The sequence below is a fragment of the Tachypleus tridentatus genome, chromosome 13, assembly GCF_004210375.1.
Source record: "Tachypleus tridentatus isolate NWPU-2018 chromosome 13, ASM421037v1, whole genome shotgun sequence".
Lineage (NCBI taxonomy): Eukaryota > Metazoa > Arthropoda > Merostomata > Xiphosura > Limulidae > Tachypleus > Tachypleus tridentatus.
In genome coordinates this window covers 97,736,781-97,872,824 of record NC_134837.1, presented here as the reverse complement: position 1 = coordinate 97,872,824, position 136,044 = coordinate 97,736,781, and the positions used below count along the sequence as shown (strand labels likewise).

At 33.6% G+C, this 136,044-nt stretch overlaps 3 protein-coding genes across 11 annotated transcripts; 2 read left to right on the top strand and 1 right to left on the bottom strand.

The window, feature by feature from the left end:
- Positions 1 to 42,955: 42,955 nt before the first annotated feature.
- Positions 42,956 to 85,217, top strand: LOC143236169 (acetylcholinesterase-1-like). Of its 7 annotated transcripts, none has more exons than XM_076474452.1 (5): positions 43,000 to 43,371; positions 48,700 to 48,957; positions 71,535 to 73,054; positions 77,545 to 77,666; positions 85,066 to 85,217. In XM_076474452.1, the coding sequence occupies exons 3-5, from the start codon at positions 71,553 to 71,555 to the stop codon at positions 85,146 to 85,148; spliced, it is 1,707 nt and encodes a 568-aa protein (XP_076330567.1). In that variant the 5' UTR covers positions 43,000 to 43,371; positions 48,700 to 48,957; positions 71,535 to 71,552; the 3' UTR covers positions 85,149 to 85,217. The 7 variants fall into 7 exon arrangements, 5 of the variants coding, with proteins under 5 accessions (XP_076330567.1, XP_076330571.1, XP_076330566.1 ...); XM_076474456.1 differs by lacking the exon at positions 85,066 to 85,217 and adding an exon at positions 79,570 to 79,631 and having other exon boundaries at positions 43,001 to 43,371; XM_076474451.1 differs by lacking the exon at positions 85,066 to 85,217 and adding an exon at positions 78,396 to 79,631 and having other exon boundaries at positions 43,001 to 43,371.
- A 3,452-nt stretch (positions 85,218 to 88,669) lies between these two features.
- Positions 88,670 to 96,834, top strand: LOC143236170 (acetylcholinesterase-1-like). 2 transcript variants are annotated; one of them, XM_076474458.1, is made up of 3 exons: positions 88,670 to 88,883; positions 93,188 to 94,707; positions 95,683 to 96,834. In XM_076474458.1, exons 2-3 carry the CDS (start codon positions 93,206 to 93,208, stop codon positions 95,831 to 95,833), a joined length of 1,653 nt encoding a protein of 550 aa, XP_076330573.1. In that variant the 5' UTR covers positions 88,670 to 88,883; positions 93,188 to 93,205; the 3' UTR covers positions 95,834 to 96,834. The 2 variants fall into 2 exon arrangements, with proteins under 2 accessions (XP_076330573.1, XP_076330572.1); XM_076474457.1 differs by having other exon boundaries at positions 88,670 to 88,887.
- A 15,608-nt stretch (positions 96,835 to 112,442) lies between these two features.
- Positions 112,443 to 128,455, bottom strand: Dhfr (dihydrofolate reductase). 2 transcript variants are annotated; one of them, XM_076475800.1, is made up of 7 exons: positions 128,305 to 128,455; positions 127,399 to 127,496; positions 125,655 to 125,704; positions 124,363 to 124,468; positions 118,208 to 118,331; positions 117,440 to 117,552; positions 112,443 to 112,669 (listed from the first exon to the last, which is right to left on the bottom strand). In XM_076475800.1, exons 2-7 carry the CDS (start codon positions 127,485 to 127,487, stop codon positions 112,597 to 112,599), a joined length of 555 nt encoding a protein of 184 aa, XP_076331915.1. In that variant the 5' UTR covers positions 127,488 to 127,496; positions 128,305 to 128,455; the 3' UTR covers positions 112,443 to 112,596. The 2 variants fall into 2 exon arrangements, with proteins under 2 accessions (XP_076331915.1, XP_076331916.1); XM_076475801.1 differs by lacking the exon at positions 128,305 to 128,455 and adding an exon at positions 128,239 to 128,274.
- Between the last annotated feature and the right edge of the window lie 7,589 nt (positions 128,456 to 136,044).

Below are 136,044 nucleotides of genomic sequence, written 5' to 3'. Positions count from 1 at the left end.
CCTTGACTCGTAGCTGCTCTATCTGTGGTATAAAGATCAGCTTAAATCAAAGATAAGTTCCAAGAACTTTGGTTTAGGGATCGCGAGAAGCACAACTTCACCGACACGGAATTCAGGATCAGGGTGGATATCCCTTTGGTGGCAAAACTGCATATAAACGGTTTTTGACAGAGAAAAGTTAAAACATTTTGCGGTGGTCCAATTCAGTAAACGATTGAGGGCAGCCTGTAGCTGCCACTCAATAAACCTCGTGTTCGTCGATTGACACATGATGTGGAAGTCGTTTGCAACCGTAGAAGAGAGTTCTCCAGTGATGGCATTAATCTTTATACTGAAAAGTGTGACACTCAAGACACAGCCCTGAGGGACTTCAAGTTGTTGTAGGAAAGAACGGGAAAGTGTCGAATCCACACAACTTGGAATCGCCTGCCCATTAAAATGTTTTTATTAAAAATGGGCAAATGGCTATGAAATTCAAAATGCCACATAGTATCGTAAACTTTCTCAAGGTCAAAGAATACTGACACAAGATGTTGTCGCTTGTAGAAAGGCTTCTCTAATCAATGTTTCAAGTCAAATTACACGGTCCATGATGGAGCACTGTCGTCAGAACCCACAATGGATGGACGAGAAAAGATTGTTTGATTCGAGGAGCCAAACAAGACGACCATTAACCATCCTCTCTGCGGTCTTACAGAGACAGCTCATCCAAGCAATTGGACGGTAGTTTGAAGGAATCTTGGGATCCTTCCCGGGCATAGAAAAAGGCAGGACAATAGCCTGGTGCCACGCATGCGGAAATAACTATCCTGTTAGATACGGTTAAAAATAACTAGAAGAATAGCGAGAGAAGCAGGAGACAGATGTATTTTCAGACTGATGAAAGGCAAGCTTGAGTTTCACCAGTGTAAAGAGGCAGGTATAGTCAGAGAGACAATCAGCTCGAATGGACAGAGGTGTTTGCTCTGCCTGAGTCTTGAAAGCGAAGAAGGTGGAGGAAGAAACAGAAGTGCTAAATACCCGGCAAAACCTTTCACCTAAAGTGTCGGCGATGCTCTGGGCATAAGCAACTTCCTGGACACCAGAGAACAAGGGCACAATCTTGCCCCATATGACTTTGAAACTGGTGGTAGAAGAGGTGCTGGTTGTAAATTTAATCCAAGATTATTTCTGGCCTTGAGGTCTTACCTGATGAGCATGTGGATGAGTTTGCTGAAAAGCAATGCAGTTCAACAGTGTGAGATATCTATGAAAGGTATCTCAGGCCCGTTTCTGAGCCTTCTGTGCCGTATAGCAGTCATGATTCCACCACAGACGAGGATATCGTGGAAAACGTGTCGAGGTTTTAGTAATACATTGTACGTTGCACAGCTGCTTGTATAATACAGTCAGTTACTGCTAACACACAGTCGTCTATTGATGGCTTGTAGACGATGGCAAGATAAAGTTCTGCAAAAGCAGTTAAAGAGGGCCAATTGTCTTGATCCAGCTTTTACAGGGTCGGGTGGCATCGACCACAGCCAGTCTCTCTCAAAATGATAGGAAAATGATCACTGTCTCGTAGGTTATTTTAAACCCTTCATGAAAAGTAAGAGACTGGCGAAGAAGAGCAAATTAAGAGATCAATAGCAGTAAAGGATTGACTAGGTGCATGAAAATAAGTAGAAGAACCAGTTCTGAAAAGAGAAAGGTTGTGATCTGAGAGCATAAACTCTACAGAAAGACCTCTCTTATCAATATCAGTACCACCCCAATGGAGATTATGTCGATTAAAGTCCCACAGGACTAAAAAGAGAGATGAGAACTGTTCAACGAGAGCATCAATGTCTGATTAATCATAAGCCTCTTTAGTAGATAGATAAAGAGAACAAATAGTGACGGTACGACCTAAGGACCAATGGCTACAGCTTCTAAGGGTGTGTTGAGTGGCAAAGATAGAGTGGGTACATGCTGATCAGCTAGCAGTGCCACCCGTCCATGCACTCGTCCATCACACAACCTGTCATTTCTGTAAAGGAAAACTGCCAAAAAGTGATTGTATTAGCAGATTTCAGAAATGTTTTCTGTAAGGAAAGACACACAGGATGGTAAAATTAATAAGTGCTTTGATGTCATCCATATTAGAACATAAACCTCGACAGTTCCATTGTATCAAGGTGCCCATTTTTACTTATCTTTAAATCACGGAGGGCGAAAGACTCTTCAGGTGATCTAAAAATGACTCTGTTGGAGGCACAGAGATATCTGTCTGCAATTACACTGTGGCAGTGGAATAGAGACCAGCAGCTTATGTCTGAGATGGTGAGAGATACATTAATTTCTGAGCCTCTGGACAAGAGATATCATTTACAGTCTTCAAACGTTGTACCTCTTTCTCCTCCACCCACCTAGGGCAAGAATGAAAGTACGAGGGTTGTGAACCACTACAGATGACACTGTATGGTTCAAGTCACATTCGTAAGCGTCGTACTCTTTGCCACCCCAACGAGCACCCGTTAAGGGTCTACGATAAGCGGTCTTTGAATGTCCAAATCTCTGACACTGAAAACATCAGAAAGGGTTTGGAATACATTGTCTAACCTAACAATTTAAGTACCTTGCTTACGTGGCGATCTGAGCAACAAAATAATTACATTTGTATGTACCATAATTCCGTCTTTTCGAGTGAAGATTCGGCGAACCGCAGAAACGCCTTGGCTGGAGAAACCAGCGAGGATCTCTGACTTGGGAATGTTCTTTAAATCCCTCTCAACTATAACTCCTATAGATGAATTCGAAGTTGCATGGGTATATTTCCGATGTTCTTCGAATTCAGGAGGAGTTCAGCATGTTGCAGTGAAGATGTTTTCACCAAAATATTTCCGGATAGTAACTTCCTTTCTGACTTGGGGAAGCCAGCAAGCCTCTCTAATCCCTTTAGGATTTCTCAGCAAGATAAGGAATACATGAGTAGAAACCGAGGTACGGAATATGACTGAGACAATGACTGTGCAACAGAGTCCTCAGAGTTTTCTAATAATTTGTATTTTCTCAGTTTTTCATTTTGCCCGCTGACTCCACTCATGATGGAGCCCTACGAGTGGACTCGCCACAATGTCAGTTGAGGACATTGCAGCAACGTCAGGGTTTCGTGAGCGTTATACCCAAACACCAGCATCAGACACAATGTTCACAACACTTGTTGAGAATATCTAACACTGGTACTTGGTTGACCCTAGCTCAAGTGGATCAGTCGATTGACCCTGGGACCATCACAAAGCTGCCCATTTACAGGAATTCAAGGCCAAAGTGATGTGTTATGGTTAGACCTCTCAACCACCAGGTTCCTCTCCTCCCTTTCACGGGTTGCCATACACGGCAAACATGTGGGTGGATGTTTAGATCTCAGAGGAGATAAGCCGAAAGAACAGAACCTTCTCTAGAAGATCTCCTCAAGACCTACAGGAATCCACACCAAGGGGTCTCTCTGACTGAATTATGAACAAATATGCATATGCTTAAATAGGATTTTCTTTAGTTCTAAGAAAATTTACTTGCAATTCTTACCATTTCAACAATAAATAATTCATAACAATTTGTCATTACTTTTAAGACCTCGAAAAATCTGTTGCTGTCTTTCCATGTTTGATTATACATGTATACTAGTATTTTAAAACTACCACAGCCACCTTACTTTTGATCTATCAGTTAACACAAAAAGTAGTATTTCAGAAATCTGTGCAATTAAAACATCAAGAAAACATTTTCTTTTAAGGTACACATTATTTATTGTCTCGTAAACATCTAAGGTTGTACAAAACAGTATTGAAACGAAGTTATATTAGTTAGTAATAAATTGATAAATTGGTAGACAAAATGTACAATATGTATGACTTACGTTTCTAGCCCGCTTTTTGATAATCAATATATTTTACTAGTTGAGATACCCGTTCGTTGGATGAGTGAAATAAAAAACATTTATAACAAAGGATAGGACATTGTGCTTCAATTTCTATTTTAACATAATAAACATTAAAAGTGCAATAAAAATACCAATACTGAAAAAAAGAGATTCTGTTTTCAAGAAGTCTACCAATATGAAATTAGATGTAGGGTTAACATTCCTCGTGTGATTCTGCATCACTGTGTCAAATTCTGCTGATCGGGTAGTTTTCTTTTTCCTGAATTATATATGACACAAAATGGGGTTCAACCTACGACCTTCCTCCTGTCAGCTGGTGTGACTGTGTCGAGTGCTGAGTGATCAAGAAATAGTTGATTGACGTTCTATGCTGCAAAGCAACTAGGCTCTCTGTGCCAAATAGTCGGTAAAACAAAAAGTAAAAGCTTGTAAAATGTATAAAATAACGAGGTAAAAACTAAACAATGTCCAGAAGTCAGATAAAACCTCAAATAGAATTATAAAGGCCAATAGTTCGTAAATAGTTAAAAACAATATCAAGTTGGACATTCCCATCACCAATAAGACCATCCAATGTCAGAGCTAAACCACTAGAAAACACGTGTCTAAAATGATGTCGTCGCTCAAATTCGTAACGACGGCACGACGGTAAAGTGGGGGTTATTTAATTTTGTTTTTTGAAGCTATAAGAAGGTCATATGCGCTAATCGTTCCTAATTTATTAGTGTAAAATTTGAGGGAATGCAGCTAGTCATCACTATCCACCACCAACTCTTGGACTTGTCTTTAACTAATGAATGTGGGATTGAATATCACATTATAACGCCCCCACGGCTGAAAAGGTGAGATTGTTTGATGTGATGGGGATTCATCAAATTACAAGTATAGCACCCTGACAATGACTGTACAACAGAGTCCTCAGAGTTTTCTGATAATTTGTTTTTTCTCAGTTTATCATTTTGCCCACTGACCCCAACAAGTAACGGTAAAGGCATAGGGTTACTCTTGAAGATGGTATCATAGGACATCGGAACAGGTGTAGAGTATTTTTAATGTACAATGATTTTAACGCTGTTTTCTTTTTAATTGTAATAGATGTGTGTGGTTTTTAAATCATTTATATTTATACTTTTAGTGGGACATTTTCACAAAAGAAATAATTACAAGAATACGCAGTGCTTGTTTGTTTTGGAATTTCGCGCAAAGCTACTCGAGGGCTATCTGCACTACCCGTCTTTAATTTAGCAGTGTAAGACTAGAGGGAAGGCAGATAGTCATCACCACCCACCGCCAATTCTTGGGCTACTCTTTTATCAACGAATAGTGGGATTGATAGTTACATTATAACACTTCCACGGCTGAAAGGGCGAGCATGTTTGGTGCCACAGGGATTCGAACCCGCGAACCTCAGATTACGAGAACGCCTTATTCCACCTGGCTATGCCGGGCCATATGCAGTGTCACCATTACACCTAAATATTTAACCTTCAGACATTTGAAACAAACAAAGCTAATACTACTCCAAATCCTAGAATAATTATTCTGTGAAATTTCTTCTTTGTCAAAATTGCCAAGTTTCTATTATCTTGGTGGTAATATAAGGCAGGAAAAGACAATATTTTTTCCAATTTTTTAAAAATTTTCACTATCTTACTAAATATTTTGAGGTAGTATCTTCCAAATCGACAAGATAATTGGTCAAAATTATTCCTCCACAAATTGTCTTTTATAGTTAATAAACCAACAACAACATAACGACTTTTTTCATTCAAAATACCTAAGATTTTTACTGTTTCTCTCAACGTGAAATATAAAATTACATCTAAATTACTGTTTTGCACAAGTATCACCGTGTAGAATTTAATAACAGAAAGTTTAGAGAAACTGCTGATTGTCGATGTTTCAAAGCTGAGAGTGACATTTCATAAACAACGATACATTTCATTCCATACAGCCCTGACCCATATATCCGAAGCTACTCTGACACCTTTCTGTTAAATGAGCCACTGAACAAAATTCCTTCCAGGGGCACAGCGGTATGCCTGTGGACTTACAACACTAAAAATAGGGTTTTGATACCCATTGTTAGTAAAGTGCGGGTAGTCCACTGTGTCGCTTTCATCTTAACTTCAAACAAACAAAACTGAACAGAATTTTTATGATGGTAAATATATTCAGGTAACGAATGAACAATACGACTATACGTTAAAATTATGTAAAGATGTAGAGAAAATAACTTCTTTATTTTTTTATGGAAACTGGCTTACATTATTTTAACAAGCTTCCCCATGAGTAGTTTAGCAAACAATAGGTTATTTATGTTTGTTTGTTTGTTTAAATTTTGTGCAAAGTTACACGAGGGCTATCTGCGCTAGCCGTCCCTAATTTAGCAGTGTAAGGGTAAAGGGAAAGCAGCTTGTCATTACCACCCGCTGCCAGCTCTTGGGCTACTCTTCCACCAACGAATAGTGGGATTGACCGAAATTATAACGCCCCCAAGGCTGAAAAGGCAAGCATGTTTGGTGTGACGGGGATTCGAGCCCGAGACCATTAGATTAGGTTATTTATGATAACAGTAAATACATAAAATAGTCGTTGTTGCTTTTATTGTTTTAATACATTCGTTTAAAGAAACGTTTGTACATTTTTATTGACCTCATAACGCTGCCAAGGAATGTAAGTAAAACAGGTATCTCTCTCTGAAGCGTAATATAAATGAAAAGCATCAGATTCGTATGACCATAGTGTGACTCGAATTTTTAAGCTGATTTTAATTGGTCGACAGTGCCTATCTAGCTCACCTGAAAAGCTGAAACCGTCGCCGCATTGGCGTGTAACTAACATCCGCTTTAGGGAAGGCAGACAGACCTTTGTGTCTACTATGTTGTCTCCGTCATGCTAAGAAGGTGGATAAACCACTTTGTATTATTTGTCCTCCACATTTAAAACAGCCTTGTTCAGTCAGGACCTAGTCAGCCTCACATGATAAGGCTCGCAAACAGTTGGAGAGAACTGATAAATGGCGACGTCAGTAACAGATTTTTTTTTTCTACAACGAAAGATAGGACATTTTTGTATCCCAAAAGTGCGGACTTTCTTTTGAATAGCAAAAATAAACACTGTCGCAATTCATGCGCTAAACCAACAAGAATTCTTTTCATGCACTTTGGCAAGGTGGATCAACTAGCAACTCAACCATGACTGACAGTGAAGACCGTCGGTTGACATACTGAGTAAGTTAGCGTCAAAGTATGTGTTATATTGTTACGCACTTCATGGTATTTTAGATGGATTCGAATATTTTTCAGAATGGTTATTCACAAAAGAAAAAGGTTAGTAGACAAGCTTGGAAAATAGCTGTTATAAAGTTTCAAAACTATGTATATATCTGTAGTTATGCATAACATATAAATATTTTCTACAGAAAAAAAAATATATATATACAACAGTAATGAAAGGAAATAGGCCAAGTTATTTGATTTGCTAGTTTCTCATACGACAATGTAAGTACCTTCAACCACAAATACAATAGTGATTATAAAATCAATGCACTTCACAAAGGTCGTTGAAGAAAGACATATTTACCATTATTGACATTATTAAACAGTATAATAAAACACACTACTGGCATGTGAAGTATGTCATTTTTACGAGGATCTGGGGGCATTCTCTTCCAATAATTTCTTTTTGAAAATTTACTGTTATGAGATTGAATCTTTTATCCATTTTAACTACAAGTACTGCAGGTCCTCAAAGAAACATTCTATGAAAACAAAGCAAATGCCATGGTAGAAGCTTAAATTTTACCAAAAGCTCAGTTACTATTTGTTTGTTTTGAATTTTCGCGCAAAGCTACACGAGGGCCTCCTGCGCTAGCTGTCCCTAATTTAGCAGTGTAAGACTAATAAAAAGGCAACTAGTCATCACCATTTACCGCCAACTATTGGATCTCTCTTTTACCTACGAATTGTAGGATTGACCGTTACATTATAACAACGCCCCCACGGCTGAAAGGGCGAGCATATTTAGTGTGACAGGGATTCGAAACCGCAACCCTCGTATTACGAGTTGAACCCCCTAACTATCTTGCCATGGTGAGTCAAAGATCAGTTATTATTTTTAAAACAGTATTAGAAATTAACGATTCGTAATCTTTATAAGTACCCTAGTAATATCTGAGTTCCAAAAACTTGTTTTTATTCACTTCCATGATGCTTATAATGGGGACTTTATTTTTTCCGCGAAAAAATGATGACTGAGTCATTGAATGCGTCATTGCAAATGAACTAAAAAAGGGCACTGAAAACATAGTAACTTCAGTTTGGAAAAAAAAGTTCATTTTGATTAGGTTTGCACTGATGAAAATATTCCTTAAATTTAGCAAAATGCATAACGAAGATGCGGGTTTGCAGAAAATATTTAAAAATACAATCTGTAAAAAAATTGGAACACACACACACAAATACAGGGGAATAGTGTAATAACATGATTTTTATTATCCAGTTTTCAACGAGAAACATTGTCAGAGCTCGTACATTCGGATGTTTAAGGCTATTTTACTAATGTGTTAAATTTTGGGCCGAGAGTAGCCAAGTGTTTGATTTGCCCGGACTATGAATTCAAAGATTTTAGGTTCGCGGCCCGTTGCCACAAAAAGTTTGTCGCTCTGCACCTTAAAGTTCTCAATTTGTTATAAAAAATTGCTCCAAACATACTATTCCATCACATAAGGATAGTCTAAGAATTAGCGGTGGGTGTTGTTGACTAACTCATAAGTTGAAAGTTAGGCACAGCCGTTCTTTGTGCAGCTTTGCACTGAAGTTCTGCAACACAGTTTAATGTGAGTTTAAAAAGTGGTTCTTTACGTACTTTTTTTCGTGTGGTTAATCACTCAATTTTGTTTCACAAGATATAAAAAGTAAATGTGTAGAAGTTAGGTTATAGAAATTTGTATATTTTAATTATTAATTACTTACAAATTTTTAAAGTTAAGTATAGTATTATGTTAGATTTGATAGACGTCCCTAATTTTATAACCTTCATATCGTTTGTTAAAAGAAATTGAAAGGATTTAAATAAGTGTTATCGTGTTAAAGGTTTAAGAAACAGACAAAACTATAGAAAAAAGTGTTGTGAAATAATCATGTAATGTATACATGCACTACTAATGAATTTCCGACTATAACATATTGACTTCCAGTTTGTGAAATAATTCTGAGTGTACCCAGTTCCATTATGCTGAAATCTAACTCGACTCTAACTCATTAACAATGTAGCCTTTTAAGTCTTTCGCAGAATCTTTCATGTGTTACCTGAATTATCTACGGTATACATCACATGTAAATACTTCATTATCAAATCGGCCGCTGATAATCTGTAAGAGCCGACTGATAACGTTTTACATCACAATAACAACCGACATTTCTTATTCAAGCTGGAACTAAAACAAGGGGCATGATTTCATTGGGGGTTTAAGGACTGTAGCATAATTTGTGTGTTATCCAGCTGGACTAGAAATGTCTCAGAGAAATGTCATTTATGGTCTCCATCCGAGTTTGAGGTGGAGAGATTTCCCTGTCAGCTGCTTCAAAATAACGTCCTTGAATGAAAGGTGATCCTTTAAACAACTAAGCTATTGAAAGTTCTAAAGTGTTGACAAAGATGTGGTTTACTATAATTAATCATAAGCCTTTATTATTTATTTTCCTACACGAGATAAAACATTTGGATTAAGTTAAATAAACACAAATTTCAAATTATTAACAATTTTGTCATTTTATTCGTATATGGATATGAATATACTATTCTAACAGGTGGATTTACTAGTAAAACAAACTATATAAGACTTGAAAATGAAAATGCGCAAAACCGTCTCACCATTTTTCGGACTGTTATGGTAGCGCTGTATTTTTAACAAGCGATAATCTTTTTGTAATATTTTTCATTTGTGCAAAAGCACGAAACTTAATTAAAGTGAAAGCTAACTTATTAATTGTATAGCATTATTACTTTCCGTTAAGCACTTATATTACCAGCGAACAAACGCTTATTCAAATCCTATAAATGTATATTGACCTACTATCTGCTCATTAAATATCAAAGTTAGGTACACATTACTTTGCTACTCGAATCTCATCAAATCAACTTTTAGTTTATAACTGTTTTCTTTGCACTTCGTCTTAACGTGTGTAGTCTTTTATTGATTTTTGTAAGTCGATGAGAGATCCTAAGCATGTTTGGTGAGTTGAGTCGATAACAAATGACGTAAATTATGACCCAAGCCTTAAAATGACAAGCTTGATTTTAAAAAACTAAATACTTGTAACTTTCTTATATATTAAGAAAGTGAAATGTTAATACTCGTGTCTGTTTGTGCGGAATTACACGCAAACCTACACAATGGGCTATCTGTGCTCTGCCCAAAACCCAGTTTCCAGCGGTGTGAGTCCGCAGACATACTACTATTATGCTGCTGGAAAGCCAGAATATATGAATCAGTGTTGTGTTTAACCATTTTTATATAACAAACCCGTATAAACTTCTTTTCTCCTTTTACTGATTATTTATAGTAATCCCAGCCCACCATGTGCATTTTGTTTAATGTTTATGGTTTTAGAATGGTTTACTCAAACCAACAGGAATGCTAGACTATAGGTAAAGAAGCTATTTAGCAGCACCAATCGTCAACTCTTGGGCTACCTTAGCTGATCGAATAATGAGATTTGACCGTTACTCATATCGAATTCACAGCCTTGAAATGCGGAACAAGTTTTTTCGGCAATGGATTGAGAACGGTAAAACCTATAATTCACAGTTTGAGATTTCTGATTTCAGATATGTATTAAGAAAATACACTATTGATTTTAAATGTTTTTCCGGGAAAAAATATACATTTTGAAAAAAAATGTGTTTACAGCTTAAATTTGAGGAAAGAATTTCTAAAATAGACTATGTGTTATTTTCATTTTATCTGATGCATAAGTTCCAAAAAAAATAACTAAAACACGCTATGAAGTACAATTTTTTTTATTCTGAAAAATCCCAATGCAATTGTTTTGATAAAAAATTAGTACAATGAAAATTTATAACGATTTAATTTCATTCAAAATGGTTCCAAGTTATGTAATACATTTCAAAAAACGTAGTTTAATTATGCAAGTAGAAAATTAAAACTTTTTGTTCTATTATATATAAAAATATTCTAGAAATTAGTTTTGTTCCAAATTAGATTTCAATTGTGAATATGTATTGGTTATTAAAAACAAAGCTACACAATGGGCTATCTGTGTTGTGCACACCACGAGTACAGAATCCCAATTTTTAGTATTATAAGCTCTAAGACTTACTATTTAGCCACCTGGTAGAGCATTGTATAAAAAACGTTTATGCCTAAACATTGGTTTTTAATTTCATTTTTCTAATTCTACAGATAATTTAGTTGTGAAACTCAGATTAATATTGAAAGCATCGCTTTAAACCTGAACTGTAATAAATAGGCTTCTTATATAGAAATGGTTCAAACTTAGCTACTCTCAATTGACGTGCCACAATTAAACGCTTACATCAGTAATAAGTGACATATTTCTGTGTTGTACATATATGTTAGACAAAAAGTGTTATATTAGAGGTTGACCTAGAATTAATAGTATTAACAGGTGTAATACACAATGTAGAAGTTCCTTCCAGGACAGGTTTAGACAGTTTGAAAATAATAATAATATACGTTACAAAAAGTTGTTTCATTTATGCAGTAAGTAGCAGCGTGTGCAATTGTTCATTTAAATTACTTATTAGAATTACAGAAGTATTCTGTAAGTACTTCCTGTTGTCACATCATTTACAGATCATCAGAGTTTGCTACTCTTAACATTACACGTTTTCCTGTATTACTGCCCCCCAGTAGCTCAGCGGTATGTTTGCGGACTTACAACACTAAAAACCGGGTTTCGATACCCGTGGTGAGCAGAGCACGGATAGGCCATTGTGTAGCTTTGTGCTTAATTCAAAACAACCTGTATTACTAAAATCTTATACGAACAGACCAGAAATATGTTTCTAGTAATATGCAAAGAACATTAGTTAGTTAGAAACACATTGATCAATTTATTCCTCACACGCTATTTCTGAAATTACGTTCATTGAAGTAAAGAATACATTATTTAAATGCAAATTCAAAAAAATACTGCGGTTTATATCAATACAATATTAGCGTGACTCTCTCTTATACGTATTTGAATATTTGTGTTTTTCTTTTTTATTTTAATTTATTTTTGTATTCAAAATATAGGTGTTTGTGCTCTTAATTAGTTTGTTTAGTTTTTGAATTTCGCCCCAAGCTATACGTACCTAATTTAGCAGTGTAAGACTAGAGTAAAAATAGCTAGTCATCATCACACACCGCTATCTCTTGGGCTACTCTTTTACCAACGAATACTTAGATTGACCGTACATGATATCGTCTCCACGGCTGAAAGGGCGAGCATGTTTGGTGTGACGGGGATTCAAACCCGTTACCCTTAGATTAGGCGTCGAGCGCCCTAACCACCTGGCCATGCAGGGCCTGTTCGTATTAAATTACTGGTAATAAGAAAAAATTTTATTGTGTTGCTTTCTTTCCTTTATTTGTCACTATCCTTTAGTTTTTATTTTATATTTGATTTCACCAATGAAAAGTGGGATTAATCGTGACATTATAACACTCCCGCGGCTGAAAGGGCGAGGTTTTTTTGGTGTAACAGAGATTCGAACCTGTAACCCTCAGAGTACAAATCGAGCGCCCTAACTACCTGGCCATGGCAGGCTGACTCCTAATTAAAAAAACATATATCACAATTCAATCAAAACGTAAGGCTTTGTTTATTTTGAATTTCGCGCAAAGCTACTCGAGGGCTATCTGCGCTAGCCGACCCTAATTTAGCAGTGTAAGACTAGAGGGAAGGCAGCTAGTCATCACCATCCCCGCCAACTCTTGGGCTACTCTTTTACCAACGAATAGTGGGATTGACCGTCACATTATAACGCCCCCACGGCTACAATGGCGAGCATGTTTGGTGCGACCGGGGTTCGAACCCGCAAGTCTCGGATTACGAGTCGAACGCCTTAACACGCTAGGCCATGCCAGACCCAAACGTGAGGCTTAAGAAAAGCCTATGAGTTGAAAGCCGAATTTGAGGTTTTAGCCTTTACGTTATTCAAACCAAATTTATATTTCATATATTGAAAAAAATACAAAGCACAAGGAAACGAAATATAATTTTATTAATAGGAATTCCAAATTACAGTTGTTTATCCTTAGTAACTGACTAAAGTATGATGAAAATCAAAACCATTTATGAGGTAAACTTTATTAAAAATCATTGAGAGGCAAATTACAGAACGTTTCAGTTTTTGATTTTCTCACATAAAGAATATATTGCAAACAGTTTAAATAACTAACAGTAAAACTTAAACCACTATGAACGAGTTAAATAAGTTGTATAGAAACGTGACTACATTCTGAACTGTAAGTAGCCATTCATTTCTTGATAAGATTTTGTTAATCAAAAAATTATACCAAACTTATTCTAATTGAGCAACTTGAAATATGTACGTATTTTATGAGTACATATAGTAGAGGGGGAATGGCTTGACAATTTGAAACCGGTTTTTACTGAAACCCCAAGTATTCATGAGCAAGTACAGCAACATGGCAATTAATCTTTACAGTGTAGGTAGGTGGCTATACAGTCATAGCACGTGTACCCGTGAGTCCAAGGTTGTTGCCGATTTGTCTTTATACGAACAAAAAATTTCCCAGGAAAAACTCTAACCAATAACTAAGAATAGCGTCGTTTTATTAAATGTTATATGCAAGCTGTAAGACGTGTGTTTTCAAAATACTGGTTGATAATATGACTTTCAGTTGAAATTTGGAGCTATTTTTTTCTAGCTATGTTTGGTTATACATCTATTTTTCTTCATGATGGCTTATGTAAGAAAACTGCTTTAGTGTGAAATGAATACAAACATTTTGATACGTTTTATATTTACAAAAAGTCAATGATGAAACTTATAAATGCCTATGGAATATGAGTCCCACAAGTTCTGAACACACTTACGTTGAGACAAGTATAACCCTACAATACTTAAAGTATTAATATTATGTCAACATGCTTGTGGGTAAATAAAGAAATTATAATTTCATATTGTTTGTAATGTAAAAATGAATATTATAATAATAATTTTTAATTAGCATTTATTTAAATATATTATTTAACCAAACAGAAATGAATATTACAATTATGAGGTAGTGCGTAAGAGTTTTCTAAGGTATACAATCAAAATATGCATGTGATAGTTTGTTTTTTCCAATAGTTTTATTTAATTATTTAAAAGGTAAACTTTGAACTTTAGATACAGTTAGTTCCCAAGTGTTTTTAGTTCGAAATCTAATGAAATAACAATTTCACCTTAGAAGAAACTGAATAGTATCGAGATGATATTTTTGATATCATGTATTTAAATGGTGAACAAAATAGCAAAAATATCACCAGGTTTGCATGGTTTCCACTAATCAAATCTCAAATGGAATTAGTTAAGTATAAGACTTTAATTTAATTATTTTAAATCAAATTAGTTGCTGAATTTTTTGAATAGTCAAACAAATTAACCCACAATTATATGCGTTAAAAAGAAGTAACTTTATTAATAAAAATTAAACAAGTTAAAATAATATACAAAAAGACGTGAAAGAATTTTGCTGTCGCAAAATACTATAGTAGTTTGTGCCTTTAGACTGGAATACAGCCGTTCATCACTGTATGTAATTTGTTTTTAAAGTATTTATAAGAACGAATTATGTTTGTTTCAATGAATAAACCCTTCTGAACCCTAATGAAGGAAAAATGTAATGAAAGTGTTGTCTAAAATTGTTGATTCTGACTGTGAATGCCTAACATTAAAAGTGTAATGGCAATATCGAAACTTGTAAATCCCACAGAACTTTTAATGTGTTTTATAGGTTTTACTTAAAAAGAAATCGGAAAGTAATAGAAACTATGAACACAGGCACCAAAAACTGTTAATAAGGTAGAAAAGTTTTATAAATTTCTAAAATAAAACTTAAATCTATTCAATATAAAAAAACATAAGACAATAATTCGCCTATTTTACAGGAAAAAGTAATGTACGCTTAACGTCAGGAGTGTTCATAACAAGGCTTAACCTTGGTTTTAAACGTCAACTAAAGCTTTACTAATGAAAAGCATACCAAAAACAAATATTTAATGGCAATAAATAAAGGAGATAGCATGCTAATCAAGTAGAGTAACCTGTTTACTAATACGGTTATAAATCTTATCATAGGTTTATCACCAATACAAATTTTGATGATGAATGAAAAATAAGCATGTGATTGAAACTATCATCATATCTCATGAGGATGAGTCACTAACAATTAGAGTATCGGTTTAATACTCGAGGCGATACACGTTTTGTTCTGCAATGCTCAGTCATTTGATCATGCACAGATCAAAACAAGTAAAATGAAAACATACAAGATGTTTTTAACACATAAAATTCAACAGTTACGTTTGGTCACGCTAACGATTTTTATTAATAACAAAGACTTATCATTCTATGTAATACTGAACAAATACATCACGTGTTGATAAATCTGAAGGAATGAGCTTATTTTACTTTAACAAAATTATCTCAAGTGCCTTTATTTACTGTTTTAAATGTACTTTTTTGTTCTCAAACGTAATTTATGTCTTTAAGTTCGTTCGCAAATGTTCATTTATTACAAAATAGATAAGATTTGTTGAAAAAACGATTTCTTCAATCTATATACATATTATATTTTTCGGAAATCTGTGGTATTCTTCTAGTCTAGTTGTCACGAAAACGCAAAGCTTAAAAATGAAATGCTGCTAAGCAATATACTAAAAACTACGTTAACGCTAAAGTATGACAGACTACAATTTGGTGTCATATGTTTTATATTATATCGATATTTTTCTGTGTGTGGTTACTGCACGAGACGAGCACATCATATCACTGTCACGGTATATGTGTACGTAGGTAAAAAAGTTTGGTATCGATTTATTAAAATATCAGTATATGGTTTTCTACTAATATCGGAGGTGGTACAAATAGCATATTTCTTCTTATGGCGCTGCTTTAATAATTAGCTATTAAAAGTGAAAGCGTGAAAGCAAGACAAATATTTTATTTAATACACGAGTTGCTATATAATATTTTACATTGATCTTTGCGCAATATATTTAGTTTTCTAATGTTCACGGATATATATATACACACACAGTAACACGACAGCTACTTTCTTTTTAGTCCTAAAGTAGTGAGCGTTATTCAATAGCATTTTCTTATTCTATCATAGATAGTTTTATAATTATAGAAAAGAGAAAGACAAGAGAGGGAGAAAGAGTCGTAAATAAAGGGCAACCAAAAGTATAGTGTAACGTACAGTACTATAATAATAAAACGCATCCTAGTGAGAAAGGTATCTAAAGAAGTAGAGTCCACACAACACTGTTTATACTGTTTCTTAGATTTGACCTCTATCAGCAAGAGTTACATACAAAATGAAAGCAGAGCTTAGGAATATGGATAAACAATTCGAAGCAGATCAGAGATACAAGTTTTTAACTCTCTAATGTCTTAAATTTAGAACAACCATTCATTCATAACAATCTATCTAGTGGAAAAATGAAAAAGTAGTCATTTTTTTCCATGAATAAGGGTTTTTTGTTTGTTTGTTTTGAATTTCACGCAAAGCTACTCGAGGGCTATCTGCGCTAGCCGTTCCTAATTTAGCAGTGTAAGACTAGAGGAAAGGCAGCTAGTCATCACCACCCCCGCCAACTCTTGGGCTACTCTTTTACCAACGAATAGTGGGATTGACCGTCACATTATAATGCCCCCACGGCTGTAAGGGCAAGCATGTTTGATGCGACCGGAATTCGAACCCGCGACCCTCGGATTACGAGTCGAACTCCATTAATAAGGGAATTTCGAAAATTACGATAACAAAGAAGCATCTCCTACCAGTACATTCCGAAAAGAAAAAAGCTAACTCGCCTAAATGTGTCTAGACATCAAACAATCGTTTGTCAAACATATCTTCAATTGAAAAGTTGTGTGGCTCAAATGTTGATCTCTACTGTAATGCAATTACATAACACCTGATAAACACAACAGACAGATATATATACCAAAAATAACACACAGCATAAACCACAAAATGTGGAAGCCAAATACACAGTTAGTAAATAACATTCAAGAATGAAGGAAGGCGTGTGTGTTTTTTTTATAGCAAAGCCACATCGGGCTATCTGCTGAGCTCACCGAGAGGAATCAAACTCCTGATTTTAGCGTTGAAAACCTGTAGACGTACTGCTGTATTAGCGAGAGGCGAAGGAAGGCAAGAAATACAGAACTAAAAACTAAAATAAGTTCACCTAGGAACCAGATAAGAAATAAACATAAAGAAACTAATACCTCAAAAGTTGGATAACTTATGTACAAAATTAAACACTAAAACAAAGGCAAAAGATTTTTAGTCTCAACTAAAAATGTTCACTAACAACACGAATATTTACAATTCACCGTCACTGAAAACATAACAATAAACAAATTCACAAAAAGTACAAACTTTCATAGTACAATTACAAAAACATTCAGGACACCAAATGAACCAAATATGAGCAACTACTGTAAAAATAAAATTAATCAACATGTTATCATTAAGAAACAGTTATATGCACCACTCTTTAATTGAAATCACACACAGAGTAACCGAAAAAGATATGTTACCATAGCAACAGTTTAAACCCATCACAATATAAGAAGTGAAGCAGACAACAGACAAACTAGAAAACAAAGTTCCTGAACAGCATTAAACACAAAACATACTTTTTATAAAAAGAGCCTCCGAGAATGTAAAAATAGTTAAAAGCATTATTTAAATCAGACTATATTCCTACCTCTTGAAAACAGGTTGGTATTCTTATAATCTCAAAACAAGGAAATTCAGCGAATAATCAAGAAAACTACAAACCGATTTGCTTGATCAGATGTATTGGTAAAGTCTCAAAAGAAATTATAAATAGTTGACCATTGATTTATCTTTAAAATACCAACAAACTACAGGATTTTGTAGCTAAAGACAAACAACAGACCACTTAATCAGGATTACAGAAGAAATAATTCAACAGCTCCACTGTCTCATGCTTTATAGACATTGAGAAGGTTTTGGTTGTGTCTGTCACAATAGTTTAAGATACAAAATGTTCAAAATAGGACTCCTGAGCGGAATTATTTGCTGGTTGTCCAAGTTTTTGGAGGAAAGAAATGTGAGAGTCAATGTAAAAGGCACCTACCTACTCAGAATATTTTACTGTAGAAACAGGAATCCAGTAGGGAGTAGTTAGCTTTACACTGTTAATCAGGTATGTCAATAACATACCTCTCAAATTTCTAACTTTTTGCTTCTGCTCACAATTTGCAGATGATACTGACATCTAGAAGAGTTTCTCTAATTCAATAATAGCAGCTTATGACCTTATTCTAAGCGAAACAGAAAAAGACTGTAACAAGTGGAGTAATAAAAATCAACACAAACAAAACACAAGTAATATTATTTACCAAATCAACTAAACACAAGAACGACATTAGGCCTACAGCTTGATAGAGCTCTTCTCCAAACGGCAACGTCTTCATAATTTCTGGGAGTGATATAGGACTCAAAATTAACCTGGGAACATCACATAAAATATGGAAAATAAAACCTGGCGAAGAGCGTGTTATCGTGGGAGTCGGACTGGAAATTATGAGGATGTGTCATCAACAAACGTATTTCAGATACATAAATATATATATTTATTTATTTATATAACCAGTGATCAAATATGCCTGCCCAGTGTGACTGAGTATAACAAAAAGACAATAAAAAAATTAAAAAAACACAAAACTCATTACTACCAAAGCACATAGAGTTCGAAGATCTACGAATACAACAGTCATTCATAATTACTCAAATACCCAGGTTTTGTTAAACAGTCTCCTCAAAAAACACATTCGAGTATTTTACAGAAAACCTGGGTAAGAATGCACTGATAATCAGCCGAGACAGCTGCATCATACGTGACGAACCTAGTCCTAAACCCCTTTTTCTTTTAAATATCATTAATAACTATCTGAGAAGGCCACTTTGACCTAAATAAACCGATTTCCAGATAAAGAACTACTTTTATTTTAATATAATTATTTTGTAGAAATATGTATATCATTGGAACCGTGTTCGAAGTACAATACTTTATGTGCAAACAAATACACAGAAGCTCAGTGTACATCTACAATTTAACAGTATACATTTAATGGGCATGATTTAAAAGGGTACATCAATGAAAAACATCTACGGATAATTTACAGAAACATTAAGAGCCATAAACAATTAAAGAAAATATTACCTAAAAAATAAGTGTGATGAAGAAAATAGATAACCCAAAGTATTGAGGAAGAAGTCCACAGTGTACCTGACTTTTCTATACCTCTCACACCTATATAATATCAATCCAGCGTCGAATTCTTCTGTCGATTTCTCTGCGAACACCACCTTTCAGTTTTGTGCATAGCAGATTATATTTTCACACCAAACATACGCGCCGTTTCATTCATTGGGACGTTATAATGTTACGATCAATCCCATTATTCGTTGTAAAATAGCAGCCCAAGAGTTGGCGGTGGATGGTGATGACTAACTACCTTCCCTCTAGTTTTACACTGCTAAATTAGGGATGGCTAGCGCAGATAGTCCTCGTGTAGCTTTGCATGAAATTCAAAGCAAACCAAACATGGGAATAATTAACAATTATATACTTGTGACAATATATTCCATAACAATTATTGTGTCTTCATCCGTGTTTGTTGTTACTGGTACCAATTAAGAACTTTGTTGGACGGCAATAGGCAATATATTCTCTGAAACAACGTTTATATACGTAGTATAAAACTTTCAAAGTTACATTTTAAACAAATATATCTTAAAGCGTACTTATTCTTGAATCTCGTTATAACCACCTACTTGAATGACAAGAGACGTCCAGCAGGAAATCGGTCATGAATAAATGCATTACGAAGAGTCAACATTTATAGTCTTGTTTCACCGATTATATCATAACTATGGTGATTTGTCAACACTCTAAATACATTAATGCAAATATATATATATATATAAAACAACGCCTACCTTACCAGCTATACACATCTAATTGTCCTTAGACAATGCATAACTTAATAAATACTACCATAAAATGAAGACGTGGTAACTTAAAGATATCTTAATCATCGTCCAAATTACGGATAGATTATTTTGAAACTTATTGCAGATTAAAAATGAACACAGCAAACAGATATTTTTATTGTTATCCGTAGTTAGGCACAAAGCTACACAACGGGCTATTTGTGCTCTGCCCATCCTGGTTATCGAAACCCGGTTTCTAGCGTTGTAAGTCTAAAGACATATCGCTGTGCCATTAAGAGGAACAAACAGGTGTTATCACTTTATACATATAGAAATATATGAAACAAAGTACTACAGACAACCGAATTATTGTATTGGAGTGTGCCAGCTGGTAAGAGGTAGATTTATGGACTTACGACGCTAAAGTCAAGTGTTTAGTTCCCGAGGGTAGATAGTTTGTTTATTTAGAATTAAGCACAAACCTACACAATGGACTATCTGTACTCGGCCCACATCGGGTATCGAATCTTACTTTTAGCAGTGTGAGTCCGCAGACATACCGTTGTGCTACTGGGAGAAAGGATAGACAGAACGCTGATAATCCATGGTATAGCTTTGCGCTATTATTTCCAAACAACCAAAAACTGACTGTAAAATGAATTTGATTGTATAAAATGCCACACAAAGAAACGGAGAAAAATATAAATATCTCTCTAACTTAACAATTTGTTGTAATTAATTACTATCTATCCCACTTACAGAACTGGCGCAGTCATATATTAGCATTTCTATAAGTTGAGACTGGCTCTGTATGCAGTGTACTTTATATACTTTTACTTTGGTGAAGACGTAAGATAATTCATTTGCTAACGTATTCTGTTTTTAAACATAATCTAAATAATTAAGTAATACTGAAACATCCCTGTTAGTATGTTTTGTTTGATATCATTCGCTAATTTTTTCTTTAACAGTTATAACAATCGTTACAATTACATTTATTTTTTATTCACTGAAAATTTCTGAAGGGAATATCAATACCAATAAAACCTATTTCGACAATTTCGTTCACGGGTGAATCTCTTTTACTACACTCGCCATGTGTTCTATATTGTGTGTTTGAACACGACATTTCTGGGCACTGCAGTTTTAACTTGTACTGATCACAGCAGAGTCTCAGTTCACTGATTGCTAGATCAGTATGTCAAACAGGTATTTATTTAGCTGTGAAACCACCACTTCATTATCCAAAATTTTGGTCGTTGATCAGTTAGTTCTTCGAAGCAAGAAGATACATTTTAACATTTGAACATTTAGCTCAACATGTGGCTGCATTTAAATATAATTATATAATATAAATATTATTACGTATTCGTTAACATATTGTACAAGAATTTACTTCACTTCTAAAAAACACTTTTTTTTTAGTTCTAAAAGAATGAAAACAGTATCAATATTATAAAATTGTTCATGGTTTTTCCTGCATAAAGTTACCTTGTTGTTACTCTTTACGTTTCTTACATATTTTACTAAATAAGTCCACGAAGCTGGTAAAGAAAATGACAGAATATCTGGATTGTAATTTTCACGACAATGACACGTGCGAAACAGGGTGTAGCTCTAACATTTGATTTCGATGAACTATTCTGTTATCTGAGTCACAAGCTATGTACAAAAAATGAGAGGAAAAGGAACAGCTACTACATAAACTGATGTTTACTAGGGAAAGGCTTTGTAGATATTCTATATACAGGGTATATTGCATGGGCAAAAGTGGTCTTCTCTTTGGGTTTTCGTTAATGGTCTTTTAACGAATTTACACTTACAAGTAGGAATTGTTTAGATGTCTAGTAAAGAAATATGGATAAGATCATTGGTTCTAATGTGAGCTTACATTTCTATACAATTCTAAGTACAACTTTACTGTTAGCTCTCCGCCCACTTGCGAAATACTTGCCACTGTCCAAAAATAACCAGTATATGGAATTATAATAAATATTGGAATGTTTTACGAGAGTGTTTTGTAACATCTAAAATAACCAGTATATGAAACCATAATTAATATTGGAAAGTTTTATGAGAGTGTTTTGTAACATCTAAAAATAACCAGTATATGAAACTATAATAAATATTGGAAAGTTTTATGAGAGTGTTTTGTAACATCTAGAAATAACCAGTATATGAAACTATAATAAATATTGGAAAGTTTTATGAGAGTGTTTTGTAACATCTAAAAATAACCAGTATATGAAACTATAATAAATATTGGAAAGTTTTATGAGAGTGTTTTGTAACATCTTGCTTGACGTTGTTTGCAATCCAAGACATATTTTTTAAAATTATATTAAGCATTTTACATTTACAACAAACCAAAATCAAACAAACAGAAAAACAGTAACAAATTTTAACCCGCAACAGTTTGCAGGCTAGGCTTGCCTGTCTCTTAAACCAATCTTTTTTCCAACACACCTCGGAAGAATATTTCTTCTGAAAATTCTCGACCATTTTTAATTGTGATATATTGTTTTAAAGTTATAAAATGAGCTTAAATAAGAAATGTGGAGCTAATATTATAATATGCTCTATTTTCAACTAAAATAGTGTTTATTTTAACACAAAATTCACTAAACTCCTTCAGGTACGTAGATTATCATCAGTTCATGGAATTATGTTTAACTGACTTTAAACTTGATCTTTTTTTATTCTAGCTTGCGTTAAGTTGTTAATCGAATTTTTAAGAACGAGAGTTATGTGTGTTGAATTACAAACCGTATAAAGTTTCTATGATAAGTGTAGCTACGAATTATTTACAACTTGGTATAAGTTTGTTATGTTTACAAGAATTATAGAATAAATGGTTAATTTATTCCAATTAGTGTTAGAAAACGAAGTTTAATAGTAAGCTAAATTTTATACAATATAATGTTTACGTTAATGAAAGGAATGTTGAATAATATTATATATATGTTTAACCTCAACTTCGTGAATCAAGTCTGTTTCAGGCCCGGCATGGCCAGGTGGTTGAGACACTCGACTTGTAATCCGAGTGTCGCGGGTTCGAAACCCCGTCACAACAAACATACTCGCCCTTTCAGCCGTGGGGGCGTTATAATGTGACAGTTATCAACTATTCGTTGGTAAAAAAGTATCCTAAGAGTTGGCGGTGGGTGATGATGACTAACTGCCTTCCCTCTAGTCTTATACTGCTAAATTAGGAACGGCTAGCACAGATAGCCTTCGTGCAGCTTTGCGCGAAATTCAAAAACAAACAAACAATCCTTTTTCCTCATTAAAACATATTTTATCATTGAACATATTACATTATTTGAATTTTAGATTTTTACACAATAAATTTTTGTGTCGAAAATGCTAGGCTTTAAATTAAATTAAATGAAACAATGTGAATTCTGTTTTATTTTTTATTTTAGGATGTAGAACGAGTCGTTAAGCCTAAAGTAACAGTGACAGTACCGAAAACTAGACAAGATTTTTCACGATGTATTTTTAAAAATAGTTGTAAACTGTGTTATTAAGGTTCAAAAATTAACTTGTACCAACCTCACAGGAGCTTTGAACACTGTGTTCTAAATCAAGGCTTGGAATATTTCTATTGATATCACCGTTCTATAGAATTCTTCTTCGTGTGAATTAACTCTTTTGCCACGTTTCACTTTTTTCATGAACGTTGTCCTGGTATTTGACAAACAAATCACTGACTAGTTAACGGTAAGACACACTGACAAATTAGTAGGTTTATAGATAGATCAGTTAAAAAAATAACATATACAAAATAATAGAAGTAGTTTGAAAATCTTGATTAATTTTAAAATATCGGTAGAAAAAAAGAAAAGGAAAGAAAATATATATAAATTAGCAAGCCTTAAGTTTGTGATAAAATTAAAAGGAACTGTAGCTGTTTTTTTTTCTAATTCTTCTTAATTTGCCCACTTCAGATTAAAAATCATAGACGTTAAAAAACGTAGCATTTTGGATTTTTATTTCGTTTTTCATAAATTACTGGTAAATAGAATGTTCATTATTTATATACGCAATATAATGCTTTTAAGATTAAAAAATGTCTTAAGGAATATTTATTCTTGAATCTTGTTTGTTTGTTTCCTGAATTTCGCGCAAAGCTGCACGAAAGATATCTGTGCTAGCTGTCCCTAATTTAGCAGTGGAAGACAGATAGTCATCACCACCCACCGCCAACTCTTGGGCTACTCTTTTAACAACGAATATTTATAATATATATATATATATATCGCCTACACGACTGAAAGGGTGAGCATATTTGGTGTGATGAAAATTCACATTACGAGTCGAGCGCCTTAACCACGTATATGGCCATGCCGGCCCTGAATCTTGTTATAATGATTTACCTGCATGACAAAAAAATCTCCATAAAGCAACCGACTAGAATAAATGCATTTTGAAAGGTCATTATGTGTAGCATTGTTTTACCGATTATATTATAGCTGTGATAATTGATCACACACACCTTCAACATTAATGACTATTCTACCAACTTTAAACATCCATTTACCACTTACAAAAGGTAAATTTTAGTACATACTACCATAATATAAAAACGTAGCACGAAAAATGCGGTGTTAGAAACCAACAGTTCTAAAATATTTGATAAATATCATGTAAACTGCAAGTGTTTTTCCACAAGTTTCAGGTCTGTCAATTTCTGGTGCCTAGCTAGCTTTTAAACTGTTACCTTTGAAATATGAATTAGTTATATTTATTCAACGTCTATAAATATATTATATTTGTTTAATCTCGACTCTCAAGCAGTTCAGACATTTCTATTATTCAGCAAAGTTAAATTGCAATTAATAACTTACGTTATTTGTACAGCAAAAGTAAGAATTCCTTTACTGTACACCATACATGAATTATATTCATTTGGAAGTTGAAAATAACATAGAATACGTCTTCACGCTCTTTATTTACCAAAAATTATCCTAAACTAGTTTATCAGTTTCTACATTATCATATAATAGTAGTAATGTGGATATAATGGGTGCAACATGTTACACACGACTATCTTCAATAATATCTCGTATAAAACCATCATTGACTGAATATAAAACGTGTATTAACTGAATTTACATCTAAATCAGTGTTATCTTAAACTCGTGCTTAAAATAGAAGTTATCGTACTTTTGCTCTCAAAAAATAATTTTATATGTATGTGTGTGTATCATGTGTATGTGTTTGTGTGTGTGTTCGCAAGCGCGCTAAATCTTTAAAATGAAAGAAGAAAGCAGGAATACAGAAGAAAAATCGTAGAGAAAAAAATGCAAAATCCATTCAACTTGCTCGTTGCTAATGATTTGCTGTATGTGTTAATGAGAACTAGAGTTACATTGATTTATTACCTAGTGGAAAGAGAACGAAGTAACTTTTAATAAAACAGCATATCCATAACTTGCATTCCCCATCTCAAATTACAGACAGTTAGGACAATAGCAAATATTGTGACACACAAAAAGGGATAAAAATGAACAAAAAATTGGCTACAAACGTCTTCTAGAAATGGGCATATGTATCCACCAGAGAGAGGTATTTCGGAAAAATACACTATTTATCAAATTTAGCCTCTATTTCAAACCGCTTTTTATAAATGAATTGCTTCTAGAAAAGGCAAGAGGAGCACAGATGATAGCTTCAGCTCACACTGTATGAAATCTAAATCTGTTGTCATCTTCTGTAGTCTGTTGTTGGAAGGTAGTTTTTCTAATGAAACTTAAAATTAAGGAAAAGAAATTTAAAAAACTGTAATAAAAACCACGAATGTCGATGACAACTAAGCTTGATTTTCTAAAGCTGGAATACCAACTCTCATATAATAGTACCTTACATGTGAAAACAAATAAATAAAATATGAGATATTTGAGTCAGAAAAATAAAATAAAATGCAATGTACAATTGAAGCTCCAAAAATATACTGGCATACCTTTGTTTCTACCTAATCTGCGGCATCTTGGTGGTTCAACAGAAAGTCTTAGGGCTTACAACACTAAAATTCTAGTTTCGATACCCCCGGTGGGCAGAGCACAAATAGCCAGCTTATTTTGTTGTTTTTGCTTTACAAGAACAACAACAAAAAGTAGCTTTTCAAAACCCTAATTTGCTACTTGGGAAAAACATTGTAAGTTCATTCCACATTGTTCCTTTAATTGCTCTGAAAGTTTCAATGGGAATGGTCATGTTTTATAACAAAGGCTTTTAATTCTTCACTTTATTACGATTAAACATACATTCTACCTTTCTTGATAAAACATATTGTGCCTAAATAATTAGAAATATTTTCTTCCTTTTATTTTAAGAACAACACGTTTACTTATTATTAGCAACATCACATTTTTTTTTATTTGTAGCAGAAAAGCTGCTCAATCAATTCGATTAAAGAATTTAATAAGGATTTATCTCAAATCCATTAATAAAGAGAGTATGAGGATTAAGTAATTTCCAAAAGAATTGAATTAAAACTTTTTTACATGATAGAAGTATGCAGCCCACCGTTGTCAACATTAAAGATAATGTCATAGAACAAAACTGTTCGGTGAAACGAAGGTTGTCATCTGTAATTAATCTCCAGTTCTTATTTTTTAAGATAAGACTAAAAGTACATGCTTTCTTTACATCATAAACTTGACAGGGATAACTATATGTCGCAGCAATGAATATTGTGCCAGTTCTTATTTGTTATGCTTTGTTTTTCATTTTCTATAACAATTCAATAGCTTTGTAGGCGTATATAATTTCCACTATCTATCTATTGCTTATTATTTGTGAAACATAACTCCAATGTGACAACATTAAGGGGAGGAGTTTAACTAACCGGTTTTCCCATTGTGATATGGCTTGCGCTCTGCTCTTTTATTATTGGTTGTTCCTAGCAGGCATTTGTTATTTTCCAGATATTATCTCGCGCTCAAGACACGTGTTACTCGAAGATAGTTGTTTTTCTCAATTCTGTTTGGGTAGTTACTTTGAATTATAATCATGCTTGAAATATATTTATATTTTTAGGCTGTATTACTTGGTTTCTTTCGCTTATAACTTTTAGATTAAAAAATATTAAATAAAATGTTAACAGCTATTTACAGTGTAAAATAAAATAAACCCATTTTGGAATTCAGACTTTATAACTTTGTACTGTTTAATACATTTGATGGATCTTAATTTAGAGGGTACTGTATCAGTAAATTCTCTATTAAATCAGAATTTGTGTGTATTATAGTCCAGTTTAATCTGGTTTCCTTTGCAAGTTCATCCAGAGGAATTTGTTTAATTCTCAAAGTTTATTCAAGTAAAGAAAAATATTTAAAATTTATTTGAGATGCGTTTAGTCCCACTCTTTCTTTTCTAGGAATACTACACGCCTTTTAAGCTTTTTCCTACTCATAGCCTCCTTTGAACAAGCATGTTTAATTTTCGCATGTTTGTAGTATTTGTATCCATATATCATATGTGTAAATTTGTACGCTAATCCGATCATTAAGGTTGAAGTTACGGATATATTCCAACGGGAGTGGGAGTAATGAGGTTTAGGACATCTGCTTCCTATCCAAGTTAGCTTGCTAAACGTATCATGCAAATTATTAGAATTACTGTTCCGTAATTAAAGCATAACATTTTTTAAATTTGTTTGGCTTTACCATTACAAGAAAGATGTTAGTAGATAAGGTGGGCCTAACTTTGTTATAAAGGTTTGTGAAAAGCATGTATTAAAAATATTGTTTTAAATCTGTTTCTATTAAAGAAAACTAAATTATATGTTGGTTACATCATTCCAACTACCATTTGTAACTTAGTTTTAGTTCTTACCCATGTACTTAACCTCTCAGTAGCTCAGCGGTAAATCTGTAGGTTTACCAACAAGTCGGGTTTTGAAATCCACGACAGGCAAAGCTTTATGTACTTTTGCTCTTAGCAACAACCAAATCATATCCTTACGGAAACAAAAACGAGATGTTTAACGTTATTGCTTTTTGACGTTTGGTACGTAGTTACAGAAAATTAGAGTTTTACTCTGTTTTTCGTAATTACCGTATTATCATTTTACTGCATATCGTAAAAAAAATAACCTTTGTTAACTAATACATATACAAATGTTTCATTTCTGTAGTTAAATGGTCTTACTTTCGGGTAATAGTCTAAAAATAACTCTAAATAAACAATGGAATTATTTTTATTGGTTCCTCAAATGAATAATGTTAGTTTAGTAACGTATCCGTTTATAAATTACCAAGATATATTATACAAAAACATTTCTTTATGCAATATAGCTCTGTTTAAATGAGATCAAAGAAAACTCGTTTTCCACTGTTTTTCATAATGAATATAATATAGGGTTAATATCTTTCCAATTTCAATGTATGTTTTACAACATTTTGCTTACACAGCTGCATTCACAAGCAAAAAATGCAAAAATCATTTATAAAAGAATGCATTAAATATCGTTTGTATTTTTATCACGGTGAAATCAATTTTAGAGTATTCAAACCATACATTTGGAAAAAAATGTCATACTACAATTAAAAATAGTGTACATATTATTATTACGCCTGTACTATTCAAGGAGACTACTTTTTCCTACCACTAGGTGATGTGACCGCACAGCGAGCGCGTGTATTAAATTATAAGAAGCCACATGTTCATATTTATGCTTTATTTCTCACTCTAATTCCTTCTTTTTCTTTATTACCTTTTGTTAGATACTTTATTTTACTTTAATTTATCGGATAACATAATTTATTTAACTACAATTTTATGTTTAATTAATAAATAACTTATTTAATGCCAGTTGTTTTCCCGTTTTATCACACTGAATGCTAAAATTCAATGCGCAGGTGATACAGTTTTCTTGGGTTCTTTTCTTTGTACTTTCAGCCGTGGGGGCGATATAATGCGACGGTCAATCCCTCTATTCGTTGGTAAAAGAGTAGCTCAAGAGTTGGCGGTGGGTGGTAATGACTAGCTGCCTTCCCTCTAGTCTTACACTGCTAAATTAGGGACGGCTAGCACAGATAGCCATCGAGTAGCTTTGTGCGAAATTAAAAAAAAAAAAAAATTATTTGTAGTCTATAATTCTGTTTGACAGCGTATGAAAAGTTGAGAATTTTTTGGATTAAATCTCTGATAACTGACAATAGACTGTACCTGAATTTTTGTTTTTAAAAAAGTATATGACCTTGAAGTCCGGAAATTACATCACTGTATTTGTTGAATTTCTAGTGTATGAAAACATTACGTTAAATTCGAAGTACTTTCTTTGTAACCTAACCTATGAACGCAAGAAAAGCTACAAGTCCTACAATGAATTCTGTGACAAGTCATTATAAAGCAGGTGGAATATATAAGAAAAATCAACCTCTTATATCAGTAGCTAAATACAAGACAATAAAGATAGTTTAATAATAAAGGCCTGTGGAAGTCAACTCCATGAACGCTGTTTTGGTTTTAAACATGGATATTCCATAATTCAGCTGAGCAGATTTTGAAAATAATGTTCTTTTCTTTCTATCACTTGAGTATTTTTTTTACAAATCGAGAAGGAAAAAAACTCTTACTTAAATCAAATTGTTATTTTGTTTACCACAATGAACATTTTCTTATTATTATATTTGTGTTCTAGAACAATCTACAAGACTCTCAGGTAGCGATTGGTCTAAATACATCTATAGCGAGTGGTTGTAAACATTTTAAACAAAACTATGACCTGATTTCAGTGAAAATTATTCACTTACGTAGAATTTAATTTGACTTTTTATGAAAAATTTGTACTTATGAAGAAATATAGGTATATATTTCGTATTCAGCATACAAGAATTACTGTAAAAGATGTAAAAATTTCAAGACAATAGAAGTACTGCAGGATTGTGTAATTAAGTAGTATATAGTGAAGTCCCTTTTCCAAACCCCTTTTCATTATCTGTTTAAGTTCTTGCAAGACAGATCGTCAGAACCACTTTTCTCGCTATCTACAGACAATACCTTCCTTGTACAAGCAACAGCAGACCTTCACACGCGCTCGGTATCTTTGGCCACCAGGGGAAGCTGGTCACATTGTGTCCTAATTTCTAAAACCTTGATGTTGGGTGTCAGGGCCGAAAGTGAGACTATTCCTGATTTGTTGGTTTTAATGAAATAGAATATTCAATGATATATGTTTTAACTTGTTCTACTTTCTAGCTGCGATTAGTTTATATTTACGAATTAAAAAAAAAAAAGAATAAAATGCCACAACTATATGTAAATGAAATATAATCAGCTTTCTTCATGCAAAGTTTATCGATAGCACATACGAACTAGGCTTCCATACAGTAATAAAAACGTGATTTTCTTTATCCGTGTGTATGTTTTTACGTTTTCAATGTAGTTGGCATAAAATATCTTGGTTTGCTTCTATAAGAAGAACACTGTATTTCTGGTAATTACTGGGCTGCTTTTGAGAACGGGAATTACATCATGGAATATTTTACTCCGATAAGCTCTTATCTACACATTTCTTTTGATCTCGTTTCTGTTCCTGCTTATATGTATGAGAGTAACATACTTTTGGAGTTCTGCTTTTAATATTAAATATTTTTCTACTATATAAGTGGTCAACTTGATTAAAATTTCTGTATTTCTTTCGCTAAAAAGATAAGTTGTTTATCTGTATACTCATAAAATCTTTCGCTTGGATACGTTGTAACGTACAAAAAGTCATAGAATTTCGAATCAATAAACACAAGACAGAATAGGGAGTACATTTATTTCTATTAGAATTTTCGTGCAAAGGGACACAAAAGGCTGTCCTATCCGTCCTTAATTTTGAATTGACAGACTAGAGGGAAGGTAACTAATCAGTAGCATCCTCCGTATATTCTTCGGTTACTTTTATCTCATCAAATAATGGAACGAGTTTGATTGTCACTCTTATAGCTCACTCACAGCTCAAGTTGTGGAGATCGTTTCTGCGTCAATACGGCACAAACGATTGGCTTTCGGATTGACAGTCAGAGCTCGCCAGTACTTAGCCACGCCTAGCCCAAGACAGAGAAATAATGGCGGTATACCTACAACGTATAGAGTTACAAAAAGCACCACCCACAACACTAAATGAGTGTTAGTACAGATGTTAATTTAGGACTGTTTCTGCGGTCTTCTTGAGACACGTGCAAGCTGCGATTGATTTTCTAATAAAATGCTTCATGTAAGAGAATGAGTTACAGAAAACAATGATGGTTATTTTACTCATTTTACGATAAAAGATGGTTTGTAGGTTGTTATTCATCGTTAAGTTTGTCTTGTCATAAGAAATAATTTACATATTTTATTGTTAATATTAATTTTCGTCAGAATAAACTAATACTTAAAAATAAATTAAGAACCACGTTCTAAATCAGTGTTACTAATTCAGTATACTTTTCTTGCGTTTCCTCTTATAAAGATAATAATGTATTATTTGATCAGTTGGGTTTCCTCAATGTTAACGGTATTTTCGACCGTAATCCCAATAATAACTCAATGTTTGGCCAGTGTTGGATATTTAGGGTAGTCCTAAATATATATGTTAAGCTAAAAAATGCAAAACAATAATTACAATAACAAATCATAAATCGAAATAAAAAGTAATGCCATTCTAAATATTAAACATTATAACCAATACTGTTGATGAAAATTACAATGACTAAACAATATTTAGACTATTTTATTTGGAGAACACCGAAACGCTTGCTGTGGCTTAAACTATACTGGAAACTTGGAAACATTAATTTAGTATAGTATAACCGTTTCTCTCCAGTTCTCCCTAGCTTATCTCTTAGTGAAAGAAAGCATGAGAGGTAAACATTATCTGTATTCGACGCATGTTACTGTTTTAACTATGTCAAGTTACTATATCAGTTTTCACATTGTACAACCACAATTAATCTTCATGAAAATACAAAATAATAAATTATCTTAAATTTCATATGAAAATGCAAAACTGTTAAATGTGATACAAAAATAAGCATACTAAACAAAATACGTACTTTATATATGATATCACTTATTAGTAATTTATTCTGTCCTAAGAGTTTGTTTTGTTTTTGTTTTCGAAATTCGCGCAAAGATACTCGAGGGCTATCTGCGCTCGCCATCCCTAATTTAGCAGTGTAAGACTAGAGGGAAGGCAGCTAGTCGTCACCACCCACCGCCAACTTTTGGGCTTTTCTTTTACCAACGGATAGTGAGATTGACCGTCACATTATAATGCCCCAAGGCTGAAAGGGCGAGCATGTTTGGTGCGACTGGAATTCGAACCCGCGACCCTCGGATTACGAGTCGAACGCCTTAACCCACCTGGTCATGCCGGGCCCTGTCGTAAGAGACGGTTCATGCGATGTCGCTGACTGTTACTCTAAATGAAAATGAAAAGATGAGTTGTATATTTTAACTCGGATAAAAATATTCAAAACAGAATCACTTCAGAAAATGTACAATTATTTAAACAATATGTTACAAAACTATTATAAAATCCATCCATTTTATAAAGTTCAGGCTGGTACTAAAATTCTTCTAAGATGCAAGTTTTGTGTTTCAATTGTTTATTTATTGTGTTATGCTCTATCCAACTTAAACAAAGTATACTAATATAAAAGAAATAGTAATCTATTATTTTGAATAAAAAGTACGTATTTAGCTATGACATAAAATTGTCATATAGTCATTTTTCGTTAAATATACTAACTCGAAATACCTATATACTAGAAATCTCGAGTCTCCGATATTTCAAGCCGCAAGCCTGAATAGTTTCATTATAAGTTTGTTTTGAAGTTTGCGCAAAGCTACATGAGGGCTATCTGCGCTAGCCATTCCTAATTTAGCAGGCGTAAGACTAGACGGAAGGCAGCTAGTCATCACCACCCACCGCCACTCTTTTACCAACGAATAGTGTAATTGACCGTACATTATAACGGCCTCACAGCTGATAGGGCGAACATGTTCGGTGTGACTGGGATTCGAACTCGCGATCCGTACATTGCGAGTCGAGCACCCCTAACAATCTGGCCATGCTGGGCCGTTATTGTAAGAACCAAGAAATAGACATATCATAAATGGTTAGAGCAAGAAAGATTGGCTATGGTGTTGTATTCCTCCACTGGTTTTACTTTTCCTTTACCTATGACTTTTGATATTATGACCCATTTTATAGATTATAGAGTGGTATGATCACACAGTCTAATGAATTTTATTTTTATATTTGTTATTTATTAATTATTCAAGACATGAACTACATTTTTATCGCAAATGCTTATTTACTTTACATAATACTTTTTATTTTGTTGTTATTTTAAAGCAGAAATGATTTTAACAGATCTAATAATGTTTCAAAAGTGATTTGTATAATAGACGTGGATCAAAGCAATAATGTACAGGGTAAGTCTATGGATATACAACGCTAAAATCAGGGGTTTGATTCCCTCCAGTGGACTCAGCAGATAGCCCAATGTGGCTTTGCTATAAGAAAAAAAGACACACACAAAGCAATAATATATATACGTTAAATTAACACGCTAATAACTGACTAAATGTTTGAAATTAACTAAACCTCACAAAATTTTACACAACCCCTATTAGCATATATTATTATATTTTATATAAAATAATCTACAAAATAAATCTGGGTAATTATTTTGTAAACAATGCAACATCATCAAATGCTTCTTTCAGTAGACAAACAACAACTTCTAAAGTTAGAGGGATAATTACTACTATTAGTGCTATGTCTAACTTTTGTGAGGTTGAATTTTACTATGTTTTATTTTATAGGGTGAGATGTTTCAATTGGTAAATGATAAATAAAAGTAAATGTTTTGCTGTTTTTTTATTGTTGCGCATGTAATCATAGATAGACGAATTGCTACAGCTTGAATGTTTGTAACTATACAAAAAGTTAAATGCAGGTCTGTTGTAAATGGAATCACCAAGGAACAAAAACAACTTTATCACTAAGTTTCACACTCTCCGTTTCAGAAATTGATAAAGGAAGATTAATTACATTTAAGGAATAGGAAATTTGAAAAAAAAAAAAAAACTATACGTTTTAGATACACAAGGCTGATTTATTTTTCAAAGGGCCGAGAGTAACCAAGTGGTTAAATGCCGCACTTTTAGATCGAAGCTTACATGGCTTGAGCCACGATGCCACTGTATGATCTGAGGACTTTATACTGTGGGTGCTTGAAAAATGTCACTGGATCCCGTCATTCGAATCAAAGAGTTAGCGACGGTTTTTGTCAATAGTTCGAAATTAGGCAGAATAATACCTGAACAAAGAGCCTATGACATACCTAATTATATTAAGAATTTACTTAGTTTATGGCGCAGTATTAGAAAGCAGTTCAACGATACCGTATCGGAAAAAAAATTAATCAGCAACAAACAGGTAAATAAAACACGTCGTTATCCAAATTGGTTTTGCTTAAATTAAATATGTAATTTTCATTTGCACAAACTGAATGTGGTGCAAAAAAAGTCACATGCCAAACTAATCCTTATATTTATAGGATTGAACAAAACTTAACATAGCCACGGACAACAAAGGGACAGTTTTGTCCTTCAAGACTTTCCTTAACCGCCTATCCTTGAGGGAAGTAAAATTTTAAACTCAACCATTACTTTCACAATATCATTAGTTCTTCTCTTAAACTCCTGTAAAGTTCCGGTCTCCACTATTGCCAATGGCAACTCATTCCATAAATCAACCAACCTATTAGAAAAATAAAACTGTCTTAACCGGAGCCAAGCCTGTCTTTTCTAAATTTTAAACTTGTGTCTTCTTGCCCTATTATTTTCAGAATTTACCACAAGAAGAAGCCAGATAACTCTATGCTATCGATTTGTTAAATGACCTTATACACTTCAATAACATCATATCTAATCTTTGTTTATTCAACAGAAAACAAGTTAAGAAATGTAACCTGTTCCTGTAAGATATCTTCATAGTTTTAGCCTTTTTGATGTAGTCATGAAACTAATATATTGTTGTCTAGTTTTTTTCAGTTATTTATATTAAGTTAATACTTTATCAGTACATTGTTACTTTTTAATTATATATATGTTCCAAAATGAGTGAGATAGAACTAAGACATGTAAATATATTTCGCGATGCGTTTCCTCTGTTGGAATTTCGTTATAGCTCTTGTTCTTCCATATTGCACTTACCTGTAGTATTACTTATCAAACTTATTCATAAACAATTGTGCCACGTTAATAAAACTTTAGCGTGTCGAAAAAAACTTTAAACTAAATATATAATTGCATACAACCTAGTTTAACATCTAGATAAGTATGGAAAAATATTCTCTTGTTACCACGCGGAGCGAATAGTATGTGTAATTTTCTACCGCATTTGTCTTCTGATAGTAGTCGAATGACAGCATTTGTCACTGTAATACGTGAAATAAAAACAAACCAAAACTGACTTTCACATTAATGCTAAAAACTAAGTTTTTAATACCCATGGTAAGCACAACACAGATAGCCAACCAATCAAGTTTACCTACGTGCAAAGAAACATATAAGCAAAAGTTTCGAGTTTGTTTTTTCTAGCAAGCAAATAAACGTATTTATAACACCCTTTCCTGTCTATCTTGGCCCGGCATGGCCTAGCGGGTAAGGAGTGCGACTCGTAATCCGAGGGTCGCGGGTTCGCGCCCGCGTCGCGCTAAACATGCTCGCCCTCCCAGCCGTGGGGGTGTATAATGTGACGGTCAATCCCACTATTCGTTGGTAAAGAGTAGCCCAAGAGTTGGCGGTGGGTGGTGATGACTAGCTGCCTTCCCTCTAGTCTTACACTGCTAAATTAGGGACGGCTAGCACAGATAGCCCTTGAGTAGCTTTGTGCGAAATTCCAAAACAAACAAATTCGAAGGGCCACTGTTTCTTTCTCTAGAAGTAGGTCTTGATGTTGTAAGTACTTTCCTATTCAAACAACAATTTGCACAATTTTAATTCTTAAATACTCTTCCAAAATATTTAGTGTAAAAGCCCCGAATTTGTGCGCAGAGTATAATTCTTTAACTCAATGTTGGAATTAATATGGAATAAAAGTGCATTTCGTTTAACAATGTGAAAAATTGATTGTACTCAAACGTAAAGAAATTCTGACACATTAATAAATATACCAATTAGTTTTTTTTGGCATATATTATCATACATATCCTGCACTATTTTAATAACTTTTACTAATACATCAAACTGTGCAATAAGCTTTTGGTATTTCCTGTAGAATTATTCCACTGACAATGTCAAGAACCAATGCGTATATATAGATAGATATATACGAAGGTAAATATTGAAACAAATAAAACCAGATAATTTTGTGGAACCGAATGATTAGAATAATAACAACTTCACAATATTTCTGATTACCTTTACAGTCTTTGTAAAACAATGACATTCATTTTGTATAACTGTCAGTTAGTTTTTCTGTCGAGTTTCAAACATCTCGCATTTATACTATCCAGCTGGCCAGAGTCGGGTAAAATGGCCACAAACTGACATTTCAAGCGCGATAGCCAAGTCTAGACCATACATAATGAGCAAAATATTAAAATTTACTTTCAAGTGCAAACGTTTGGTATCTGTGATAAATCTTATTTACTAATGTAAAACCAAACTACGACTTATTAGTGCAATGCGGTTTTTATTGCTTTTCTAGGTTTCTGTATTTTCCCGCGTGTTCTAGACACAGGATTTTATTTTTTCTAAAGTCCCCATTATGACATTACATAATATTTCAGCTTCACAATGAATGCTGGTTAATTTAGTTTGTGAGAAGATCGCTAAATCTTTTATGTACCTAAAGCCCCCTCCACACTACAGTGGCTCAGCAATTAGATTGCAGATTAATAACTCTAAAATATGTAGGTCGATACAGCAGTAAGTACAGTGTAAATGGTCTACTGCTTGTGTGGGGGCAAACATTCTCATAAATATTACATATTTTGCTTTTTATTAAAAACATAAATGTTTCCAAAACAAATAATTTCTTATAGAATCCAGTCTAAGTTACTATCAAAAATAAAAACCTCAAAATTAGTAAATCTAAATACTGGACCTAAGTGGTGTAAAACACATTTTCTTTACCAAGAGAAACAGAGGTATATAAAAATATGGTGCTTGCTGTCAAAAACAAGGTAAATAGAGAAAGAAACAGCGTTATACGTCAAAAGCACGTTCATTGGAAGTAGGAACAGCGTTACATGTCAAAAACTAGGTAACTGGAGGAAAAAACAGCGTTGCAAATATAATGTAATTAGAGGTAGGAACAACGTTACACATCAAAAACAAGGAAGTTAGAAGTAGGAACAATGCAGCATCTCTTTCTATTACCATTTTTGATCAACAATTCGTGTATTTTAATGTTTACTGTATATTCTTGTTTTAGTTTGATTTTCGTTAAGCACAAAGTTAAAGAACAGACTGTCGAAACCTATTGTTTAGACGTTATAAGCTTTATTAATTACTGCTTAACCACTAGAGAGCTTCTTGTTTTCATCACTTTATCAATATATATATGTATATATACTTAAATATCAAATTTCTCAAATCTGTCGGATATACTGCAATCAAAACTGTTCTATACTAAATATGGTAATTAATATGACTTTTCCTTCACACATTTGATCACGGAAACTATGATATTTAAATATACTTTGCTAATATAATTTATAAATCATATCAACTAACAATTAGAGCAAGCTATCTGCTTAGAACAGAATCAACCTAGTAATAAGTATAAGTAATTGAATATACTGTTCATACCTTCTGACTTACAAAAGAGTTAACGTGCATTGCTTCATCACATCTGAAACTTAAATAAACTATTCTCCTTCTGCACTAAATCTTGGGTTAAGAATGATGGTCATATGTAATTTACGGGCTGGCTTTAGTACCACGGTTAGCGTGTCGTACTGTGAATTTCGTAGTGCAGTATTCGTATCCCATTGCGTAGAGAGAAAAACAAACACCAACAGAAAAAGAAATCGCGCTCTGCTTGATGGGGTCTTACATATGGCGTCTTTTACCATTACATTATCCAGGAGATGTATTCACCCTTAAGTCAACAATCTTAACCAAGTGACTGTGGAAAGCATTTTAATATTAAAGTCATAATATAAATTCATAAAAGTATTATTATAGTTGCTACAGTTGTCAACGTTCCTTAGTTCGGATTTCTTTTTTTTCCCGTCTGGCCACAAGGGAAACAACTTTCTTGATTGCTTATTTTTTAACATCTAAAATGTACATGAAACTACTGCTTTTATTGTGATATAAAAATGGTTAAAACTGTTTGAAAACATAAGAACAGTTGCATTTCAGATTTATTGAAACGTTTAAACCTGTATATATTTAACTTAGCTGGAAGTCACTGTCAGTCCTCTATAAAACTGATAAATACCACTGTATTCACATTTTAGACTAAAAAAAAAGTATTTTATTTATGTTCTGTTGCCCTAATTTTAGAAGCTTTCAGTAGGCAAATAATGATTTGACAATAAAAACCTAGGCCCGGCATGGTCAGGTGGTTAAGATATTCCACTCGTACTCCGATGATCGCGGGTTCGAAACCACGTTACACCAAACATGCTCGCCATCAAAGCGTTGTAATTATACGGCCAATTCCATTATATGTTGGTAAAAGAGTAGCCCAAGAGCTGAGTGGGTGGTGATGGCTATTTGCCTTCTCTCTAGTCTTACACTGCAAAAGTAAGGACTGCTAACGCAGAAAGTCCTCGTGTAGTTTTGCGCGTAATTCGAAAACAAACAAACTGTAAAAACCTTAATTACAATTTTATTTATAGGAATATAAGTGCCTAAGAAGGTTTTAATTGTTTACGTAGTATTAGAATTTAATAGTTATTGAACCAAACAACTGTAAAAAGAGAAAACTAAAAACTATAGGAGAAATGAAGATCTTTATTGTCAGAGATGAAGACTGTTTGCATTTGGGTATTATTTTAGCCATTAGCTAATGTCTAACGTACAGTTGTTCTCTCTTTTCGTAGAGTCATGCACTTCACACTTTGGGGTCGTGACTGTGTTATGTGAGTGACGGTGAAACCCCACTTTTTGGTCTAACAAAATAGCCCAAGTGTTGACTAGCTGTGTATCACTGCAAAATTAGGGATGACTAGCACATATAACCCTTTTTATGGTTAGATAGATTGACTTATGGTGTTAATAATGTCTATGCGTTTGAATGAAATCTTTCACTAATGTCATGCATAAGAAAAATTAAATCACTGCCATAAACTTCATTAAACGAACAATAATAACAGTAGAGTGATCTTGATTTTATCAGTTCTTCATGTTAGGAAAATGTCACTCAGGTATTTTGTTTTTAAAACCTGAACGGTAATTTATGCAACGCTTTGGTTAAACAATTCGCAAAGAACTAGCATTCAAAATAACTATCCCTAGTATAGAATTCAGACTGAAAGCAATCTCAAAAATACCCGCCGTCTTTCACGCTACTCCGAACAGTTATAACACTTCTTTGACTCAAAGTGAGAAGTTTGACCTCTTGCCACAGCCCGAAACGCTAACAATTACGTCTCGCCCAACCTAAAACGTCATTCAATTCTGTATCGAATAAATGACAAACATATATTAACACGTATTTTAGTATAACCTTTTACCGTTTCGTAAAATCGACGCTGAACTAAACTCAATATATCAGAAGACATCAGTTCCTAATTAAAGGAAAATAAAATGTTTAATACCAATAAGCAACAAACGGTTGTTTGGGTCTTTTATGGCCCAAAACAAAAAAACAGATTGAATACACAAAGTGAACCGCATATTAAATTTTTAATGTGATTTTCTCTCAGGCGAGACCTCTCACGGTTCAATAATCTACGGAGCACGTTCTCGTAGTAATCAATTTCTTTTATTCAGATGTTAAAGGTTTCCGAAGCGATTAATAGCACCTAATAAAACTTTCTGAAATGCATAGATAAAGTTCATCTGTTCTTAAAGATCGTGTGTTTGGAGTAAGCAGATTTTATGTTAAAACACAGAACCTCATTAAAGAGTCAATGTTATACTTAGAAGCTAAAAAAATATATATAAATAATCATACAGATTTGTAAAAAAAGCGCTGGATATATATGTACAAAAATACTTTTAATAGCTGGAAAACATAAAAATCTAAAGAAATATTAAATCGCTAATTTTTATTGTGTCGTGTAAATTTAAAACGCAAAAACACCTTTAAAAAACCAATTTTCCAAAATCTTCACACGGTCTCACATGATAAGTAAATTTTAAATTTTATCTAAAATTAGGTTGTGGTCATAAATAAGACACTTGCTTCGGTTTAAATCAACAGTTGAACCACAATGTTCTTATGGTCCTCGTCTTCTTGTCATAAAACATCGCTCTGCAAGTTGAGGCTGTAAGTACACTATAAAAACGTGTCATATTCTACTAGTTGGTCAGAATGTAATGCTAGCTCAAGAATCGTTGGTTGTATAGCTTTGTTTGTAAAGGGAAGAAATAAAACTTTGTGTAACGCAAATACATTTTAAAGACTCAGAAAACAAATTTTAAGATAGTGGTAAAGTGATGAACTGTAACTCGGAAATAACTGGTTATGAGCATAATACCTTAAATTAAACTTACATGTGTATTATTTTACAGTATACACTCGACTCGAGCTCAAGTTTATGAATATGATTTGTTATTACTTTGTACGGTTTATAAGATCTTAAAGCACACAATCACTGATGCAGTTGTCATTGTTCACAATAAATAATTATATATATATAATGCACATTTATTATAATTTTCTGTTCATGGCAAATGTGAATCTTATTAATTAATGTTTCAGTGAAAAAATACTAAGGATCACGCAGATATATAGTAGCTTACGATAACACACTAAATGTAGAGATCACGCAGAGAAGACATATGTAATAGCTTACACTGACATATTCGATGAAAATATCACGTATGAAGACATAAGTAGTACTTACAAACACATACTCGATGTAGAGATCAAGTACAAGGGATGTATGTAGTAGCATACAGTAAAATACTTTATGTAAAGTATCGGGTTTCCGCTTTGGTTATGAGAAGTAATGATATTCATGATATAAATACCACTGCATTTTTCTAACCACGGGTTATACAACAAATGTTTAGATATTATTGTAAAATGTTATTATTAAAATGTGCCCCAAACCTGCCCTCATATTACAGTGTTGCACATATCAATCATTTCAAGAACATTATTTTGCATTTTAAACAAAAGCAATTAAAATATGAAAATTGTTTGTTGTTTGAACATTTGTATTTTGTCTACGTGCATGTTAAGTGAGATCATAAGTGAAGTGTTGTTTGTCTTCTTGTTGTTGTTATTTTTCTGAATATTAACTAAATATTTACTTTGCTTAGATTAAATGGCTGCAAATGTTCTTGAGTAAAATATTTTGAAAATAATGAAAAAAAACTTGTGTCTTCCTAGTAACCGTAAATTAAGCAGAAAAATAAAAAAATAGATTTTGGTATTATGAATTTTCAAGTTTATTTGATTGTTTAAAAAAACAATTTCTAAAATATATAATCGTTAGAATGAAGAAGAAAACATTACACAACGTAAAGCACCTTCGAAGCTAAATTTTCCTTGTTTAATCAATGTTTTTCTACATCTTTTAAAGTGCATTACTCCGTGTACAATAAGCAAAATTATGTTACTTCCAAATTTACTCTGTGGGTGTCTGAACAGTCATAAAACAATCTTTTTATATTAATTGACACGTAATAATACTTTCAAAATAGTTGTAGTAACGATAAAGCAATTTAGCAACTTAAGAATGGGCCACCCACAAATAAAAATACAACATGTTGACTATTTCTTGTTACTTGTAGAATATTAGTTCTGTGTCACGCATTTTGAGGCACGTAAGCTCCTTATCCCACTGAAACTGGAGAGTAAGTAGTTTTAGGTGTTTTTAAGTTTAATGTTGTTGTCAAAGCAATACGTGAAACAGATTAAGACCTGTATATGAAAGAATACGAAGAGAAGTAAAATGCTTTAGTTGTGTAGATGGTGCGAGTATCAAGTGTAATTTCTACAGTTATTTGAAGCTCACTAAAATAATCTAAAAAAAACTTCAGACATATTTATTTTGTCTTTTATAAATATATCTAACTGTTTTAAGACCAAATGAATACACTCATCTGAATAGTGTAAGCAATGGATGGATAGATAGCTGGACAGAAAGACATATAAGTAAATAGAAGATGAAGAACAGGATATTGACCATCAATTCCTCAAAATTACGCTCCGCCAACATGTCCATTGAAAGGAAAAAACAATATAAATAAACAAAGTATGGAAAAAAATCATCCAGTTAATTAGTTTTAAGACCAAATGAATACACTCATCTGAATAGTGTAAGCAATGGATGGATAGATAGCCGGACAGAAAGACATACAAGTAAATAGAAGATGAAGAACAGGATATTGACCATCAATTCCTCAAAATTACGCTCCGCCAACATGTCCATTGAAAGGAAAAAACAATATAAATAAACAAAGTATGGAAAAAAATCATCCAGTTAAGACTAATTATATAGATCCTTAAAAGGGTTTTAATTTTGCAGGTGAAGACATGTAGCTGGCATAACTACTTTACCTTCCCATTTCAGGTAAGTACTCAACTTAACTAGCGTGGTATGTGCCTGAGGGAGATAAAACTCTCAGTAGGGGATGTTGGCCGGGTCAGTACTGGTGGTGTCTTCTTTTGACCCAAATGCCTCCAGAAGTGTTTCAGCTCTCTCTTCCCCTGCATGTGACAGGTAACCCTGCTTGACGCCTTGGCAGCCAATGGTTCTGGCCTTGTTTCTTCCTGGTATCGCATTCCTTCTCACATGAACGCCATTAACTGAAAAGAGCTTTGCTGGAAATGTGTTGTTATTCTTCTGTACTCCATTTCACACGTGACCCCAATGAAGGTGTGGTATATAAAAGCGCGGGAAATCAAACTGAAACGAGCCGGTATCTAGGCTAGATAATCTCGAGTCTTGAAGGTTATATATTTGAACCCTATTCTTTAAAACCAGTTGTCGCCTAAAATTTTTGGACAATGAATGTGGTATCCTTAGAAGTGATAATGGGCATTTTCTAGGCAGGAAAACCAACATAAGTTGTTTGATTACTAACCATTCAGGTAAAGTGCGATTTAAATTTTCAAGGTTGTGAGATGTAATATTGTACACAAATATTTTATGCTTTTAGAGAATATAAAACCAATTTTTTTTTCTTAAAGGTGCAATTAGTAACTATAATAGCTTGTGTTTCATATAGCACCAATACTTCAAATCTGAACTTAACGACACTCGATTCATACTATAAAAAAGTAGTTACTTCGAAATGTGTTCATTTAACCAAGATTCCCATTTCATTTTTTAGCCTATACATTTTTTAAAAAATTCTACATACATTATGGGGATTAATATTCTTTAAAACACTTTTTATAAGTGAATTCAGATGAGATTATGTTTTCCTCGGTTTTAATACTGCGAATTTTACAGCTGCATTTATTCAGTCAACAAAGAAAGAATTTTAAGTTGTTTGGTAGTTAGTGCACATCCATCAATGCTACTTAATAAATGAGAGATGTTTCATTCACCAGACATAAGTAATTCTTTATCTTAGTCTTAATGAGTGTTAACTGTGCAGCTCACGCCTTGGTTCCCATTTATAACAGGATTGTTACAGCTGTGGCGATTATCTGTATGGTTAGTTTCAGATGTTTCTGCTCTAGCAAGTGCTAAACAACTTCTCTAAGCACATTTGCTCTGAGGATAATGGACTGCTAATAAGTAATCATCATTTGACCAAAGTTAATCGTGAATATATAAAGTTTCATATGAGAAATGTCTTAACGCAAAGTATAGTGTTTCTTGTTTGAAGTAGAACAACGCATGTACTTTTTATAAGGTTAAATATAAATAAAGCATAAGTTAAAAAAGAATAATGCTGTGATAAAAGTTTCACAAAATTAATAATTTCGAAGAAGCAATCAGGTTGGGAACTTGTACTGGTTCTAGAGCAGTACAAATACTTTAATTAACACAACATGCAAGTTAACGACCTTCTCAGCTCTGAGTGAACGTAATACTCTACAGTTCTAACTGTACCTGTTTTTCGAAAAGACAAAAATCTAAAAATGTGAGCACTTCGATTTAATCATAAAAAAATATGTTTTATATATGTGGTTTATTTCTTAAGACTTATTATACTGAAATGCATAGGATTTATTCAAAGACTTTTGTTCCATTTGTCCAATGTACAAATTAGAGTACAAGTTTCTAAAACTAGACAAAAAAGTATTATTTGTACCTACATTTTTTAAAAGTGTGATCAAATGGTAGATGACAGCCATTATTAATACCTGTGTTTTAGTGATCAGAGGTGTTACACATTTTGCAGTCAGAGTTATCAAAATCATCCAAAGAGAATTATTGTCCAGTAATTATTATACCATTTCATTATTGTGGTTTGTCGTGTACAGTTTTATTCTGCCGTCCTTGTTGTTGATAACTATTTTCCCGTAAATGCCTGTGTACATTGCTATAGCTGTTAGTTTTATTTTTATAGTTTTCTTATTTATTGCAATCAAAGACAGTACCAGATTAATATATTTAGGCTACTTAGGCTGAAGCTATAAAGGAGTTCCATCGGCCACCCAAGCAAAAAGGTTATGGCTTGTTAGACTAGCAGAATAGAGGAAAGAGTGGATTGCTATTATTTCAAAATATTCAGAGTCTAAGTTCACACTAAACTTTAATTAAAGCAAAAGAGCGAAGTTTTTCTCTTCCACGTCTTTTTTTTTTTTTCCTCAAACTTTCGTGTACAATTTCAGTAAATGTCTTGCAGGTGTCTCTATCATCAGACCGATGATTGAGAAGTAATGGCAAGAACAATATGTGGAAGAGAAATATTCGCCTTTGTGCTTTCATGTACAGATTACTCACAATTACGCGCCAACATGTATTTATGTTTTTATACATTTTTTTTTTTACATAATCAATGTATTGTATGGCCAAGTGGTTATGACACTCAATTCGTAATCTGGGGGTTGCGGGTTCGAATTCCCGTCACACCAAACATGCTCGCCCTTTCAGCCGTTGGGACGTTATAATGTGTCGATCAATCCCACTTCATTGGTAAAAGAGTAACCAAAAATTGGCGGTGGGTAGTGATCACTAGCTGCCTTCCCTCTAGTCTTACCTTGCTAGATTAGAGACGACTAGTGCAGATAGCCCTTGTATAGCTGTACCCAAAATGTGAAACATATTATCTTTGTTTTTAATAAGAGCTTGTGTTAATTCAGAGAAGCCTACTATGTTTGCAGCTGGTATTACTGTATTATACATTTTGCTGAGGTACATTCATGTGTGTGAGGTGCGATGTTACAACGACACACTGCATCAGATACTATCGTGTGTACAAGCACATTGGGAAAACAAAACCGAAAAATGTGCCTTTGTTGTTTGTTTGTACGTTTTTGAATTTCGTGCAAAGCTACACAAGGGCTATCTACGCTAGCCGTCCCTAATGTAGCAGTGTAAGACTAGGGGGAAGGCAACTAGTCATCACCACGCACAGCCATCTCTTGGGCTGCTCTATTACCGAAGAATAGTGGGATTGACTGTCACATTATAACGCACCCACAGCTGAAAGGGCGAGCTTGTTTGATGCGACGGGAATTCGAACTCGAGACCCTCAGATTACGAGTCGAACGCCTTAACCCACCTGGTTATGCCGGGCCGGGCCGTTGCTTTATTACACAATTTTCAAATCATCGCGGTTTTCCAGATATCCCAGATGTCTGATCCAGTTGAATAATGTACAAGTATTCTTTCTTGTAATATGTATCAATTTTAATACTGTATAACATGTTTCTAACAAATCCTTGGAATAATTTTAATATGGTAAGACAAACATCAGAGCTTTAACTTGAAGCAGCAAGCACTGGTAGGGTAGTGAATTAATATTAGAGTCCTAGTTCTAATGTTGTGTTATGAATAATAACTTAATTTTAAGGTCGTTTAGGAAATATTCGAGCATTAGCTCTATCGTAGTGGCTCTCGGCGGAAAGCATGACGGTTAAATCTAATATTCAGGGTTCAGTTATTGCGTAGATTTTTCAGATTTGAGTTAAAAATACAATTGTAGTTTCAAGGTATATCAGTGAATGTGAGAACATTAGTTCTTATGTAGTGTAGTGAACAGTATGAAGTAAAGAAAATGATAATTAATTGGAAAGAAACGTTTCAGATTACATATTATCTAAGGTTGTAGCATTTAACAAGTATACAAATAATTCCAAACTTCGTTAAAGAAAACGTTTAATGGCTAAACGGTGTTGTTCCTCTCATCGTTTAAATAGAATGCGCATCACTTGGAAGTACCATATTTTTCACTTAACTTTTAATAAGTTTGGAAAGAAAAACTATTAATCAATAGATGTATTGGAGTATTAAACCTACGTTTATGGTCGTTTGTGAGTGACATTTACAAACAGCTTCATACCTATTGTTTAAATTAGGTTTTTAGGTAAATCATTAATTGTTCACTTATTAGTGATATATCAGAATAGCATAGTATTGAAAGATAGGTTCACGTTTGCTGGTTTCGGTTTAAAATAGTTATACGTATGCATTAGAATGCAGTCTATTTCTGCGTGGTCAAACAGTCATTACGGCACATAAACGAAGTTTCATGTTTAGCAAATTTTTCTTTTTGAGTTTTATATATTAAGTATAAGCTTGCAATCAAATTAAAGATGATATCACTAAGCCTAACAATTGAGCTTAGTCTCACTGCAGTGCTCCAAGCGGCAAGTTTGGTAAAAAGAGCCTGTGCTATTGCTATCTGAGTGGCATCTCCAGGTTTAATTTATATATATAATAAATATACTAATTATCGATCGCAATAAGTTTCCCTATTTTAAAGCAAGAGATAAACTATTTCTTCCTCATAATTGTTACATTTTCTGAATTTTCCCGAGAACTTTACTTTGGACGTTTACCATAGCAATGAAAATTATTTGTCAAGAAACAGTATGATAGTTTGATGTTACCATTGTAAAATATGCATTACGATCGGGTGTAGGGAATATTACTTTCACAGTAAGTCTTTATGATCATGAGGGACGCAAAAAACAGCCAACCGTAAAAGATAAAAATGATTCAAACTTGTCACCCTAGTTGCTCTCTTTATGAAAGCCAGGTTACGTCATGCACTAAAAACACCTAAAAAGAGTGGTAGAGAGAGTTTGATTAAATACAATACACTTGATTTATGTAATGCATTATAATGCTTTAATATTGTGTTTAAAGCATGGTCCTAGAATAACCTCGTGAGACAGTGTTGTAGCTAACATGAATTCTTTAAAGGTGCACAGAATCAAACCAAACATGCAATTTGTTCTTTACCAATTATGGAAAATTTGATATCGTTTTTATTTATAGTCCATTGTGTTCTATCCTAGTAACTTAACTGTTTAAATGTTTTTTGAATGACATTTATTTGCATGAAGAGTAGCTTCTCAGGGACACACGACCTACTTTGTTACATAGAGAACTGCTAACTACAAGGCCAGCATAAATAAACCTGAAGTCTCAAGGATGGTTACGATCTTAACACTTCAGTGAGTGAAGCTAATTTAAAATTAAACAACCACTACTAAAGTTCCCTACTAGGTAACTTGAAGTAAAATAGTTGTTTCGTTGAATGTTTTACCTCATGCTGTTCTTGGTAATATTTCTTCTGATTTGATCATTTTTAACACAATAAGTTTTGGTGCATTTTGTTAGTAGACACTGGAGTAAATCATGAAAATTATTGTAATTTCAAAAGCTAATATACTTCTTGTAAAGTAGTTGTATTTTTGACATGTGTGTTTTCATACAGGCTTGACAAATATGAAAACACGCTAACTTCATTTTCATTTGTCTGACATAATTATAACTCATTTGCTTATTCCACCAAATTCTGTGTTAAATGTCGAAATAAGTCTAAGTTCCATTTAAAATGCTCCGGAAATAAATTTTAAACAAGTTTCAAAATAATAGCTTTTTGTATAACTAAAAGTACTTTACACATGCTTTTATCCTACAATCGTTTATTTATACAGATTCTATATAGGCTATATTTTAGACGGATTCGCAAAATAACATTTTTTGTTAGAACAATATAAAAGAGTTACCGCCTAGTGTCATATAGTACATTCATCATTATACTTTAATAGTAAAGTAACTAATACTTTTCTTTTACTTCCTACGTTGTTTGTTTAAAGTTAAGCACAAAGCTACATAAAGAGTTATCTGTGCTCTTTCCACCACGGGTATCGAAACTCGGTTTCTATCCGCAGACATTCTGCTGTGCCAATGGGAGGTTTATGTTGTGCGTTATTAATGTGTTGTAAAATATAAGTGCGCTTCGGTTTTTATTACAGTGCAACAGATTATTTTCTAATATTTTCCAGTAAAAAGGGTTGCTTTTCGAGGTCCTTTGTATGTTAACGGTACCACCAGGTGGAGCGTTTAGCGCCACCCGAACGACAGCTGGTAGACAGGAAGTAAGAACTATCAAGCATGAAGAAGGAAGTTGCTTAATACGCAGAGTGCTATTAGATGGACGTGACTGGACAGGGTCATTTTTAATTTCGCCACGCACTGCACAGGAAGGAGTTTTGTACTAGCAAATTTGCTTGTTGGTTTTTATAGACATTACGGAGAGAAAGGTGAGCGAAAATTTAATGCTAAACTAGAAATAGTCTTACTGTATATAATATTATTCCTTAAGGATGAAAAGAAATCAACAACCAATGATCTATGCTTGGATTTTTTTATTCGACTTCTTTAACTACAAGTACAGTCTATGAGAAGAAACTATGATATTATTCGGAGTTTCTTTTTGTAGGACATTTTGTGTGAATCATGTTTATTTTGTTGTTATTGCAAACTCAGGTGTTATAAGATTTTTTTTTTTAATTGAGTGAAGTCCTTGACATTCGAAAATATCTAGCTTTTCAGTGCAAATAAAATTTAATGTCCATTCGGAAAACTAAATATTATTGTAAAAACGATAAAGTTCATAACGAAAAATATTTTAGTGAAGTGTTTTTCAAATTGAAATTACGTTGGAAACCGTTTTTCTTTCATTAATGTTTCGAGAGCACAAAGTGAGCTTTGAAATAGATAAACTTAACATTGTTTAGTGTTTACACAAACACACACATGGATAAAAGCAAGATTTTATAATCAATGTTCTGATGAATTACTTGCTTATCACTTATTCCATCCTGAGGCTACTGGGCTCGGTATGGCCAAGTGGTGAGAGTGCTCGACTCATAATCTGAGCATCACGGGTTTTAATCCCCGATACACCAAATATGCTTGCTCTTTCAGCCGTGGGTGTGTTATGTTACGGTCAATCCAACAATTTGTTAGTAAAAGAGTAGCCCAAGAGGTGGCAATGGACGATGATGACTAGCTGCTTTCTCTCTAGTCTTACACTGCTAAGGTAGGGACGACCAGCACAGATAAAAACAAATCTGTACTACTGACATATTGAACCGTCCATTAACGATACTTTATTTTATCCAGCTCAAGTTTCTTCCATTTCTTCCCACGGGATAGTTTCTGTTGATTTTGTTTTTTGCTGATGTTTTTCTCGTCACATTTTTCCACGTGAACTTTGGTTGTCCTCTCTTTCTACTTCAACCCTCAATTTATCACTTTCTTCGTAACCATTGTACCATTCATCTATTCTTATGATGTGACCTTTTCATGCAATCTTCCTTTTCTGACTAAATCCATCAGGTCATATTCTTCAGTGTGTGTTTCAGCACCTTGATGTTTGATATTAACTTTCCATAATAATTTCTGTATTCTATGCAGGCTGTTCACATGGAATGATTTCAACTTTTTTCTACTTGGCACACCGAGAAGGAAGTATTATAGTTCTCGAATGTTTCTGTAGTTGTGAGTATTTTACCGAGAGGTGTTACTAGCACCTTCGTCCTATCCTCTTTTATTCAAAACTAGGACCGACAGTGTAGCATCAAAGATATTGACCACACGTAGTCCACAGAAGTGAAAGAAACATTAAATAAACCTGAAGCAGGTCAGAATGGGTGACAATGTTGGTTTACGCGGTAATATTGCACTCGTCCCGGCCTATCTCAGGTTTTGTACGTTCAACATTTTGGTACTCAACTTCGCATCAGTTTTGCAATTTGACAGTTTTCTCACTAGGTGCTTGTATTAATTTCGCTAATGGATAACATTTGTCTTGGTTCAGTCAAAAGTGTATAAAAATTGCTTTTTATATAAATACCGTTCGAATGTTTTTTGCGATTATTGTAACTTCATATTTTCATTAATTTATGAGGTTTAATGCATAATTTGTAGAACCGTAATGTATCTGGTGACTACTAATAATAAAAACCTTGTCAAAGTATAAAAGCAAAGCTAAATGTAAGTTTATTTGACGAATCTTCACGCAAAGTTATTCGAGGGTTAATTTTGAAGTGATGGACAAGAAGGAAAGCATCTGGTCAACATAATTCATCAACTTGAAGAATATTCTTTACTAAGAAATAGTGGGATTCACCATAACATTATAACGTCCACATAGTTGAACATACTTTCGGTCCCGTAACACCCAAGCCAATCGAACGACCTGACCTCCAAGACATAATATGACTAAATGTAAGTCGGTCCTGTATTCTCAAGACGGCTGGTATGGGTGTTAAAGCTTTAATTAAAATAAAGTACAAAACAACGTTTCGACCTTCTTAGATCATCTTCAGGCTAATAAAGAGGGTTTGTTAATTCGAAAATGACCTAAGAAGATCTAAAAGTTGTTCTGTATTTGAGAATACATTTTTACTTCAAGTAAGTTTCTCGTCATCACGAAGTAAGTCAATCCTGTTCAGCTTCATAACAAGTTTTCAAGAGTTATTCAGATTTTCCAAATATTTTTTAAAGTAATAAATGGAGAATTAAGGAAAATGGAATATAGCTGCTGTTATTGAAATTACTGTGATTTGTTGGTTAAAACCAGTTTTTCAACTGATTAAATTATAGAAAAATATTACTTAAAGTTTACGCTTGTAGAAGTACACTAATTTAAAGACAGAAAACCTTTACATGATATGTATTTGGTGCTACTTTATAAATAAACTGAAATAGTTATTTGTATTCTAAGTTATCCTAACGTAAATATAATATTTATCAGCCTGTATTTTTATGACATCCGTAGATACGCAAAGATCTGTGCCTGCGTAACATTAAGAATACATCTAATGGTGTAAGTTCCTACTAACGCAAATTGATTAATTTTAAAAGGAAAAAATACTTATAGTCCATGTATATGTTTATATTTTTCTCTAGTTAAATTTTCGTGTGTGTGTGTTTGTATTAGTTATTTCTTAGCAAAGTCACATTTGGCTATCTGTAATGTCCATCGAGGAAAAACGAATTCCTGGTTTTAGCGTTGGAAATACGTAGACTTACTACTGTCCCAACAACGGACAAATATTACAAATTGTGATATGTGTACTTTATTACATAAATATCTTATGAAAATTATTTTGTATACACATTCACCTGAACATTTACGTTAAGATTTCTGAAACAGGAAATAAAAATGCTAATTCACCACATATAAGACCAAATATAACAAGTGACTAATCATAGAAAGGTTAACCTGAAGATGACCTAGGAAATTCGATACGTTGTTCTCTCCTTATCACCAAGGCCTGGCTTAACCAGGCTGTTAAGGCAATCGACTCGTAATCTGAGGGTGGCGGATTCGAATCCTCGTCGCACTAAACATGCCCGCCCTTTTAGCTGTGGGGGCATTATAAAGATTCTTAAAAATGAATTAGCAAAAGAGGTCGAACGGAGTTTGGTATAGTGAAAATAAAATTATTTTAATTAAATACTAAACACATAACTGCTCTGAAGCGAAATTCATGTGAGCGATTACTTACTATCACGATCCTATTACTTTACTTTCTGCTTTAAAACTAGGACATTAAGTCATAAAAAAGAAAATAGTTCTTAATGTGTAATAATATCCAAATGGTACAATATATTAAAAATTTAAATATTTCTAGAAAAAAAAAGAGTCCTTTCTAAACGAATGTACTGTAAACTTTCCGTTTCATTTTTTTTCACTGCCTGTTTTTTTATTTCCAAAGATGTTTTGAACTACAGAATCTTATGTACTGAATCCGTTAACTTATTTGCATTAGCACTTGCTTTTAACGTTATTGAATGAGAAATATCTGACCAGTAATCTTTCAAAAAGGTGCGTCTTCTTTGTCAAGTTTCCCTGTGTGATCGATCTTTCCGTTTCTCGTCGTGAACTTATATTGGGGGAAAGTTTAAACCCTAAAGAAACGGTTTTTCCAAAGAACATAATAGCCAGCAGCAGCTGCTCTCCTTTCAGGATTGACCTTGATGCTAACGAGAGTTCATACAGGCCACAAAGCTATTAAAGGATATACGATAAACTTCTTTCTTGTTTCCTTCTTTACACTCAGCTATTATTGCAGCTGCAGAGATGCTATTGTCTCGCTCTACCTCTTTACTCGAATACAGAAGCACCCTCGAGCTATACTGATCCAACTCAACTCCAAACAATCCTTCACCATTCACCAAGGGGCGCACCTACTTCCTTTTCAACCAGTTCTCTTAGAAAGGTCGCTTTTAAACAGTACAGAAAGGACTTTGTTGGCCAAGGGTACCAACCCTCTAATGTACATATGGCATTTCATTTTGGAAATCTGTCTTTCAATCTTTGTTCCTATGGTTGAAAATAACCGGCTGCTGCAGAAGCTACTCATTTTTGTTTTTATAATTTTTAGCTACGTGCATAACTGTATTGCATATATTTTGTTTCTTCAACATGTACTTTAATTTTCAAATTAAAACATGTACATACGTAGTTAACTTATAGTGAACACGATCCAATGCTTTGAAGAATTTGTTACACTTATTTATTGCTGAATAATTAATAAACTGTAGGTATCTTCATCACAAAAAATGTATTTTACTTGTTTGTAAAACACGTATTAAAACTTTATGTATCATAATTCATTTCTCATGTCATAAATATGTTATAACAATGTTTTGTTGTCAAATATTGTTACAAAGTAATATATTCTTCTTTACTTACAGTTATAAATGCACTGGTGTTGGGATTCGCCAGTTACTCTGAAACAATAAATATATTAGAAAATAACAGTTAAAAATACACAAGCATAACTCATTATATATTGAAATACATCAAACCGATACCAAAAGAATATAGAGAATGTTGGAATGAAAAAAACTGAAGTTGAAAAATCACCGGTGAACTTTTTGTTGTTGTTTTTTTTACCTACGAGTAAGACGTTAACTTAAATAATCTGCTGTCTTGTTTTAAATAAGATGTTTAGTTTTGTCCTACTTTAAATCCTCCATATACCATTAAGAATTTTCAACCTCAAAGCAGTTTTATAGTCTTACAAAATATTGCAGTCTTGGCAAAGTGTTTTTGAAACCAATTGTTTTTAATAATATTTGAAATATTATAGATACTGCTTTAGAAAACAGCTTAAAATATTTTCAGACAAATTAGGATTTTAGCAGCTCAAAGAATGGATGAGTTTTTGTTTGTTTTCACTTACAAAGTTTATGGTCATAGCTCTATCATCTCTTGACTGACTTAATATCTACTTACAGTTTTGGGCTCAGGCGGTTAAATCCTTTCGATTTATAGATTTATCGACGCCAAATGTATCGTAGATTAATTTACTCCAATCCCGCCTAATAGATTCTCAGTTTGAGGACAGGCAGGTAGAGATCCTGATGAGTAATAAAATCGAATCGATTATACGCGCGCCCCAAGCTTGGTATTACTAGCTCACAAAAATATAGCTAATAAAAATGAGAAAAATAGTATCAAATTAATTTACTCTAATTCTGTATAAAAGAATCAAGTGCCACTATTGAGGATTCTCTCTTGTCTCTATATATTAGATGTAAACAAGAAGCTTCCCTATATTGTTAGTCTTACTGGAATGTGAAATATCGTATTGCAAAATTATATTGAAATTATTTGAAGTTAAGCACAAAACTGTGCTATGCTCACAATGGGTATCGAAATCTAGTTTCTAGTCTTGTAATTCCGTGGATGTTCCGCAGTGCCACTGAGGAGCATTAAGTTGAAAATTGTTCCTATCACAGATTCAGCAAGACAAGTTGGATGCTTTTTCTACATTCAAAGAATTTTCATTTTCTTCTGTTCAGAATCAACTTAATCACGAAAATGAATTTAAGCTATTATTCAACTTTTCAAGTAGCTTGATTCTTTTAGTCCTCAATTATAATATGACAAGCACTAGCTGACATTCTCTCATGACACAGTTGTGTAGTTACGTACTACCAATCACTGATAGTTACACTGACAGTCAATGAAAAAAATTTTAATACTTTATTTTAATTTTCACTCACTATTAATTTAGCAACACGTTGCATTTAGTTTATGTTGTCAGAGAATAAGGCAGCCATTCTGAATAAATGATCACCTAATATCCCAGAACTAATGTTATTGTAATGAGTTGAGTGTTTGACATTGACTGGCGCAAAGCAGCTAGGCTATTTGCGCCAAACAACTGGTAATGTTGTAATAAGCACTCCACCATAATGAATTAACATGCCCTTCAATAACGGTTGTCCTCACCCCCTACAGCAAAGCATACCGTGATCCTATATCTCTTACTGGCTAACAGATGTCTGATCTTGCGTTGGGGAATCCCCAGCTTCTCGTTCTACAATGTTTAGACCAACTGTTGTCTGTTCTGTGGTAAATGTGGCATTGTGCATTTACGTTGCTCTTGATGACTACCAGAAATGTTCTGTGGTTGCCTGAGATCCCACCCTATATCAGGACATTAGGGCCACTCCAGCGACAGGTCTGTCTGATGAAGCAATCAGCATAATGTTCAGTTTTCATCGACGTACGTCAGCCTTGTCATTACGAAAACGTGACTCGTCTGTAAAGAAAACGATGTTCCAATCCTTCTTGACCTATCTCTCGTGCTGCCTACACCACTGCAGCCTGGTTTAGCTGTGAAAATAAATTAAGATAAGACTAAATGTCTAAACTTCAGGTAAAATATTTAAATATAATTAAAAAGAACAATGGTTCGTAAGAAGTTAGAAACACGAGTAAGATGGACAGTGTAACCATCACTAATGACAAAGTACAATGTTAGGTGCAAGCCCGTAACAAGGACATGTCTAAAATGGTGCAGCCACTCTCATAGCGACAGCACGATAGTAAAATGTAGGCTATTGTGATTTGAATGTCACAGAAGCTAGAAATTGGTGTATCAGTCCCAAATAAAATAGCACGTTAAAAACTGTGATCAATGTATACTCTTGTTAAGACAACTGTCTCCTTCCCATCCAAAGGAAATAAGACACAAAAACAAAACATCTTTTTTTTATTGAAACACTTGCTACGATCGTGCTTACTTAAAACTGACTGCCAATTGGAGTGAAGACTTCAATAAAGGATCATAGTCCATATAGGGGATAGGTACGGCTGTGATGGCACCAGAGCAAATGGGCAAAACTGTTGTGTCAGCAAACTTGTTCAAAATAATAGTGATGTGGCAAGGTATCTAAAAAACTGAGTATTAATAGAAAATAAAGGAAAATTTACCAGTCCTTTTTATCGTGAACAGAAACAAAATGAGAAGTAACGAACTAACGTTAAGCAATTTCAGGGCCATTAAGGAGCTAAGAAAGTCAGTATAAATAGTATAATTGGTGTGTTGCATAGGTTTTGCATGATGCAGGGCAAGAGAAATGGCATAAAAATCTGCAGTGAACACAAAGTAAAGAGGATCCTGCGAGAAACCACGGAGTCACAACAAGCTATGGAGGAACCCAGAAAATCGCTTGATTTTGAACCATGGCATGGCCAGGTGGGTTAAAGCGTGTGACTCGTAATCTGAGAGCCGTGGAAGCGTTATAATGTGACGGTCAATCCCATTATTCGTTGGTAAAAGAGTAGCCCAAGAGTTGACGGTGGGTGGTGATGACTAGCTGCCTTCCCTCTAGTCTTACACTGCAAAATTAGGGATGGCTAGCGCAGATAGCCCTCGAGAAGCTTTGCGCGAAATTCAAAAACAACAACAACCATCCATATAAGTGCAAACGTAGAATTTTAAAAAGATGTTATAAAAGATAAGATGGTACTTTCAGTTGGAAGTCAGTGATAGTTGTTAGTTTTTCTTTACACTTTTCTGACAACCTATTGAACTTTACACACCCAAAAAACAATAACAAGTGCATTTTTCTCAAAAGCAATAGACAAACAAATTGAAGTATTTTGGCTTTTTCTATACGTAAAAAATAAATTTAATATAATAATAGTTACATAATCCCCAACATGATGGCGAAAACTATGTAAAATTTTAATATGAGAGCAGCAAATTTTAAAAATCATATAACCTATAATCATTTACGAATATATTTTAACATTATTTGCTCTACATGAAGCCACTAACAAAATGTAACATTAAACTTCGTGATTCAGAATCACTTTAATATATGACGTTTCAAAATACAAACTATAGTGTTTGTTTTTGAATCTCGAGCAAAGCTACTCAAGGGCTATCTGCGCTAGTTGTCCTTAATTTAGCATGTACTACTAGAGGGAAGGCAGCTAGTCATCACCATCCACCGCCAACTCTTGGGCTACTTTTTTACCAATGAAGAGTGGGATTGACCGTTACATTATAACGACCCCAAGGCTGAAAGGGCAAGTATGTTTGGTGCGACGGGGAATCAAACTCGCAACCCAGATTACGAGTCGAACGTCTTAGCCCACCTGGCAATGCCAGGCCGAAATTACAGTGAGCACTCTGAAAAGAAAGAAAAAAACAAGCTCATCTAAAATGATATACGTGCTCAATAAAGAAATTTTGTAATTGATGCCAATAGAACATTATTAATTTGTTGAAATTATACATGAATATTGAGAGAGTAGGGATGTGAATAGTCAAACGTATAAAAAGCAAAAGTCGAAAGCTTTTTCATTTGATTTGTTTCATAATTTTCACAATTATTTACAACTTCAAGTGAGAATTTAAATATCTTAAATCAAATAATAATTGCGTTATTTGTAACCAAATAGTCGGATAACTGATAAACAAGATGATTAAATAACTTTTGTTCGAATCCTGTCATTCCGTCTAAATTTCTTTAGGTGCGGATGACATAAGAAAGGAAATTATCTTCATAGGTATAACTTACTGAAGAGAAATCAGATGGTACATAAAATAAAACAAAAGAAACAGACACTGGTTTTTCAAACCACTATTTCTATTTCCCATCTCTACATTTGGATACAGCTAGATACGAATAAATGTCAATATACTTCAGAAAATTATTCTCTCTTTCTTTAAAACGTAAAGAGGGGCAACAGTTATTAGCGCTCTGTCCATTATAGGGAATGATACTCCGGATTTGTGTTGTAAGTCCGTTAATATACAGTTGATCTACTTCAATAAATACATTTAAAACACTTATTATTTGTAACACATATTTTGTTAATTACCATTAAATAGTTTGTTTCGGACTACTTGAAAGTGGTGGTTATCTCAAATATAGGATCGCCGTGGGGGCGTCATAATGTGACGGTCATTTCTCCAACTCGCGTTTTAAAAAAGCAGCCCAAGAGTTGGCGGTGGGTGATGATGACTAGCTACTTTCCCTCTATTTTTACACTAATAAATTAGGGACGGCTAGCGAAGATAGACCACGTCTAGCTTTTTTGGAAAATAAAGTAAAACAAGCAAACAATATTAAGTGTATAATGAAATACGTTTTCTTTCCTGGACTTGATATCCAAAAATCAACACTTATGCTACCATCTTGTGACGATATTAGTTACAGTCTTGATGTTTAAATAAAACTCAAAGTTCGTATGTATTCAGTTCATGGAAAGAACACGTCATTAAAACAAATAAAAAAGGTGAAACAAGGTAACTCTTAAACCTATCGTTCTAGCCTACATAGTTGACCTACTATTCAGGAAAAAGATGCACAGAAATGCTTATAACGCACTTTGGTGAAAGGTGTGGCAGTCTGATATTTCACCTATAACAGCTGGTTAAATGACTGGTATAAAATGACTATAAATGACTGGTATAAAAGGAAAACGTAAAATACGATAAATAGCAAGTTAAATAATAAACAATGTCTCTAAGGTTATTATCAAGTTAAATAGATGTACAAAGGCCGATGGTTAGTACAAAAACAAAAAATATAAGCTGGTTCGTGTCATCATCGTATTTGGTATCATCTAATACCACGAGTAAGCCTGTAAAAAATACGTTAAGAATGATGCTTCCGTTGGCGTTCTTAGTCAGCATTTGTGATCTGAGTGTCACAAAGGCCATACATCAATGAATCAGATCCAGATAAATGAAAATGAAGAGTTAAAAGAAACTGGCTTGTGAGTAGTCTAGCCAATATAACTTCTTCCTTTCGTTCACTACAGCAACAAAATGGCCAAAAAATAAAAGGTTTGAGCTGGAAAAGCATGTCATGACGTTGGTTACTTTAAACCGACTGCCAACTGGCGCAAAGCCAATCCTTGAATATAGGACCGTTGTCCAAACATGGAACAGGCACGGCTGACACAGAACTAGATCAATCGGACTTATGTGCGTGTCATCAAGCTCGTTCCCGAGAATACAGACGTGGCTAGGTATACAGAAAAACTGGTTACAAATAGAAGATAGATAAAAATGGGCCAGTCGTTTAAGAAAATGGAAGAAATTAGTGTGAGAAGTAATGTTAAGTAATTCCAAAGTCAGAAGAGAGCTAAGAACATGTATACATAGAACAGTTGATTTAAAATGGTCCAAGACAACATGTATGGTATACAACTCGGCAATGAACACAAACTGTAGAGGACCACTTGTGAGCAACCAGCAAATCACAACAAACCATGGCCGAACCCACAGAGTCACCTGATTTCGAACCATCAGTAAAACCTGGAACAAAAGAATGGTTCAAAAGATGTTCGGTGAAGAGAATTCGGTACTTCCGATCGGAAATATCCGCCTTCCTCGGATGACTCAAAGAAAAGTCGCAAGTGTGAATGGTAATAATCCATGATGTAATAGGCTGACCAGTGGAGACACCAACGTCATCATAAGCGACAGTTCATTCAGTTGTGCCTAGTCTGGATATGAAGCACAAAAAGAGAAATGGCAAACCGTCTATTTAGAAAGATCACAACTCACCGAGGAAGAAAGGCAACTCTAGGTGAGATGCTATGGCGAGGATTGATATTTGGTTGCTTATTGTAAGGAAACTGGCAAATGACAGAAGTGAAGAGGGGGGTTCGCGGTACTTGGGGTATAAAAAGCTCTGGACTGGCGATGTGTAGAAAGCCCCCGTGCAGAGCCGAAGCCCCAGATGATGTACAGGGTCTAACATGTTCAAGTTAGTGGGCCGGGCACCACCAAAGACCCATAGTCCATCTTGGAACATATGAGGGCACGATGGATCCTGAACGTAAAACACTGATCCGCTCATCAAGAGTTTGAAGAAAGATCACCGTCAATGTTCAGTACACTTGACACGAAGCTGCTTAATGTGAGAAAACCGAAGAATGATACATCGTTTTTTTTACAATTGTAGCATGCACTTATTTACTTTGAAAAATAAAAACACTAAATAAATACTACAAATCTATGATTTGTAAAACAGACATTAAGCTTGCAATGCTGGGTTGGTTGTTTGATGCTTAATGTCACAAAACAGCAAAGCTATCTACGCCAAATAATCGTTAAAATGCCAAAAGAAGTAAAATACTATTAAATGTATAAAGAAAATAAACTAAAAGCGAAATAATGTCCAGAACCCGCTCTCAAAGGATCAGTACTATTTGAGATCACACCAAGACAGAAATTCAAGTATTTAGTTAATAGGAATTTAGCAAGTTGAAAATTACGTACTCTGATCTAAAAGACTTTTTTTAGTTATGTTGAATTTCGCCACCTTTCATTCATTTTCAAAACCGTGCAAATGACGTCATACCTATGTTTTGCGATGTAAATGACATCATATCCTGCTTTGAATCTATTTGAGTCTGTCTGAAACATCACTTCTTTATTCAAACATAAAAAGATACTTAGCTTCCTCTTTATAGCATAAAAGCTTTCTTACTTTTATACTTCAAGTATTTTTTGTTCTTCAGACATTTTACTGTTTTTGGCGCGTATCCTCACAGAATCACAGACAAAAATAACGTAAATAAACAAAACTATATTTTAAAATCCATTAAACACAAAGGCTAACCATAAAGACGGTTTTACGATACAGTACTAGTAACTTATTAACACAGTTGACGATGGATGAATTTGAGGAACGTCGTTAATAGAAATAGTATCTAACATTAAATTTATTACTGCCTTTGAAATAAAAGGCGACGATTTCTCTTTAATAGTATCGAAACACAGGTCGCTGTGCCACTGGGGGATAGAATTCAGTTTGGTTGAATGATAATAAATAAATGACTGTATGATTTATTGTTTATACATGCGCAATGAATGTTATACATTCAACTGTTACTGTTTAAACGTTGAAATCTGGCGAAATATTAGTCGATTTTAGACGATTAGTCTAAAAATATTGATAAACTGTGAACTACAGATTTATTTCCACATCCATATAAATTTGTCCGGCTCAAAATATTATGTTTTTTTACTTTACCAAGGACATACTAAAATACATCTCTCCAGCCTGATTTTCCTTTTGGCGTTTTACCCAAGTAACTTCTGTCAAGAAAGAAAGAAACAAAAATAGCAAGTTTATTATGTTTACATTTTTCGACTGTATAAAGTTCCAGAACGTTTCTTGAAGTCATACATGTTTACTAATCTGTTGTCTTGAAAACGTTGCAGACAATCTGTAAAGATGGAAGCACTTTACAAACCAAGTTTCGATATCAACGAAACAGCCAAGTTGTACAGTGGCCGGTCTGTGGACTTAAAATACTATTAACCAATTTTCGATGCCCGTCCAAGGGTTTTTATTAGATAGTCCGTTGTGTAGCTTTGTGCGTAACCAGAAACAAAATTCTATTTTTTTTTTAAAGTTTCCCCTCCATCTTGCATGTGTTATATATATTAATAGTTAATGGATTTAATAATAAAATTTTGTGTAAAATTATTAAACTCTTTTTAAATAAATACAAAAGTGTACTAAATAAATACAAAACATTAAAAATCAAATTAATTATTCTAAAATTACTAATTATTTTTAGTTAAAAATAAGGTCATTTAAGAATTTGACACTACTTTATGCGGATGTACACCTTGAGCTGCATATAAAAGCACAACAGTCCTAGTAAACTTAGTATACTGACAAGGTTAAACGTCATGTTATTAGTGCCTCTGCCATATTAGGGGCAGGAATGCTAATATTGAGAGATAGGTTTCATGTTATTTACCACCCAATTGTAGTACCTTATTTTTTATTTTTATTTTTCTATCTTTCTTTTTTCTTATTCTTATTTTAACTTGGGACAGCAGTCACCTTTCCACAACTGTCTGTGGACAGTAGAGAGTGATAAAGATGTGGAACATTGTAAGCTTGAGCACCTAATTTCTAGAATAATTGTCTTTATTTCTTATGTAATACTAGAGAATTGGAGGTTAAGATTGATAGACGATGTATCCCAACCGCAGTGTAGATCCTACTTTCGTAGGCACCTCGAAAATCTGGGATACATTTTATAATCCCACATTGTAGCTTGTACCCTGGGATCTTTCTTAAAAATGCAGTGTATTTTTTTGTTGTTTTTTAAAATTTTAATGTGTTCGATTTTGGCTTTTAAAATTATCTTTATAAGATATATATATATATATATATATACACACAATTTATTACCGTATGCTAGCAGGTTTTATAGCACCTGAATATTTGTCCTGTAAAGAGATAAACTTTCAATTTTTAAAACGGACTTAAATTTACTTTTATTCTAATTCTTCTAATGATGAGCTAAATATTTTATTGTTTAATAAACATGTTCATACAAAAATATTCACCTTTTTCTTCTAACCATTTTAAGAGCTCAATACAGTCAGTAGTCCGATATATATATTTAGAATAATTTAGTTTGAAATCGTAGACATCAATTTTGACTTGATTGAAAATTTTTGGAATACAAATATGGTTTCATCCTCATCTCCTTTTTTCGATTTCAAAACAGAAAATATTTACTTACAAATCATTTTAACTTCTCCTAACCTTACATTTCTCTTAACTGTAAAGTATTTCAGTCACACCTATGTAGATAAATTGTGTTTGAACCAAGTAGGTGTAATCTATGCCATTCCTTATTGTATCAATACTTGCGAAGGTGTGTTGGTTGTTGAAGCCTCATTGTGCAAAGCATCAAGACTATTTGCGTCGAGCTGTCCAATAATAAGAGAAACAAAACTTAAAAATAGATTTAAAAGAAAATATTGTACAAAAATAGACGAAATTGCAAAATCTACGTTTCAAACAAAGTTTAAAATTGAATAGAAGTAAAAATGCCGATGGCCCTTCCAAAAATCTAAAACCACATTCACTCTCGACAGATTATCAACTGTCCAATTTCAGGAGTGAATCCAGATATGTCATAAAAACGGCGCCGCGTTCGCAGTCGTTGCGAAATTATGAAAACATATGAAGATGTTGTAATGATACTGAATAAGTAAATATGCTGGCATAAATTATTGAAATAAATAACACGTATGTTTTTTTTATCCTAAAGCTGTTATACTTCACACTAAAACTTACACACCAGTGACTTATATGATTTGTATAATTTGAACAGTGTGAGTGACCGTAATTTGATTTCGTGTTGTTTTTATTAAGCACAATGCTATACAAGGATCTATCTATGCTCTGCCCACCACGAGTATCGAAACCCGATTTCTAGTAGTACAAGTCCGCAAATATACCGCTGTAGCACTAGTGGGGTATTATGAGTTTGAGTTAGATATAAGTTAGTTTATATATTAGATACATACATACCATAAATTTAAGAGTTAAGCTTATTATTATCAAGAAATATTTTATCTTAAACTATACATCTAAAAACAACTTTTCACATCTTACATTTTGCATACAATAGAACTTTTAACTTATCTTAAAACCCCACGTTTTCCAAAACTTGTACGCTGTTAAATCTTTGCTGCATAACTACAATTTACCATAAACTATTATTGCACACTTGAGCTGATGTTGTAGTTGATTAAATAAACGTGTCACAAAGTACTGTTTAAAAATATTAACATTTTTTGTTACATATCTTATATAAAAAAACGTCAGTGCTTGTTCCCTGCCGATACGGCGATAAATCAGGATATTCGATTCCTATCGGTGGACTCAGCAAATAGCCCGATGTCGCTTTGCTACAAGAAAACATACGTTAGTGATGCTTTGTAAAATTTTCTTAAAACATATCCCATGACTGTTTTACATACACAAAGAAATCACAAGCTATTCAACTATAAAAACTGTTTTTTTTTTGTAAATTTCATTCTACTTTTAGTTGTATTGCTTTCTTGTGTTGAAAAATTTAAAAATCAAACATTTTTTATTGTCATATCTTATTTTATGCGATAGAAATACTGTGTAATATTTTATTTGTACTCCACATCTGATGTTTATTTTAAAAGTGAATAAATGCATTCCTGTAGAAGCAATTGAAAATGTATACTGGATGTATCAACTATATATTAAAACGTTCAACTCGCCTTTGTTACTGCTTTAACACACTAAATTAATATCTTTGTTGCATCAGTATGCCCTAAGTGATTTGCATGACTGAGTAACATACACTTAATCATTCGTAAACCTGATATTTGATAAAAGCTGCTTCATTTTTTGTTTACTTTTGAAACGTGTGCGCATAAGGAATGCATGTAAATCCAAATTTGTGTATTTATTTTTTAGAATCAATTTAAAAATTTGTACAGCTGTTCCACATATGTGCCTTCAGTGCCACAAACGTAATTTTTAAAGGGAGCGGGTGACGTGCGTTCCATACGTTTTTAACGATATAATTACCATTTCTTGATAAAATACCCTAAAGCGTAACCCAGATTTCTCAACTTTTGCACTTAGAGAAGGCAAGACTTGACATGATCAGAGAGATCAACACTGACCTGTACACGTGTTGCGTCTCAGAGTTTGATCAGATTGAAGAACAGTCGGGCTAACCTCAGAAAACTTGTTCACTGCAGCGAGTGGGTAAATAGCTTTTAGTTTCAGCCTAGTCTGTCAAGAAAACATTTTATTGTAATGAAATAACCTAGTTTGTTTGAGGTATACTAATCACACCCAATATTATTTAAGCATTATCATAGAGAGTCAGCTGTGTTTAGATATGTGACTAACACGTAGAGCATAAAGATAAGAAGCGCGTTGTTGCTGCAATTTCCCTACAGTTACAATGCATTCTGAACACTGCCTGATTTGTGTATGGTGTGAAGTACCAGGGCTATGTGCCCCAAAAAACCGGTACAAAAAACAAATGAAATTACGGTAATTTAGGTGCACATTTTAATAGCTGGTATGACTGAACAGATATTAGGTCATAGTGGCGCCTATGGCGACAACTATAACATGATCCTTTGGCACTTTTGTGCCTTTTCACCTTCTTAAGCCTTACTCTTAGTAAGATAGGTGAAAAGTTACACATTCATATATTATAATTTTTTCTTTTTTTTTCTAAAACTCTAATTCGGAATATACTAAATCTGGAGTAAGTTATGTTCTGATTCAAACCTAGGTTCACTCTAACAGGACTAAATCATGGAAACTGTGTTTCATGGGATGTTTTGTTTTATATTATATTTTGCGTATGCGATTACATTGAGACTTCTACACAGAGAAAAAAAAATCCAAATGGTTATGGTATAATTTTATGATTGGTAAGCTACAAAAAGAAGGTAAAACCAGTTGTGGAGTTTTCAAAACGAATTAACACGTTCGTTCTGATCTAGTCATTTAACATTTGATCTTGTCCCTAGCAAACTAATATGCAGTTTCTAATTTCAAATCTACCACTTCAATAATTACGCTAGATCCATCAGCTAAAGTGTAATTTTGTCTAGTAAATAAATTTCGTGTTTCTCATTGAACTTCACAACATGTCATTGTCTTTCTTTCAATCTGTAACAAAATGCTAAACTTGATCTCCAGTATATTATGTCTATGAATCTGTGGCTGTTGCGAAGATCGGGTAACTGTGTGCATTTGATAATCTTCGGAACTAAGAGGTGAATATCTAAACAAAAACAAAATGATGGCAGTTTTTTGTTTTGACAGGAAATACATTTATAACAAGTTTTCTTATAAAACGAGAAATAACATCTGCTACAGAATTTACATTCCCTTACAAATCGGAAAAAGCGTTGTAATTTTTGTAGGATTTTACTCCTAAACTTAATCCAAGAGATTAATTTCGGTTACACAAATCCAAGAGAATTGGTCCCCCGCTAGTACATAAGCAAATCTACGGATTTACAACGCTAAAATAAGGAGATCGATTCTCCTCGGTGGACTCAGCAGATAGCCCGATGCGGCTTTGCTGTAAAAAAACACCCACCCACAACCACCCAAGAGAATTTACTTCTAAAATATAACCATCACAATTCAAAGAAAAAATTCAGGTTATTATACCATGTGAATGAAAGTTTTAGTATTTTACTTATGTTGTTGGGTTAGTAAAATATTCAGTTGTTTTTTTTAGCTGTGCGTTCCACACTTAATTGAGAAAATCATTTGTTGTGACAAATGTGTTCCACCCATATTTGAAGTTATATACGAAATAATTTTTTTAGAATTTTGAAGAAAATATGCAATTTGTAAGGTAAGTGAATGTGAATCGTAGAGTTTCAAGAGATCATGTATTGTAATCGCGATCCGGCATGGCAAGGTGGGTAGGGCCCTCGACTCGCAATTTGAAGGTCGCGAGTTCGAATCCCCGTTACACCAAACATGCTCGCCTTTTCAGCAGTGAGAGTGTTATAATGTGACGGCTAATTATTATGTCGCAATAAGCTGTTCTTTAAAGTGTAATGAATTAAATTCATTCTTTAAGAGATTAATAGCTATACCACCACAAAGTACATTTAAAATGAATACATTTATTTCTTCCAGGAGTGCAGTATCTATTCTTTCAAAGGGTGTAGTTTTTCATGTATTTTCGTGACCAACTCCTCTCCTTCAGTTGTTAAAAACTATCTTGCAAAAATACGAATGTAGTGCTATTAATTAAAAAAAAACACGCAACGTGAGATCGATCCACTGATCATAAACGAAACAATTATTCATGGTTTCTGTGAACTGATTATGAGTTTGTGATAAAGGTGAATGTAGAAGTGAATTCAGTACTTCATTTGCATTCAAAGTGTTAATACATACCTTTAGTATTTTTTAAAATAAGACTAGCGACTTAAAATGAACTGATTAAACCTTATTCCATTAATTCAACACAAAAACAATATGTCGATGTAAACCCAACTATCAATCATTGAGTTTATGCTGGTCATTAACTTTAAAAATGCTATATCTCGTGGTTATTTAAAGCTGAGACTCAAGTATAAATGTTATATAAGTAATGAGGTGTGAAAAGCTTTATTATAGCGTATATAGTATGGTATAGACTGAAAAATAAATTTAAGGCCCTTCTAAATCAGAAACAGTTAGTGCTCATAACACTGAATTAGCTTGGCGTGAAATTAAAAACAAGCAAACAAACATATCAGGAATGAAACAAACATTAAACCAGTAGTTCTACTAGATATACTAGATTATTCAGTTATGGGTTTTTTTTCTGAATACCTGTTATTATATACATTAGCGTTTTCTGATATTAAAATAAAAAACTATTACAAATATTAACTCTCACATATCAATATTTTTATTTCTTAATACATTTTATATAAGTGCAATAAGACACCCAAGAATAATTCTACAGTCATCTCAACAGTACCAATTCAAATTAGTCTTAACAAAATCATAACTGATTCAGAAAATGAAGGTGTTAGAGCAAATTTAACTAGTTTTAACTTGTAATAAATAATCAAAAATAAAACTTTCGGCATTTTAAGTTTTACTTGTTGTTTTATCATAACTATGTTTTAGGATTGCTTTTAGTGTTTCTTTTAGACAAATTGGTTCACGAGTTTAAGAGGAAATTTCGTAAAAAAATTCAATATTTTTAAACATATTTTATTTGGATTTATAACTGTTTTCTGAACAAACTATACTATTTGTTTGTTTTTTAGCACTAACATAATATTTCTTTTCAAAGAATGCTTGTAATAGGTTATAAGGTTTATGTCCATAAATAAAACAAAAGTTAGTTAATTATTTAAGTTATCATACATTAAAACATTATAATAAACTATACTATTTTTTTTACCTTATATTAAAGACACTTTTCTTACAAGTCTATCTATTTTATAAAGGTTTTAAGTTAGTTTATACCTGGTTAGTTGGTTGTTTGGGTAGTTTAAATGTAGACTAAAATCATAGGGTTTTATGCAAAATGCGTATTAAAAAATAAAGTCAAGTATACGGATTAATTAGTAGCTATATTATGGATCAAAAGTTAATTTTTTGTTGGGGGTGGGAAGATACAATTGACTCTGCGATAACTTTGGTTAAGCAATTTGTCCATTAACATCCCATAAGTTACATTATTAAAAAGTAAGTTAAAAAGGTATGCCTTCGAATTGCCATTCTTTTACTTAGTGGAAACTCATAATAAAGGTCCAATAAAAAAATATTTAATTTATTATCAGTCGTACTGTTATATATTTGTAACCTAAGCTATCAATCAATATTTATATTTCGCTATCATAACAAATCACTAGCCTTTAAAGAATAAAGTACTTATAATTTGTAAACGTTATTCTTTATATACACAATAGAACACATGTTCCAATGATCTTTAGTAATGAATCTGTTTAAACTTATTTCATTAGAAAATTAAAGCAACAACTTCTAGCTACAAGTTTATCTACACCTACAGTATTACATACATATACAGAGACATACTAAAACGTCTCTAAAATTCTATAAACTTCATTAATAAAGTCGTAACTGGTTGTTATTTTCATAGTCATATACTTTTTATGAAGATAAAAATCAACCAAAGGTTTTTTCGTAAACAGTTATTGTTTACAGCAACATTCTATACATCTCAAGAACATTAATCATTTGAGAAGTATATAATATGCAAATATAAGATATAAATTTGAAGTAAATCTTTTTAAAACGACTACTTTATATTAATATAGTTCACGGCCATAAAAATTAAATTAAGTATATTATACATCGACATGAAATTAACAGTAACACCTGACTAAATATTCTCTCTCCTTCCTTATACATTCAGTAAAAAGGCTGAGGTGGCTTTGCTAGGAAACACACACTCATCATATATCGTGTATGAAGCATGTTACTGGAAGTCTGCCAATGTTGCAGGAACAGCCTACCTATAAAAGATAGGTCTCCTGAAAGGTTCGCTTTAAGAAAGTGTTCTGGCTATCTCGGTTGTACAAGTAAAAAGTCAAATAAACGCTGACAAGACAACGAATACAGCTTTAAAGCATTAAAGGAAAAGCAAGTATAAATAATTTATTTTCGTTTGTTGATCGCTAAAATTAAACTAAGTTTTGTTTTTCTTAAAAGTAAATACTCAAAATATGTAAAGGGATAAAACCCAAAATTACAACCGTTGTCTTAGGAATATTCCATTAAATATAATCATTAGTGTTAAGCCACTGGACAATAATCATTACTTTATATAAAAATAAATCTTAAGTGGTCAATTTAAATAGCTGAAAACAATTTAACATGATTGAGTAACGAACTGCTTAAATTATCTGAAAGTTCGTTAAATTACCTTTTGCCTATAGTTGGTAGTTTTATATCAGAAAGCACCAGCTAGTTCTTTATTGCAAAATTGTGCGTGTCCCGCCGGTACAACAGAAAGTCTAAGGATTTACAATGCTAAAATCAGGGATTCGATTTCCCTCGGTGAACTTAGAAGATAGTTTGATATGGTTTTGCTATAAGAAAAGACACATAGAAGAAAGCACACACAAAATCGTGCGAAGAAAACAATAAGAAGAACGTAGAATACGATATTAACTAACATTTGTATCAATAATTGGCCATTGTAAAACATAACTCCGACTGACAAAACTGACAAGTTGGGTTCAAACAATGCAAATCAGCTACGAAACATTCACAGACTTCTACCAGAAACGTTCCTGTCATTATTGTCTCAGTATTTTCTTACTAGCTGATACTTCAAAAAAAGAAGACCAAAGCTCACAATCAGTTTTGTTGGTTGGGTATTTGGGGTCTTATCATGGCGTAAAGTAACTGCGCTACTTGTGCAGAAGAACAGGTGAGTATTTTTTTTAAATATAAAAGGTACAAATACCTTGCAATCTATAACAATATAGTCACTATTTGCATTATCTAGCTGACTTGTAACAAAATTTTTAGATTCAACGTTCCGTAGAAAGAAACGCAAGGCGACGAACTCGAAAGTTCTTTTTTCTCTCTCTCTAATTAGTTTATTCATAAGGAATACAAGTAGGAAAACGTTTGACTACCATTTCATTAATTAATAAATTCTAGTTGTGAATCTTTATGTAGAGGTAAAAGATGAATTAGTGTTAATTAAACGCGTGCGTCACACACACACAGTTTTATGCATTTGTAGAATAAAGCTTGTCATAAAAGTTTAAAAAAATGCCCTATATATTTAACGTTTAGCTAAAAGATAAGATCCAAGAATTACATTTTTTTTCTAATAGATAAAGCTAATTGCAATTTTGGCTTTGTTTTTAAAATGTCTTATGCACTAATTATGACAAGATTATTAATTTGAAAAGGGAAGGAGAATAGATATGGAAAAAAAAATGACAGAAAAAATTAATCAAAATGCAAAGAGCGTTTAAATCTACAACTATTGTAACGTTGTTATCTGCGCCAACCATCCAGTAAAAAGACAATAAAAGGAAACAAATTACAACTTGAAGAATGCCCCAAAGTCGGATAAACACCAATGACCCGAAAACAATTAAAACAAGCAAGCTGGACCTTGACATTAGGTAGTGTTATAGGCGATGCTACATACTTAAATAACTCTTTAAAGAAACACGTCTTTTCTAATATGACGCTACTTCTTACACTGCTAACGATGGCACGAAATTTCAGTTTGGTAGATTTAGATTCCAGTCAACTGAGGGCGTGAACGAATAGCCCTTTTACATCTTGGGTCTGGAAAAGGTGCACCTTGGCGGGCATTGGAAGAAACCAGACAATTATAAATGAACTTAATGTCCAAAGCTACATGAGGTCTATCTGAGCTAGCCATCCCTAATTTAGCAGAGTAAAACAAAAAGCATCACTAGCCACCGCCAACTATAGGGCTACTCTTTTATCAACGAATAGTGGGATTGATCGTCACATGATAACGCCCCCAGGACTGAAAGGGCGAGTATGTGTGGTGTAACAGGGATTTGAACCCGCGACCCTTAGATTACGAGTACAACGCTTTAACCCACCTGGCCATGTCGGGCCTCGCCTTTGCACTTTCATGGATTGTATATTGAACTGTTTGGTATTGCAATATGTGTTAAATCACTTCGAGAGGTAATATAATCATGTGGAGTGTAAAGTGTTTTTTGTTTCTAACTATCACAACTCTGTTCAGTCAGATTAATGCCTTATGGCATCACTATTTTCTCGTCGTTTCTCCTTGGGAGTTCATTATTTTTCGGCAATTTTTTGACGAAAGTATCTTTTCACCTTCCTTTTTTAAAAAATAAATGACATTACGTTTCGTTGTGTGTGTGTGTGTAGAGTTTGAGATTTTTGTATATTAATAGCACTTTGTTTAAAGAATTTCATGTCTACCCGTTTTTAAATTAAGAATATTAAACATTTTTGTCTTCAAATGTAAATGTACTCTTTGTCTACTTTGTTGTTGTTCGTCTGCTTTTATATACTAATGGGTAAAATTCCTCCCCCTTTACAAACATTCACTTTCTCTTCTCAAAATTCACATGGCAACAATGTTAACTTTGCAGTTATCAAATATTTCAAAGATATGTGATTTTTTTCCAGTATCAATAATTGTATATTCATTTACTGTTATTTTTGTCGTGTTAAACGACTTATAAAGTACAATTAAATTATTTTCCAGTTTGTTCACGAAATATGAATGGACAAAATGGACCTTTCATGGATTTTTGTTCTTTTACTCTATCTTAACTGTTGCTACACATGGAATCTACTTCCAATTGTCAATACTCCTTGTGGTCGCATCGAAGGACTATGGACACTAGTTAAAAACACAGATACCTCATTAACAGAAGTCCACACTTTTCTGGGAATCCCATACGCTACTGCACCTATAGGAAAATTGCGCTTTAAAAAAGCCAAACCAGTTACATCCTGGCTTGGAATATTTGCAGCTAAGAAAAAGGCACCCCAATGTGTCCAAGATGTGAAGGTTTTTCCTGGAGTACAGTGGATATCAAGACAAGAAGAGATAAGTGAGGACTGTCTGTATCTTAATATTTGGGTACCGAACACACCAACTCTTAAATCTGTACTGGTTTGGATTCACGGTGGAGCATTCAACACAGGCTCGTCCACCAATGATATCTATGATGGAACAGCACTTGCTGCTTTCGGGGACGTCATCATTGTGTCCATAAATTACAGACTTGGAGTGTTAGGATTTTTCAATGCAGGAACTGAAGATGCACCAGGAAACATGGGTTTACATGATCAATACCTCGCGCTTTTGTGGATTAAGAATAATATATTTGCTTTTGGAGGTAATCCTGATAAAATAACTATATTTGGAGAGAGTGCAGGAGCTATGTCCGTAAGTTTTCACTTATTGTCACCGCTAAGTCGTGGACTATTTAATCGAGCTATACTTCAAAGTGGAAGTTTTTATAATCCCATTATAACTGCTAACTCAACCTTGAGTATTATGAAAGGAGACATTTTTGCAATGTCTCTAGGGTGTGCTGATGAAAACACATCTTTAATGAACACGCCACAAAAAGTAGTTCACTGTCTTCGTAAACTGAGTGTTGATAAACTGGTAAATAAAGAAAGTAAGATTATAAAAGAAATGATATTTAGTTTTACACCAATATATGGAGATGACTTTCTTCCTATCAATCCTATACAAGCATTGAATAATGAATATTTGAATACTGTGGACTTGCTTATCGGTAACAATAAGGACGAAGGTTCAATACTTACTGCCCTTCTTATTCCACAGTTTTCAAATGAAGTACAAATTAAAAATTTGACGGTAGATAGAGCTACCCTTTACATGAAATATCTGTTTCGAAGCTTTCCTCAGACAGTTTCTGATCTTATCTCTGACCATTACATAAAATCTAATTTAGACTATAGGGCTCTTCGACAGAGAATTTCTGAAGCAGTTGGAGATTATGCAGTTATCTGCCCTACTATACTATTTTCGCAGAAATGGGCAGAAAAAACAAACAAAGTCTACTATTATTTGTTCTCACATCGACCATCTAATACAATTTGGCAGAAATGGACAGGCGTTCCACATTTTGCTGAAGTTCAATTCGTTTTTGGGGTTCCCCTTCGTTGTCCTCAAAATTATACTTCAGCAGAGATTTGGTTCAGTAAGAAAATCATGGACATATGGACTTCGTTCGCGAAATATGGGTGAGTTTGCTACATCTTAAACTATTCCTTTAAAACAATCTTTGAAAGTGTCATTAAAGTTATACACAAGTTAGATATTAATATATGAAGAACAGAACACGCTTTTTACTTTTGTGAACATTGTTCGTAAAGTAGGTTGGCATCAGAGTACAAGTGTTTCATATCTTTAAAAAATGCAAAGCTAAGTAATAAATATACGTATAGTTTAGCTGATTATGTTATATAGTTCACAGTTTCTATTTTTCTAGGTCATTTCCATTTAGAATTATTCGCTTGAAAGCAGATATTAATTAATGTTAATCAAAGAATTACTATTACAATCTAGCATTAGAAACTGCTAATAACACTTGATAAAGCTGTGACAATCTATTATTTCTTTTTCTGATAAATATTATTTTTAACTGTGATAGCTTTTCTTTTGTTTAAAGAGAAGCTATCACAAAGTGTCAGAATTATAACGCTAAAATCCGGGTTTCGATACCCGTTGTGGGCAGAGCATAGATAGCTGATTGTGTAGCTTTGTGCTTAATTCAAAAACAACAACAACAACATAAAGTTTTTATATGACCTCCAATACAAACAACTTTATATTCCACAAAGAAAGCTGAAAATATGTTAAAATTTACACAAATGAAAAATGTGGGCGCACACGCACAAGTTTCTAAAAAGCTCCTGAGAATGTTGTTGCTTTTTTACGTATATCAGAAGTTTTATAAATTCATGTAACATTTTGTGTTTTATTCAAAAATGGAACTTCTACATAATAGCAATAAAACTTAATTATTTTTTACGGTTGTTTGAGTGCGTATGACTTTATGACAGAAAGCAGCTGGATATTCTGTGCCAAACAACCGTTAAAACGAAAGTAGTAAAGCTCTAATGAAAACAAGCTACAAACTAAATAATAGTTTTCACGGAACTGTGATATAGACTTGTTCATGGAATAAGTCATTGTATTTCTTTTCTTTTACCAGCACTATACCGAAAACCTTTCCAGAATGGCCAACGTTTTCGTCTGAAAATCCTGTGCATTATGATCTTAATCCGTTTGAAAGCAAAATTTCTAAAGGACTTAAAGAAGAGAACTGCAATCTGTGGAACCAAATATTCCAGAGTGTTCTTTAATACCAATAAAGTTTATTCTGTAACGGAAACCGAAAAATTTGTGTTTGTATAATGAGGAATCTAAATATTATCTAACTGCAGCAAAAAATTGAAACATGACCCATATTAATCTTAAGAGCAGCATCTTGTTAAGTCTAGTTTACACGAACCATTCCTTTTTTTAATTGTAGTTTATGAATTTACACTCAGTCACCTACCTACAAAGTAAACTAGTACATAAATGCATTAAGTGCAGGATTTGAAGATACAACATATTTCGAAAATCGTGTTTTTCTACGGTGTGCGTGTTTCTATTCTTCTTTAACGTCCGCTAGCGATAATCATAAACTACATAAGACTTAACATCGTACTTCGATTTCTTAATTAATTAACTTAAAAGAACTGTCTTTTTGTAAGAAATTAAGTTTTTCAACGATTATATATACAGATGAGGTGCATGTATTTTATTGCAATACATTAAAATTATATACTGTTTAATTATCTAACGATTTCAGGCTTTGGTATGATAATCGTTTGACACCAGCTATTAGTTGGTAGTGATAGCGAAGGAAATATAAAATTCCAAAGCTGTATTTTTAACCGCGAATCTTCATGATAGACAATCTACACTATGTTTACAGGAAAAGTGGAGCCCCGACGTAATAAGCTGTCAAACTGACCAGTGAATTACTTGATAAACAAACGGAAATATAATAGTCAAAATAAAGTAGCTAAACATTGGAGTAGACTATCCAAAAATTTAATAGTTTATGGTAAGTTAATTTCGATAAAAAACACAAAAACAAACACTTACACTTAACCATTATTCAAAATGTGGAGTTATACAGGCATTAAAGTCGGAATAATATTTCGTAGTAATGGATGATTTTAATACACAGGTATGTTGCAGTAGGAACAGTGTGCTGGGTAAACCCCGTTTGCTTGGAAATGAAACAAGTGAAGAGATAGTTTGTTTGTTTTTGAATTTCGCACAAAGCTACTCGAGGGTTATCTGTACTAGCCGTCCCTAATTTAGCAGTGTAAGACTAGAGGGAAGGCAGCTAGTCATCACCACCCACCGCCAACTCTTGGGCTACTCTTTTACCAACGAATAGTGGGATTGACCGTAACATTATAACGCCCCCCACGGCTGAAATGGCGAGCATGTTTGGCGCGAACCCGCGAACTTCAGATTACGAGTGACACGCCTCAACACGCTTGGCCATGACGGGCCAAGTGAGGAGAGTGATTACTTTTATGTAAAGAAAGGCTTACTAATGAGGAACTGAAGGTCACCGTGTAAAAATGAAAGAATTATGAAACATCAAACTGCATCTTAATTAACGTTTGGGAAACTCAATCAACTATTTATTAAGACAATAAGTGAAATGAAAAACTTAAAGAGTTTATCGAAAGACAGAAATTGATAGAATTGTAGTAAATTATGCAAAAAATGGGGCGTTTTTTGTTGGTAAGAAATGAGTAAACATCTGAAGAATGAACGTTCCAGGTAACCAGTAACATGTGAAACACACAATTACAAATTCTTCAAGAAACATTTTTCGTGAAACAACCAAAAGTAATGACATTAAAAATAATGTGCGGAGTACGCAAGGGAATTCTTTATCTATGCCAAGGAAGAAAAAGAAGCCCTAATTGATTGGTTGGTTGGTTTATTGTTTTATAGCGGAAAGGAACTATAAAACTATATAGTATCATAAGCTTTCTCAAAGTCCAATAATATTCATACAAGATGTTGTGATTTGAGAAAGACTTCTCTGATTGCTGTTCCAAGTTCATTCAGGTGGTCAATGGTACTACACCATTGTTGGAACCCACAATGGGTGGACAACAGGAGGTTGTTTGATTCGAGGAACCAAACAAGACGACCATAAACTATGTTTTCTAAGGTCTTACAGAGATAGCTGACTGGACAGTAATTTGAAGGAATCTTGGGATCTTTACCAGGCTTAGAGAATGGTAGGACAACAGCCTGGTTCCAGGCATCAGGAAAAACATTATCCTGTCATATCCAGTTAAAAACAGTCAAAAGAATAGCAAAACAAGCAGGAGAGAGACGGATCAGCATCTCGTACTGTATTGCATCAGGTCTGATCAATGTATTGCCAGACTTACAACCAGAGAAGTAGAGCTTGCAACTTAGAATATTTCTCTTTAGAATGTTAAGAATCACAGATAAGTACAAAAATAGTTATGTGTTTTCCAGATTGCATTTTTCCCCATGGGTGACCATGAAAAGGTAACGGATATATTGTACTAAACTGGGAAAGATCAAGCATATTTCAGAATCCTGAATAGTTCACACTGTAGAGGAAAGATTTTCAAAATTTTGTCTTCTACACTTGAGCTTGTACAACCAGTTGTCATCTGTTCAATTAAGTTTCATCATGAATATGCTACCTAAACAATTCATCAAAGAATTAATGTCTGTTATTCATGCAACTAATGTAAAACACTCTTATGTAAGTCACTGTACTACTAAAATTAAAGTGGATAGCAGTACATACTTCCTAATTTTATGTTCTCTTAGCAATTCACAACTTAAACTAACATTCAAAAAAAAGAAAATTGTCTATGGTATAACACGTCTTCAAAACAAAGAGTGAAATGAAATTTGTCTAATTGTTTGTTTTAGCATAGAGCTAAGAATAGGCTTTATAAACCATTAGGAATCGAACCCCCCGATCTTAACATTACAAATTCAAAGCTTTATCATTAATCCACTGTAATAAATCTAAATGGTATTCTGAGGTTAAAGTAATTTCTCTTGAAATCGACTATTCACAAGATTGCAGACTTTTTCTGAAAAGATAGTATTTAGTAAATTAATACCAGAGAAGAAAACATGTTACGATTTAAAACTGGAACTTTTATTGGTCAGTAACTATATGAACATATTTTAATTTAGGACGTCAGTTACTACTTCTACATGAATCAATGCCATTTTCACCTCTAATCAGGGATCGTAACAAAAGACTAATATTCACTCATCTCAGTCTTCTCGATATTTTTAGGTTTCGAATATTCATAGAAGAACATAATATCTTGGATGGTTTGGTTTAGCACACACCTTTAGAATCTTTATCGTATAATACAATCTTTATCTCGTGATTTGGCACAGATGTCTGCGAAATTTCGTTCGTATTAATTTGAAGTTTTAGCGAACGTTCTATGTGATGTTGTTTATTCTATTTTTTTTTTCATAGTATATTCGTTACCTTCAGCTTATTTAAACAAACGAAAGGAGCTTTTTAACAGTGTGAAAGTTTCCTACAGTTGAATATAAATTCAATTTCAAACCGGTATGACTAGAATAGGAGTACTTGAACAACAAAATTAAGACAGAACATTTCTTTTCCTTAGAGTCTAGGCAGAATGAAGAAGATCTGGAGCCGTTTTCTTCTCTTTTCATATGCCATCTGGCCACCCATTTATTTCTATGGACACTTCCAGGACGCCCTCGGCCTTCTTGGATATTGTGTCACAGGTGTGTAACCTTTCTTATTTATGACTCTCTTAAGGTATTCAAATGCCTCGTCATCTAGATTGAGATGCGCATGAATAGATTAACGAGATTCCCACTGTACCTATCTACTATCTAGTGAAACCATAGTCAGGGAACTGGCTTAGAGAGATCTGCTTTTGCATGACTTCTTTTCTACACTTGACACATTCCTTCTTTGGTTCCCAGATATCTAAGCAAATGCTGACCTATTTCAGGCACAGTTGTGAATACACGGGAAGGGTGCAAGTATGCCTCATTACTCGGACGTCTAATTTATATGCTTTAACACAAACGAATTTCCAGTTTTCGGATTCCTATCAGTAGGAGTCACAGTCAGATTTGGAATTCTTATCCCAAAATTTCGGCGCAGTTCTTCTTATCTCACTATTTTCACTTATATTTGACCCTAATCAACTTTTTTATTACTCTCCTTCTATTTACTTCCTTGCAGAGGCTATCTATCATTCTCTGCAGGGAGCTGAAGATATTCGAAATTTAATTTCTACCAATTTGCGCATTTATCCCACTCTGGCCTTTCCCTACATAAAATGTCCCCGCTGTTTTTGGAATCTCCTGCTTTGTTAACTAAAGTGTGCCTACCATCCATGACCTTACTTCTACGTCTTTAGATGGGAGGATAGAGGTAAGAAAATTTATCATAAATATAATAATATCGAAAGAATATATTGAATGTTTTTTTTTTTTAAATAGGGCCTTGGAAGATAAGGATGGTGAAACTCAAGTTTCCCAAGTTCGTTATGGCTGGTAATAAGCATTTCAAGCATGTGTTTTTTCCAAAATAAAGTTTTTGTAAGTGAAGTATGTAAACACATTAGGGCAATGTTTGGGCAGTCTAATGTAGCACCTCCCTAAGATAACGGGGAATGGAATGTAGAAACAATGAAAACCCCACTGCGGGTTCATCTGGCAAATATAGCTGAAAAAACACAGTTGTTAACATTACCGAATACCTATTCCCAACTAAACCATAAAGCACTATCATTCCTAACCACAGAACATGGCAAATACAAAAACCCAAACATCGGTTCATCTTAAGCACATCAGATGTGAAAATGGTATGAAGTACTCACTGATCTTTAAATACAACAATCTTTGTTTCAATTTCTTATGTAGATTTGTTTTATTCAAACACATGCAATTCGATATCTACATTCTGTCCACCACAGGGAATCGATTCTTCGATTGTAGCGCTGTAAGCCTGTAAACATAGGGCTAGAATAATTGGAACAATGGAATGAGACACTTAAACTCCGCCTTTCACTCAAGGACCATGCTCTAAGTGCGTTATGTTATATTACATTCGTAACACATATCCCATATTATATATATATATACTTGGTTTTCCTAATTTCACTTTTAAAGTTGACATAATTAACTTTCGTTATATCGATAAAAAGTTCAATGCAGCACCCACGTTAACTTGAAATTCAAATAATAACTTAATATCACTTACCACTTGATTAGTCACTTGTTTCTGTTTGTTAGTGAAATATTTTTATCTTTTCGTGACATATTTTAAGTAATTTTAACTCAATTCTTTTGCTTTCGAAGACAAACCGAACCGTCAATCCGATGTAGTGATTTCAATATTTGGAGTATTGACATTAGTGTATAACAGACAATTTCAGCATCGAGATTTCATTTATAGAGAGAAAAAAGTACTCTGGTATTCTGATTAACAGGTTGAAGTGGTTTGTTTTGTGTGCAAGCTTTTTCAGTTAAACTCTTCGGTTATTATTTTTTGTAAATAACTAAACCACAACTTTTTCTTAGGTACTGTAAAGTTTTATATTTTAGGGTAAAAACTAAGTTGTTGACAAATCTCTTGCAAAATCAGAATAATTTTTGATATTGTTCATTTTAGGGAAGGCAAACGACAAACGAACAGGATAGAGATTTGGATAATAAACAAAATATCTGAACAAAGTTATTTGACTTTTACAAATAAGATTCTGATAGAACTTTAACACTATAAATGAGCATAAATTTATATTTTCACAATACGTAATACACTTTCATTCCTCCTTCCGAATGAACATTTCACTTTTAATCATCTTCTATGAACCCGTTACTTCTATTTTCTGCTATTTTATACGACACACAATTTCTTAGAATCTTTACCTTTAAAGTTCAAGCTTCGGTTCAGAAATATTAACAGAAAGAATTCGAGTATAAACGATCACACTTAAATTAATCGCAAACAAAAGTTTAATATATCTTATAAAAATAATACATTAGATACAATTTTCTTAACGTATGATAACCAGAAATACAATTTTTCAGAAATACAAAACTATGCTTTAGTGGTTAATGTTTTTGTACACATTTCTCAAAAGAAGTTAACAATTTCACGCAACATCGTTTTTTAAAATGTTCATCAGACGATAAGTGCGAATCGTACTTTGATCCCATACATTAATGACAGTGCTATAATTGTTGAAATCTGGTTAACTAACTGGTGGTTTATATAAAGCTCGAAAAGTTAGTAAAAACTTCAACTATAATTAAAAAGGCCAATCGCTCGTAAAAGTTTAAAAATACAAGCTTGACAGTGTCAGCCGTAGAAATAAATAAAATGGTCCCGCCGCTTACGGTTGTAACAATGGCACGAAAGTATAATCTGAGCTATTAAAGCTTGAGTGTCGAAGGTCACGAATTAGTGGATCGGTCCCGGATACACCGATGAGTTAAATTTTCCACTGCGTATCTTAGCTAAGACAACTTATCCTTCTGAACCTTACGGAAGGAAGAAATCCAAGAAACAGTTTGGTTGTTTTAAATTTCTGAATATTATTCGACGGTTTATGATGAACGAATTCATTCTATGTGGATATCGGTACAGTTCCCTTAACGGGAAAACTGTCTTTCGCTGCTCGTAATCTAGTTTTTCAAAGACAATGATATGTAATGTCATCTAACGTCCTCGTAGAAATATTGATAACTGAAGTTATATGGTTCGTAACGTTCGAAATCTATAAATCTTCCAAGTGAATTATCTGCATTTAACATTTAATTCGCCTTAAATATAATTAAGTTTATGAGGCTTATAAAATACCGACTGTAGCAAACCAACAGCATTATGCTGTCTCTTCGCGTGTTTCGATTTTTAAACATTGAGGAAAGGTTCTCGAAAATACAGTTGGCAACAATACTTGCATTTTACATACACACATGGTACACTGTTGATTTTCACGCTCGAGAGTCTTCTATAAATTTAGAGAAGAGACGAAGCTTTTAACAATACACATTTATCAGTACAAGTTGCATGCATTTCTAAATAACTAACAAACATCTATAATAAATTAAATACATAATAGCAATTTCTTTACACTGAAAAAGCTCGTTCACTTCAATTCAACTGCCAATTGGCACGAAACCGAGCCCTCAATACAGGACCGTAGTCCATAAACGGAATAGGCAGGCTGTGATAGCATAAATGACAGGCTTAGCGATGGGGTCAACGAGCTTGTTCTCACAAATACCGATGTAGCCGGGTATTGAAAAGAACTGGATACTAAAATATAGAGAAATACGGGACATATTAGTTATATAATTAAAAAAGAAAATTAAAGTTCAGACAGTCTCATCTGTAATTTAGAAGTACTAACTATTATTCTACTGTGATACTCCATAGAGGCTGGAACACATTTAAAGTAAACTAGAAATCCCTGCGACTCAAAAGCTTCATAATAAGCATGCAGAAAGAAGCTTAGAATAAAACACACTGATCACAATCTTAATATCAAGAGAATAACTAATAGTTCTGATTATTCTCAGTTCCAACAGTATCTTGATTTATAAAATGTCGCACTGACTTCTCTGATGACTTATCCTGAAGTCAAAATTCAAACATCGGTAAACATGTTTGATAATAAAGAAAATTTAAAAGGAACTTTATATTAAAAAACACACAAAGAATGTTAACCAATCAGCAAATTACTGATAAAACCTACTTCTCCAAAGGAAGAAACAAAACACGATACCAATTAAATTGGACACAAACCTGAGCAAGACTGAAAGAAGAGCTCTCAAACCATGTGTTCATACAATAGGCTTAATTATAAACAAGTCAAGAGGCCCAGATGGCCTCCCAACCAAATTCTACAAAATACAGTGCCTCAAAATGAGGGAGGTTTACACTCATACTAAACTACAGCTTAAATGAGAACAAACTACCACACTCGTTTGTAGCTGGTTATAGTCAATGTGCACAACAAAGGAAGAACAAACAATCCTAAAATACCACAGATCAATATCTATGGAGTACTAACTAAAACACTAACAAAATGCATTAGTAATAAAAGTCATAAATAAGTCAACGTGACTCGTAAACCTATTATTCTAAACTTCATAGTTGATCCACTATTCAGGAAAAAGATGCACAAGAATGTTTATAACGCATTTTGTTTTAAAAAAGTTTTTATTATAGCTAAAATCCAGATCAAGAGGTGTGGCACTCTGATATTTCACTTTTTACAGCCAAATGACCGGTATAAAAACAAAAGTAAATAACGATTAATATTTTTAAAAAATCAAGTTAAGTAATAAACAATGACTCTAAGGTTATTATAAAGTTAAATAGATGTACAAAGGCCAACTGTTAGTACAAAAACAAAAAATTAAGCTAGTTTGTGTCGTCATCGTCTTTGATATCATCAAATACCACAAGTAAACCTGTAGAAAATACGTTAAAAATGATGCTTCCGTTGGCGTTCTTAGTCAGCATTTGTGATCTGAGTGTCACAAAGGCCATACATCGATGAATCAGATCCAGACAAATGAAAATAAAGAGTTCAAAAAACTGTGGCTTTTAAGTAGTCTAGCCAATATAACTCTTCTTTTCGATCACTACAGAAACAAGATGGCCAAAAAATAGAAGGTTTGAGCTGGAGAAGCTTGTTATGACGTTGGCCACTCAAATTGAATGCCAAGCCTTGAATATAGGACCGTTGTCCATACATGGAACAGGCACGGCTGAGACAGAACAAGATCAATCGGACTTATATGCGTGTCATCAAGCTCGTTCCCGAGAATACAGACGTGGCTAGGTATACAGAAAAACTGGTTACAAATAGAAGATAGAGAAAAATGGGCCAGTCGTTTAAGGAAATCGAAGAGAATAGTGTGAGAAGTAATGTTAAGTAATTCCAAGGTCAGAAGAGAGCTAAGAACATGTATACATAGAACAGTTGATTTAAAATGGTCCAAGACAACATGTATGGTATACAACTCGGCAGTGAACACAAACTGTAGAGGACATCCTGTGAGCAACGAGTGAGCCACAACAAATCATAGCCGAACACATAGAGTCACCTGATTTCGAACCCTCAGTAAAACCTGGAACAAAAGAATGGTTCAAAATATGTTCGGTAAAGAGAAGTCGGTACTTCCAATCGGAAATATCCGCATTCCTCGGATAACTAAAAAATAAGTGCCAAGTGAGGATGGTAGTAATCCATGATGAAATAGGCTGACCAGTGGAGACACCAACATCATCCACTGTAGTTACAAGGTCTGTGGAAGTAACAATAGCTTGGAAAACCTTTTCAGTGACTTACTTATCAGCTCACCGAAAGTGTGGTTTGTTTTGTTTTGAATTTCGTGCATAGCTACACGACGGCTAGCGCAGATAGCCGTCCTTAATTTAGCAGTGTAAGGCTAGCCAACTCTTGGGGTACTCTATTACCAACAGATAGTGAGATTGACCTCACATTATAATGCCCCCACGGCTGAAAAGGTGAGCATATTTGGTGTGACAGGGATTTAAACCAGCAACTCTTAGATTACGAGTCGAGTACTTTAACCACCTGGCCATGCCGGGCCCACCGAAAGACATTAGAATCAATCAAAGCTAGTCTACCACTGGTAAATTAGGAATGGCTAGCGCACGTGTAGATTTGCGCGAAATACATAACTAACAAATACAAGTTACATCAACTTCTACTGTTTTTGTTTTCCACCTTTTTTATTTTTCTAATTACGGGTCGAAATCAAAAGTGTATAAAAGAAAACATCGTTTCAGATCTATCTTTTACTTCGAACAGACCATTTCCCAATACGCTTTTGGGTCAATACCATAACTCAGTTTGCTTGGCTATAAACGAAAAGCTACAAAATGGGCTATATGTGCTCTGCCCACCATGGGTATCGAAACCCAGGTTCTCGCAGTGGGAGATCTCATACATGTCGCTGTGCTACTGGAAGGCAGAACTCAGTTTGGTTGAATGATAATAAACAAATGACTGGATGATTTATTGTTTATACATTCACTGTGATACTCCAACTGTTACTGTTTAAACGCTAAAATTTGGCGAAATATTGGTCGATTTTAGACGATTAATCTAAAAATAGTTATTAACTGTGAACTACAGATTTATTTCCACATCCTGATAAATTTGTACGGCTCAAAATCTTATGTTTTTCTACTTTACGAAGGACATACTAAAATACATCTCTCCAGCCCGATTTTACTTTTGGCACTTTATCCAAATAACTTCTGTCAAGAAAGAAACAAACAAAAATAGCAAGTTTATTATGTTTACATTTTTCGACTGTATAAAGTTTCAGAACGTTTCTTGAAGTCATACATGTTTACTAATCTGTTGTCTTGAAAACGTTGAAGACAATCTGTAAAGATGGAAGCACTTTACAAACCAAGTTTCAATTCCATCGTAACTGTCAAGTTGTACAGTGGCAGGTCTGTGGACTTAAAACACTATAAACCAATTTTCCATTCCCGTGGTGGGCAGAGCACAGATAGTTCGTTGTGTAACTTTGTGCTTAATCAGGAACAAAATTCTAATTTTTTTTTAAAGTTTCCCCTCCATCTTGTATGTGTTCATATATATTAATAGTTAATGGATTTAATAACGAAATTTTATATACAATTATTAAACTATTCTGTAATAAATACAAAACTTTATTAAATAAATACAAAGAAATAAAAATCAGATTAATTATAATAAAATTATTAATAATTATTTTTTGTTAAAAATAAGGTCATTTAAAAATTTGAGACTATTTTATGCGGATGTACACCTTGAGCTGCATATAAAAGCATAACAGTCACAGAAAACTTAGTATACTAACATGGTTCAGTATCGGTTAATTTATGCCTCTACATTATTAGGGGCAGGAATACTAACATCACGAGGTAAGTTTCATGTTAGTTACCCCCAACTTGCAGTACCTTATTTTTTGTTTTTATCTTTTTCTTATTCTTATTTTAACTTGGGAGAGCAGTCACCTTTTACACAAATGTCTGTGAGTGATATAGATGTGGAACATAGTGAGCTTGAGCACCCACATCTCGCTCTTCTAATTTCTAGTATAATTATGTCTATTTCTTATGTGAAACTAGCGAATTGGAAGTTAAGACTGGAAGACGATGTAACCCCTTCGCAATGTAGATCCTACTTTCGCAGTCACCTCCGAAATCAATAATACATTTTATAATCCCTCACTGTCGCTTGAGCTCTGGGATGTTTTTAAAAAATACAGCGTATTTTGTTTGATGTTTTTTTAAATTTTAATGTGTTTCGTTTTGGCTTTTAAAATTATGTTTATAATATATATATAAAATTTGTTACTGTGTGCCAGAAGGTTTTATTGCACTTGAATATTTGTCCTGTAAAGAGATAAATTTTCGATTTCTAAAACGAACTTAAATTTACTTTTATTCTAATTAGAAGAAATACTTCATTGTTTAATTTACATGTTCATACAAAAATATTCGCTTTTTCCTTCTGACCATTCAAAGAGCTCATTACAGTCAGTAGTCCGATGAATATTTTTAGAATATTTTATTTTGAAATCGTAGCCATCAATTTTGATTTCATTAAAATTTTTGAAATACCATATTGCTTCATTCTCACCTCTTTTTTCAGTTTCAGAACAGAGAATAGTCACCTCTCATTTACTGACAAATATTAATTTTAAATTCTCCTAACTTTACTTTTCTCATATGTTTGTTTGAATTTCGCACAAAGCTACTCGAGGGCTATCTGTGCTAGCCGTCCCTAATTTAGCAGTGTAAGAGTAGAGGGAAGGCAGCTAGTCATTACTACCCACTGCCAACTTATGTTTGGCGCGACGGCGATGCGAACCCGCGATCCTCAGATTACGAGTCGCACGCCTTAACACGCTTGGCCATGCCTGGGCTACTTCTCTCTTAACTGTCAGCGCTAATGACACTGACCAATTTCAGGAGTGAAATTAATAACATGGTTATTATACCATGTGAATGAAAGTTTTAGTATTTTACTTATGTTGTTCGGTTAGTAAGATATTCAGTTGTTGTTGTTTTTTTATTTGTGCATTCCACATTTAATTGAGATAGTCATTTGTTGTGACAAATGTGTTTCACCCATATTTGAAGTTATATACGAAATAATTTTTTAGAATTCTGAAGAAAATATGCAATTTGTAAGGTAAGCAAATGTGAGACGTAGAGTTTGAAGAGATCATGTATTGTAATCGGGGTACGGCATGTCAAGGTTGTTAGGGCTCTCGACTCGCAATCTGACGGTCGCGGGTTCGAATCCCCGTTGCACCAAACATGCTCGCCTTTTCAGCAGTGAGAGTGTTATAATGTGACGGTTAATTGTTATGTCGTAATAAGCTGTTATTTAAAGTGAAATGAATTAAATTCATTCTTTAAGAGATTAATAGCTATACCACCACAAAGTACATTTAAAATGAATACATTTATTTCTTCCAGGAGTGCAGTATCTATTCTTTCAAAGGGTGTAGTTTTTCATGTATTTTCGTGACCAACTCCTCTCCTTCAGTTGTTAAAAAATATCTTGCAAAAATACAAATGTAGTGCTATTAATAAAAAAAAAACGCAACTTAAGATCGATCCACTGATTATAAAAGAAACAATTATTCATGGTTTCTGTGAACTGATTATATGTTTGTAATAAAGGTGAATGTAGAAGTGAATTCAGTACTTCATTTGTATTCAAAGTGTTAATACATACCTTTAGTATTTTTTAAAATAAGACTAGCGACTTAAAATGAACTTATTAAACCTTATTCCATTAATTCAACACAAAAACAATATGTCGATGAAAATCCAACTATCAATCATTGAGTTTATGCTGGTCATTAACTTTAAAAATGCTATATCTCGTGGTTATTTAAAGCTGAGACTCAATTATAAATGTTATATAAGTAATGAGGTGTGAAAAGCTTTATTATAGCGTATATAATATGGTATAGACTGAAAAATAAATTTAAGGCCCTTCTAAATCAGTAACAGTTAGTGCTGATAACCTTGAATTAGCTTGGCGTGAAATTAAAAACAAGCAAACAAACATATCAGGAATGAAACAAACATTAAACCAGTTGTTCAACTAGATATACTAGATCATTCAGTTATGTTTTTTTTCTGAATACCTGTTATTAGCATTTTCTGATATTAAAATAAAAAACTATTACAAATATTAACTCTCACATATCAATATTTTTATTTCTTAATACATTTTATATAAGTGCAATAAGACACCCAAAAATAATTCTACAGTGATCTCAACGGTACCAATTCAAATTAGTCTTAACAAAATCATAACTGATTCAGAAAATGAAGGTGTTAGAGCAAATTTAACTAGTTTTAACTTATAATAAATAATCAAAAATAAAACTTTCGGCATTTTAAGTTTTACTTGTTGTTTTATCATAACTATGTTTTAGGATTGCTTTTAGTGTTTTTTTTAGACAAATTGGTTCACGAGTTTAAGAGGAAATTTCGTAAAAAAATTCAATATTTTTAAACATATTTTATTTGGATTTATAACTGTTTTTTGAACAAACTATACTATTTGTTTGTTTTTTAGCACCAGCATAATATTTCTTTTCAAAGAATGCCTGTATTAGGTTTATAAGGTTTATGTCCATAAATAAAACAAAAGTTAGTTAATTATTTAAGTTATCATACATTAAAACATTATAATAAACTATACTATTTTTTTTACCTTATATTAAAGACACTTTTCTTCAAGTCTATCTATTTTATAAAGGTTTTAAGTTAGTTTATACCTGGTTAGTTGGTTGTTTGGGTAGTTTAAATGTAGACTAAAATCATAGGGTTTTATGCAAAATGCGTATTAAAAAATAAAGTCAAGTATACGGATTAATTAGTAGCTATATTATGGATCAAAAGTTAATTTTTTGTTGGGGGTGGGAAGATACAATTGACTCTGCGATAACTTTGGTTAAGCAATTTGTCCATTAACATCCCATAAGTTACATTATTAAAAAGTAAGTTAAAAAGGTATGCCTTCGAATTGCCATTCTTTTACTTAGTGGAAACTCATAATAAAGGTCCAATAAAGAAGTATTTAATTTATTATCAGTCGTACTGTTATATATTTGTAACCTAAGCTATCAATCAATATTTATGTTTCGCTATCATAACAAATCACTAGCCTTTAAAGAATAAAGTACTTATAATTTGTAAACGTTATTCTTTATGTACACAATAGAACACATGTTCCAATGATCTTTAGTAATGAATCTGTTTAAACTTATTTCGTTAGAAAATTAAAGCAACAACTTCTAGCTACAAGTTTATCTACACCTACAGTATTACATACATATACAGAGACATACTAAAACGTCTCTAAAATTCTATAAACTTCATTAATAAAGTCGTAACTGGTTGTTATTTTCATAGTCATATACTTTTTATGAAGATAAAAATCAACCAAAGGTTTTTTCGTAAACAGTTATTGTTTACAGCAACATTCTATACATCTCAAGAACATTAATCATTTGAGAAATATATAATATGCAAATATAAGATATAAATTTGAAGTAAATCTTTTTAAAACGACTACTTTATATTAATATAGTTCACGGCCATAAAAATTAAATTAAGTATATTATACATCGACATGAAATTAACAGTAACACCTGACTAAATATTCTCTCTCCTTCCTTATACATTCAGTAAAAAGGCTGAGGTGGCTTTGCTAGAAAACACACACTCATCACATATCGTGTATGAAGTATGTTACTGGAAGTCTGCCAATGTTGCAGGAACAGCCTACCTATAAAAGATAGGTCTCCTGAAAGGTTCGCTTTAAGAAAGTGTTCTGGCTATCTCGGTTGTACAAGTAAAAAGTGAAATAAACGCTGACGAGACAACGAATACAGCTTTAAAGCATTAAAGGAAAAGCAAGTATAAATAATTTATTTTCGTTTGTTGATCGCTAAAATTAAACTAAGTTTTGTTTTTCTTAAAAGTAAATACTCAAAATATGTAAAGGGATAAAACCCAAAATTACAACCGTTGTCTTAGGAATATTCCATTAAATATAATCATTAGTGTTAAGCCACTGGACAATAATCATTACTTTATATAAAAATAAATCTTAAGTGGTCAATTTAAATAGCTGAAAACAATTTCACATGATTGAGTAACGAACTGCTTAAATTATCTGAAAGTTCGTAAAATTACCTTCTGCCTATAGTTGGTAGTTTTATATCAGAAAGCACCAGCTAGTTCTTTATTGCCAAATTGTGCGTGTCCCGCTGGTACAACAGAAAGTCTAAGGATTTACAATGCTAAAATCAGGGATTCGATTTCCCTCGGTGAACTTAGAAGATAGTCTGATATGCTTTTGCTATAAGAAAAGACACATAGAAGAAAGCACACACAAAATCGTGCGAAGAAAACAATAAGAACGTAGAATACGATATCAACTGACATTTGTATCAATAATTGGCCATTATAAAACATATAACTCCGACTGACAAAACTGACAAGTTGGGTTCAAACAATGCAAATCAACTACGAAACATTCACAGACTTCTATTAGAAACATTCCTGTCATTATTGTCTCAGTATTTTCTTACTAACTGATACTTCAAAAAAAGAAGACCAAGGCTCACAATCATTTTTGTTGGTTGGGTATTTGGGGTCTTATCATGGGGTAAAGTAACTGCGCTACTTGTGCAGAAGAACAGGTGAGTATTTTTTTAAATCTAAAAGGTACAAATACCTTGCAATCTATAACAATATAGTCACTATTTGCATTATCTAGCTGACTTGTAACAAAATTTTTAGATTCAACGTTTCGTAGAAAGAAACGCAAGGCGACGAACTCGAAAGTTTTTTTTTCTCTCTCTCTAATTAGTTTGTTCATAAGGAATATACGAAGGAAAACGTTTGACTACCATTTCATTAATTAATAAATTCTAGTTGTGAATCTTTATGTAGAGGTAAAAGATGAATTAGTGTTAATTAAACGCGTGCGTCACACACACACAGTTGTATGCATTTGTAGAATAAAGCTTGTCATAAAAGTTTAAAAGAATGCCCTATATATTTAACGTTTAGCTAAAAGATAAGATCCAAGAATTACATTTTTTTTCTAATAGATAAAGCTAATTGTAATTTTGGCTTTGTTTTTAAAACGTCTTATGCACTAATTATGACAAGATTATTAATTTGAAAAGGAAGGAGAATAGATATGGAAAAAAAATGACAGAAAAAATTAATCAAAATGCAAAGAGCGTTTAAATATACAACTATTGTAAAGTTGTTATCTGCGCCAACCATCCAGTAAAAAAACAATAAAAGGAAACAAATTACAACCTAAGAATGCCCCAAAGTCGGATAAGAAATTAACACAATTATAAACATCAATGACCCGAAAACAATTAAAACAAGCAAGCTGGACCTTGACATTAGGTAGTGTTATAGGCGATGATTACATACTTAAATAACACTTTTAAAAAACACGTCTTTTCTAATATGACGCTACCTCTTACACTGCTAACGATGGCACAAAATTTCAGTTTGGTAGATTTAGATTCCAGTGAACTGAGGGCGTGAACGAATAGCTCTTCTATTTCTTGGGTCTGAAGAAGGTGCACCTAGGCGGTCATTGGAAGGAACTGTTGGGACAGAAACAGCAGTAAATGTTGTTGGCTCTTTTCCGTCGAGAGCAAAAGACCCGTAACTTGATTGGAAAACAACGCTATTGGAAGCACTGAAGTATCTGTCTGCACTTCTATTGTTGTAGTGGAACATAGTACAGCAACAGGTTTTAGAGATATAGTTGAAGACAATAACTTCCGAGTCATGGGATAAGAAATGTTAATTGTTGTAAATGCTTTGCGTCTTTATCCTCCACCGACCTAGAACAAGAACGAAAGTATGAGAGGTTGGAAACCCTACTAATACCATAGTGAGGGTCCAGTTTGCACTCTTTAGCATTGGGGGTCTTTGCCAACACAACAAGCATGTTTCATAAAACTACGACAAGATGCCTTCAAATGACTGAGCTGTTGCCTCTAGAATCCTTTGAGATTGTTGGTAACATAAAGCTGTACCTTACAGCTCACATAACCTGCCTTTACAGTGGAAGGAAGTCGTGGCAATATAAATGTCAAAATTACAACATTGATAGGTAGAAAGTGGAGATATGCCACACTGAAGAAACTCCTTGGTTGAAGAAACCAGCGAGTATCACCAACTCGGAATGTTCTTTAAATCCCTCTTAATAATAACCCCAGAGAGAGAACTTAAAGATACCATAGGGAGTAACCTCAATAGGTATATCCCAAATTTCATTCAAAGTTAAGACGAGTTCAGTATGATTTTGGTAAGAAGTTTCCACAAAGATGCCCCCAAAACATATCTTCTTGACAGCCGTCGGAGAGCCAGCAGGCTTCTTTGATCCCTTTGTAATAACAAAAGCAAAACATTTGCCTAGAATATTTGTCAGAAAAAGTATGTAGGATAAGAAAATCGTGTACAGGTACAGAATAACTTGAAGGCTGCGGTTCAGGCTTCAAGAAGTGGTTAAAATTTAGTGATCCATAATATAATGAAAAATATTCAATGTCAACTGACCATATCCACCACCGAGTTCTATATGGAGATGTACAATAATGACTAATAAAGACACTACACTAACGCATGGGCTTTGTGAGCATTATATCCATCAGATATAATGTCACCAACAACCACTGACGACTTGAGACACTGGCATTAGCTTGATCCTAGCTACATGAGAGTAGCCATCTGACTAGTTGGGGGGAGGGTAAAATATATATTTCGATTTTTCTTAATTTGAACATATTTAGGACACTTTTTATTGGCTTCAAAAATGCCTTTCTCGCAACTATTTCGAGCTACGAAAAGTGATTAGGTAACTTAACCTAACTGCCAAGAGCAAGTATTTCACTTACATTTATCAATTTACTACTAAAATATGCTTCGAAAAGATATGTCCAAAACCACTCTTTGGGAGTTTCCGGATTGAACTTTTGTTACGGTCAGTCTCATTTAGACTAAAAGGTATCGACAACATAGCAAGTTCTTATTATGTTGGTCCATATAGTTGTATTACGACGATTTGTTCATGCGTGTAACTTTCTTGGAATTTTGCCTCTTGTGTAATCTCTGCGGCGCTGAAGGTGAGTTTCGTTAATTCTCTGTTTTGAATTTGTAGTGCATACTAGAGTAACTTACACCTTTTAAAAATAAGTTTAAGGATTTTCACACTCCAGACAATTTAAAAGAACTTAATTTAACCTCCACTTCGCTTTTACTGTTTGGATTTTTGAATTTCGTGCAAAGTTACATGAGGGCTATCTGTGATAGCCGTCGCTAATTTAGCAAAGTAAGACTAGAGGAAAAGCAGCTAGTCATTACCAACCACCACCAACTCTTAGGGTACTCTTTTACCAACGAATAGTGGGATTGACCGTCACAATATAACACCCCCAGGATTGAAAGGGCGGGTATGTTTGGTGTGACGGGGATTAGAACCCGCGACCCTCACATTACGAGTCCAATGCCTTAATCCACCTGGCCATGCCAAGCCTCGCATTTACGGTTTCAAAGTTCGTATTTAAGACCGTTTGGTATTCCAATATCTTTGTTAAAACATTTGAAGAAGTAAAATAATCATGTGGAGTGTACAGTTTTTGTTTCTTTCTAACTATCAAAGTTCTGTTCAGTCAGATTAAGTCCAAATGACATCACGTACTTTAGTTTGTGTTCGATGAAAGGTCATTCGTAAGGTGGTCTCTCCTTGCGAGTTCATTATTTTTCGGCATTTTTTCACGCAAGTATCTTTTCACCTTCCTTCTCTTAGAAAATAAAAATGACATTACGTTTCATTGTGTGTGTGTGTCTCTGTGTGTAGAAATTTGAATTTTTATATATTAATGTAACTTTGTATGTTTAAAAAGATTCATGTCTACCCGTTTTTAAGTTAAGTATATTAAACATTTTAGTCTTCGAATGTAAATGAACTATTTGGATTTTTTCTCATTTCTTTTATTCCCCCTTTACAAGACATTCACTTTATCTTCTCAAAAATCACATGGCTACAAAGTTAACTTTGCAGTTGTCAAATATTTCAAAGATTTGTAGATTTTTTCCAGTATCAATAATTGTACATAAATTTACTATTATTTTTGTAGTTAAACGATTTATAAAGTACAATTAAATTATTTTCCAGTTTGTTCACGAAATATAAATGGACAAAATGGAGCTTTCATGGATTTTTGTTCTTTTACTCTATCTTAACTGTTGCTACACATGGAATCTACTTCCAATTGTCAATACTCCTTGTGGTCGCATCGAAGGACTATGGACACTAGTTCAAAACACAGATACCTCATTAACAGAAGTCCACACTTTTCTGGGAATCCCATACGCTACTGCACCTATAGGAAAATTGCGCTTTAAAAAAGCCAAACCAGTTACATCCTGGCTTGGATTATTTGCAGCTAAGAAAAAGGCACCCCAATGTGTCCAAGATGTGAAGGTTTTTCCTGGAGTACAGTGGATATCAAGACAAGAAGAGATAAGTGAGGACTGTCTGTATCTTAATATTTGGGTACCGAACACACCAACTCTTAAATCTGTACTGGTTTGGATTCACGGTGGAGCATTCATCACAGGCTCGTCCACCAATGATATCTATGATGGAACAGCACTTGCTGCTTTCGGGGACGTTATCATTGTGACCATAAATTACAGACTTGGAGTGTTAGGATTTTTCAATGCAGGAACTGAAGATGCACCAGGAAACTTGGGTTTACATGATCAATATCTCGCGCTTTTGTGGATTAAGAATAATATATTTGCTTTTGGAGGTAATCCTGATAAAATAACTATATTTGGAGAGAGTGCAGGAGCTGTATCCGTAAGTTTTCACTTATTGTCACCGCTAAGTCGTGGACTATTTAATCGAGCTATACTTCAAAGTGGAAGTTTTTATAATCCCATTATAACTGCTAACTCAACCTTGAGTATTATGAAAGGAGACATTTTTGCAAGGTCTCTAGGGTGTGCTGATGAAAACACATCTTTAATGAACATGCCACAAAAAGTAGTTCACTGTCTTCGTAAACTGAGTTTTGAAAAACTGGTAAGTGAAGAAAGTAAGATGGTAAAAGAAATGTTAGTTAGTTTTACATCAATATATGGAGATGACTTTCTTCCTATCAATCCTATACAAGCATTGAATGATGAATATTTGAATACTGTGGACTTGCTTATCGGTCACAATAAGGACGAGGGTTCAATAATTACTGCCCTTTTTATTCCACAGTTTTTAAATGAAGTACAAATTAAAAATTTGACGGTAGATAGAGCTACCCTTTACATGAAATACCTGTTTCAAGGCTACCCTCAGACAGTTTCTGATATTATCTCTGACCATTACATAAACTCTAATTTAGACTATAGGGCTCTTCGACAGAGAATTTCTGAAGCATTTGGAGATTATGCAGTTACCTGCCCTAGTATACTATTTTCGCAGAAATGGGCAGAAAAAACAAACAAAGTCTACTATTATTTGTTCTCACATCGACCATCTAATACAATTTGGCAGAAATGGACAGGCGTTCCCCATTTTGCTGAAGTTCAATTCGTTTTTGGGGTTCCCCTTCGTTGTCCTCAAAATTATACTTCAGCAGAGTTTTGGTTCAGTAAGAAAATCATGGACATATGGACTTCGTTTGCGAAATATGGGTGAGTTTGCTACATCTTAAACTATTCCTTTAAAACAATCTTTGAAAGTGTCATCAAAGTTATACACAAGTTAGATATTAATATATGAAGAACAGAACACGCTTTTTACTTTTGTGAACATTGTTCGTAAAGTAGGTTGGCATCAGAGTACAAGTGTTTCATATCTTTAAAAAAATGCAAAGCTAAGTAATAAATATACGCATAGTTTAGCTGATTATGTTATATAGTTCACAGTTTTTATTTTTCTAGGTCATTTCAATTTAGAATTATTCGCTTGAAAGCAGATATTAATTAATGTTAATCAAAGAATTACTATTACAATCTAGCATTAGAAACTGCTAATAACACTTGATAAAGCTGTGACAATCTATTATTTCTTTTTTGATAAATATTATTTTTTACTGTGATAGCTTCTCTTTTGTTTATAGAACACTATCATAAAGTTTTGGACTTATTACATTAAAATCCGCGTTTCGATACCCGTGGTTGGCAGAGCACAGATAGCCGATTGTGTAGCTTTGTGCTTAATTCAAAAACAACAACAACATCATAAATGTTTTTATATGACCTCCAATACAAACAACTTTATATTCCAGAATGAAAGCTGAAAAAATGTTAAAATTTACACAAATGAAAAATGTGGGCGCACACGCACAAGTTTCTAAAAAGCTCCTGAGAATGTTGTTGCTTTTTTACGTATATCAGAAGTTTTATAAATTCGTATAACATTTTGTGTTTTATTCAAAAAATGGAACTTCTACATAATAGCAATAAAACTTAATTATTTTTTACGGTTGTTTGAGTGCGTATGACTTTATGACAGAAAGCAGCTGGATATACTGTGCCAAACAACCGTTAAAACGAAAGAAGTAAAGCTCTAATGAAAACAAGCTACAAACTAAATAATAGTTTTCACGGAACTGTGATATAGACTTGTTCATGGAATAAGTCATTGTATTTCTTTTCTTTTACCAGCACTATACCGAAAACCTTTCCAGAATGGCCAACGTTTTCGTCTGAAAATCCTGTGTATTATGATCTTAATCCGTTTGAAAGCAAAATTTCTAAAGGACTTAAAGAAGAGAACTGCAATCTGTGGAACCAAATATTCCAGAGTGTTCTTTAACAACATCACGGAGTATAATAACATAAGAGTATCAATAGTTTAGCTGATACAATTAGAAAGTTTGCGCTTAGTAGTTTTGTGATCTAATATCTATCTTCAAACATTATCCAACTTTGACTGTATGATAATTCTGCTTTTGGTTGAAGGGCACTAGTACTAAAACTGTTTAAGACCTATACCAGTAAAGTTTATTCTATAATGGAAACCGAAAAATTTGTGTTTAGTATAATGAAGAATCTAAATATTATCTAACTGCAGAAACAAAAATTGAAACATGACCCATATTAATCTCAAGAGCAGCATCTTGGTAAGTCTAGTTTACACGAACCATTCCTTTTTTTTTTAATTGTAGTTTATGAATTTACACTCAGTCTTCTACCTACAAAGTAAACTAGTACATAAATGCATTAAGTGTAGGATTTGAAGATACAACATATTTTGAAAATCGTGTTTTTCTATGGTGTGCGTGTTTCTATTCTTCTTTAACGTCCGCTAGCGATAATCATAAACTACATAAGACTTAACATCGTACTTCGATTTCTTAATTAATTAACTTAAAAGAACTGTCTTTTTGTAAGAAATTAAGTTTTTCAACGATTATATATACAGATGAGGTGCATGTATTTTATTGCAATACATTAAAATTATATACTGTTTAATTATCTAACGATTTCAGGCTTTGGTATGATAATCGTTTGACACCAGCTATTAGTTGGTAGTGATAGCGAAGGAAATATAAAATTCCAAAGCTGTATTTTTAACCGCGAATCTTCATGATAGACAATCTACACTATGTTTACAGGAAAAGTAGAGCCCCGACGTAATAAGCTGTCAAACTGACCAGTGAATTACTTGATAAACAAACGGAAATATAATAGCCAAAATAAAGTAGCTAAACATTGGAGTAGACTATCCAAAAATTTAATAGTTTATGGTAAGTTAATTTCGATAAAAACACAAAAACAAACACTTACACTTAACCATTATTCAAAATGTGGAGTTATACAGGCAATAAAGTCGTAAGAATATTTCATAGTAATAGATGATTTAAATACACAGGTAGATTGCAGAAGGAACAGTGTGCTGGGTAAGTCCCGTTGTCTTCAAAATCAAACAAGTGAGGAGAGTGATTAGTTTTATATGAAGAAAGGCTTACTTATGAGCAACTGGAGGTCACCGTGTAAAATATGAAATAATTATTAAAATTCAAACTGCATCCTAATTAACGTTTGGAAAACAAGAGAACCTATTTATTAAAACAATAAGTGCAATAAAAAAATTAAAGAGTTTGACGAAAGACAGAAATTGATAGAATTATAGTAAAGTATACAAGAAAATGGGGCATTTTGTTGGTAATAAATGAATGAAATCTGAAGAATGAACGTTCCAGGTAACCAGTACATGTGAAACACACAATTACAAATTGTTTAAGAAACATTTTCGTGAAACAACCAAAAGTAATGACATTAAAAATAATGTGCGGAGTACGCAAGGGAATTCTTTATCTATGCCAAGGAAGAAAAAGAAGCACCAATTGATTGGTTGGTTGGTTTATTGTTTTATAGCGCAAAGCAACAAGGCTATCTGCGCCAAACATCCGATAAAAAGTTAAATTTGAAGTAAAATATCAAAATTCGTAGAAAGGAATCAAGTTAAAACAAAAAAAAGTTTATTTTTTGAATTAAAAACTTAAATATCGTTAAATCCAAGTAGTAAGAGAGAAACTACAGTAATACAAGTTTTAAAGGACTTTCTGTCGCATAATATTAATTATCATAACTTGCTAACTATCATAACTAACTGGTAACTTCAAACATCAGCATTAGTCACCTAAAATTGGCCTTTCAATCCTCGTTTCAAGTTATCTGACGTTACGGCCATTTTCTAAATCCATATCAAACTAGTTGTATTTTAATTATTAAAAAAAGAATCATATTAGAAGAAAGGTATAATTTATGAAATAAAAACTTAAATACCGTTAAAAATGTCAATGGCCTATAAAAAACTAAAAATATTTGTAAGGTGGTCACCATCGCTAATAACACTATCCAACGTTATAGATAAACCTTGGGACAAAATATCTAAATTGAGTCCGTCGTTCAGAGTCTTAACGACGGCAACGCAGTAAAATGTGGCTTATTGTGACTCGAGTGTTACACAGACAACACATTGATGCATCAGTCCCAGATGAAAGAAAACGATGAGTTAAAATAACTGCGACCAATGCGTAGTCTAGTTTGGACAACTTCCTTTTTCAATCCTTACGGAAGGAAGATGGCCAAAGTCCAATAGAGGGTTTTATTTGGAAAAGCTTGTTTTCATGTTGCTTACTCCAAGTCGACTGCCAACTGGCATGGAGCCGGGCCTTGAATACAGGACTATAGTCCATGTTTTTCTCAGATGACTTAATGATAGATCACACTTGGGAAAGATAATAAGTCACTGTGGGATGATATGGTGAAGATCGAAGTTTTGAGGCATACAGTAAAGACAGTTGTAAAGGACGGAGGTGCGGAGAAGGTTCATGAGACTCTGTGTACAAACTCTGGACTGAAGAAGAGTGGTAAGTTTTCTCATGCAAAGCCAAAGCCCAAGATGATGAATGTGGTCCAGCATCTTCAAGGCCGAGGTCCTGGAGGAGCCATAGACCAGGTACCCAGAGTCTAGTTTTGATCGAATAAGAGTATGATATATCTTTAGCATAGAACATCGATCTGCTCCCCAAGTGGTGGAAAAGAGGACACATAGAATGTCCAGTGCTCTTGTACATTTCACTCATAACTGCTTGATGTTTGGCATAAAAGTCAGCCTTCAGTCAAAGATAAACCCCAAGAACTTTGTGTCAGGGAACACAAGTAGCACAACTTCACCAATGGGGAGTTTAGGAGCAGGAAGAATACCCCGTTGGTGGCAAAGGTGCATCAAACTTTTTAAGATTGAGAAGTTAAGACCGTTTTCTGTGGTCCACTTTAGTAAATGAATGAGGGAACTAAGTAGCTGCTGCTCAACATACCTCATGTTGGACGATGGACATGAGATGCGAAACTCATTGACATAGAGCCCATTTGCAACAGTAAGAGGGAGTTGTTCAGTGAAGGCATTAATCTTTATACTGAAAAGCATAACACTCAAAACACAGTCCTGAGGGACTCCAAGTTCATGTAGAAACGAACGGGAAAGTGCCGAACCCATGCTAACATGGAATCACTTGTCCATTAAAAATTTAGTTAAAATTGACGGGTGACCACGTAACACATATAAATGGAGGTCTCGCAAAATGCCATACCTCCATATAGTATCATAAGATTTCTCAAGATCCAAGAATATTGATACAAGATGTAGTCATTTTAAAAAGACTTCTCTGATTGCTGTTTCAAGTCTAATCAGGTTGTTATTGAAACCCACAATGGGTGGACAAGAGAAGGTTATTTGATTTAAGGAACCAAACAAGAGAACCATTAACTATGCTCTCTAAGTTCTTACAAAGATAGTTCGCCAAAGCAACTAAACACTAATTTGAAGAAATCTTGGGATCCTTCCCAGACTTAGAGAATGGTAGGACAACAGCTTGACTCCAGGCATCAGGTCTGATCAATGTATTGCCAGACTTACAACTGTCCTACCAGAGAAGTAGAGCTTGCAACTTAGAATATTTCTCTTTAGAATGTTAAGAATCACAGATAAGTACAAAAATAGTTATGTGCTCTCCAGATTGGAATTTTTCCCCATGAGTGACCATGAAAAGGTAACGGATATATTGTACTAAACTGGGAAAGATCAAACATATTTCAGAATCCTGAATAGTTCACACTGTAGAGGAAAAATTTTCAAAATTTTGTCTTCTACACTTGAGCTTGTACAACAAACAACCAGTTGTCATCTGTTCAATTGAATTTCATCATGAATATGCTACCTAAACAATTCATCAAAGAATTAATGTCTGTTATTCATGCAACTAATATAAAACACTCTTATGTAAGTCATTGTACTACTAAAATTCTGGCATGCCAATGAGATTTATGAAAAAAGAGGAAAAGGTATATAGCCTGGCGCCAGAGGCGCCACAGCGCGGCTCAGCCGCGTCTGACTAGGGGGTCCGGGGGCATGCTCCCCCGGGAAATTTAAAAAATGGATGCTATTTGGTGTGATTTGGTGCAATCTGGGACATAATTTCTTTATGTTTTTTGACATTGCAATGTTGGAAAAGTACACAATATATATCATATAAAATAACAAAAGGAAATTAAAAGACTAAATCAAACTAATAATAACTATAACTTTCATTTACAGTTTTTAGCAGATTGATTTATTCTTTTAATTTGCATTCATTTTTTAGAAGATATATCAAAATATCTAAAATTAACAAATAAAATAAAAAGGTAAATAAATGAAATTTAAGATTGTTTATTTGCTATTTATTCAGTTTAATTTTTTTCTAAATCAAAATATATTAGTAATATGAGTTAATAAAGCCAAAATAACTTAGTAAATATTTCAAATACAAATAATTTCATTATTATCCTTTTTGTCATCAATAACATCATCATCAACTACTGGTATGCTGCCAATTAAATGTTTTACAGTCATTGCCAATAACTACTTCTCTGCTGCATATATTCCATACAATTTTCAAATCACATAAAATTACTCTTTTGACTAATTATGACTACCTACAGTTCAAATTGTTCATTTATGAAATCTTGTCATTATACTACTGGTACCTTAATGTCAGTGAATTTTCCATTCTTTCACAAATTGACAATACAAACTAAAACAGCATATGAAGGAAAGCTATGACATTGCTTAAAAATGCAACTACTGATATGGTTCAATATTAAACTACTGATATCAGTGATATGCCTCAGAAATTAAATTTTGTACAGTCACTGACATCAACAACTACTGCTCTGTTGCATGTATTCCATTAAAATTTCAAATTGCTTAAAATTACTCTACATGACTACCTACAGTAAAACTTGTTCATCTATACAATCTTGTCAGTAAATTACTGGTACCTCAATATCAGAATATTTTTTTTTCATTCTTTCACAATACAAACTGAAACAGCAAATCAAGGAAAGCTTTGACATTGCTTCAAAATAAAATTAATGATATGCTTTAAAATAAACCACTGGCACTGTATGCTGCAGATAATAATAAAATGTTTTTCAGTCACTGATATCAACTTCTGCTCTGCTGCATAAATTACAGTCAAATTTCAAATCACTTAATTTCCTTTAATCAATCTTGGCTACTTTCCTCTTTTTCGAGACAAGGGTTTCCAGTGCTCTCTTCCGAGCTTTTTTTCTCTCCTTCTCTGAATGGGCAGCTCTCTGTGCCTCTGCGGTTTTCTGGACTTTTTCTTTAACCAAGGTGTCTGGGCCAGATTTCACAGAACCATAGGCCTCAAGCCTTTCTGCCCTTTTCTTCTGATTCTCCCTCAGCTTTGAGATATACTTTGAAGCTGCTGATCTAATGTCCTTACACATTCTCTTGTCTACAGGATCAAAATGAACATCTTTCCTTTTAAATATTTCAATCGCTGTCGTTTCTATGGAGCGTAGAGAATATTTTATCGTCTGGTATGCACACGATACCAGACCACGAGACCTGCAACGAGACGAAACGAGACTGCCTCCAAGATGGCGGTCAGATTTTTTTTTTCTGCAATAAACATTGAAAAAATACGATTTCTCCTCAAAAACCACCTACCCGGTCCCCAAATCGCTCATATTTTCTCCTCGAATTTACACGAATCTCGTGAGTGATCGTTGGCCGTTTGAAAACCGCGGAAATACGCGTTTCAGCGGAAAAATTGGCACGCATGAAAATTAAATTGGATAGCAATACATACTTCCTAATTTTATATTCTCTTAGCAATTCACAACTTAAACTAACATTCAAGAAAAGGAAAATTGTCTATGGTATAACACGTCTTCAAAACAAAGAGTGAAATGAAATTTGTCTAATTGTTTGTTTTAGCATAGAGCTAAAAATAGGCTTTATAAACCATTAGGAATCGAACCCTCGATCTTAACATTACAAATTCAAAGCTTTATCATTAATCCACTGTAATAAATCTAAATGGTATTCTGAGGTTAAAGTAATTTCACCTGAAATTGACTATTCACAAGATTGCAGACTTTTTCTGAAAAGATAGTATTTAGTAAATTAATACCAGAGAAGAAAACATGTTACGATTTAAAACTGGAACTTTTATTGGTCAGTAACTATATGAACATATTTTAATTTAGGACGTCAGTTACTACTTCTACATGAATCAATGCCATTTTCACCTCTAATCAGGGATCGTAACAAAAGCCTTTAGGATCTTTATCGTACAATCCAATCTTTATCTCGCGAGTTGGCACAGATGCCTGCGAAATTTCGTTCGTATTAATTTGAAGTTTTAGTACACGTTGTTTGTGATGCTGTTTAATCTATTTTTTCTTCTTAGTATATTTGTTACCTTCAGCTTATTTAAACAAACGAAAGGAGCTTTTTTATGGTGTGAAAGTTCCCTACAGTTGAATACAAATTCAATTTCAAACCAGTTTGACTAGAATAGAAGTACTTGAACAACAAAATTAAGATAGAACATTTCTTTTCCTTAGAGTCTAGGCAGAATGAAGAAGATCTGGAGCCGTTTTCTTCTCTTTTCCTATGCCATCTGGCCACCCATTTATTTCTATGGACACTTTCAGGCTGCCCTCGGCCTTCTTGGATATTGGGTCACAGGTGTGTAACCTTTATGACTCTCTTAAGGTAGCTAAATGCCTCGTCATCTACAGATAGTGATGCGCATGAATAGATTAACGAGATTCCCACTATACCTATCTACTATCTAGGGAAACCATAATCAGGGAACTGGCTTAGAGAAATCTGATTTTGCATGACTTCTTTCCTACACTTAGTTCCTCGGACTAGTTAGTTCTCCCTTTAGTTCCCAAATATTTTAGTAAATGCTGACTTATTTAAGGCACAATTGTGTATACACGGGGAGGGGAGCTAATATGTTTCATTATTCGGACATCTAATCTATATGCTTTAACACAAACGAATTTCCAGTTTTCGGACTCCTAACAGTAGGAGTCAGAGTCAGATTTCGGCGCATTTCTTCTTGTCTCGTTATTCTCACTTACATTTGACCCTAATCAACCTTGTTATTACTCTCCCTCTATTTACTTCCTTGCAGAAGCTATTCATCATTCACTGCAGGGAGCTGCAGATATTTGTAATTTTAATTTCTACACATTGGTGCATTTATCCCACTCTGCCCTTTCCCTACATAACATGTCCCTCCTCTTATTGGAATCCCCTACTTTGTTAACTAATGCGTATCTTCCACCCATGACTTACCTACTACGTCTTTAGATGGGAGGATAGAGGTAAGAAAATGTATCATAATTATAATTATACCGAAAAAAATATTAATTTTTTTTTAATATAGGGCCATGGAAGATAGGATTGTGAAACTCAAGTTTCCCAAGTTCGTTATGGCTGGTAATAGGCATTTCAAGCATTTGGTATACAAAAATAAAGTTTTTGTAGATGAAATATGTAAACACATTAGGGCAGTATTTCTCAAACAGTCTATTGTAACACATCCCTGAGGTAACGGGGAAGAGGATATAGCGACAATGAAAGCCCGGCTATCTAGCAAATATAGGTGAAAAACACAGTGGTTATCATCACCAACTAAACCATAAAGCACAGTCATTCCTAACCACAGAACATGGCAAATAGAAAAACCCAAACATCGGTTGATCTTAAGCACATCAGATGTGAAAATGGTATGAAGTACTCACTGATCTTTAAATACAACCACACAATCGAATAATTGATTCCCTGTGATGGATAGAATGTAGATATCGTATTGCATGTATTTTGAATAAAACAAATCCACATAAGAAATTGAAATTAAGTTCGTTGTATATACATATATATTTATTTATACACTTGGTTTTGCTAATTCCTCTTTTAAAGTTGATACACTTAGCTTTCGTTGTAACGGTAAAAAGTTCATTGTAGCACTCACGCTAATTTAAAGTTCCAATAATAACTTAATATCATTTGCCATTTGATTAGTCACTCTTGTTTCTGTTTGTTAATGAAATATTTTTATCCTTTCGTCACAAATTTTAACTATTTTTATCTCAATTCTTTTGCTTTCGAAGATAAACCGAACCGTCAATCCGATGTAGTGACTTCAATATTTGGAATATTAATATTAGTATACAACAGACCATCTGAGCATCGAGATTTCATCTATAAAGAGAAAAAAGTGCTATGATATTAACAGGTTGAAAGTGGTTTGTTTTGTGTGCAAACTTTCTCAGTTAAACTCTTCGGTTATTATCTTTTTCCAAACAACTAATACCACAACTTTCTCTTAGGTACTGTACAGTTTTATATTTTAGGGTAGAAAGTAAGTTGTTTATAAATCTCTTGCAAAACTAGAATAGTTTTGATATTGTTCACTTTAAGGAAGACAAACAACAAATTAACAGGATAGAGATTTGGATAATAAACAAAACATCTGAATTAAGTTATTTGACTTTTACAAATAAGATTCTGATAGAACTTTAACATTATAAATGAGCATAAATTTATATTTTCACAGTACGTAATACACTTGGATTCCTCCTTCCGAATGAACATTTCACTTTTAAGCATCTTCTATGAACCTGTTACTTCTGTGTTCTGCTATTTTATACGACACATAATTTCCTACAATTTTTACATTTAAATTCTAAGCTTCTGATCAGAAATATTAACAGAAAGGATTCGAGTATCAGCGATCAAACTTAAAATAACCGCAAACAAAAGTTTAATATATCTTATAAAAATAATACATTACATCCAATTTCCTTTATGTATGATAACCAGAAAGGCAATTTACAACTTACAGAATAATGTTTTACTAGTTAACGTTTTTGTACACATTTCTTAAAACAAGTTAATAATTTCACGCAACATTATTTTTTAAAATGTTCATCAGACGATAAGTGCGAATCGTACTTTGATCCCATACATTAATGACACTGCTATAATCGTTGAAATCTGGTTAACTAACTGGTGGTTTATCTCGCAAAGCAACGAAGCACTCTGGATCAAACAAGTTATATAAATACAAAAGTAAAATATCATACAAGATAAAAATAAATCAAGCTAAAAACCATATAAAGCTCGAAAAGTTAGTAAAAACTTCAAATAGAATTAAAAAGGCCAATCGCTCGTAAAAGTTTAAAAATACAAGCTGGACAGTGTCAGCCGTAGAAATAAATAAAATGGTCCCGCCGCTTACGGTTGTAACAATGGCACAAAAGTATAATCTGAGCTATTAAAGCTTGAGTGTCGAAGGTCACGAATTAGTGGATCGGTCCCGGATACACCGATGAGTTAAATTTTCCACTGCGTATCTTAGCTAAGACAAATTATCTTTTGAACCTTACGGAAAGAAGAAATCCAAGAAACAGTTTGGTTGTTTCAAATTTCTGAATATTATTCGACGGTTTATGATGAACTAATTCATTCTATGTGGATATCGGTACAGTTCACTTAACGGGTAAACTGTCTTCCGCTGCTCATAAGCGAGTTTTTCAAAGACGATGATCAAGTCGCTATGTGTCAAAGGTACGAAGGTCTCTGGTCCTGCTAAGACCTTAGTCTTGAAGGTGCTGGACCCCATTTATCATTTGGGGCTTTGGCTCTATACAGGGATTTTCCACACTTCTTCAATCTAGAATTTGTAAACCGAGTCTCTACTATTCTAAATATCCTCTTCATCTATACCATTTGCAACTTTCTTTGAAATATGCAACCAAAGTTCGATCCTTACTACATCATCCCACTAGGGGTTGGGTCTTTCTTCCTCAGTGGTCTATGCTCTTTCAGAATATGGTCTACCATGTATTAAGGTGCACCTATTTAAATTGGGTCTCTCATTCGATGACACTGCTGAGTCCAATAATCAGCCTATCCCACCATGGCTTGTTACCACCCCCACATGCGATCTTTCTTTGGGTCATCTGAGGAAAACTAACTGACAAGGGGGGTCGAACCTCCTCAGAAGCCCCAACTACCTAGCGACCAGACAAGGGGGCCCAAGCCTCCTTAGAAGCTTCCACAAGTGGAATAGTATACTCTTTGCCCATGTGTAATACAAAGTGCAGAAACTGTGAGGTGTAGAGTAGCTCAGATGTATCAGACTACATCCAGTACCTCCTCGCGGTTCACCGACATTCACATGAGGGTAGGATTAGGATCATCATACTGTTTTGTTCTCAAACCCAGGAGTCGGGGATTAAATCCCACACCTATTTCTGAGTATATCATGAGAATCATCACCGACCTAGCAATCTGGGAATTGTTATTCTGTATTGAAAGGATGTCTATCGTATGAAACCAACTTCCCCAATAGTGGCACGGGCTGGCAACAACCAAAAGCAATAACATCCTCGTTAAAAGAAAACGAGGGATGGTCAAGGATAGAACCAGAACAATTACATGCATCACCGCTGTGAGCGAAGTCACAGACGGAGCAAGTGGGAATGAAAATAGACAACCCAATCTCATGTAAGGACTTTTAGTAATTGGTTCATTCGAATATAAAACCTTAACACTGGAAACTTCTACGCATGAAGACTGAATGAGGGCTTTGAATCAAAGGGATTAACTGCAATTGAGATGGCTTACTTCCAGTGTATACGTAATGTGTATCAGGAGGTCATGTCACTCAATAAGTAGATGCTCAACTTCACTGTTTGTGAAATCAGGAAGCTGTGATCCCGTTAGTTGACGGTTCAATTCCCATATTTGTGTAAATAGTATTAGAAAGCGATGACAGCTCAACTCCAGTGATTAGAACAATTATAAAGAGGCCATATCCATCTGTAAGGTGATTGCTTAACTCCAGTTTCTTATAAAACTCATTCAGGAGAGTGATCCCATGATCAACCACCCCCAAGAGGCTTGTAACTGGAAAACCATACTTCATTCAAAAAAGGAGGATGACAGTGTGATGAAGAATCTGGAGAAATGTCATCACCAGAGACAGTGCAATGTGCGACCATGAAACCATATTTTTAAAAATTGACTATACTGACTTATTCACTTGAGATACAGCATGGTTGGGCACTAAGTTCCTTCTGCTCTACTCAAACAGTCCAGAATAGGCATGTTAATAAAGCAAAGTATTTCGAAGTAATTAACCATCAAGCGATTTTGTGAACATAGAAGAGAAAACACAAGTTAACATTGCATATAGTGCAGATTTAAAATTAACGAATACCTGGTGAGATATAACTCACCATTTAGCAGGTTTCATATGATAAACAGTGAAATAAGGGTCCTCGAAGAAGAAAGTGTGAATAAAGTTAACCAGTAAATTTGCACCAATGTCTAAAGAACGAACACAGATGGTAGACGAAATCCCGCAAGAAGAAAATCAAGAGATGAGATAAATAGATGTGTGCCTCGTGATGGCCAGGTGGGTTAAGGCGTTCGACTCGTAGTCTGAGGGTCGCGGGATCGAATCCCCGTCGCACCAAACATGCTTGCCCTTTCAGCCTTGGGGGCGTTATATTATGACGTCCAATCTCACTATTCATTAGTAAAAGAGTAGCCCACGAGTTGGCGGTGGGTGGTGATGACTATCTGCCTTCCCTCTAGTCTTACACTGCTAAATTAGGGATGGCTACCGCAGATAGCCCTTGTGTAGCTTTGCGCGAAATTCTAAACAAACCAAGCATCGTGAAACAAATTTATTATGATATTATCATTATTATTATTTTTTTACCTAATGTAATCTTAAAGGATTTCCATTTTTACATTTTAGTTAGTTTTATAATTATACATAAAGAATGAACATGAAAAACAAGAAATAAAACACTCAACCAAGCTTGTTTTTTCTTGCTGTTGATTGTTGAAGAGTTAACCCTAATTTTAAACTAATTATGGTAATGCACTTAATACATTTTATTTAATTAAATAAAGTAACGAACAATATAGGCTAATAACACGATAAAGTAGACACATTACCTTACCTCTCAAAATATTTTAGCTCTCTAACTATATAACAAGAATCGTTACAATTCACCCAAGATAGTCGTCAACTTTCTCAGGGTAACGATGTTCGTATTGAGTGAAACTGAAATTTAACCGTTCACACATAGATGAAAACCTTAACTTTCTATTCGTTGTTAGGAATACGTAATTACTATTAACAGATTCTAAAAGACAAAATGTGACGGAAAGGGTCTTATTTTATATCCTAAAGTTCTGTCACCAAAGAAATTGAAGACTATAATAACAAAGGTTTATCTGAGCAATGACCATTTTATAGAGTAATTTATGTTTAATTTCGTACATTTTCGATGAGTGGTGGATTAAATATGGAAGAGAAAGTGTGTCACACTAGGGGAAATTCAAGATTTTTGAAAAATATTGCCTTATGTAATTAAGAACTTAACTTATATGCGATTATAATATGGATTATTAGCTAAGATTTTAAACTACTCTAATTGGTATAACATTAACAAAAACTAATAAAATTTGGAATGTAAAACACTAAAATCTTGTGTCACCCACAATAAAGAATATACGGCTCGGCATGGCCAAGCGTGGTAAGGCGTTCAACTCGTAAGCCAAGGTTCGCGGGTTCGTATCCCCGTCGTGCCAAACATGCTCGCCCTTTCAGCCGTGGGGACGTTATAATGAGACGGTCAATCCCACTATTCGTTTGTAAAAGAGTAGCCCAAGAGTTGGCCGTGGGTGGTGATGACTAACTGCCTTCCCTTTAGTCTTACACTGCTAAATTCGGGACGGCTAGCGCAGATAGCACTCATTTAGCTTTTCGCGAAATCAAAAAAAGATACACATGGCGATAGGGTTAATAGAGGACATAAAATGATTTACACCTTTTCATCTAGGCATTTAACATATTTCCTACCCATAACGAGTAATTTTGTCGATTCAACACTTAAAGTTTTGGTGGTACACTAAAGCTTTCGACTGATGCATAGGGTTTAGTGTAGTACACTCGTACCAATTTAACGCTCCAGCAATAATTTAATTGCATTTCCATTACATTCATTCAAGTTTGTTTCTCAGTGATGTCGAGAAAACCCACTTGTAGAGGAGCGATGACGATAACCGAAGGTCAAAACGTTTTTTGCTCCTCTACGTAAAAAAAAATTTCTGCACCCAAACGATCCGTTTTAACAGGTTTGTTTCTGTTTGTCACTAATTTACTTTTTATCCAGTTATCTATCACTGCTGGCGCTTCCAACGATGCTAAACCGTCCTATTTCTCTCCACTTAATCAAGGATTGTAAGTAAATATTGCCCAACTCCAGTTATTCGTAGAATCGATACAAGAAGCATCGAAAACAAATGCTTCAATGAAAAGTACCCTGTCACGTAACTATCGATATTTAGTGCCATCTGTTGGGTTAAAAAGATACTTAAGAACCTGCATGATACGTTTACCATTTATGAAACATCTGTATATATATTTAACGGAACAACAGTCAAATAAACCAGATAAACCTTGTAGTGATTGACCGAGCTGTCCAGGGGCTAGCCACGCTGATGTGATCGGGTCGGTAGCAAACGAAAAATTTACGGTTTTAAAAATTATTGAAGTATTATATTGAAAACATTAGCGACATTTCAAACGTATTACAAGTACATATAATAAATCGTAACCAATACTTAGGAATCCGATAGAATATTTTTTACGTAGGTGATGTTTTGGAAACCTTTCCAATCCCGACTATTAAACATTACTGTACTTAAAAAATAGCTTTCTGTTACTTTGGTGTCATGTTATATAATTCACATAGGCATATACTTTTATCAAACTTATTTCAGGGTGCTTCTAGGTAATTTTAAAATATTTAAATAACTACGTAATCTAAAACAGCTGATTTCACGTAAGATAAAATTGTTTCATTTTCGTTCAATGTCGAGATAAATTAATGTGTAGTTTCACATATTTAACAATACTAAGTTCGAAGTTTTAACCTGAAATTATAACGAAGTTTTCTACATCGCACTTATTACTGTTGGGTGCTTCAGCCTTCAAAAATGATACTTTAATTAAATCAGCAATTTAACTAGTATATTTCTAATGTAACTTTCAATAATGGCATTCTTACTACTCTTTAGTAGCATGTTGTCTTTGAAACTTCGAAAAAACAAGTTTTCATAATTACCACTATAAGATGTACGTGACCTACCAAAATTAAAAGTTATAGAAGACGATCTTTACAGGGTCTACATTCTCATCACCAGCTCCAGGTAATTGGTTTGTTACATCAACAATAAAATGATATCCATGCAGTAATAAAAAACAAAGTTCTTGATCCTCTGTAACAATTTGTTTCGTGTTTTGATTATTACAGTCTACAGCAGTGGTGCACAAAGTCCGGCCTGCGACAAGTCGCCGAGTGGCCCGCGATGTCCAACGGGAAAGTCAAACATAGAGTTCGCGCCTAGGCGAAGATTAAGTGCTATAGAAAAATATACATTAGATTAGATACTGGATGGTTCCATATTTGTGTCGAGCAATAAAGAAAATTTAATAAGCAAATCTCGTTAATGCATAGGCATTTAATCATTGGCGCAATGACGTAATATTTCCGTAATTACGAAATCTCACACGTTCCAATTGTTCTTCGAGATTTACTTATGAGCCCTATTTTGATATTATTTCGTAACAAAAATGGCAAATAATCGTAAAAGAAAAGTTGACAACAAAAACCGGCAGTTTCATGATGATTGGACTGCACAATACTATTTTGTTCAACAACAAAAGAAATTGATTTGTCTGCTGTGTCATTCAACAGTAGCTGTGGTGAAGGTATCCAACATTGTCGGTGATGAACGAACAACTCGAATGAAATTTCTGCAGCGGTCGCTGAATCACCAGCAGAACATTTTCTCAAAGCAGTCAGCAGATTTAGGTGCAGCATGTGAGGTCAGTTACAGTATTTCGTTGATGATAGCAAAATCTGGCTGACCGTACACTGATGGTGATTTTGTCAAGCAATGTATGATTACTGCATCGGAAAAGTTGTGTCCGGAAGCAGTTCGTAAGCTACAGACGGTGGCTTTGAATCGTATGACAGTTCAACGAAGAATTTCACACCTCTCAGCAGACGTGACAAGGCAGCTTACAAATAAAGCAGTCAACTTTGTCTACTTTTCTTTGTCAGCAGACGAGTTGACTGATGTCAGTTCAACAACACAGTTACTAGTTTTTGTTCATGGTGTGTCGTTATCGTTTGATATCACAGAGGAACTAATCAGCATGGGTTCCATGAAAGGTCAGACAACTGAGTCTGCTCTATTCAAGGAGACAGTACAACTGTGTAGTAGTGTTTCATTGGATTTCACGAAACTGGTGTGACAACTGATGGAGCACCATCCATGACCAGAGAAAGTGACTGTTTGATGTAATCATTTGTGTGTTCTTAAATATGTCCATCTTGTGTGAAACAACTGTGGGACGATTTTAATCTTCACTTATTTGTGACCCCTTGTGTCTGTAGTAGTATACAAGAAAAACACAAAATTAATACATTAATGTATGCTTCTCACAGGAATATAATATCTTCCAATTTATAAATAGAAGCTTTTTTACACAGTCATATCTGAACATATGTATGGGATAATTTATCTTAGTTATTGATTTTGTGTGGATTATTGAAATTTCACGTTCTTTCTTACATAGAACGTTCTCTGAAAGTTAAGATAAACTCCATGTATGGAATCTCTGTTAGTCTGAAATGAATGTAAAGAAACTATCATGTATTAAAACTTCAAAACACTGATCTGATCTAACAATTAACATTTTATAAACAGATTTATGAATCATTATGCTTCAATAACACCAGTTTTATTTGTGTATTTGTTTTGTTGCATAAAATTTGATTTACTGTTGTTCATAATTTCACATTTCTTAATATCACTTACATAACTAAATACTAATACGGTTGTCAGAGGTTAATTTGAGAATGAGATTTCCATGACAACAAGAAAACAATAGCAGTCACTATATCAACAACTTAAAGTACAGAATAGTGATATAAAACATGTTGAAGAACAACAAATATGCAATTTTTTACTGTTTTCACTCGTCTCCACAAAAAGAAATTTTGTTCTCTTTAAAAAAGCACTGCTCTACACAAACCAGTCGAAACTAAGGAAGTAATATCATTTAAAGTAACAAATTTTTCAATTGGTTTAAATGTAATCAATGTTTTTGTGCACTTACACAATATTTGAACAGTTATATCACCATTTCTTGTAAAAGTGCCTTATAACAAGTTATAAAATTAACAAACATAATTATATTGTTGTGATAACACTTACATGGATGACACATTTTTGCTTTCTTGCAATTTCAAAATTCTGCCCACTTGAATAAGTAAGTTCTACACACCCTAGGTTAAAGCTTATTCTGTAATTTATTAACTCACTATTGTCAAAATATACAGTTGTTCATGTTTATAGTGTATTTTGATTTGTATAAATTTTGCAATATCTAACCTAAAAACCATATAATTGGTTTACTAATATATCTATACAACAGTTTTTCAAATTCTTTTTAAACAAATCTAAACTTTATTTCAATTTTTATGTCCATAGTACAACCAAGTGATAAAATATTAATCTGATATACTATATAAACTAAGTTTTTTTCTTGCACTCTTATACATACATAAATATATAGTGGAAGCATGTATACGTGCATATCATGATCTCTTATAAACTTCGTATCTGTACTTGATACCATTTTCTTCTTGTTCTTCTTGCAGAACTTCATCTCTGAAAAAAACAATGTTCTTTTATGACTGGTTGTTAGAATCAAACTTTAGCTCTCAAGATGCTGAAATTAGTTACATCTAAACTGTGGCTGACTCAATGATATTTTTTTTTTTTACACGTAGACACATGATTCATGGTAAGAATTAATCAAATCCTCAATGTAATCTATATTTGTTTGAAAACCTTGACAAGTCCACTGGATCAGAGTGGCTATTTTTATTTATGTGGAGGAGAATGTGGTGGGGAGACTTTGTTTGTGACCACATTTTGTTTCTTTATTGAATGAAGATCTATCAACCTCCATGAATCCTGCCCTGGGTCAAATAGGCAGGTCTCTCTGTTTGTGGACAATGATTCCAATAACTGAGGACATAAACAAATGGTCAATTTACTTCTCTGGGCTGCAAAAGAGGATGAACCTGAAGAAACACTTGAATCTGAAAGAAGCAAAACTGGGCAGTCACTGGAATAAGTGGTAGGGATAGAGATGGAAGTAGACATAGATGTGAACGTTTTAATCATGGAGAGCACAACATTAAGATGTTTTGAAAATGACTCTGTTGGAGGTATGGAAAGATCTGTCTGCACTCCCACTGTGGCAGTGAAATGGAGAACAGCAGCATATGTCCGAGAAGGAGTTAGGGACAATAATTTGAGCCTCTTGGTGGGTGATATTATCAACACTCTTCAAACATTGCACCTCTTTCTCTTCTACCCATTTAGGGCAAGAAATAGAGTAATAGGGGTGTGGGCCACTACGATTAACACAGTGTGGTTCCAGATTGCACTCATAAGTGTCATGGTCATTACCACCACAACAAGCACATAAAGAACCATGACATGGTGTTTTTGAGTGACCAAACCACTGACACTGGAAACATTCAAAATGGTTAGGAATGTAAGGCTGTACCTTGCAGGTTCACATAACCTGCTTTGACTGTGGCAAGAGGATGTGGTGATTTAAACATTAATAACAGAACACTGGTAAGGTCCATAAATCTGTCTTTAATAGTGAAGATTTGGCACAATGCAGTGATGCCTTGGCTGAAGAAACCAGCAAGAATCTCCAACTCAGTAATGTTCTTTAAATCTCTCTCAACTAAAACTCCTCTGGAAGAATTCAAAGTTGCAGAGGGAGTAACATCAATGGCCTTTGATTTCAACAGGAGTTTAGTATGTTGTGGTAAAGATGTTTCCACCAAAATGTCTCCAGAATGCAACTTATTTACTTACTTTAAGGAGCCAGGAAGTCCCTCTAATCGTTTTTGAATAAAATATGGAGACATCTGCCACAAGGATTTTCCAGATAAAAAACGGATAATCATAAAGCAAGATAAGGAATCTGACTGTAATACTGATTATAAAAGAGTCATTTGCCAATTATCTGTTTTTCAATTTTTTCATTTTTATTTTGTCAGAAAGAGAGGTATCCATAATAAAGAAGCGACATTTCAGTGCCCACTGTGAAGCCCTACGAGGAGATGCACTACAGTGCCAAACAAGAATGTTGCAGCAATGCCAGGGTTTTGTAGGCACTATAGCCAAACAAAGTTCACAATGCTCGTTGAGAACATTCAACACTAGTACTTGGCTGACCGTAGCCTAAGTAGACCAGCCAATTGACCCTAGGGGCTACCCCAAAAATGCCTGTTTACAGGAATTCAAGGCTAAAGTGGTGTGTTAGGGATGGACCTCTGAACTACCAGGATCCTCCTCTCCTCCCCTTCATGGGTCCCCATGCACAGCAAACACATAGGTGGATGTTTAGATCCCAGAGGAGGTAAACTGAAAGAACACAACCTTATCTGAGAGGTACTCCCACAACATACAGAAATTCACACCAAGGGGCAAAAATACTGGAACAATAATCACATGCTAACAACCAGGAGTAGTGACTTTAATGACAGGTATATAATAAACAAGACAGTAGGTATTCAAACAGAGGACATTAAGGTTCCAATTGGGAAGAAAGGCAGGGCAGAGAGAATGAGCAATAGAAAAGGAATGAAATAACATAGATAACACAGAATACTAGCATACTCTCACAAATTCAGTAAATCTGAAATGGTAAAAAATCCCATCTGGTAATTAGAAACAGTAGAAACTGAGAAGCCCCAATTATAAAGTCAATTGAAAAAGATGATAAATGAAGAATGGTAAGACAAAAAAGAAGGTAACCCCAGTGTACAGGCCAAGAGCAGTATGTAGTCCACTTATTATGAAAAACTGCCATAGAAATGGGTGAACAGAATAAGAAATCAAGGAAGCAACATGTCTGGAAATGCCTGACCTTATGGCAAGGAACTGGACAAAATCCAAGGGAAGGTCAACACACACTGGAATGGGATTGATGAAGGAACATGCAAGGAAGAAAAAAGGGAGGGGTGGTGACATCATCAACTGCTGTAGAAGAAGAAAAAAAGTCTAACCTAGCCAATATGGTGCCACCTACAGAACCTGACAAGGTGTGGTCTAAACTATTGAAAGGACATGAGGGAGAAGGAGAATATGGTAACAAATGTATAGGTAACTGTTCATCCCAGTCTGACTGTGAGAATCCACCACATCTGCCTGCAGATAAGGAACAACCAACTTACAACAGGAAATGTTTGTGTTGAGAGGAGACACAAAGGCAGCCAAATTGCACATATCCTAACAACCATACAACTCCCAAAAAACAAAAGGATCCAAAGACACTCTACTGGAAAAAATTGTATTGAGTTAGGACAGCTAACTGTCACAAGATTTCTGGCAACCGAAATATGATACACCAGCACCATGAGAACCAACATCTGAAAACAAAGGTTCCTCAATTGGGTATTTCCTGCCAGAGATGAGAGACACCAACATTGAATTATTAGAACATACCATCACCACTTGTCCCTGAAGAGACAGCACAAAGTACAGAACAGCCTACAGAATAGCAAGATATTGAAAGAGAGAGTTTACCTTCTTGACACTTCCCACCATCAAGATAGGCTACCCAACTGGAAAGGGAAGCATAGAAAAAATTATAATCTAGATGAGGCAGAGAAACAGTAACTCACATGATATTAGTATGACCTATCCACCAAGCAAAGTACACAAGTAATGGCAAATGAAGAGTAAAAGGAGCCTCCAAAGGATCTCGTACAAAGCTCCATTGGTCAAGTAAAGCCCACTGTAGATAGTGCATGTGGGCACAAACAAAGGAAATGAGCACTTCGAGATATGCCCATATTCCCAAAAGAAACAGAACCTAATGTGCAGGTGGAGAAAGTGAGGAAACCTTATAAACTAGCTATTTGATATTTTTGAATGAAAGTGGAGAAAGCTGGGCTAGACTGAAAAGTGAATTGAATAATATATCCAACTGAGCCAGAAACAGTGTGGCTGTGGAGAATGACATCTCGAACCATAGAAGCCAACCAACTCAAGCAGCTTCACAAAACAGAATTTGGTGAAGGAAGTCAAACACTTGTGAGGATGCCAGCAGTAGCCAGTTACCCATTTAATGGTGGAAAGAAAGACACTGGGAATGAAGCAGTCAAGTGAATGACTGAAAAACTCAAAACATACAGGGGATTGAAGCTAGGCCAAACGAAAGAGGTTGAAACTGAAGAACAGGGTCATGTTGAATAAATCAAATGAAATTTTGGATGCTGGGGAGATGGGATATACTGATAAGCATTTGACACATCAACCTTCGCCATCCATGTACCTGAAGTGAAAATCCAACAGAGAGTTAAATATAACTCCACAGTGAACTTGGAAACAATAAGGAAGTAATTCAGAGATGACCAGATTCAACCCAGGACTCCAAACAATCAGGATGGATGGAAAATTGAAAATGGCAAAAGGAAACCAAGGTATAAGGATCCAAACCTCACAAAGGAATAAGAATTTCTAAACACTGCAATCAAAAAAGGGGTAGTTAACATAATGAAATGCAAAAGCATGATTGTCTGATGGATGTGGGGGATGAGGCATACTGACTCCCAATCTCAATTCTTCTTGAAAACAACAAGCATGAACACCTATATCTGATGAAGGTGGAAAAACCAAAGTTTCATCACAAAACAGGGTAGAGGTAAATGCATGGGAAACAGGGAAAAAAGACAAGATCGGACATAGTGGATTAATTAAGTCAACCATGGGTGAAGGAAGCCTGGTAAATTCTCCCAAAATGACATGCAACTGAGAAGCATATCCAGAAAGGGAAAAAAAAAAGCTATCCAAATTCTTGTAATCCCTATCTCATACACACCAGTTGCAAGCTAAATGGAATACTTCTCATGTGCTGGTGAATGTTTAATAAAATGAGACAATTCACAGAAATCATGTCAGCAGCAAATAACTGTGGGGTCAACCCTGAAGATGTGGTCAGTAAACATGTCTGAGCAGGAACAGTAGTAGCAGTTGTACCTGCTTGAAACTATAAGTGCATATTTTCAAAGTATAAACTCAAACTAGAGGAAGCAAAGCAATGAGAAAAAAAAGGAATTAAAAAAAATTGCATTAAAATTAATGATTCCACAATTTTTGAGCAAAAACATATTTCAACAGTAAGACTGCCAATCAAGAAAGTTTTTTGTAAGAAGATATTGCATTAGAAAAATAATAATTCATCAAAAATGTTAAACAAGGCTTTAGAATGAGCACAAGTTTTACTTCACATTTCATTAATAAAGGGCAAAAAAGGTATACATACTTAAAAATATACATTTAATTCTTATCAAAATATTTTGCACTTGAAATGAAAGCTATTAAGCAAGTATGAAAAACACACACCTGATTAACGTGTACTTGTTAGTGTCAAACTGGGGAAAGAATGTGTCGCACTGAAAATCTCGATCAATACGAGTAAGATATATCTTGCTACAGTAAGAAGAATCAATTGCTTCCTAAAATAGAAGAATTTTATCAATACAGCTGGGATAAATTGTGTTAAAAATGAGCAAAATATTACGATAAAAAACAACAGTACTTAAAATAATAAAAATAATCAAATAATCTTATCTTCTACAACTTCAACTCCCTAAAGCACCTTACAACATGTTTTGGGTTTCTAATGTCAGCTGTCCAAGAAAGGATACAACAACTGTTAGACAGAGAGGCACTCAGCAGTGTGCAAAATTCTCCCACTTTGGTAGTAGAGGTAATTAGTATCACACACATACACAGGAAACCATCTATGATGAAATTAAAATAAACCTTAAATGCATTTTTTTTCTAGATTATAAACATTCACGTACTATGACTATTTTTCTGCAAACAAGTTTTTCTGCTAATTGTTCAACATTATATCTTTTCGCACTGACAGACAGACAAATATCAATAAAGTCTTTACATTCTGGAGATAAAGTCAAAGAAAGATGTTTCATAGCAACTTTAAGTTTTCAGGTACCATAAATTTGATAATTACTCACAAAAAGTCATCAATATAAATGCCATCTTTCTAGGTTTCTGAGAATAAAAAACGAGAATTTAGAAAGTTAATTATTTTTCATTAACTAAAATTGAAAACATTCATGTTAAATGATGACTTAAAACACTTACTTTATACAATGAACTTCCACCAATAACAAATATTTTCTCAATTTTCTTAACTAGTGATGGTTCTTTCAACAATTGAACAAGTTCATGAAAAGATGGGACTAAGTGATGAGCACCAGGCAGTTCCCTGAAATAATGCAATAACTGTGAAATATGATTGGATGCATTAGAAATTGTAAAATCAAACTAAATAAGTCTAAGCTACGTGAAATCCTAGTAAGCATTTTCATTAGACTGAATATTAGATTATATTTAAAAAAAAATTCAAAGTTTTAAAAATTCATAAGGCATAACAAATTGCCTTACAGTTTGATCTTGAACTAATACTTTATCTATGCATTAGAGTATTTTCTTAAATACACATTACTGGGAAACTTCTCATAAACAACATTTACTGGTCCACCTTTTAATATATTTTGTAATCAAGGTTGAGTATTTACCTTACTTTTCCTTCATTTTAAATTTTTTTAGTTTTTAATAAATAATGAATAACAGGACTTTTAGTACAAAATAATTAATGAAAATGAATAATAACTTTTAATATTCATTTCTTCCACATAATAGCTCTGTTCAATAAAGATTGTTCCTATTTTCATAGTATTCTCTTAATAGTACATTAATACACATTTTTTTTTGTCAAATATTAACAGAACCTTAAGAAATTTCTGCTATACTTTAACTCCTTGATCACAATAGCCATTTTGAAACTCCTTCTGTGTATGTTACTGAATTACATTGAAAATGTAACTAAACCTCTTTAATATGAATGTATTTTAATGAAATTACTATTATCAGGTATGCTATAAGTTAAAGTTATATATTACACAGGTTTTATTCCTTTATTTAAAAAAAAACTTTCAAAACAGCAAACTACAGTTTTTGCTATCATGTGATCAGCTCATGGTTACAAGTCTAAACTTTACAAGGTATTACAGATACTGTGAGAATATAATAGACTTTCAGCATAGAAGGTCAAATTAAAGTCCCACCTGTCTTTTTTTAGCATCTGGAAAATTGCCAAGAATTTATTAACGAGAGTTTGACATTCTAATATTTCTAAGCCAAAGGTCAGCCATGCCCACTTACAGAGTCAAAGCTGTGTTATCAAGTGACAGTTTAAAGTTGAATGATATGCCTACAACCAACAGAAAGAGAAAATTTTGCACTATCCAGTTTTTGGCTCAAGAAACCTCTTCATTCCACTGTTCTCTTGAAGTGTACCTAGTACTTGGTGTTTCTTGTCTTTTATATATTATTTTGCTAAACAGCTTGATTCCGCTTAGGTTTTACATTTATATCTCAATCAGTTATGTATTACTTGTGTTTATAAATATGCATTTGAAAATTTTATGATTGTATACATTTAACTTGATGTAGTTTGACTTGTGGAAATGTCTATGCAAGATGGCATCATTCACATAAGTGAGCATTAGTGAAAGAATGTGTAGATTGCTTGGTTGGTTGATTTAGTGTTTTATGGTACAAAGCAGCTAGGCTATCTGTGCCAAACATCCAGCAGCTAGGCTATCTGTGCCACACATCCAGTAAAAAGTTAAGGTAAATTTAGTAAAATTCATAAAAGGAAATTAGGGTTAAAACACAACAAAGAAACAAAACAACATAAATAGCATGAAACCAAAGTTTACATCTAGCCTACAATGTTAAGAGAAAAATTACAGTAATTGAAGTTGTAAAGGTCTTCTGCAGTGTAACTGTAATTATCATAACTCGCCAGGAAGATTAACAAGTACAAAAACCACCGTCAGTAACATGAAGTTGGCCTTTCCAGTCCTGGTTTTGAGTTATTTGACATTATGGCTATTTTTAAAAAGGAAAGTAATAAAAAGGTGTTAAAAGACATGTAGCAAAATTATAATAACTCGCCAGGATGACTAACTGATAGTTCAAACAGAGAGTTCAAATAGCAGAGTTAGTCACCTGAAGTTGGCCTTTCCAGTCCTGGTTTTGATTTATTTAATGTTATGGCCAGTTTCTAATTATAAATCGAACTAGATTCACTGGGATTTTTAAAAGGGAGCCACATTAAAAAGGTATAATGTATAAATTAAAAAACTTAAATGGTATTAAAAAGATTAATGGCCTTTAAAACCTAAAAACATTACTGAGGTGGACAATGTCACCATCACCAATAACATTGTCTAATGTTATGGACAAACCTTGGGAAAAAACATGTTTAAAATGGTACTGTTGTTGAGAGTCGTAAAGATGACAAGTAAACTGTGGTTTATTGTGATCCGAGTGTTACACAAACTACACACTGGTGCCTCAGTTCCAGATAAAAGAAAACAATGAGTTAGAAAACAGTGACCAATGCATAATCTAGTTAGAACAACTTCTTTCCAATCCTTATGGAAAAAAGATGGGCAAAATCCAATATAGGATTTTAGTTGAAAAAGCTTGTTTTCATGTTGCTCACTCCAAGCGACTGCCATCTGGCACAGAGCCAAGCTTTGAATACAGGATCATAGTCCACGTACGGGACAGGCACAGCAGTGATAGTGCCAGAGCAGACAGATTTACCTGCAGTGTTGGCGAGCTCATTCCCATGAATATCAACGTGGCCTGGTATCCAGAAAAACTGGATAGAAGTAGATGTTGAAGAGAAATGGGCCAGTCAGTTTTAAATATCAGCAAGAACAGGGTGTGAACCAACATGAAGCAATTCCAGGGCTAGTAGAGAACTAAGTGAGTCAGTGTAAATAGTGTAGTTTGAGTACTGCTTAGCCTTTTTGCAATCCAGGGCAAGAGAAATGGCATACAGTTCAGCACTGAACACAGAAGCTGTAGAAGGGATTCTGCATGCAACCACCAAACTACAAGAAACCATGGCAGAGCCCACACAGTCACCTGATTTTGAACAATCTGTATAAATAGGAAAGGATGGTTTGAAAGATGTTCAGCAAATAACAAACAATATTTCCAATCAGGAGTGTCTGCTTTTCTCAGATGACTTAAAGATAGATGACATTTGAGGACTTTAATAAGCCATGGTGGGATTGACTGACCAGTAGACATAGTAGAGCAGGTTATCTGCACTAGTCATCCCTAATGTAGCAGTGTAAGAATAAAGGGAAAGCAGCTAGTCATCATCACCCACCTCTAACTCTTGGGCTACTCTTTTACCAACAAACAGTTGGATTATGTGTCACACTACAGAAATAGAATGACCATTTTACCATTCAATCTCCTGGAAGATAAACACCAACAAAACCCATGAAGGTTGCATGCACTTGTGACCTATGAAAAAGTGCTAGTATAAGCATGATCAATCAAGTGATAATGTCAGCTTTGAAATGCAATGGAATAAGCTAAGACAAATGAAGGCAAATTTCAAACTTCAGAAAAATCTGGAAGTTTCAAGAAATTTTAAGTTTAGGCTGGTGTAGTTTGATAAAGATTGTTACATTCAGCCAAGGGTGATGATATATCCAGATGTATTAGTTTAGTTCCATCTTTACATTATTTTAATCTTTGTTCTGTAGTTCAAACAGTTTCTCAACCATATATGTTAAGGTAAAGGCATTTTTTGTTCTGATCTGTTGGCTGGTTGTTTCACTGTAGTAAGAATATTCTGAAAATCTTTTCAGATCTGCGAACATTAAGTTTTGAAAAATAGTAATCCGTACTGGGACAAAATAAAACATAAGAGAAATATAAATTATGTAACTACCAATTATGTTTTACTTAATACATACTAATTACAGTGTAATAGATGTTCTTTAACTTTTTTACATCTTAGGCTCCTTTTAGGTATTGCACAATTACTCTGTTTTTGAAAGATTCCAAATCTAAGGTCTGTCTTTTAGGTTGTATGCAATAATTGATATACTGACTGTTCCATTAAACCTCAAACAGCAGGAATGTCGAAAGTAGTAGCTCACCACAGATGTAAAAAAAAATGGGAAAACAAAATTCTTAAACATAACCTTCAGCATTTTTATGATGAATTTTGAACAAAATATGAAAGAAAATGAAAATAGAAGCATAATAAAGATTTATTATTACAAGTCCAAATGTCTTTTAGAGTATGAAAAATCACTAAAACATTCTCCAATGCACAGTGCTACTCTATGTTCTTTACACTAGACAGTCACCATCTTTCGCTTCCTTTCCTTCCGTACGTATACATTTGTGACATTGTTTATACCCACTTTTTCTAGCTCCTTAGGATGGAATGCTTTTAAAAAGTGCTGAGAAATGCTTCTTTTCCAACAAGTCTATCAGGAACAGTAAGGCTATGCTTTGCTGGGAAAGGTCTTGTTACCCTTCCATATCTTTCCAATAATTGGTAAAGTACATTGTAACTAAACTGCCTCAACAATGGCTTTTTAACAATTTTTACTAGATACGAGTTATAAGAATTCAAAATTGAAATATTAGGTGAAAAAAAGAGCTTCTTGTACCACTTCACACATTTATGAAGGCAATCAATTTGTCCCATTTGCATGCCACTTTGGTTAACTATGTTCACGTTGACAGTATAATAAAAAATCATATAGAGTTTGGTTATTAGTTGTTTAGTTTTGTAATCATCCTTTCAATAGTATTTCATTTTACCTTCATGTACTAATCAAATTAACAGGACATTTGTCTTTACAATAAAGTGCTAAAACATTCCTTGCTTCTTGGTTTCAACATTTCCTTTCTTCAGAGTTGCAAATCTAGGCATGTTGTTCTTGATTAGTTCTTATTGTTTCACAAAAACTAGTCCTATTTTCAAAGAGAAAGTTACATAATTCTAGACTTGTATAAAGTATATAATATATGACCATTACCAAGGTAATTTTTCATCAATTGCTTGACAACTGATACTGAAAATAGTAACTGGTGGAACTTTGGGGACATCTGCATAACTTACAGAATAGATAATCATATCTGTTACAATTCTTGTCTCACAATCACATAATAAAAAAGATCTTTATTCCAAATCTATGGCACATATTTAAAACATATTGCTTGAAAAGAATGTGACCTTTGAAAAGAACCAAAGATTCACCAATAACTACTTTATAAAATGGAGAAAACATTTCTTAGCTTTATTCTTCACCATTGTAAACACTTCAAATTTTCCATAATTGATCCCTTGCATTCAGTTCTTTGTTATTTGCAAAATGCAAATATCCAAGAACATCCCTGAATTAATCTTGAGTAATGTATTTTGGAAAAATTGGAGTTTCTATGAAGAAATCATTATTTCAATAGTCAGCCAACACATGCTTTTTCACAGGTAGAATAAGCATCACCAGAGCAAAAAAAGTCTACATTTCTTCAACAGTTGTATCTTCCCATTTCTTACTTCATGAAGTAGAAGGAATGTTACTTTCACTTTCTTCAGAATTCAAGGATTTACAAAACTTATAATATGTTTGTTTATTGCACAATATGACTTATTATATTGTGATCAGATATAGCAGTGAAAAATTCATATTCTTCAGATTCATCTGTGACTCCAGCATTACTACTATCAAAAGAATGAATAAATGGATCAAAATTGTGACAACTTACCCACTGGGAACCAATGGATTCTAATTCATTATCTAAATCATGTTCAGAACTTGAAACAATTACATTTGATGATGAAAAATCTAAAAGTTTTCTAAAGCTAATACTTTAATTTCATCTTTTGATGAAAAATGTTTTTGCTTCATTCCCTTAGCTAATGCACCCTTTCTTTTCTGCTCCATGAATTACACAGAAAATGATTCAGGTATACATTTTGAGTGGGTATGGTCACTACAATGTGAGGGGGTTGCCAACTAATGTTTCTAGCCTGTATCATCAATTGATGATAGCTGCACTAAATGCAAAGCATGAAATCATCAGTTGATGATACATCTGCCATTTAAAGGTTAAGAAAACACAAAGTAGTGTAATGACTAGTACATGAAGTGTAAATATGAGAATGATATTTAATAAATAAATTATTTTAAAATTTAAATAGGTCTATAAATAACAGCTCCACCCTTCAATTAATTTAATCAGTAGCTTACAGTTAAAATATTTAAATAATTGGATATAATATTAGGTTTTAAAATGCTATTTAATAATTGGGTTATCAATTAGAATACATTAAATGGTACATTTTAGGTACCATTTCATCATTTTAATAAAATGTACACCAATAATATAAAACTCACTTTAGTTCTCGACTTAGCACAATATTAATTCTTCCAGCTAAAGGGCGACTCTTCTCAGGTATAGAAAACCAAGTTTTTCTCCCCATTACAACAGCATTTTGCTTCTCTGGTGAAAAGGACATTTTGCCAAGTAAATAAAAAAAGATTAATGAAGTCAAAATTCTACAAATTAAAAGTATATTAAAACATTTATGTAGCTTCATTGTGTTTTCTGGCAAGAAACACCTGTTGAGATTGATCAGATTAGCTGGAATATATTGGTAATTTTCATTAGCCATTATCTTTAAACCTATAACATTTGCTACAATGATATTATCAAGACTCTCTGTAATGCTAAAAGAAATAGTCATAATTGATTCTTCTAGTTTAATTTTTCATATTGTGGACACAAATGATTTTAATTTTTGAAATCTTAGGCTCCTTGTAAGTATTGCACAATTACTCTCATTTCAAGAATTTCTAAAGCTGTGGTCTGTCTGATAGGTTCTATGTAATAGTTGATAAAGTGACTGTTCCATTAAGAAGACACAATGTAGTATAACGATTATTATGTGAATTGTAGATATCAGAATGGTATTTAATAAATAAATCATTTTAAAATTTAGATAGGTTTAAGTAACAGATCCATATTTTAATTAATTTACTCAGTAGCTTACATTTAAAACAGTAAAATAATAACTTCATTATAACACAAGTTTCAATTTCTTCTAAATTTTCATTACAGTTTTCAGATTTAAATTACAGAAAATAGAAAATAACTTAAAGAAAGGCTCTGTATGGGTACTGTAGATCACATGACACTTGACTTGTGGTTACTAAAGAGCAGAGTTCAGAGGATAACATAGGATATATAACAATATTTCTTCAGGTACCCTTTAATCACTGTTTGTATCCTCTTAATGTAGCAGAGATACACAGACAAACTAATAGCAGTAACGAGATATTTTTCAACTTCAGAGTAGGTTTTATCCAAATCAAATGTAAAAATACATTAGGGTAAGAGGAGTTACTAAAATAAAAACACTCTTAAATTTCTCACTGTTATCTTTCAAAATGCCAGAGATTATTCAAAGTAATAGTTTTGAAAGCTTGGATCAATCCTAAACATATGTAAATATCAGTATATTTGATAAATTTCCAGTACAGAGTTTATTAATGGAGACACCTAACTAAAATATCCTTTAATCTGATATACTGTATATTTAACAACAGGTGAAACTGTACATTAAGGACAGGCACTGAATGTAAAATCATTACTTCATACCTATACACAATAAATCAAACTCACAAACCTCTGTCATTGGCTTTTAGTGTTAAACGTTGGAAAAATGACATCTCCTTTCTGCAAAACACAACCACAGTAATATAAATATACATGACTAGAATCTACTCTAATTAATAAAAAAATTAGAACACTATAAAAAGCTATTTTATTTTAATCTTCTAAATTATGAAGGACTTGGATACATCCTTGTTCAAATGAACCTAATACTAAGTATAAAAAGTGTATTAGATTACAGTATTTAAAACTTTATTTGTTGAACAACATTTTAAGAACTACATACTGTATGAAATACTGGATTACACATAGAGCTGTGTGATTTATTCAATTACTCATGAGCATCAATTAACTGAATTATTATATCAATACACTACAAAATTTCTTGAGCATCGCTATCCCTTTTGGCTCCCCTTGTATCTGTCACTAAATTTGTTATGAGCAGACAGTAATTGAATTATTCTACCTGGATAAATGCATTTTGGTTTTATGAATTCTCTCATTTCAATAATCATGTGTAACATGACACACAGTAGCTATTTTATATGTTACATTATATTATAATAGTTTTCTTAACTGCACATGACAACAATAACACAAATAATTAACCATTATTCCACATTTCTCATATAGGCTATTTTTGCTGTTGAATTTCCTCAATTTTTTACATAACTACTAAAGAAATCTTTAAAGCACTTTTTGTCATATTTATATATTTTCATATAAAAAAACATGACAAAAATATGTAATTCTTTCCAAAAGGCCAGAATGCAGACATTCTTAGATGGAATGTCTTACATTTTAGGCAATAAAGCATCCTATAAAGGTTTTGATGGTTCCTAACCATTCTCTAAGGACCAGCTAGTTCCTAATCCAAAATTTCATGGACTACTCCATACAATATTAACCTTTTAGAGTACTTTTATACTACATTGTAAAACAATACACTTTAGTAGCTGTATTTTAAAATATTTTCTTTGAGAATTTTGCAGACCAGCTGAAATATCCCTCTGAAGCAGCTGAGAAATAATACCACTTACAACATCAAGACTACAGTGAATGGTAAATCAACATTAATCCTGTTCAGTTAAAAAATAATGAAATGATTTGCAAGTATAAAGATACTGACTACAGCAAGACATTGAAGTAATACTAGTAAATTAAGCACTATAAACTAGGTTTTATATCTTATGCACTGCTTTCTAACACCACATGTTTAGTTTATTAGTAAAAAATGTATCTTGTTTAACAGTAATACTTTGATGAATAAGTTTTGAATGTCAGTTAGTTTGTTAAAATATAACATTTATTACCTTTTTTTCAAGTGTATGAAGAAAAGTACTTTTGCATAAACACCTTGTAAACATTGGTATTTATAATGAAATGTTCAAATAAAAAAAAACCAGGGTACATCTTATGAGATATTTCAAAATACAGGAACAGTACCATCATGTTTTAAATACACAAATGTGCAAACCTAAAAACATGAATAATAATAATAACAATTACATTGTATTAAGAAAAAAGAAAAACCATAAACTGTAAACATATAACAAAATACAAAAAAACATGTTCCATGCTACCTTTGAATATTGTTTGATGAAACAATATTTTAATGAAACAATGAAGAATACCATCTTAAAATTAATGAATTCTGTTTAATTCACTGCTTTGAAAACTATGAATGTAATAGAAATGTTTGTTGTTACTTCAATACTACCAATCTTTTAGCAACTATAAACTTAAAATTAGCTTACTTCAAATGCCAAGGTAATTTTCCTTGGAACCCAATTCCCATGTTTTTGCATGCTGCTGCGACTAAAATTAGCTCAAGTCCTGAGGACATGTCACAAATCTGAAATACATAAACAGAAGGACATCAAAACCCCAAAATAATATTATTCAATGCCAAGGCAATTAAACATTTATTCATTTGCATGAATTTGTTGAAAACAAAACTCTCATAAATATATGAACACTTAATTCTAGAAACTAATTTTTTACCTAATGAAAATAAAAATCAATAAAATATCATTTGGTTTACAAATATCACCTCCATCCACCTTGCAAAAAACAGTCAACACAAGAATGTGCAGCTATGTGTATGAGTATATTTAACCAACAAATAAAATAACTTAAAGTAACAGCACTGGAGCTGAACAATTACTGGAATTCAATGATTCAGGATCATTAAGGTTTATTTACCTTCAACTAAATATATTATTCTCCAATATGGTTTGGGCAGTTAGAATAATAAAAAATTTCAAGTGCTTGACTATTTTCATGAATCATGGATTAAAAAAACAACTTTAAATTAACTGAAAATAATAGAGAAAAATCATCATGGCAGCATTTCCATTATTTAGTTGAAATAGTCAAAAACAGTAATAAAACATTTACAAAAGCTTCATAAACATTTTTACATTTATATTAGCATCACCATTATTATTCTTACTAATATTTATTTTTTTATTTAAGTTTACAACGTATTTCAGTACAAACACCAATGATATCAAGTTAGTAATAGTTGTATAATTTGACAAAAGCCACTACAGAGTTATTTCTAATTACAATTTGATCTTAAAACTAATGTATACCAGTTTTAATGAACTGGAGAATCATCAAATCATTTCATAAATAATTTAATATTCAATCACACTTACATTGCTGTTATACTACTAATATCACCAACGATTAGTAGCACTCGCGCCACAAATCACGTGAGACCACTATTGAATTATGTATTTCAAAAAATACGTTGAAACAAATAAGTTGAAAAAATAATTATAATCGCATTTTATGAGGTTTATATTTTAATACCATAAGTTTATATTTAACGTTTAGAACTTATATCACTTTAAAAATAAAACAAAGTAATTAGCTATAACACTGAGACACTTTCCTCATTCGTAATAAACCCGTAAAATAATTATTAGACTATTGTATTATTAAACTTTGGCTACGTTGGCTACTGTCAAGTTTAGGAGCATGTCTAATATATTAAGTGTACACGAGATTGTGTACACTTAAGAATTTCGTTCAAAGCTACACGATGACCACCTGCGCTAGCCATCCCTAATTTAGCAGTGTAAGAGTAGAGGGAAGGCAGCTAGTCATTACCACCCACTGCCAACTCTTGGGCTACTCTTTTACCAATGAATAGTGTGATTAACCGTCACTTGTAACCCCCCACGGCTGAAAGAGCAAGCATGTTTGGTGTGACAGTGATTCAAGCCCGCGACCCTCAGATTACGAGTCGAATGCCTTAACTACCTGGTCATGCTAGGCCCGTGATGACACCTGCGCTAGCCATCCCTAATTTAGCAGTGTAAGAGTAGAGGGAAGGCAGCTAGTCATTACCACCCACTGCCAACTCTTGTGCTACTCTTTTACCAATGAATAGTGGGATTAACCGTCACTTGTAACCCCCCACGGCTGAAAGAGCAAGCATGTTTGGTGTGACAGTGATTCAAGCCCGCGACCCTCAGATTACGAGTCGAATGCCTTAACTACCTGGTCATGCTAGGCCCGTGATGACAAGAAATCCACTTGAAGTAAAATTGTTTCTCAGGGCGACTGGAATTGGTATTAAAACTCTCTTTTTAACAACCTGAAAATTACCTAAGATCGAAGTGTTGGTCTCTGCTTTATTAGTAAAAGTGTTAATACCCATACCAGCATTCCTGAGATACGAATGTACAATCTGTATAGACATTATTTATGAGAATACTTCTACCGGTGGGATATCAGTTAGTTTATGAATTTATGGTACTAAAATCTAAATAACAATCGTTATATTTCCAATATTTCCGTTTCTTCACAACTTTGCCACTGGTCTATGGTTCACCATCCTTTTCGTCACTACCACACTTCTTATTGATGTTCAAAAAATATTTCCATTTTTATGCACAAGGACTAAAAATCAACAAAATAATTCACTGAAATTTGATAGACCTCGCAGACACTTGACCACAACACCCGTCAGTTATTTCGATTACTGACGGACCCGGAGCGTCGACAGGTATTTATATACAAAATCTAAAAAACAGAAAGTTCGAGAAGTTACTGGCGTAACCGAAAGTACAAGTAAACAAAAACGTGTCTCAAACATTCGAAAACGTTATCGGAAGGAATGTAGCATGATCTAATGTTAAAACTGTGAACTACCTCGAGCTAGTAGTTCGCGCGGTGTCCGACAGATGACGATATCGCTGTGTTTCTCTCAAAAATTTGAAATATCCTGCTGCGCCCCTGTGTGTTCGCCGTGGTACCCTGGGGCTCCGCGGCACACAGTTTGAGAACCACTGGATTAGTGGATTTACATCCGAAAGCTGATTATTCGAGTCCTGTTGTTGCTAAATTCCTTGTATTTTGGACTGTGGGAAGTTCTTTGAGCTTTGTGTAGAGTCGTTTCTTGTCACATACCAGAAGTTACGGAACTTCAACTTGAAGGACTGCCCAGAAATGGGATGAAGCAAAATGGATGTTGGTAGAACAGTAGGATACCTACAGTATCTAGAATCCTTAAATGTCATCGAATTACAGGAAAATCTACTGGTAGACGCTAAATACCTACTGCTCTACTGTCATTTACTAGGGCAAGACTTGGCAACATGTTTGTGTCCCAGAATGACAATGTCAGTGTCCGCAGTGCTTATAATGTACTGAATTATCTCAACCAGGAGGACGTTACAAGATTGTCATGGGCAAAAAGGTCTCCAGATTTGAATCCCATTAAGAACTGTTGTGCAGAACTAAGCCAGAAATTTGTTAACCACAACCTTAAACCAGCTACTGTAATTGAGTTGCAGCGCTATCTAATGAAAAGCTGGCATAAAATCACTGTGGGTTACATCAATAACTTAATTGGCAACATGTCATGTTGCCTTGCTGAAGTTATTAGAGTACGAGGAGAACCAACCAAGTATTGAAAGTTTAATATAAATTAATATACAGTTACAGACGATATTTGCAATAATATGATGTTATATTTTGGTAAAGTGTTATTGTGATAGGTGAAATCTTGAATTACACATCTTTCAACAGGTGTCTGATAAAATTGTTTGCTATTCTAATAAATTGTTCATCATGTCCATAGAACCTGTATAATTAGTTATACAAATTACATATGTAGATTTTTAATATGCATTTTTCAGTTTCACAGCGCTCAGTGTATTTGTAATCAATTTTAATTATAATGATCTTATTTGTTACAAAGCTTGCGAACATTTCAGCCCAAACTGTATATGCTCATAACAAACATAACTGAAATCGTCAACAGAAAATATTGTCCCTGCACGCTACTATCTGCATTATAGTTTAATGAATTCTTGCACTGTTTATTAAGTTTCAAGTATGTAATTATTTCACATACTCAAATGATCACTATAGCTGGTATCTACCTGAACCATTGTTTTTAAAATCCTATAAGAAAATTGTTTATATAATTTGTTTTAGTACAAAAAGTTTGTTTATGTTTCTCTATTCGACTTGTCTGATTTTGATCTAATATTGAGCATTATAAAAATTTGTACAGCATCTAAGATGAATCAAACTATACTTTGAATCATAATTTTCACTTATAGCACTTTGTATGCGTACAAAATAAGCTGCGTGATGTGAAAAAATTCTGAGATTTTAAAGATATTTTAAGGGTTAAGACACGCATAAATTTATAATATCTCTCATTGCTAAATTGGACAGCATTGCATTTAAATTATTTGCATCATTATCACATACATTACGTTTTCGCTGGTTTTAGAGGAAACTGTTTTTTATTATACTAAACGTATTAAGAAATAGAAATTGTTGGCAATGTTTTTTGTAAAAAATAAATAAGAATAAAATCCTTGAATACGAATATTGTTAGTTTCTGTTGACGATCAACATTAAATAATTGACAGTTTATTATTTTGTTATATCGCTAGATGACACTAAAAACCTTAAATGGTTTTTAAAACGTGTACACGAACAGGAGTTATTGTTGCATTACAATTTATTTTTTCAAATAAAGTTAAACATTTGTTTATTTTTGAATTTCGCGTAAAGTTACACGAGAGCTATTTGCGCTTAAAGCTAAAAAAGGGTAAATAAAAAACTGGTTAGCTAGAGTTAAAAATGTTCATATTTTGTTTTATCAGAAACCACCATTACTTAGTAAAAGTTCTAAACGTGAAGAATTAAAATAAACGTAGAATCATCTACATGTATTTTTTAGTTATGAGTCTAAGAAATGTTTTAGTAACACGTTTAAAAATATTAAGTTATTATTATGTTTTAGTTTTTACTTATAGTTTCATTTGTTTATTTTTCTTAATGTTGAAGCTGCTTTTATTACACATACGTATGGTTTCTACTTTGTGTTGTATATAGTTTTGCTGCCTTTAATGTGTTAGTGCTTTTAAAATTACGAGCAAATAATTTGTTCCATTCTTTATCTTCAACACTGTTTAGTCTAACTATGTGTTTTTGAATATTAAATGCAAATATTGCAATGATTTCATTTGATTTTTCAGTGCTAAGGTAAATGATGGTAATTTTCAATGACAGGTCAGGTGGTGACTTGGAAACGTTCCTTTTCTTACTTCCACATTATTATTACCATCAGCTACATCGTACTTAATGCGCACTTTGACGGATAACGTTATAGAACATTTTATATATACTTTACTTGTTTAGCGCAACTTTAAAAGAGAAATTAACAACCACGCAAGTAAATTACAAGTCTTAAGCCTGTATAAGCAAAGTCCATCGTCCACTACAGTTATTTACCTTATTTGTTTTTGTTGCTATGAACGTTTACTTTTCAAGAATATTGTGCCATTTTCATTTTGTAAAGAGGTTAACCTGAAACAAATGTTACGACTTAAAAACAAAACGGATGTTATTTAAATCATAAGTTGCATTTTTAAGTGCTGTAGGCCCAGTATAGCCAGATGGTTAGAGCACTCGACTTGTAATCTGTCGCACCAAACATGCTTACCCTTTCAGCCATGGGGACGTTATAACGTAACAGTCAATCGCACTATTAGTTGGTAAAAGAGCAGCCCAAGAGTTGGTGGTGGGTGGTGATGACTAGTTGCCTTCCCTTTAGCCTTACACTAATAAATTAGGGACGGTCGGCGCAGATAGCCATCATGTAGTTTTGTGCGAAATTTAAAAACAGTAAACAAGCAAACTAAATGCTGTAAAATTTAATTGGACCGTATAATTCTTGTTTTTCTCTCATCCTCCAACCATGAAGCCGAGGAAGGCCAGGTGGTTAAGGCACTCGACTCGTAACCGAGGGTCGCGAGTTCGAATCATCGTCACACCAAACATACTCACCCTTTCAGCTGTGGGGGCATTATAAAAGTCGGTTAATCCCATTATTCGTTTGTGAAAGAGAAGCCCAAGAGTTGGCGTGATGGAGATGGCTAACTGCCTTCCTTCTAGTCTTACACTGCTAAATTAGGGATGGCTAGCGCAGATAGCTCTCGTGTAAGTTTGCGCGAAATTCAAAAACAGACAATCTCCCCCCATGTGTGAAAGATAATTCTAGGAGCTTATAATACAAAAGTAGAGTACTTATATCAGCGATGGGCAAATCTCATATAGCCCATTATATAGCTTTGTGCTTAACAACAATTAAACAACTTCGTGTCCGTCTTCTTCTTTTTGAAAACTCTTTAACTTAACCGTTCCTTGAATATGCAATAAGGGAAGAGTTTGAATTTAAACTTTCAAATGGTTAAAGTGAGTATAGTTTTAATGTACACAACTTGTATCTCACAATAATGTTCGTCTGTTAAAATTGTAAGATGAATTATAAAAAAAATTGATAAATCTTGAATTACGTGACAATAAAACATTACCTATTCTGAATAGTCGAAGCTATTTTCAGACGTATAGCTCCCCGCTAATACAGCGGTAAGTCTATGGACTTACAACGCTACAATCAGGGGTTCGATTCCCCTGGGTGGGCTCAACAGATAGCCCGATGTGGCTTTGCTATAAGAAAATACACATTCAGGCATATAGATTATATATTCGTTAAATTACATTTACGTGCGAAGTAAAAAGAATCAAGGCTGTTAGACATTTGTCAAACATTTAGGGTTTTTTTTTAGTAGTTGCTCATTTCATGTCCCAATTTAAGAAAGAATTTGAAAAAAAATCGTTATAAAGAATTTAATATATAAGAAAGTAATTACTACAACAATATCACGAAAAGAAAAATAGACACTAAAATATCACGTAATTTTTTTCTAGCTTGCTATTTAGAGATAACTGGAAATATTTCAGGAGTGTCTTGTCGTTTGTTTTGAAGAGTCTCTTTATGAAACTTATGTTAATAATGCTTTGTGTTGTCAATCCTGCAGTTTCTTTCAAGTTTTACTTGCTTGTTTTTCTTTATTAAAATATATCTAAGTCAACTTTATACATATGTAGAATAGTCTGTGAGCCGTTAAAATTATTACTCTCTTTCGCATGTGTGATTTATAGCACTTTCCCACTGAAATAGTTTGATAGTGGATTTCTGCATTGTATATACTATCTGTTTTTCGGTTACATGACAATTCCATACTCTTCCGAATTTGTAATCGAAATAGTAAAAAAAAGTGATGTACTTGTATTTTACTTTGAACGCTTCATCTACTTTCATCCCAAATTTGGAACAGTTATTCCCACTAAATGTTGTTCGGAGACTATAGATAAAGCATGTTACACGGAGAAAAAGCATATGTTACTGACTGGAAATACTACATCTTACTAATTTGTAAAAATATATTTTCCAATATTTTTTTCTGATCAAAATGAAATATTAGTGAACAAGATTTGCGATTGAAAGTGCATATGAAAGGTTAAAAGCAATTTTGTAATATGTACTTTGGGTTATTTTAGAGCAAGAAAGAAAGCATCAAGGTAGCTAGTTCATAAATGAGATTCCACCACATGGTGAATTTTGTTACTGCTTTTAGCTGACATTGTAAGAGTCCTTTTTAGTTATTAGTTGTTCACTAATGGAAAATAAATTTTGAATTTAGTTCCAACAGACAGTTTCATTCACTGTGAGACTTGCTGGGAAAATCTAATATTATTAATAAGTCGGCAAAAGTATTATATATACTTTTTGTAACTGTTCGTTCTATATCAAAATTATAATTATCGAAACATGCAATCTTTAATTCAAATTATATTTGTTTACATACTTTAACGTAAAATTTTCTAACTCATACTTCTGTGTGATATACAGTACTGTCACTAGGGTGACTCCTCGGGTCCCTTGGTCAGTAAGAAAAAATTGATTTGGAAAACGCCAGTGAACTGACAGGCATTGAAAGTAGCCCGGTCTTAGTTTAAACACAGTATATGAATATACTATCAGTATTTCCAAACTTCGTACTTTTGCTTAAGGGGTTATTAAAGTATTTATATTAAAACAAAACCTTGGATACTTGAAATAATACTAATGACTTCACTCTTAATATAACGGCATCCAGTTTCACTTCATTTACAGCTATTCCAGATTCAAGAGCATAGCTTATTGTAATTCATTATATCGTAAAGAACCGTGGTACTTGTTTGTCGTTGTTGAAAATTCTAATAATGCATCGTTACATAAGAAATTAAGTTGGGTTAACATCAAATAAAAATACAGATTTAAAATATAACTGTATATATTTCAAGCAATTATTTACAAACAGTTAAGGAGAATAACAGAATACAGAGAGTATAAACGCGAGAAAAAATATATATGGGAAGGAAAATGAAACTATATATTCAATTATATTATACCTGTGATAAAGTTATGACATTGTGTAAAAAATTATGACTTAATGGACCAGCCACCCTAAATCTGAACAAACTCTGAAATGAGCTATCTGATTTTGCCTAGATTATTCTTTATTATTCTTAAAGTGTATGGTAGTTAAAATGATGCCATTATTTGGACTGTCGTTAAATACAAACCATTAGTGAATTTCAGCTCCATCTCAAATATTATATATTTTATATATTACAAAATGATTGTGCTAAATCGGTAATGTTACAGTTTTCAGCAAAAAAGCGCAAGAAAGAAAATTCATGATCAATATCAAGCTTTAAATCTTACATAATATAATTACTTGTTTAACACTCCTACGAAAAGTGGGGCCTAATAGGCCCCAGAGCAACTTGAAAGGTTATTAATATTAGGCTAATAATTTTGTATTTAAATGAAATTACCATTTAAATCCATTAATGAATGGATTAACGAGATTCCCACTGTCCCTATCTACTATCTAGCGAAACCACAGCCAGGGGAACGGGCTTGAAGAAATCAGGACTAGAAATGTCTTTTCGTAGGAGTGTTAATATTTGAGTAATACAAATAAGACTGAAATCAACCGGATTTTCTGTAATAATTAATGTTGGTGGTTTAT

Bases quoted from the DNA above. Each gene is read 5' to 3' on its own strand.
- Dhfr (XM_076475800.1), bottom strand. From the start codon at position 127,487: ATGTCCTCAGGACTTGAGCTAATTTTAGTCGCAGCAGCATGCAAAAAC. The intron at 124,469-125,654 runs GTTTGTGAGTTT...CCTTTTCACCAG, and splicing joins ACTAAAAGCCAATGACAGAG to AGAAGCAAAATGCTGTTGTA. The intron at 112,670-117,439 runs GTGTGTGTTTTT...TGTTTTTTTCAG, and splicing joins AACAAGTACACGTTAATCAG to AGATGAAGTTCTGCAAGAAG.
- LOC143236169 (XM_076474451.1), top strand. From the start codon at position 71,553: ATGGACAAAATGGACCTTTCATGGATTTTTGTTCTTTTACTCTATCTT. The intron at 73,055-77,544 runs GTGAGTTTGCTA...TTTTCCTTAGAG, and splicing joins ACTTCGTTCGCGAAATATGG to TCTAGGCAGAATGAAGAAGA. The intron at 77,667-78,395 runs GTGTGTAACCTT...TTTTTTAAATAG, and splicing joins TCTTGGATATTGTGTCACAG to GGCCTTGGAAGATAAGGATG.
- LOC143236170 (XM_076474458.1), top strand. From the start codon at position 93,206: ATGGACAAAATGGAGCTTTCATGGATTTTTGTTCTTTTACTCTATCTT. The intron at 94,708-95,682 runs GTGAGTTTGCTA...TTCTTTTACCAG, and splicing joins ACTTCGTTTGCGAAATATGG to CACTATACCGAAAACCTTTC.